Genomic DNA, 121,303 nt, shown 5'->3' with positions numbered 1-121,303 from the left:
AATTTCCTAGGTTACTAATTCTTTATATAAAACAATTTCCTAGGTTACTAATTCTTTATATAAAACAATTTCCTAGGTTACTAATTCTTTATATAAAACAATTGCCTAGGTTACTAATTCTTTATATAAAACAATTTCCTAGGTTACTAATTCTTTATATAAAACAATTTCCTAGGTTACTAATTCTTTATATAAAACAATTTCCTAGGTTACTAATTATTTATATAAAACAATTTCCTAGGTTACTAACTCTTTATATAAAACAATTTTCTAGGTTATTAATTCTTTATATAAAACAATTGCCTAGGTTACTAATTCTTTATATAAAACAATTTCATATGTTATTAATTCTTTATATAAAACAATTTCCTAGGTTACTAATTCTTTATATAAAACAATTTCCTAGGGTATTAATTCTTTATATAAAACAATTTCCTAGGGTATTAATTCTTTATATAAAACAATTTCCTAGGTTACTAATTCTTTATATAAAACAATTTCCTAGGGTATTAATTCTTTATATAAAACAATTTCCTAGGTTATTAATTTTTTATATAAAACAATTTCCTAGGTTACTAATTCTTTATATCAAACAATTTCCTAGGGTATTAATTCTTTATATAAAACAATTTCTTAGGGTATTAATTCTTTATATAAAACAATTTCCTAGGTTATTAATTTTTTATATAAAACAATTTCCTAGGTTACTAATTCTTTATATAAAACAATTTCCTAGGTTACTAATTCTTTATATAAAACAATTTCCTAGGTTACTAATTCTTTATATAAAACAATTTCCTAGGTTACTAATTCTTTATATAAAACAATTTCCTAGGTTATTAATTCTTTATATAACATGTTTTTTATATAAAATGTTTTATACAAAATAATTTCCTAGGTTACTAACTCTAGAAAAAATAATTCCTAGGTTACTACCGTATATACTCGAGTATAAGCCGAGTTTTTCAGCACATTTTTTGTGCTGAAAAACGGCCCCCTCGGCTTATACTCGAGTCAACGTCTGCAGGGGGCTGCTGTCTCTTACCTGGCTCCGGTCCCACGACGATCCGGTCCAGGAAGCGCGGCTGCTCCTTCATTCGGTTCGTCCACTGGATGTTCGCGCTGCTGCTCGGCTCCGCCTTCTCACCGGTGATTGGCCGCCAGAACTGTAGCTCAGGAAAGGCACACAGGCGGCCAATCACCGGCGAGGAGGCGGAGCTGAGCGGCCCCGCGAAAATCGAGTGAAGGAGATGCAAGTAAGTGTCCATGCTTAGGTGCTGCTGCAACCACATATGCTGGCTGCAGCAGCACCATACTGGAACAGGGGTCAGCAAGTGTCAGTGGGAGGAATAGTGCCCCATCATTGGTGTCACTGATACCAATGATGGGGCATTATTCCTCCCACTGACACCAACGATGGGGCACTTTTCCTCCCCCCCACTGACACCAACGATTGGGCACTATTCCTCCACCCCCCTCCCCACTGACACCAATGATGGGGCACTATTCCACCCCCCACTGACACCAATCATGGAGCACTATTCCACCCCCCACTGACACCAATCATGGGATACTATTCCTCCCCCCCACTGACACCAACGATGGGGCACTTTTCCTCCCCCCCACTGACACCAACGATGGGGCAATATTCCTCCACCCCACCCCCCCACTGACACCAATGATGGGATACTATTCCTCCCACTGACACCAATGTTGGGACACTATTCCTCCCACTGACACCAATGATGGGACACTATTCCTCCCACTGACACCAAAGATGGGGCACTATTCCACTGACACCAATAATGGGGTGCTATTCCCCCCACTGATACTAATTATGGGGCACTATTCCTGCCACTGATACCAATGATGGGCCACTATTCCTCCCACTGACACCAATGATGGGGCGCTATTCCTCCCACTGACACCAATGATGGGGCACTATTCCTCCCACTGATACCAATGATGGGGCACTATTCCTCCCACTGACACCAATGATGGGGCACTATTCCTCCCACTGATACCAATGATGGGGCACTATTCCTCCCACTGATACCAATGATGGGGCACTATTCCTCCCACTGACACCAATGATGGGGCACTATTCCTTCCACTGATACCAATGATGGGGCACTATTCCTCCCACTGACACCAATGATGAGGCATGATTCTTCCCACTGGTGTTCCCACCCTCGGCTTATACTCGAGTCAATAGTTTTTCCCAGTTTTTTGTGGTAAAATTAGGTACCTCGGCTTATATTCGGGTCGGCTTATACTCGAGTATATACGGTAATTCTTTATATAACATATTTTTTATACAACATTTTTTATATAAAATAATTTCCTAGGTTACTAATTCTATAAAAATTATTTCCTAGGTTACTAATTTGCTATATAACATATTTTTTATATAACATTTTTTTCATAAAATCATTTCCTAGGTTACTAATTCTATAAAAATTATTTCCTAGGTTACTAATTTGCTATATAACATATTTTTTATATAACATTTTTTACATAAAATCATTTCCTAGGTTACTAATTCTATAAAAATTATTTCCTAGGTTAATAATTTTTTTTCTCTATTATTATAAGTACTTACAGTATATAGAGGTTAATAATTTTTTTTTTCTATTTTTATAAGTACTTACAGTATATAGTGCTGTCAATTTATACAGCACTTTCCATATATATTGTACATTCACATCAGTCCCTAACCCTCAAGGGGCACATAATCTAAGGCCCCTAACTTACATTCATACATACACATACTAGGGACAATTTAGACAGGAGCCAATTCACCTACCAGCATGTCTTTGGAGCGTGGGAGGAAACTGGCATACCCAGAGGAAACCCACGCAAGCACAGGGAGAACATACAAACTCCAGGCACGTGATGCCATGGTTGGGATTTGAACCACTGACCCTAGTACTGCCAGGCAGAAGTGCTAACCATTAAGCCACTGTACTGCCCATATAGAATAATATTCTCGGTTATTAATTCTCTATATAACATATTCTTCTAGTTTTTTCATTTTTTATATAAAATAATCTCATATTGTTATAATTCTTTCTATAAAATATTCTAGTTTTTTTTTTTAATTCTTTATATAAAATAATTTTCTAGTTTATTGATTATTTATATAAAATATTCTGCTAGGTTTTTTTTAGTTTTTTTTAAATTCTTTATATAAAAAAAATCTCATAGTTTATTAATCCTTTATATAAAATAGTCTAGTTTATTTCATGCTTTATATAAAATAATGTTCGAGGTTATTAATTCTCTATATAACATATTCTTCTAGTTTTTAACATTTTGTTTATATAAAATAATTTCCTAGGTTATTAATTCTTTATATGAAATATTCTACTTGTTTTTTAATTTCACTTAATTTTTATTGAATTTTCAACAAGAAAAATATTTATCTCTCGCTCTCTCTCTCTCCCCCCTCTCTCTTCTCTCTCTCTCTTCCCTCTCCAGCTTCCCTCTTTCTCTCTCTCTTCCCTCTTTCTCCTCCCTTTCCCTCTCTTTTTCTCTCTCTTACCTTTCTTTCACTTCCCTCTCTTTTCCCTCTCTCTTCCCTCCCCCCCTCTTCCTCAGATTGAATGAGACCACACACCCCCCCCTCTCCAAGGGCTGCTGATCTCCAGGCAGCAGGAAGAGGGAAAGGAGGGAGGTGTGTGCAGTCCCATATGATCTGTCAGTGTATAATGTGCTGGATGGACAACAGGAGGGAGAGCATCATTCTGCAACTGCCCTCCCCCATGCCCCACCACATCGATCCTCCTGCTGCCCGCCGCAGCTCAAAAGGTCCCTCCTTCTGGGGGGCGGTGTCGCCCCCCCCCCCTAAAAATTGCCACCCTAGGCAAACGCCTTGGTTGCCTCACGGTAGCTACACCCCTGCACTTGGGTCCAATATGCTCTAATGTTAGGACAGGTCCAAAACATGTGGACCATCGTCCCAACCTGGCCACACCCTCTCCAACAGGCATTGAAGCCCCCGTTAGAAAATTTAGCTATTGTGTAGGGGGTCAAATACCATCTAAGATGGATTTTCTGTGCCAATTCCCAGTAGTTCGAGCTCCTGGAGAATGAATAATGACATTTGATTGCTTGTAGCCACTGAGCTTCTGTAATAAGTAAGTTTAGTTCTCTTTCCCATTTAGCTAAAGGGGTAGATTTGGTGAAAACCATTTTGGATTGAAGTATGGAGTAGAAAATGGATATTCCCCCCTTTCTCTGGTGGATAAGAATTCCAGAACGACCATGCCTGCATTGGGATAATCGGCTCTAATAGTTTATGATGTTTAAGACATGACACCACTTTAGCATATACAGTTGCAAGAAAAAGTATGTGAACCCCTTGGGATTACGTGGAGTTTTGCATGAATTGGGCATAAAATGTGCTCTGAACGTCATCTAAGTCACAACAATAGAAGAACACAGTCTGCTGAACATAATACTACACAAACATTAGATGTTGCCATGGTTTATTTGCACATAACATATAAACATTCACAGTGCAGGGAGGAAAAGGTATGTGAACCTTTGGACTTAATAACTGGTTGACCCTCCTTTGGCAGCAATAACCTCAACCAAGCGTTTCCTGTAGTTGCAGATCAGACCTGCACAACGATCTGGAGTAATTCTGGACCACTCCTCTTCACAAAACTGTTTCAGTGTAGCAATATTCTTGGGATGTCTGGTGTGAATCGCTCTCTTAAGGTCATGCCACAGCATTTCAATCGGGTTGAGGTCAGGACTCTGACTGGGTTCTATTGTTGTGACTTAGATGACGTTCAGAGCACATTTTATGCCCAATTCATGCAAAACTCCATGTAATCCCAAGGGTTCACATACTTTTTCTTGCAACTGTAGCAAAAAATCATGTTGGGGGATGTGGAATTTAGTGGTTAATTCCTCAAACAGAATCACTTTCCCTAGGTGGAACAAGTCTGAAATATTGTGGATCCCCTCAGCCTCCCGGCGTATGAAAGAAACCTCCCCAAGGAGGAGTGTAAGAGAATGTAGCGGTATGGGAATTTTTGTGAAATTAAGTGCCTTATTCCCTTCAATAAGAAGGCTGTTCCATGCGGCCGTAATAGTTGGGTGTGGTCGGGCTATTGCATTCTGATGCTGTTTGGGTACCATCAATAGGGAACGCAAATTCCCGGAGGGGATGCATGCCTGTTCTATTTGGCATCAAAGTTGAGACTTTAGGGGCACAGGTGTATTTACCACAAGGCAAACAAAGCATTTGCCTAGGACGGCATTTTTCAGGTGGGCAGCACTGCCCCCTGTAAGAAGAGATGGAAGAAGGGACACTCGTGGCATGGGGACCGGGTGGGATCCAAGAGAGGCTGCAGGCTCCTTGATGGTGTATGCAGAGCCTGACTCTCATTCCAGGGGATGTCTGCAGCCGTGAAGGTGAGTGTCTTTCTCTCTCTCGGTGGGGTGGGGGTTGGGGGGGGGGGCTGATGTATGGAGGGAGGTGGCAGTGGAAGGCTCTCTTGGGTGGGGGGGTGGTGTTTGGTGTCAGACTTTCTCCGTGGGGGGCGTCTGATTTTTGTGTTGCCTAGGGCAGCACAAAACCTAAATACACCACTGTTTAGGGGTGATATCCAGAATGGCATCTGGTCCAAAATGGACGCCGTGTGGTAGTCTTTTAAAGATGGCATTCCCATTCCTCCCACCTTTCTATGTTTCAACAGCAAACGGACATCTGGATTTTTTTGTTTAACCATTTGCCGCCCGCCCTATGGCCGAATGGCGGTCGGCAAATGTCATCAGCGTTCCGGGTGGATGCCATATGGCGTCCTCCCGCACATTCGCAGATTGCGCTCCCGCAGAGCCACGCAGTGGCGCGATCTGTCACAGATGACAGATCTGAGTACCGGCCCCCCGTTGCCGGTACCATGTGACCTGCTGTGACCAATCACAGAGCAGGTCACATGACAGTTGTATACAACGGACGGCTTCATTCATTCCATCCATTGTATACTAGTGTCTAGCTGTGAATGGTCACAGCTAATCACATGCACATGTCATGTGATTAGCTGTGGCCAAATCATAGTTAAGCACAAGAAAAAAAAAAGCTGAATGAATCGATGTCATTCAGGTAAATGCTTGCTTATAGTAATTCTTTGCTATAAGCAAATTTTGTAAAAAAAAAAAAAATACTATGGTAACATTGTACTACTTTGCTCATAGTGAAATATGAAAAAAAATCTTAAAAAAAGAAAAAAAAATTAATAATAAAAAAAATATATATATATTTTTTTTTTTCATACTGTCACCAGTCAGTGTCCCTGATCACCGCCATGCCAGTTATATGATGACGTTGTACTGCACTGGTGACAATATGTAAAAAAAAAATAGTGAAACTAATTTTTTAATTTTTTAATTTTCCAAAAAATTATGACAAAAAAAATACAACTTCAATAAACTCGCCATGCCTCTTATGAAATACGTCAGACTGTCTACTTTGCAAAAAGTGGTCATTTGGGGTATTTCTGTACTGTCCTGACATTTGGGGGATATCTGTACCGTTCTGACATTTGGGGGATATCTGTACCGTCCTGACATTTGGGGGATATCTGTACTGTTCTGACATTTGGAGGATATCAGTACTGTTCTGACATTTGGAGGATATCAGTACTGTTCTGACATTTGGGGGATATCTGTACCGTTCTGACATTTGGGGGATATCTGTACCGTTCTGACATTTGGGGGATATCTGTACTGTTCTGACATTCTTGGACCTCAAGAAATTAGATTGGCTGTCAGTACTTCAGGATTGATCAATATTCAGATCTATACCATAGTTTGTGAACTCTATAACTTTCCTACAAACTAAAAAATACATCCTAATTTGGGTTATTTTCACCAAAGACATGTAGCAGAATACATCTCGGCCTAAATTTATGAAGAACAATTATTTATTTGCAAACTTTTATAACAGAAACAAAGAAAAACGTGTGTTTTTTTCAAAATTTTTGGTCTTTTTTTGTTAATTTAGCAAAATATAAAAACCCCAGCGGCGATTAAATACCACCAAAAGAAAGCTCTAGTTGTGTGAAGAAAATGATAAAATTTTAGTTTGGGTACAATGATGTATGACCGCGCAATTGTCATTCAAAGTGTGAGAGCGCTGAAACGTGAAAACTGGCCTGGGCAGGAAGGTGTAAAATTGCCTGGTATTGAATTGGTTAAGCAGACAAATTTGGAAATCTTAGTTTGAAGTGTTTGATAATAGTTTCTGGGAATACAAATGGGCAATGCTGTGAAATAATACAGGATCTTCGGGAGAATAAGCATCTTGACTGCTGCCAATCTGCCTGACCATGATAGGAAATGCCTCTTTAGTTTCTCCAGGTCTCTGCCTACTGCCTCACTGAGGTGAATGTAACTCGCTGTAGAGAGGTTTTTAATTGGGGATGTTAGAGAGATGGAAAACAAGTAAAAATAGCAGCGCTAATCAAAAAAACATAAAGTCCAATAAATCAAAAAAAGTTGCAGTTCCCACGATCCACCATCACCAGAACACTGGAATGGTTCAGCCTCCTACTAGAAATTCTGACCAAAACACACCGGTCAATATAGGCAACTCAAATGGGAGATGAAGGAATATGTGCAAATCCTAGAACCAGCAATCTTCATCCAGATAGATATCAATCCTCCTCTCAAAGATCTAAAAATGGTCCTAAAAGAAGACTCCCATCCAATATTTAGATAAGAAATAAAAGAAAAAGGCCACTCATGGTGTAGTAATTAAATAATAAAGTCACCCTGTTTATTACAAGTTACTCGTACATTGTATTGGATGGTTACCAGCATTTGAATCAAGTTTCCAACCAGGAAAATGGTCGCCGTCCCTCCAAAAAACCGTGATGACGTCACACGCTGAAGCTCCACCCAACGCGTTTCATCATCCAATTGACTTCATCAGGGTCGTGGCTACATCTATAAATAGTACATGGAGGGACCCTCCCACTAATCGTGATGTGTTCCAGAAGGCAGAAGGAGCTCCCGGAAAGCCCTAAAGAGGAAGCGGACCGCAATGAAGAGCCATTAGAGAGATGCCCAAGTATTGTAACGATCCCTTATTCCATGGGAAAGAGAATTGTGTTTATAACGAGGCTTGTAGCTCAGGGTCTATATTGACGCCTAAAATACTCGATTTGGTTTCATTAACTTTATAGTAAGACACTTCATTAAAAAATTGTAATGTCTCATAAGCTTGGGTTAGGGAAACAGATGGGTTTGTTAATGTCAAAATTACATCGTCTGCGAATAATGTTATAGTATGCGTTTTATCAAGATTTGGAATCTCAGGAAATCTCAGGAATTTTATTCCTGAGATTTGGGAGTTTGAGCGAAGTTTTTCTGCTAGTGGTTCCATGAGCAGCGTGAAAATTAACCTCCCTAGCGGTCTGATTATGTCCATATTTCTGTGCTGAAAGCGGTACTTTTTTTGCATGGAAATATGTTGTTTTTTTATTGTAGGCCTGTAATTTTTAGGAATAACTCACTGAGATCTGTCTGAACAAGAGTCTAGTAAACATCCCAGGTATGATAAAACTTGAAACACAAAATCATAAATTATAATTTAATAAATAATCATAAAAAATAATATTATATTAATAATAAATGTATTTCAATAATATAATCAAACCAAAAACACTGAAATTTGAAATATAGCGCCAAGTTCACACAGCGCTGAGCAAAGTCACAGAATTGTTTTCAGTGTCTGATGACAAATTTCCCCACGAATCATTATCACTCAATTCTGCAAGTGGTTCTGATTTACGATCGCTGTTCTCCAGCCGGTCTAAAACCGCTTTTGACCTAAAGGGACGCTTTTTGGACGCCATGGACATTTCTCAGTTTCCAGGCAGAAAGAACAGTAAAAATGCAGGCAGGGCTCCGGACAAAGCACTCGGGACAGAATGTATGTGAAATGGTTTGATACAGGAATGTTTTACTATGTGATTTTAATTTATTAGTGAATGTCAGTTTTTAACATTTTTTTTAAATTTCTCGCTGGTTCCGTCCCAATGCTTGCAGGGACTGGAACATGAAAGACAGCATTGGCCGGAGGAGATGGCCGGGGATGCTGCAGGGGGGACATCGCGGGAGCGCAGGACAAGGTAAGTGCAGGAGGGAATCCCTGAGCAACACTGCAGGGTATTCCCGAGTGTAGCTCGGGGTTACTGCTTTTGATACTGAAACTTTACCCCGAGCTACACTCGGGAATACTGCCAGGTAGGTTAAAGGAGATGGTGGGCATCCCTGCCTTGTTCTGTTTGTAATTGAAGAGCTCTTAGAAAAGAGGCCCTCTGTAAAGACAAAGGAGAAAGGTGGGTGTATAACGCCGAAATAGCATCGTATATTGCTCCAGTGAGGCCAAATTTGTGTAGCACTTGCGAAAGGTATCCCCAATCAAGGGGGGACTGACCATTCAAGCACTCGGGCACTGCCCGAGGGCCCAGGGTCAGTAGGAGGCCCCATAAAATGCCCCTGGTGCCTTTTATAGGCTTTTTTGGGTGTGCTTTGAGTGTGAGCAAGGACACAGGGGGACATATAATCCCCTATTGCCCAGGGGTCCCATGAGTTGTCAGTCCGCCCCTGTCCCCAATGAACCCTATAGAAGGCTATCTCTGCGTCTAGTGTAAGGAACAGAGAAGGCTCACCCGATTTTTCCACCCAGTGCATAAGGTTTAAAACGCGTCTGGTTGCATAAGGGGCAGGGGCGGAATGACCATTTGGAAACTCGGGCACTGCCCGAGGGCCCGGGGTCAGTAGGGGGCCTCATGAGATGTCTCTGGTACCTCTTTCATAGGCTTTGAGTTTGGGCAAGGACATAGGGGCCCCATGATCCCCTATTGCCCGGGGGCCCCATGAGTTGTCAGTCCACCCCTGATCAGGGGCTTCACGCCCTGGGATGAAACCAACCTGGTCTTGCTTAATAAGGGCAGGCATAAGATGAACTAGTCTATTTGCAATTAATTTGGCATACATTTTGAGATCTACGTTAAGTAATGAGATCGGTCTGAAATTCTGAGGGGAATCCGACTCTTTCCCTGGCATAGGAAGTGTCACTATAGTAGCAGCCAACATTTTAGGTGGAAAAGAGGCTGAGGACATAGCTGCGTTAAATACCCTCTCTAGGTGGGGAGATAGTGAGTTAGAGAAGAGCGTATAATATTCAGAGGAGTATCCGTCTGGGCCAGGAGCTTTATTATGTGGGAGGGCGTTTATGACATCTAATATCTCTTTTGTGGTGAATTGTTGATTTAAAGCTACAAGGTCTTCATGCTCTATTGTAGGTAATTTGGTTGAATCTAAAAACTCAGAAATGCACTCGGGTGTTGGTTGGGAGATTGTGGCATCTTCCCCTAAATTGTACAATTTGCTGTAATAGGTGCTGAGAGCATAAGCTATATCTTGTGGGTTGTGCATTTTGTGACCATTAGTGGGGATGTATCAGAAAGGGGATTTTTCATTTAATTATTTTATCTTTGAGTTGGTTGTCCAAAAGTTTACCAGCCTTGTTGCCGTGTGATTATTGACTTGCTTTCAATGCTCTTAGTTTATAATTATGGTGAGATAATAAAAACATTCTAAGTTCATGTCTAGTTTGAGTGTGTTAAAGCTGAGGGTTTGTTTTATTAGATTGTTCCAGGAGTTGAATCTTATTAAGAAGGTTATCTAGTAGTTGTGCCTTTTGTCATTTAGCTATACCACTCATTTTTAATAGTATTATTATTATTATTATTATACAGTATTTATAAAGCGCCAATAGTTCGCTCAGCGCTGTACATTACAAAGGGGGACAGAACATGTGACAGAACAATAACAATACAATGCAAAACATGAGGGGATGGAGGGCCCTGCTCTTTCAAGCTTACAATCTAGGAGGGAGGGGATGGTGGCACAGGAGGAGATAGCTGTGGGGGATGGAGTGGTAGGAAGAGTGGAGGAGGTCGGCAAGTTAGCAGGGGGTGGGGTAGGCTTCCCTGAAGAGATGGGTTTTCAGGGTGCACCTAAACGCGAGGAGTGTAGGTGATAATCTGATGGGTTGGGACAGGAAGTTCCAGAGGATGGGTGACACCCTGGAGAAGTCCTGGAGGCGGGCATGGGAGGAGGAGACCAGGGAACTAGAGAGAAGGAGGTCTTGTGAGGAGCGAAGTGTGCGTGCTGGGCGGTACTTGGATATTAGGTCAGTGATGTAGTTCGGGGCAGTGTGGTGGACGGCTTTGTATGTCAGTGTTAGGATTTTGAATTTGATCCGCTGCGCAATCGGAAGCCAGTGGAGGGATTGGCAGAGGGGGGTGGTGGAGATGGAGCGGTTGGAAAGGTGAATGAGTCTGGCAGCCGTATTCAGGATCGACTGAAGCGGGGATAGCCAGCGGCGAGGCAGGCCAGTAAGGAGGGAGTTGCAATAATAGAGTCGTGATATGATGAGGGAGTGGATGAGCTGTTTATTGGTTTCTGGGGTTAGGAACGTGCGGATTTTGGCGATGTTGCGGAGGTGGAGTCTGCATGAGTTTGTTAAAGATTGGACTTGGGGCTGGAAGGATAGGTTGGAGTCCAGAATGACACCAAGTACTCTGGCCTGCGGGGCGGGTTTGATGGTGGCGTTGTTGGACATGATGGAGAAGTCAATGGGGGGTGGTGTCCGGGCTGGAGGGAAGACAAGAAACTTGGTCTTGGAGAGGTTCAGTTTAAGGAAGTGGAGCGACATCCAGTCAGATATGTCACTCAGTAGGTGTGTTATTCGGGCAGAGACTGAGGTGGTGAGGTGGGGGGTTGAGAGATTGATTTGTGTGTCATCGGCATATAGGTGGTAGTTGAGAGTGTATGAGTTGGCCAAGGGAGGAGGTGTAGATGGAGAAGAGAAGGGGCCCGAGGACAGAGCCTCAAGGGACCCCTACAGAGAGGGGGAGTGAGGGGGAGGTGGTAGCATTATAGGTAACGCTGAAAGAGCCTCGCATATATGCTTTTCTGTTAATTCCGTACGAAGGGGTCCGAGACAGAGCCAACATTCCTATAAAAGAAATCTTTAATGCGTTGAGCTATTGAGTTTCTATTTTCAGGTATGGTCATGAGGAAGACATCGTTCCTCCATCTGTTGGCTTTAGTTTCTATCTGCCCCCCCCAACTGTGATAGACAGAGGAGCATGATCCGACCAAGTAATTGTATGGATCTCTGAATTGATCACTGATTGTAGCAAGAATTTATCCACCAACAATATTAAATGCATCGGGGAAAAAAACGTCTAGTCCCTCTCGCCAGCGTGTTGACACCTTCAGACATCAAAAAGCTGAGAAAGTAGAACATCGTTTAGAGTTACTCTATGGAAGTTCTTCTGATTGCGGGTAGACCTTTCAAGAGTATTATCATGGATAGTAGTAAAGTTCCCACATAGTATGGTATGTCCTTGACTCAGGTTCTTCATTTTTTTTCCATATTTCCTTCAAGTAGTGGAGAGATTTTTCATTAGGTAAATATACATTGATCAGGGTACAGGTAGTATTATTGATTGCACAAATGAAGATAATGAAGTGACCTTGGTCATCTGAGAGTTCAGAGATAAGTTTTAAGGTAACTGTTTCTCTAACCGCTATCAGAACTCTTTTTTGAAGAAGCATTAGATTGAAATATATGTGGAAAATGCTTATGAGAGAAGTTGATTGGTTTCCTTGAACTGAAATGTGTCTCTTGGAGGCATAAGATATCACACTTGAGGGACTGAGCCACCTTCCATGCCATATGTCTTTCATATGGACTATTTAACCCTTTGACGTTTAGAGATGACAGCTTAAATTGCATCCTGAGCAGTATAGCTTGATGACGTTTATGGATAAATTGATGGAGTACTTTCTGTAGAACACCAGCGGGTGTGAATCGTGCATTAAAAGGAGTGTTTGCTTAGATTCTTCTTTATCTGGATCTACGGATCTATGGGTGTTGCTTGGATCTGGCTACAGTTACTGGCCAATTACTGACTTCCTTGTGTGCCCCTTCAGGATGATATCCAAAAGTAAAAGAACACAAAAAGGGAGAAAAGGAAAAATTGAAACAGAAGTGTAGATATCGATAGAAAAAGTATCTCTATGGTATGACAACAATAACAAATTCTGGTGTAACAACCAATTAGATATAAAAATAACGATCCGTTGAAGAATCTGAGCAGATAGTTATACACTTAAAACTGGAGGGTCTTATAAAAACAGAAGCTTGCGTTGTAGAGCTGTGCGCAGGATTTCTGGAGCTACAGTATATTTAGAACCAGGGGTGGACTGACCATTTGGAAACTCAGGCACTGCCCGAGGGCCCAGGGTCAGTAGGGGGCCCCATGAGATGCCCCTGGTACCTTTTTAATAGGCTTTTTTGAGTTTGGACACAAGGACACAGGGGCCCCATGATCCCCTATTGCCCAGGGGCCCCATGAGTTGTCAGTCCGCCCCTGTTTAGAACCATAAGCATTGCTTGTGCAGAGCCTGTTAACATGCGTTGGCATCTTGCCACGATGTGTGTTGCGCTGGTTGAATGTCGGGGCTTCTGGGAGTGTTGCCCTCTGAGATAAGGATACGCCAGTCTTGTAGTAGTTTAAGGCCTTCCTCTACTGTTGTGACGGTGAATATCTTTCCTTCCTGAGTATTTTGTAGTTTAGCTGGATAGTTCCATCTATATGGAATGTTATGATTGCGGAGGGGCTTGGTAATCGTAGACAGATTTCTCCTGCGTTGCATGGTGAACTGCGACAAATCAGCATAAAGCGTGAGGCCTTGAAAGCACTCTGGGAGCCAGTCTAAGTTTCTCATGAGGTTCAGTAATTACTCTTTAGTTTTGTAAAAGTTGATACGGACTATAGTGTTTCTGGGCAGACATTCAGATACATGTTTAGGTTTAGGGAGCCGAAGTATATGGTCAATGGCTAGCTCCTCAAAAGGGGCCTCCAGCAATGCATCCCTGAGTATTTTGTGGAAGTGAGCATGCAGCTCATGATGTTTAACAGACATTGTTCCATCTGGAATGATCTTCCAGATCTGCTAATTTGGTTTTGGTCCATGTAATGTCATCTTCTCGTTCATTGTGTGCGTCCACCAAATCGTTAAATGTGTCTCCGAATTCATTTTATGTTCTATGTGAGTCACCCTGTTGCTTACTTCATTAATGTCCGATTTGAATTGTTGGACTAAGGTCAGGATATCGGTGTGAATTGTGCTTCTCAATGAGACTAGCATGTCTTTTAAGGTGGTGTCTAGAACTGGCTGGTTAGTGGTAGGGAAAGCAAGTATGGAGTTTATAAATTTCCTGGCAGGGGCGGACTAACCATTTGGAAACTCGGGCACTGCCCGAGAGCCCGGGGTCAGTAGGGGGCCCCATGAGATGCCCCTGGTACCTTTTTCAAAGGCTTTTTTAAATCTGGGCAAGGGCACAGGGGCCCCATGATCCCCTATTGCCCGGGGGCCCCATGAGTTGTCAGTCCACCCCTGTTCCCTGGAGTCATCTAGCGAAAGGTCTGAGGCACTCACCTGTGTGTTAGCAGAAGCAGAGGGCATCTTTTGGTGTTTTTTGACCGGGCTTGTAGTTTTGGAGGAGGCTTGTGAAGTAGAGCTGCTGTATTGCGGCTGCTTATATTGTGTGCCTCTGGCATTGTTTCCCCTTTTCTCTGCTCCTGCAGCATGGTAGTGTTGCATAGGTGAGGATTCACCACCGCCATCTTTGCTGTGAGGACGGAGTGGCTTTGTGAAAAAATCCATCAGCCTGCTTCGTCTTTCTCTGCCTTTTCTCTTCCTGGACATGTTCTCTGGTGTTGCCCGATGCTGTAGGGTGGAAAACCGTTGTAAACCCAGGCTACGGGTTGTCACTTTGTGCTCCGGCAGGCTTCCCAACATCTCCAAGATATGCCCATTCCTAACCTCGGAAACTACTAAGCAACTTATTCACTCCCTTGTCATATCACGCCTCGACTATTGTAACTCCCTCCTCATTGGCCTACCTCATTGCAGGCTATCTCCCCTCCAGTCTATCATGAATGCTGCTGCCAGACTCATCCACCATACTAACCATTCCGTATCCGCCACCCCTTTCTGCCAATCCCTCCACTGGCTCCCAGTTGCCCAACGGATAAAATTCAAAACACTAACAATGACATATAAAGCCATTCATAACACTGCCCCAAATTACATCACTGATTTTATCTCTAAATATCACCCAAACCGTACTCTCCACACCTTGCAAGACCTCCTGCTCTCTAGCTCCCTTATCTCCTCCTCCCATGCTCGTCTCCAAGACTTCTCCGGGGCTTCACCCATCCTCTGGAACTCCCTACCCCAATCTTTCAGACTATCGCCTACTCTACTTACTTTTAGGTGATCACTGAAAACCTATCTCTTCAGGGAAGCCTATCCCACCCTCTGCTAATACTGAACTCCTTTACACTTCCAACCACTCCATCCCCCACAGTTATTACCTATCGTACCATTCACCCCTCCCTCCTAGATTGTAAGCTCCAAGGAGCAGGGCCCTCCTATCCCTCTTGTATTGAACTGTATTGTTACTGTATTGTCTCCCACTATATTGTAAAGCGCTGAGCAAACCGTTGGCGCTATATATATCCTGTATAATAATAATAAAAAAAATAATACTACCTCCTCTATACATAAATAGAAAATATTTGTCTATACATATACATACATTTAAACACCTGAAGACGTGCATGCGTACGAAACGCATCGGGATAAGCCACACTTGCTGATGTCAAGCCGCCGCTGAAAGTCAGAGCCGCGGTCATCTTGGTACTTTGTCTTTACCTTATACATGTTTTATTCCACGTGGATTGTTTTATTTATTTCTGCAATAAGATACTGCATTATATACCACTTCTGGGCTCCTGTGGTGAGCTATTTTTCCTAGGCGAGGGTCCACCCTCCGCCTGTAGCGGAGCAGTCCAAGATAGAGGTTTCTGGCTGTTTTCTGATTTCCTGATGTGATGTGCATACATGCTATTTACCAGTAGCTATCTGGTGAGTTTACATGTGGCAGAGGTGCTGGATTCTCTCATACATTGGGGTGTTTGCTTCACAAAATGGGGTCATTTTGTGGGCAAATCCATTGTACTGGTGCTTCAAGGCCTTCGGAAGTGTAATAGGTAGTCAAGATGTTAGATGTGTGATTTATGTCCCTAGAACACCAGATGGTGCTCCTTGCATGTTGGGACTCTCTATGTGGTCAGGCTGTGGAAAAGTATCACACATTTGGTATCATTATGTCCAGGATGAATAGCAGAAAATATTTTGGGGTGTATTTGCTAGTATGCTTGTGCTGTGTGTGAGAAATAACTTGTTAATATGACAATTTTCTGGGGGGAAAAAAATCTTAATTTTCCAAAGAATTGTGGGTAAAAAATACAACTTCAAAAAACTCACCATGCATCTTACTACAGTATCTCCCAGAAGTGAGTCCACCCCTCACATTTTTGTAAATATTTTATTCTATCTTTGCATATGACAACACTGAAGAAATGACACTTTGCTACAATGTGACGTAGTCAGTGTACAGCTTGTATAACATGTAAATTTGTTGTCCCCTCAAAATAACTCAACACACCGCCATTAATGTCTAAACCGCTGGCAGCAAAAGGAAGTACAACCCTAAGTGAAAATGTCCAAATCAAGCCCAATTAGCCATTTTCCCTCCCTGGTGTCATGTGACTCATTAGTGTTACAAGGTCTCAGGTGTGAATGGGGAGCAGGTGTGTTACATTTGGTGTTATCGATTTCACTCTCTCATACTGGTCACTGGAAGTTCAGTATGGCACCTCATGGCAAATAACTCTCTGAGGATCTGAAAAAAAAAGAGTTGTTGCTCTACATAAAGATGGCCTAGGGGCTATAAGAAGATTACCAAAACCCTGAAACTGAGCTGCAGCACGGTGGCTACTGTTAGACTGGGATGAGATTCTCATGAAGGTTCTCCTTTATCCAGGTCATGGTATAGCTAGTAGTAGTTGGAAGTAGTGGGATGTGTCAAGACAGATGCTGTTTGTCAAAAAATAGGATTGAAAGTGTAAAAATTGTGGAGCCACCCCCATCCTTAGGGGCACCTGGAGTAATTTTAATGGGTTAGGGTTGTATTATATGTTTTTTTATTTCAGAATATTGAACATCTCATTAGTTTGACTATTTTCCTCCAGAAGGATTTTTGGGTAAATTGGTATTCCTTAGTAGCTATTATTTCCAGTTTACAAGGGGCTGTTTTTGCCCCAAACAAGTCTGGGTGTCAAGCTTACCCCTAATGCAGGTGGTCAGGCACTATAGCTGGCTTCTGTGTTCTTCACTTATAGCAGCTCTGTTTCCCATAAGGCAAGCAGGCCTACTGGTACTTGGTTCCCCCCAGGACTTATATACAATGCTATAGTGCCTGGCTACCAAACTGGGACAGGTGCAAACTGAGCACAGCAAATAGGTACTTGCGGTTGGCAGACAGGCATAGGGGTTGAATGACAGTCCAGGTACAAGGCAGGCAAGGTTCATAATAGCCAGGTTTCAAGTCTGTAGTCAAAAGGCAGGCAGAGTTCAGAGAATAGTCAATATCCGATCCGAGGTCATACAAAGGGAAATCCAAGATGCAGGGCAGACAAACAGGTAGCTAGGGCATGTGTTACCAATACTATCACAAGTATGAGACTGCAGGCTTGGCTGGCTTAAATCAGGTTTGGTGTCCAACCAGAGAGTGGCCACATTGACCACCTTGCAGGTGGACAGACAGACAGACAGGGAGAATGTATCACAACCAATACCAGGATAGGGGAAACAACAGATATGATGAAGCAGGAGTGCTACAGTTGTGTTCAAAATAATAGCAGTGTGTTGAAAAAAGTGAATAAAGCTCAAACTCCTTCTAATAGATTTTATTTCCATACACACAAATGCATTGGGAACACTACACATTCTATTCCAAATCAAAACATGAAGAAAAATACATCAAATTTGTGTTGTTCCTGTAAAAAAATTGAAGAAAAGTGAATATTAGACTGTTCAAAAAAATAGCAGTGTTTGTATTCTTCTTTACATACTCAAACATTCACTATATAAACTGAGAAATGTTTGAAGATTTTGCTTTCCTTTGAATGACTTCATGAATATTTGGTTGTAGTCGCACTGTTTCTGAGAACTGCTGTACATCTGTGTTGCATGGAGTCACCCAACTTCTGGCCCCTGTGATCAGGTATTCCAGCCCAGGATGATTGGACTACATTCCACAGTTCTTCTCTATTTCTTGGTTTTGCCTCAGAAACTGCATTTTTGATGTCACCCCACAAGTTTTCTATTGGATTAAGATCCGGGGATTGGGCTGGCCACTCCATAACGTCAATCTTGTTGGTCTGGAACCAAGATGTTGCACGTTTACTAGTGTGTTTGGGGTCGTTGTCTTGTTGGAACACTCATTTCAAGGGCATTTCCTCTTCAGCATAAGGCAGCATGACATCTTCAAGTATTCTGATGTATTCAGAATACTTGAAGATCCCTGGTATGCGATAAATAGGTCCAACACCGTAGTATGAGAAACATCCCCATATCATGATGCTTGCACCACCATGCTTCACTGTCTTCACAGTGTACTGTGGCTTGAACGACCCATTTTCCTCAGAAATTCAGAGAGAAATGCACTGTAACCAGTGTGTACAACATTTGCTGCCTTCCTTCCTTTAAATAAGGGCAATAATTGCCACCTGTTTTTCAAAGAATGAATGACCTCACTAATAGAACTCCACACTGCTATTATTTTGAACACGCCCCTTTCAATGAGTGATTCAATTACACAGAATCAGCAGCATGCATGTCATGACTGTTGGGTCTGTTGGATTTCTATTACTCTACTACACCTGCTAGTAAATTATTTGCCATGTAGAAATATCATTTCTACCAAAAACAGTGATTGATCCGGTTAGTGATGTCTGACTGCTATTATTTTGAACATAACTGTACAAGCTCCTGACACTGGGAAAGTTTAAAGACACTTCTGTAATCCTAAGTAACCATAAGCAAGACCCATTTACTCCATGTTTTGCCCTTTAAAATATCTTAATTTTGTGTTCCCTATTAAACTTAATGCACATCAATTACTGTATGTTGGTCTAATTTATGCCACAATTTTGGCAAAGCAAAATCAATCAATTTTGCTGATCTCTATTGAGCAACTACAATTACAACAAACATTTTCATTTATTGAATTTTGAGGCATTTTGACTGTTAAAGTAAACTCACAAAGACCATAGCATGGCTTATTGATGCTTCACCCCTTAGTGAGCAGATATAATTGAAAGCCGAGATGCCCAGACCAGGGGCGGACTGAGGGCCCAGGGTCAGTAGGGGGCCCCATGAGATGCCCCCGGTACCATTCATAGGCTTTTTTGGGTGTGGTTTGAGTGTGGGTGAGGACACAGGGGCCCCATGATAACCTATTGCCTGGGGGCCCCATGAGTTGTCAGTCCGCCCCTGGCCCAGACCAAATGTAGCAGTGTCAGTGTTGATTCATTTCACAATTCTATGAGTTATTTGATTATCTAAATATTTCTTTAATAATGATTTTAATAACATAAGTTTTTTTATTTGGAACTCTGTAACACATTTTAATTATTACAAGCTGGCAAGTTGAAAATGTGTGTTGAAAATGCATTTATTTCATAATATTACACATTGCATAGTTTTAAATGTAATGACTTTTACATGAGTGAACAATTTTTTTATGAACCATAAACTGTGACTAGGGCTTTTTTTCAGTGGGAATGCGGGGAACACAGTTCCAGCACCTCCATCACTAAATGTATGTAACGGCAATGGGTACTGGAGTGTGCTGCAGGGTCTATTGGTGCTGGCTGCAGGGGGGGGGTCTATTGTTGCTAGAGGGGATCTAGTTCTGTGGGGGTGTCTATTGCTGCTGGGGTGGTCTATTGTTGCTGCTGGGGGTCTGTTGTTACTGGGGGTGGGTCTTATTTTGCTGGGGGGGTCAGTTGTTGATGGAAGGGATCTACTTTTGAGGGAAGGGTCTATTACTGCTTGCTGCTGGAAGGTCCATTGATTCTGGCTGCAGGGAGATCTGTCGTTGCGGGGGGGACAGTATTTTGTTGCGGGTGGTCCATTGTTGCTGGGGGGACCTATTGTTGATGATGGAGATCTATTTTACTGTTTTTCTTGTTATCATGAATAAATTCAATACAATTTACTTAGCACCACAAAATGATACTTGGTTATGTATTCTTTAAAAGGGACAGTACTGGGAAGTGGGTAGGGGATGGAACCAAGATATGGTGTCCAGAGGTCAGTAAAGGTGGAGACAAGGAGTGATTCAGAGTGAGTTCTTGTACCTATTCCCTGAGAAAAAAAGCCTTTACTGTGACAGGTAACATGATAGCTTCAGTTGTTACTATGCTTTTCTCTTTATGAGGCACAGTGACGACTGTACCCAGCAGATTTGTATATAAAGAAACAAAATGTAATCAACATAATTGGTGGTTATGGTGATCACATGATTGGGAACTACATTGATTGGTTTCTGATTCTTAGTGTGGACTAGTGGCTGTCAGTGATGAAGACAGGGAGATAGAAATATACACTCACCGGCCACTTTATTAGGTCCATCTTGCTAGAATCGGGTTGAACCCCCTTTTACCTTCAGAACTGCCTCAATTCTTCATGGCATAGATTCCGCAACGGTGCTGGAAACATTCCTCAGAGATTTTGGTGCATGTTGACATCATGCAGCTGCTGCAGATTTGTCGGCTGCACATCCATAACGCTCATCTCCCATTCCACCACATTCCAAAGGTGCTCTATTGGATTGAGATTTGGTGAATGTGGAGGCCATTGGAGTACAGTGAACTCATTGTCATGTTCAAGAAACCAGTGTGAGATGATTTGGGCTTTGTGCCATGGTGCATTATCTTGCTGGAAGAAGCAGTGAGAAGATGGGGACACTGGAGTCATAAAGGGATGGACATGGTCAACAACAATACTCAGGTAGGCCGTGGCATTTAAACTATGCTCAGTTGGTACTAAAGGGCCCAAAGTGTGCCATGAAAATCTCCCCCACACCATTACACCACCACCAGTCTGAACTGTTGATACAAGGCAGGATGGATCCATGCTTTCATGTTGTTTGCTCCAAATTTTGACCCTACCATCTGAATGTTGGAGCTGAAATTGAGACTCATCAGACCAGGCAACGTTTTTCCAATCTTCTATTGTACAATTTTGGTGAGCCTGCGTGAATTGTAGCCTCCGTTTCCTCTTCTTAGCTGACAGGAGGGCACCCGCTGTGGTCTTCTGCTGATGTAGCCCATCTGCTTCAAGGTTCTATGTGTTGTACATTCAGAGCTGGTATTCTGCATATCTTGGTTGTAATGAGTGGTTATTTGAATTACTGTTGCCTTTCTATCATCTCGAACCAGTCTGTCCATTCTCCTCTGACATCAACAAGGCATTTCCTCCACACAGCTGCCGCTCACTGGATATTTTCTCTTTTTCAGACCATTCTCTGTAATCTCTAGAGATGGTTGAGTGTGAAAATCCCAGTAGATCATTGGTTTTGAAATACTCAGTTCAGCCTGTCTGGCACCAACAACCATGCCACGTTCAAAGTCAGTTAAATCCCCTTTGTTCCCCATTCTGATGCTCGGTTTGAACTTCAGCAAGTCATCTTTACCACATCTATATGTCTAAATGCATTGAGTTGCTGCCATGTGATTGGCTGATTAGCAATTTGTGTTACCAAACAATTGAAAAGATGTACCTAATAAAGAGGCCGGTGAGGAGAGATAGAGATAGAGATAGAGATAGAGATAGAGATAGAGATAGAGATAGAGATAGATAGATAGATAGATAGATAGATAGATAGATAGATAGATAGAGAGAGAGAGATAGATATATAGATAGATAGATAGATAGATAGATAGATAGATAGATAGATAGATAGATAGATAGATAGGATTCAGTTTATGTCATGCTGATGGTGTTTGTTTTGCAGAATCATTGAAGTTATGCGGAAAACAAATTCAATCCCTTAACTATTTTATTTGTCATATTATCATTCTTCAGTCTTGACCTCTTCAAAATGTCAGATAGTCCCTGTTTTGGGTCTGATTAAATAAAAAGTGTCAAATAGGTTATCCAGTCAGGCTTGTCATCTTAGCAAAACTGTACACCTTCCAAAATGTCCAATAGCCTTTTGAACATCTTTATTTCTTAGGCTGTAGATTAAAGGGTTTAACATTGGTGTAACAATTGAATAGAACACAGACACTATCTTGTCTGTCACTTTGGTATCTGAATATCTCGGTCTCATGTACATGAATATGGCCGTTCCAAAAAAGATGGCCACCACAATAAGATGGGCTATGCACGTAGAGAAGGCTTTGTATCGCCCAGAAGAAAGTTTCACAATGATTAAGAAAATATGTATATATGAAAAGAGGATGAAGCACAAGGGAATTAGAAGCAATATGGACCCACCAACCAAAGTTACAATGTTGTCCACTGAAATATCTCCACAAGACAGCTGAAGAAGGGATGGAGCTTCACAAAAGAAGTGGTTAATGGTTATATGCCCACAAAATCTTAAATGGCATATAAAATATATATCAAAGGAGGCTATGCTCCCACCAGCCATCCAAGAAAAGCCAATCATCCTGGTACAGGAGACCGTATTCATAATAACATTGTAATGCAGGGGATTGCAGATAGCCACAAATCGGTCATAGGCCATGAAAGCCAATAGTATGCACTCTGTCTCAGCCATAAAAAGAAAGAAGTAAACTTGAAGAATGCATCCAGTATATGAAATAGTTCTTGCTGATAAAACAATGTTTAGTAGCATCTTGGGTACAATGATTGATGTATAACAGATGTCCAAGAAGGACAAGTTAGTAAGAAACAAATACATAGGGTTGTGTAAATGGCTGTCTGTTCTTACGGCCGCTATAAGGAGAATGTTCCCAGCCAGCGTGGTCATGTAGACAAGTGAGAATAACTGGAACAGCCAAGGTTGCATGTTGGGATTGTCTGTAAGTCCGAGAAGAATGAATTCTATGACTGTACTTTGGTTCTCAGCTGCCATGGTCACACTCTTCTAATAATATTTGCTTGGCACACAGCTGAACGCTTAATGGAACTGGGGACAAAAGAAGAAAGATCTCTATGAGAGAAAACTTCAATCTGAAAATAAATTACTAGTAAATTTATAGGTTATGTCTATTTTGTGGACACAAAGTACATGGCCTGGAACTCAGCAAAGCTAAGGGGAGGGCCAGCAAGACTAGGGCTTGAAGATGAGGCTGAGATGTATAGTGGGGTTGGGTGTACATTTATGAATAATGATGGTGACTTACCTGATTGGAAGTTTAAGTAAAAGAGGGAGGGTCTCCAGGATAATGAGAAGAGGCTGGACTAGTTGGGAGTCAGTCGGAGCTTGTGGCAGCACTGGTGAGGTTTCTCCCACCCTTCCTCCCTGGACCTGTTTGGTTGGTGTTTTAGTTTGTGTTGTTCCCAGATGTGTCGTTTGTGTTTGTCTTGCCTTTTTTTGGGGGGGGGGGGAGTTCTTTCTGTTTTTATTTTTATTTATTAAATTTTTCTGTCTTGGAGTCATTGTTCTAGTGTTTATGTCATGGCAGCTGGCAGGGATCGTTGGGTCTTTGAAGACAGTGCTGGAGTTACATTTAGGTTACATTAGAGGATTATGGGTTGGGCCCATTGCAGGTATGGGTGTCCCTTCCCAGTTATAAGGTTATGTTGGTAATTTTGTAGTTAATGGGCTGTATCTGAGACTGTTTAGCTGTAGCATTGTCCCCAAGGCTGTGTAGTAGTGGCTGGGAGCCTTCTCACTGGGTGGCATATACAGCCAGGTTATTTCCTGTGATTATCAGTGCCTTCAAAGACCTTGAACCCGGTTGGGATCATTACTGTTCAGTTAATACATTGATTTTGCTTGATGCATTGATTATATTATAGTTGTCATGTTAAATAAATGGGCTGCTATGGCCATTTGACACAATAAAAGGAGAGTTGTGTGGTTATTTCAGGTGGGGGAAGGTTGGGGGTGGTTTTCTTTATTTAGGTGGCTAGTTAAGTGATTAGCCTCGATATTCTGCATGTCCCTCATTCAAGCACAAACATTTTAGTAGTTACTATTTTTACATACTCTATGTTACTGACTTTTTTATTTGAAACTTCTGATTTAGGTTGAGCAAAGTCAAAGCTAGGCACTATTTAATCTCTCAGAACCTTATAATTCCAGAAACCATATCAGGATTTAATAATCTTGGGAATACTGCAGATCAGTTTTCCCTCTTTAACTCCCCTGGCGGTATTCCCGAGTGTAGCTCGGGGTTACGTTTCAGTTCCAAAAACGGTAACCCCGAGCTACACTCAGGAATACCCTGCAGCATTGCTCCGGGATCTCTGTATCACTTACCTTGTCCTACGCTCCCGTGATGTCCCCTCTCCAGCGTCCCCGGCCATGTCCTCCGGCCGATGCCGGCACCCATCTTCCAGGTTCCATTCCCTGTGAACGTTTGTACGTATGGGACGTATGGGGGACGGAACCGGCGGGAAATTCAAAAATTTCAAAATGTGCCATTCACTCTATACACTAAAATCTGATAGTATAACATTCCTGTATCAAAGCATTTCACATACATTTTGTCCCGAGTGCTTTGTCCTGTGCCCTGCCTGCATTTTTACTGTTCTTTCTGCCTGGAAACTGAGAAACGTCCATGGCGTCCAAAAAGCGTCCCTTTACGTCAAAAGCGGTTTTAGACCGGCTAGAGAACAGCGATAGTAAATCAGAACCACTTGCAGAATTGAGTGATAATGATTCGTGGGGGAAATTCCTCATCAGACACTGAAAACGATTTTGCGACTTTGCTCAGCGATGTGCAAACTTGACGCTATATTTCAAGTTTCAGTGTTTTTGGTTTGATTATATTATTGATTAAAATTTATTATTGTATTATTTTTTATGATTATCTATTATATTATAATTTATGATTTCATGTTTCAAGTTTTATCATACACAGGATGTTTACTAGACTTTTCTTCGGACAGATTTCAGTGAGTTATTCCTAAGAATTACAGGCCTACAATAAAAAAACTAAATATTTCCATGCAAAAAAATGTACTGCTTTGAGCACAGAAATACTGACATAATCAGACTGCTAGGAAGGTTAACAAACCACCTTAGAACCCCTCACCCTGCATGGGTGAGAATCCCTGAGTACTCAAAACTGCATTCTAAGTTGTCCCCCTTAACCACCTCCCTTCCGGCTGTTGTATATAAATGGCCAGATGGTGGCAGTGCAGGGTCGGGTGGCCATTTATAAACAGCTTGCCTGCACCCTGCTTGTGCACGCTCCCTGGGAGTGCGCAGCACCGCAATCCAGTGCCCGCTGTGTCCTCCGGACACAGTGGAACACCGATCGTCGAACGGGACCTCTGTACGAGGTCCCGATCATGTGATCACTGATTGGCCAATCAGTGATCACATGCAGAGTAGTAAGCAAGATGTCACTTCTGACATCATTGCTTACTACGTGTGAAAGCTGTGAATGATCACAGAGGTCACATGGTACAAGGCTATTCACAACAACCTTGTACCATGTGACCAATCACAGCTCACTCAGTATTTCTCAATGACTGCAAGAATGCAGCCAGAGAGAAGGAAATATGTTTGCTTTTACATCCTTTATGGGTGTAAAAGCAATCAGTGTAAAAAAAAAAAATCTTCATCACCCCCCACAAGTAGTACAGTGTCACCATGGTGACACTGTACTGCTAGGGTGACAGTATGTAAAATAAATAAATAAATAAATAAATAAAAAATAATATAAAAAAAGGTAAAAAAAATGTAAACAAAATGTTTAAAAATTATAATTTTTGGTTATAAACTAATTTGAGGTTTTTTGTTTACTAAAAAAATAACGGAATACATTTTGGCCAAGATTTATGATGACATATTATTTATTTGCAAAATGTTATAAGAAAAACACTTTTTTCAAAATGTGTGGACATTTTAATTTACATAGCAAAAAAAAAAATTCCCAGTGGTGAATAAATACCACCAAAATAAAGCTTTAACTGTCTCAAAAAAATGCTAAAAAATTATTATGGGTACAGTGTTGCATGACCGTGCAATTGTCATTCAAAGTGTGATAGCGCTGAAAGCAGAAAATTGGCCTGGGCAGGAAGGGGGTGAAAGTGTCCGGACTGGAAGTGGTTACGGGATCATAACGCAAACCATCGTGAAACATATCTACCTTCCAGGACCCATCCGTGGGAACCTGTACAATATTTATAGTGCACCACAGGGGCGGACTGACCATTGGAGCACTCGGGCACTGCCCGAGGGCCCGGGGTCAGTAGGGGGCCCCATGAGATGCCCCTGGTACCTTTCATTGGCTTTTTCATAGGCTTTTTTGGGTGTGGGCAAGGACACAGGGGCCCCATGATCCCCTATTGCCCGGGGCAGGGGCGGACTGACCATTTGGAAACTCGGGCACTGCCCGAGGGCCCGGGGTCAGTAGGGGGCCCCATGAGATACCCCAGGTAACTTTTTCATAGGCTTTTTTGAGTTTGGGCAAGGACACAGGGGCCCCATGATCCCCTATTGCCCGGGGGCCCCATGAGTTGTCAGTCCGCCCCTGCCCGGCGGCCCCATGAGTTGTCAGTCCGCCCCTGCCCAGGGGCCCCATGAGTTGTCAGTCCGCCCCTGCCCAGGGGCCCCATGAGTTGTCAGTCCGCCCCTGCCCAGGGGCCCCATGAGTTGTCAGTCCGCCCCTGTTGCACCATCACCATGAATCACAAAAATCTGCTTACTGGATCCATTGATCCCACTAGTACAGAGAGGTCAAACAGCGTGTGTGGCCATAGCATCCAGTTGCTAACAGGGCTCTCTGGATATCTTATTCCAAACCTAAGGAAGGATGGAAATAAACCTCAGGATTGTGCAGATCAATAGCATTTATTATATGTTGTGAATAAAAACATGAAAATAATTCACCTCTTAGCTCCCGGTAAAACTCCATGCAAAACCTGTGCCAGACGCCACTTGTCCCAATTCCACCCTGCATCAACAAATACATACATTTGAACAACATTATTTGATATACTATCATTAATTTAAGAGCTCATTCACACTTGTACATTTTCCTTATGCATTTGTGCATTTTATTTATATCAAGTTTAAATCCTGTTCATTCCTAAATGACTACCTCACAGTTGGTGCTGCGTAAACCTCTGTCTAAAGCATACATGAATACATGAAGTAGCACAAGTAAGAAATGCTGATTTAGTAGTCCTTTAACACCCATGCAAATACAGTAACATGAGGCAAAATTGATTTATTTAGATCATCAGGGCACTGATGATCAGTGTTCCCTGATGATAAGTGTAGCCCCAGCAGTGCCACCTGTCAGTGTCTATCAGTGCCTTATGTCAGTGCTCATCAGTGCCTTGTGCCAGTGCCCATCAGTGCCACATCAGTGCCACATATAAGTGCACACCAGTGCTCATCAGTGCCACATATCAGTGCCCATCTGAGCTGCCTTTCAGCGTCACCCATCAGTGCCAGTCAGTGCCATCTATCAATGCCAATCAGTGCCGCCTATCAGTGCTGCCAATCAGTGCCACCTATCTGTGCCAGTCAGTGCCACCTATCAGTGCCAGTCAGTGCTGCCTATCAGTGCGTGCACACCAGTGCCACCTAACAGTGTCACCTAACAGTGCCAGCCAGTGCCGCCTATCAGTGCCATGTATCAGTGCTGCCTTTCAGTGCCCATCAGTGATGCCTGTCAATGCCCATTAGTGCCACCTACCAGTGCCTACTCATCAGTGCCACCTATCAGTGTCCATCAGTGCAGCCTATTAGTGCCCATCAGTGCCCATCAGTGCAGCCTCATTAGCGCACATCAGTGAAGGAGAAAAATCACTTATTTATAAAATTTTATAACAAAAACTAAAAAAAAAACATTTTTTTTTCAAAATTTTCAGTGGTTTTTGGTTTGTTTAAGAAAAGATAAAAAACCCAGAGGTGATTAAATACCACCAAAATAAAGCTCTATCTGTCACAAAAAAATGATAAAAATGTCATATGGGTACAGTGTTGCATGACCGCGCAATTGTCAAAGTGTGACAGCGCTGAAAGCTGAAAATTGGCCTGGGCAGGAAGGGGGTATAAGTGCCCAGTAGGTGAGGGGTTAAACATGTCCAGTAAAAAAAATCAAATTTTGTCATAAATTTAGGCCAAAATGTAGTCTGCTCCATGTCTTTGTAAAATAGATCCCAATACGTGTAAGTTAATTGGTTTACATGAAAGTTATAGCTTCTACAAATGGTGGTATAGATACTGGAATTCATTTTTAAAATTTTTTTTTTTATACTAGTAATGGCGGCAATCAACCACTTATAACGACTGAGGTGGGCATTCTGACACTGGGGGGGAACTGACTTGGTGTCATTGACATCGCCAGTGACACCAATACAGTGATCAGTGCTAATAAAAAGCACTGACACTGTACTAATGGCACTGGGCAGGAAGGGGTTAACATGTGGGCGATCAAAGGGTTAACTGTGCGCTGTGTTGTATTTTACTGTGTGCTGTGTGTGCGCTTTGCTGTGTAAGCACATTGCTTTGTATTGAGGTGTCCTCATTAAAGATTTTCCCCACCTCTTGTACTAGTGACAACTGTAACATTTTAGATTTTCCATTACTTTCCTCCTCGGTGGTAATGGTCACCAAGACAAGGGTAAAGGGAGAATCTTAACAGTAGGGACACAGACAGCAATAATAACCTAATAAAGCCTCAAATCCTTCCTTACTCTATCTATAACTAAAATATCGTTTGGCCATACATACACATAGGCACATTCTGCGAATTCTGTTTTAATCATTTCCATTGCATTGTAGATTATTATTTGATTTGACATATAAATCTTGAAAAGTGTTATGTAGCATTAAAAATTATATATACAATTTTATATATATATATACAGTATATATATATATATATATATATACTGTATGTATATGTGTGTGTATATATATATATATATATATACGCATACACACACACACACATATATATATATATATATATATATATATATATACACACACACACAGGTGAAACTCGAAAAATTAGAATATGGTGCAAAAGTCCATTTATTTCAGTGCAGCAACTTAAAAGATGAAACTAATATATGAGATAGACTCATTACATGCAAAGCAAGATAGTTCAAGCCGTGATTTGTCATCATTGTGATGATTATGGTTTACAGTTCCTGAAAACCCCAAATCCACAATCTCAGAAAATGAGAATATTACATGCAATCAATAAAACAAGGATTGTACATAGAACAATGTCGGACCTCTGAAAGTAGAAGCATGCATATGTACTCAGTACTTGGTTTGGGCCCCTTTTGCAGCAATTACTGCCTCAATGCGGCGTGGCATGGAAGCTATCAGCCTGTGGCACTGCTGAGGTGTTATGGAAGAGCAGGATGCTCCAATAGCGGCCTTCAGATCTTCTGTATTGTTCAGTCTCATGTCTCTCATCTTTCTCTTGGCAATGCCCCATAGATTCTCTATGGGGTTCAGGTCAGGTGAGTTTGCTGGCCAATCAAGCACAGTAATCCCACGGTCATTGAACCAGGTTTGGGTGCTTTTGGCATTGTGGGCAGGTACCAAGTCCTGCTGGAAAATGAAGTCAGCATCCCCATAAAGCTCGTCTGCGGAACGAAGCATGAAGTGCTCCAAAATCTCCTGGTAGACGGCTGCATTAACCCTGGACTTAATGAAGCACAGTGGACCAACACCAGCAGATGACATGGCTCCCCAAATCAACACAGACTGTGGAAACTTCACACTGGATTTCAAGCATCTTGCAGTGTGTGCCTCTCCATTTTTCCTTCATACTCGGGGTCCTTGGTTTCCAAATGAGATGCAAAAGTTGCTCTCATCAGAAAAGAGGACTTTGGACCCCTGAGCAACAGACCAGGTCTGGTTTTCATTAGCCCAGGTAAGACGCTTCTGATGTTGTTTGTTGTTCAGGAGTGGCTTGACAAGAGGAATATGACATTTGAAGCCCATGTCCAGGATCCATCTGTGTGTGGTGGCTCTTGATGCACTGACTCCAGTCTCAATCCACTCCTTGTGAAAGTCCCCAACACTTTTGAATGGCCTTTTCCTGAAAATCCTCTCCAGGCTGCGGTCATCCCTGCTGCTTGTGCACCTTTTTCTTCCACACGTTTCCCTTCCACATATCTTTCTATTAATGTGCTTTGATACAGCACTTTGGGAACATCCAACTTCTTTTGCAATGACCTTTTGAGGCTTTCCCTCCTTATGGAGGGTGTCAATGATGGTTTTCTGCACAACTGTCAGGTCAGCAGTCTTTCCCATGATTGTGATTCCTACTGAACCAGACTGAGAGACCATTTAAAGGCTCAGGAACCCTTTGCAGGTGTTATGGCTTAATTAGCTGATTAGAGTGGGACACTTTGAGCCGAGAATATTGCACCTTTTCACAATATTCTAATTTTCTGAGATTGTGGATTTGGGGTTTTCATGAGCTGTAAGCCATAATTATCACAATGATGACAAATCACGGCTTGAACTATCTTGCTTTGCATGTAATGAGTCTATCTCATATATTAATTTCACCTTTTAAGTTGCATTACTGAAATAAATTAACTTTTGCATGATATTCTAATTTTTCGAGTTTCACCTGTATATATATATAATTTATTTATTTATTTTAATTATTTTTTTTTTTGCGTGGTTTATTTGTTGCTAAATTATCATCTGTAAAAATCAGTAAAAAGCCGTTTGGTATTTAAAATGTTATTGTGTATTTTTAGATGCTTCATGTAAATTAGAGCTCTGAACGCTGCTCGCTGCCTCTGAATATATAATTATACAGAACAATCATATTAACAATGAATAACATAAAAAAACAGTGATAGAATTAGCTGCATTATATTCTTTTTTTTTTTAGTTATTTTAATGCCACAAATAGCTCATTTTCAAAGTGAAGAGGATCAAATTGTTTATGGTCAACAAACCGTAAATACGAGATGATAGAATTTTAAGTTTCTGTTAAGAAATACATCAAACTGTGTACATGAATAACAAAGGGCTGCCAGAGAATATTCCAAAGAAACTTGTGCCAATGTTTTACTAGACAAATGAGACTTCCCTGGATCTTAACATTTCATCCAATAACTATTGATACAGAAGCTGCACAGGTTTAAAAACTGTACACAGTCACATCTGTCTTATAGCTATCTATTTTATAGATCCTCTTTTATATACTTATTATATACAATGCTTTTTAGTCTAATTCCCAAGATATTACGAACAACTAAGTTTCTACTGTAAGGAAGTTCAGTGAAAAACTTCCCTCTAGAGTTCACAACTAATTGTGTTATCTTGGGAAATAAAATGCTAATGCTATTCCAAACTGAAGCCAAAAGTTCTCCCTGGCATGCACGACTGCATATCAAACTGGGCCAACTAAATAAATCCCAGTGAAAACTGGCAGACTTCATGGTGGACAATCAACCATTGCCTATTCATGAATACACAGATCCTATCTTCTGGTAAATGTAGGAAAAGAATGAATGGGTCCCTGATAAACAAAAACACCTTCCAGCATCCTCCCGTATTGACAATAAATTTATTAGCGTGGATGCCTTGCCAACAGCCTTTGAAAACACATAACCAACCCTGCCATGACCTGTCAGATATTTAATGGGCTTCCCAGGGGTTGCCACATACCACCCACTCCTCTCCACTTCCACTCCTACCCATCCACCCCTCCACTCCTCGTGTCACCCTTCCTTTCCCCACTGTTCTATACCCATCTTCAATCTCCTCTTTCTTTAGTCTTTTTCCCTTTTCTCTTTTCCTAGCACCTTGATAATCTAGGACAGCCTACATTACCAACCATTAATCTTAGATACAGCACTACCTATCCAAACCAAAAACCAAGAGACAATAATCCAGAACAATAAAATCTATACTGATTACTCCTGCTCCAATTGGCCACATGCTGCATGACTACAGCACAATTTTCATATTTGTATACCCCAGTGAAACACCCCAAACATTCATCCCTCAGGTTCCTAGAATTTTGCCACTTCCTAAGTGCTGTCAACTCAGGTCAGAGTCCTAATGACTTGATGAAAGAGAGTTCTAAAAAGAAGTCATTTTGTGCAAGTCTGGTAGGATCCTCCAGTGTAAACCCCACAGCTGTAGTCAATGTATCCCACCATCTAGTAGCTGGGCTTCCTCTTCACCTTGTGCCTTTGATCTTTCCAAATATTATTTCCCTCTCCAGTGATCTCTCTCTTCTAACAGTGTGACCAAAATAGGACAGTCATAACTTCATAATTTGGGCTTCTAGTGACATAGCCGGTTTGATCCCTTTCAAAATTGAAATAGGCCGTGGTGTCTCCGAGGAGCTTACGACCTGAGCAAACTGTTAGTAGTCTGTGATAGTGAGCCCTTGTATTTTACCAACTAAGGGTTCCTCAGGGCGTCTAAGTCTACATCCCAGGCTGCTTCTTCACTGATGGTGGGGATGGAACCGGGTTAGGGCCTCAAGGTACTCCAAGCTGAGAATGCAGAGACCACTAACATGTACAGAGTACAACAATGGGAACCTGAAGGAAAACCAAGAAACAAACCAAGGACAAGCTGGGTGGCAGGCAAACACAGATAGCAGGCAAACTGGGTAGGTATACAGGTAGTCAGACACAGGATACATGAAATAGTAAGCAGAGAATGGTGAAGTTGCTCAGGCAACGTGGGCTTGACCAAGCACATTTATATATAGGTAGCAAACTGAGATGTAGGCCACAAAGTAATGGAAGAGAAAGGAAATATAAACCCAGAGAATAGCAGGCGATGCCCATAGGTGAGCATAGAAACCAACAACACATGTGAAAGGAATAAGGGGACTAGGAGAAGCACTGTAACAAGGAGGTAAGAATTACACAGGCAGTAAAACTGTAGACTAAATCATGAAACCAGCCTTCTCTTACCCAAGACATCATCCTTCAGAAGTTTGACACATTCAGAAAACTATCAAAATATCATTGAGAAAGATCCAACCACAGGCCTCTCCACAACTCTTAAGGTGCAAGTTACCTGCTGTGGTCACTTTTTTAGGCCCCTAGCATTCTCACCAATTACTTTGATTATCAAATTTATCTCAGTTAATGCTAGGGCCTTAAAGGGGAACTAAATGCAGGAATACTTGTTATAATGCCTGTGGCAGTATCCTCTCCCCCTTGCTTCTTCCTGGTGTAGGATGACTTCACAACCGCTCGTGCTTGGGAGATATTCATGCCTGCACACTGCTATGGTGTTGGAAATGTAAACTGATCTGCACATGTACAGCTCAATGTGCATTCTGGAATTGGGAATTGGTAGGTTGGTTGAATCTGTCAAATCAAAAATGCCCATTTTCTGGCCTAATATTCAAAGGGGTGTCAAAAAATAGTACTAAGGGTGATGTTGCTTCCCTGGGGAACGTGTACCTCATTGCATGCTGGAAAAGAGGAGTTGGACCCATTTTCAAGGAGATCTGCTGTGCCTATATGGTCAGCATGTTGGTGATACCCAGGTGGGGACAGGGAGGAGTGTGCATTCATGTCCTTGCAGATTGCCAGAGGCATATTCCTAAACATGGGTATTGCATCAAGGCAGCCCTATCTGTATAGAGTAACACTTCTCCAAACATACAGTAGTTTGTCTCTTAGATCCTATGTTATAGTGCCTTCAAAAGTTTGCATTGTACATGTAGCACCCTCTAGTGTGCTACTAGAATACTGCGGTGTATTGTAGCTAAAATCATCTTGTATGACTCATGGTAATTGGTAACTGTGAGTCTGTTATTGAGGTTGGATTATTGCAGGTCAGCTGGATGACTTCACAGGTTGTGGCTCTATTGCCTCCTCAGGACTCTGGAGGACCTTCCAGAAGTTGGTAAGAAGGAAGGGGTAGAGACCTAATTTGCATGTTTACCCCAGGTTTGGAGGCACAAGTAAAGTGGTGGACTAGCCCATAAATATGGTAGAGTCAGGCTGACAGAGAGGAGTTGGGTGGAAGTCGGAGTGCTGAGGAGATTTTTGGTGCCTAGGAGGGGTCTCCTTGATCTGGTGGAGGGGGTGGCAGCCTCCAGGCTGGCCTTGAGCTGGTTCGGGAAGTTGCATTCAGCAGTGTATTGGGAATGGGATCAAGACCTGGGGAAGCAGAGAGGACAGAGTGAGCACAGCAGAAACAAGGGGAAAGACTGCTACATATTATTATTATACAGTATTTTTAAAGCGCCAACAGTTCGCTCAGTGCTGTACATTACAAAGGGGGACAGAACAAGTAACAAACAGTACAGTAACAATACAACACAATACAAAGCGATACACGAGGGGTTCGAGGGCCCTGCTCTTTCGAGCTTACAATCTAGGAGGGAGGGGAAAGTGGTACAGGAGGAGATAGCTGTGGGGGATGGAATGGTAGAAAGAGTGGAGGGGGTAGGCAGATTAGCAGGGGGTGGGGTAGGCTTCCCTGAAGAGGTGGGTTTTCAGGGCATGCCTAAAGGAGAGGAGGGTAGGTGATAGTCTGATGGGTTGGGGCAGGGAGTTCCAGAGGATGGGTGACACCCTGGAGAAATCCTGGAGGTGGGCATGGGAGGAGACCAGGGAACTAGAGAGAAGGAGGTCTTGGGAGGAGCGGAGAGTGCATGAAGGGTGGTACTTGGATATTAGGTCGGTGATGTCGTTTGGGGGAGTATGGTGGACAGCTTTGTACGTTAGTGTTAGGATTTTAAATTCGATCCGTTGTGCGATCGGAACCAGTGGAGGGATTGGCAGAGGGGGGTGGCGGAGACGGAGTGATTGGTAAGGTGAATGAGTCTGGCTGCCGAATTCAGAATAGACTGAAGTGGGGATAGCATGTGGCAAGGCAGGCCAGTGAGGAGGGAGTTGCAATATTCGAGGCGTGATATGATGAGGGAGTGGATAAGCTGTTTAGTGGTTCCAGGGGTTAGAAACATATAGCAAGCTTTCTATGGACAGCACTGGCTCAATCCTTTATCCTTGTCCCGGGATACCTTCTGAGAAGCCAGGAGGCCTGGTCGTGTTTGCAAGCCGTGGATCTGAGAGCAGGTCTACATGGAGAGAGAAGATATCCCTGCATGTAGTTGAGAATTTAAGCTGGTTTTTGAAAGGCTGCTAGTTCCCTGCCCATAAAGGGCTGTTGCTGATCCACAATGACTGATGGCTTTCAAAAAAAAGAACATTCCAGGATCTGCCTTTGTATATTGGAAGGAAGTGTCCCCCCTTCATTGATTCAAGCCAACTGAGCATTTCATAATCCCTATTTCCCTATCAAAGTTGATTTTCCTGATTTAAACAATAAAACCAAGCCCATGGACTGGTTACTGTTTCTTGGATGCAAGTGTGTTTGAGAAATACCTGTTGCCTAGCTGTGCAGAGAGACGCTTAGGGGTATCCAGAGGCCCTTATGAGGGTAGTGCTACATACATTATGGATAACAGTTCCTCATTACACGTCTCTCCCTCCGTGCAGAATTTCTGAGCCAGTGTCGCTTGATGTACACCAGGCTCTACCAGCCCAGTTACCTGTCACCTTGTCCCAGTGACACTGACAAATATTCTTAACTCTTTACTCCAATCATGATTAAACTTGTATCCAAAGATTATCCATAACTCTTTTTTACTATCCCAAGGCCCCACTCCATTTTACATGACTTTCAAGCTAGGTCCCTAGGATGACTTGCAAGACCTAGATAGGGGTACTGATCACTTGGGAAGGAACCCAAGCTCACAAATTCCTTCACTATTATGAATGTTTGTCACCTATGCCAAGTTGCCTCAGCTTCCCAACTGGCTGGCTGCTATATGCACATAGACACTAATACTGTAGTCATTAATGATGGTAATATAGCCTTCTCTAGTTATCTTGGCCTTGCCTGATTCAGACATTGATAGTGCATATTCTCCAATATTATTTTGTCCCCTGGCGTTGCTATTTGTGTGTTACACCTTGATTGCGCCCCTTTAGATATGCCCTCAAGCAACTTCAGACAAGGCAAGGATATGTTAATAACAAAGATATCTTTACTAGAGTTGCTTAAATATAACAGTATGATACAAATAGCTCTCATGGGCATCCCATTCCTCCTATAAAGTGCTAGCTAGTGCCTCTGGGTGCCCTTCCATTGAGGCAGACATACCTTTGAGTTGTAGGGAAATGTACTTAAGAGTCCATGGAGCATTTGTACAACTTTGCATTACTCCATGTCCTGGAACCCAAACTAGGTTACGACCAAGGAGTGACAAGAGAGCAAGTTAGGAATTTAACATAGTTAACCTGGCTGAAAAAAACAAAAGTCCATCTGGTTCAACCATAAAAAAGGTTATAAGGAAAAAACCCAGCAAAAGTATGATCCAATTTGCTCCTGCAGGGGAGAAAATTTCTTTCTGATCCCCCGAGAGGCAGTCAGATATTCCCTGGATCAACTTTACCTATAAATATTATATCCAGTTATATTCTGTGTATCCAAGAGAGAATTCAGAACTTTTTTAAATCCACTGAACTGGCCAAAACCAACTCTTGAAGGAGACTATGCCACATTTTCACAGCTCTCACTGTGAAGAACCCTTTCAGTATTTGGAGATTAAATTTATTTTCCTTCAGACGTAAAGAGTGCCCCCTTGTACTCTGTGATGACCTCAGGGTGAATAACTCTACACCGAGTTCACTATATGAACCACAGCACCATGGTAGTTCATTGAAAACTACAAGCCCACAGCCGCTGAGGCTGCCAGGACTTGAAATGCATTCATTCACGGAAGTCCATGAATGAATGATGTGGCCGTGTGGGTGGACCCTGCACTGCCACGCTGTTTTCATATCTGAACTTCTCCCCGTACTACCTGCCAGAAGGAAGGGGGGTGACGGGAGTGGCTACAGCTATGGGAACATAAAATATAAAAGATGCGGCGCTATATCACAACTATGATTATGCAGAAATATCCAAGGTCTATGTGGTGATTAGGTGACTAATGAAAAACCACAAATATTCTGTCACAAGCAGAGTGACATGCAGTGCAAAACAGTCTTAGTGACAATCCCTCTCCTTCAAAAGGTGATAGTGAAAAGGTAAAGCTGTGCACTCACCAGATGCACAGTTTAACTGCACATTTAAAGATGAACTCTTTTCTAGATCCACTGGTTATTTCTTAAAGGTCAGGTCAGGCCAGATATTCCTCCCCCTGCTGTGTTGCTGACAATCCATGGTCTCTCCTTTAGGTGGCTCTATAGGTGATAAGTGACTCACCAAGGGCCACAAAGAAAGGAGACCAATAACGTGATACCGTTTCAAAAAGGTTTGGATTTTTATTTCCATACAGTATACAAGTAAAGGGATAAAAACACACTGACCATGAGGTGAATTTAAAAGATGGCCGCCGAGACCTCCATGGTGCCGGCGGCAGAGAGATAATGACGCTGTAGCTCCTTCACTGACGCGTTTCGTGCTAATCGCACATCATCAAAGGGGAAAGCTTCAGCGTCTGCTTCTGACAGCGTCCATTAAGTATCGTAAATGGCGCATGCGCATTACGAATGCGCCATTTTTCGTTAGAGATATGTCCCCATATCAGGCGGCATTTTGTCAAAGACCAATCGCATCTCACATGCGCGGGCGCCATTTTTAAGTTATAAGTGAGTGTCACTGAATCACCAGGGAAACTAAATATAAATATACAGAAAACGCATCAACAAATGCAAAAATTATTTGATAAGGAGCACCCAGGACCAAATAAGTAATGAACCCACTAGTTTAAATTGGGTTTTATAAATACCGCCGCAGACCAACCACTGCGCATGTGCGGGATCCCATTATGAGAATGTGAAGATTTATGTAAGTAATAACTCCACATAAACGCATAAAAAACTCATTAATGGTGAATTTGATGATAATAGTGGCACCCACATTATTACAAGATAAAATTAATTATAAATTGATAAATAAATAAATTCAATGCTATCCATAAAAACGCATGTCAGAATAAATATCCATTCATAAAACATGTCATATTATACATAATAAAATATACAAATCTTTAATACGAAATATACTAAATGCCATAAAACATATTTTTAAAACCATATTCTCAAATTGTTTTTTTAAAAAAATATATATATATTCATAAAAATCGCAATGACCAAAACGCATCCAAACAATATTAAAAAATAATATATATATATATTTTTAAATATTGAAAAGGTATATCTAGAAGTGGAGACAAGTTATAAACGGCACAAAAAAGTGAAATCTGTAAAGTCTATAAATATTGCATCTAAATGAGGAAGTAACAGTGAGGATAAAAAACGGAGATAAAACTGGAGATAAAAATCAGGAGCCAGAATATCAACTATTATCTATGAAGCAGTTGATATCTATATCAACGTTCAATCCTCTGGGATACATAGATCCCATCTCAAATATCCACTTTGTCTCAAGTTGAGAGACCGCCTTTTTCTTATTAATGCCTCTCCAGTGCTGGTGTACAACGTACAAAGGAATAGCTCTTCTAAATGTGATTTCCGGTCTACTTGGTAAAATTTTAGTAAGTGTTGGATCTGCCATAAGAATTTTCCAATTGTTCTTAATAATCTTTGTAACACTTTTATATTGGGATGAAAAAGTCGTGACAAAAGGACAAATCTTAGAAGACTTACTAAAATTTTATCATGTAGACCGGAAATCACATTTAGAAGAGCTATTCCTTTGAGGAATAAAATAGCTCCAAATGTGGTTAACCCTCCCCCTAAGATCCAGTTTTTTAATAGTCTAGTGGGCTTTTTTCCATGTAACAAATGTGTTATCTGTACTTGTAGTGATTATAGAAAGAGGAGAACTGATCAATTTGTCTCTACTTCCACTAATAAACAATATGATATTAAAAGTTTTATATCATGTAATACTAGATACGTGGTATATTTACTCCAATGCCCGTGTTCTAAACAGTACATAGGCCGTACCACAAGGAGGCTGAGGGACCGCCTACGGGAACACGTGTACAATATTAAACGTGGATTTAAAGAGCATTCTCTTTCAAAACATTATAGGCTTTGTCATAATAGAGATCCGTGATCCCTTAAATTTACGGCCATAGACGTTGTTTACCAGCACTGGAGAGGCATTAATAAGAAAAAGGCGGTCTCTCAACTTGAGACAAAGTGGATATTTGAGATGGGATCTATGTATCCCAGAGGATTGAACGTTGATATAGATATCAACTGCTTCATAGATAATAGTTGATATTCTGGCTCCTGATTTTTATCTCCAGTTTTATCTCCGTTTTTTATCCTCACTGTTACTTCCTCATTTAGATGCAATATTTATAGACTTTACAGATTTCACTGTTTTGTGCCGTTTATAACTTGTCTCCACTTCTAGATATACCTTTTCAATATTTAAAAATATATATATATTATTATTTTTTAATATTGTTTGGATGCGTTTTGGTCATTGCGATTTTTATGAATATATATATATTTTTTAAAAAAACAATTTGAGAATATGGTTTTAAAAATATGTTTTATGGCATTTAGTATATTTCGTATTAAAGATTTGTATATTTTATTATGTATAATATGACATGTTTTATGAATGGATATTTATTCTGACATGCGTTTTTATGGATAGCATTGAATTTATTTATTTATCAATTTATATTTAATTTATAATTAATTTTATCTTGTAATAATGTGGGTGCCACTATTATCATCAAATTCACCATTAATGAGTTTTTTATGCGTTTATGTGGAGTTATTACTTACATAAATCTTCACATTCTCATAATGGGATCCCGCACATGCGCAGTGGTTGGTCTGCGGCGGTATTTATAAAACCCAATTTAAACTAGTGGGTTCATTACTTATTTGGTCCTGGGTGCTCCTTATCAAATAATTTTTGCATTTGTTGATGCGTTTTCTGTATATTTATATTTAGTTTCCCTGGTGATTCAGTGACACTCACTTATAACTTAAAAATGGCGCCCGCGCATGTGAGATGCGATTGGTCTTTGACAAAATGGCGCCTGATATGGGGACATATCTCTAACGAAAAATGGCGCATTCGTAATGCGCATGCGCCATTTACGATACTTAATGGACGCTGTCAGAAGCAGACGCTGAAGCTTTCCCCTTTGATGATGTGCGATTAGCACGAAACGCGTCAGTGAAGGAGCTACAGCTTCATTATCTCTCTGCCGCCGGCACCATGGAGGTCCCGGCGGCCATCTTTTAAATTCACCTCATGGTCAGTGTGTTTTTATCCCTTTACTTGTATACTGTATGGAAATAAAAATCCAAACCTTTTTGAAACGGTATCACGCTATTGGTCTCCTTTCTTTGTGGCCCTTGGTGAGTCACTTATCACCTATAGAGCCACCTAAAGGAGAGACCATGGATTGTCAGCAACACAGCAGGGGGAGGAATATCTGGCCTGACCTGACCTTTAAGAAATAACCAGTGGATCTAGAAAAGAGTTCATCTTTAAATGTGCATTTAAACTGTGCATCTGGTGAGTGCACAGCTTTACCTTTTCACTATCACCTTTTGAAGGAGAGGGATTGTCACTAAGACTGTTTTGCACTGCATGTCACTCTGCTTGTGACAGAATATTTGTGGTTTTTCATTAGTCACCTAATCACCACATATACCTTGGATATTTCTGCATAATCATAGTTGTGATATAGCGCCGCATCTTTTATATTTTATGTGTTTGCAAGGTTTTTGGTATACTTTTTTGATGCTTGGCTGCTTTATTTCATTCATAGCGCTCACAACTTTCTCCTTAGCTATGGGAACATGTTACACGTTCCACCTTAAAAATGGGTGGAACAGGGGTGGACTGACAACTCATGTGGCCCCCGGGCAATAGTGGATCATGGGGCCCCTGTGTCCTCTCCCACACCCAAAAAAACCTATGAAAAAGCCAATAAAAAGGTACCAGGAGTATGTCATGGGACCCCCTACTGACCCCGGGCCCTCGGGCATCCGCCCCTGGGGTGGAACATGTAACATGTTCCCAAAGGTGAACTTTTTCTTTAAGCTACAGGCTTTTGGCAAAGCTTCACTAATGCCCAGCATGTTTAGATTTAAAAAGAATGTGTTGTATTTGCAAGGCTGTTGCTTTTGAGGATAAACTTTCAGTCCGTTCATAGTCCTAATTATCCTTGTCTTCTTTGGTTTATATGTAGCGCTACCCCCAAAGGAGACAAAACACACAGAAGGTAGATTCAGACACAGTCCACTAGACAGTATAATCAATATGCCAAGGTAACGTAGAATAGAGTTCTCTACCTCTAGACTGAAGGCAACACATAAATCACCAAAGTCAGAAATAAACAGTGCATACAGTATAAACATGAATTGCAATATGTATAATAATACGATACAAAGTCTAGAGCACGGGTGTCAAACTTGCGGCCCTCCAGCTGTTGCCAAACTACAAGTCCCAGGAGTCATTGTAAGACTGACAGTTACAAGTATAACTCCCAAAGGCAGAGGCATGATGGGACTTGTAGTTTTGCAACAGCTGGAGAGCCAGCCCTGATCTAGAGTGAACTGTAGAAGAATGGCTAGAATATGTTCCCTACAGGGGCGGACTGATCATTTGGAAACTCGGGCACTGCCCGAGGGCCTGGGGTCAATAGGCGGCCCCATGAGATGCCCCTGGTACCTTTTTCATAGGCTTTTTTGAGTTTGGGCAAGGACACAGGGGCCCCATGATCCCCTATTGCCCGGGGTCCCCATGAGTTGTCAGTCCGCCCCTGGTTCCCTAAGAGGTACCCCTTAGCTATTGGCTCCCTTCCTAGCAATTAATCACTGGGCCCTGATGGCTTTGGAAGAAAGTACTACAGGACCTTTAAAAATATACTGGACCCATACTTGATTTATAATTCTTCTGCTGCCTCCTCTTATTTCCCCCAAGGGATGTTTAATGCTCTTATTATTACCTTACCAAAACCAGGGAAGAATCCTACCACACCCCAAAACTTTCGACCCATATCACAGACCTGAAATTATATGCCAAACTCCTAGCTTTCTGATTGTCAGATGTCTCACCTACTTTAATACACCCTAATCAATCAGGATTCACTAAAGGTAGACAAACATCTGATGTCACTAGAAGAGTTGTGAATGCACTCCATTTTGTTAGGAGCTCAAATACACCTTCTCTTTTCCTGGCGCTTGATGCTGAGAAGGCATTTAATAGGATTCACTGCACTTTTAGTTTTATTGAAATTTGGTTTTGATGGGGTATATTTTCTGCTATCTGTCAGGAATGGACTTGCCAGTGGTGGTGGGACTCACCTGCCTTGTGGGCTGCAGTACCAGGGCTGGCCAGCTGGTGCTCTCAGCAACCAGAGGCTCACTCCTGCAATGAGCCATCACCTGAGGCTGATTACAGCAGGTGTATTTAAGGAATGGCCAGGCCTGTGATCAGGGCCTTGGTGTATGTTTCCCATGAGCCCCTGTACCTGCATCCTGTCTGCTTCCTGCCTGATCCTGATTCTGCTTTAATCCTGACTCTGCATGAACTCTGCCTGTCCTGACCTCGGCTATTCCTGACTCCTGACTACGCTTCCGCCTGCTCCTTATACCTTGCCTGCCCATTTGCTACCGACCCGGCCTGCCCGACTACGTTTAGTATTGTTCTTATTGTTATCTGTTGGAGGTTTGGTTGCACTGTGTTTATGTTTAGTCTTGCACTGCGTTTATGTATTGTTTAGTCTTTAATAAATTGTATTGTTTATGCTATACCTGGAGCCTGTGTTTCCCTGTGTCAGTCTACACATTTCTGCTCATACCCGGATCCCTAACACTATCTTAGCTCTTTATACCTGTCCTTCTGCCAAAGTTTATACCTCAGGTATGTTATCAAAGCCCTTTTTGATTACAAATGGCACACGTCAGTGCTGCCCACTATCTCCCTTAAATTTTAATTTACTTATGGAACCACCGGCCACATACATCTTGTCCCATCCAGATCAGGACCAGGAGTGTAAAGCGAGCTCTTACTGTAGCAGCTAATGCACCAAAAAAATAACCACAAACTTTTTCAATTGAATAGATCATAAACATAGTGCAGCGCTAAACAAATATTGGCCAATATATGAGAGACTAACCAATCACAGATATAAAATACAATATACAGTATAATGTCCAGAGTTAGCCAATCTGCTGGTGGTAGTTATTCCCACTGTTAAATGATGGACCAATATTATAAAACTCCCCGTGTGCTTAAATCTGGAAATCCGGAGACGTGCGATCAAATTGGATATGGAAAGATTACCCACTCACCAGAAGCGCAATCTTAATGCGCAAAGATATCCAGATATCTTTGTCATGCATATTGGCAATCGCGATCATGTCATCAGCTTTTTTGTTGATGATGTTATTCTAATGTTCACTAAATTTGAGACTTCCCTGGTGGTGGTACAAAAGGATTTACAATTGTTTAATGCTGTATCCTATTGCAAGGTAAATATGAACAAGTCTTATATACCGAGGTGGCATCAAAACATTTCGAGACTAGCTCTGTTTTCAAGAAAGTACTTATTTACGTTTACACATTATCACCTTCAAAATAGTCCCTTGCACAGCAATACAGCACTCCCTTTTTTTCCTGCCACTTCTGGAATGTGTCCTGGAAGCAGGGGCGGACTGACAACTCATGGGGCCCCCGGGCAATAGGGGATCATGGGGCCCCTGTGTCCTTGCCCAAACTCAAAAAAGCCTATGAAAAAGGTACCAGGGGCATCTCATGGCGCCCCTACTGACCCTGGGCGCTCGGGCAGTGCCCGAGTTTCCAAATGGTCAGTCTGCCCCTGCCTGGAAGTCTTCTTTTTGAAGCGTGTCAAGCACCTTCTGCTATTCGTGCTGGATCTCTGCAATGCTGTCAAAATGGTAACCTTTTAGCTGGATCTTCAACTTCGGGAAGAGGGTGAAGTCTGCAGGAGCCAAATTTGGCGAGTAGGGTGGGGCATGGGGACAAACTTGGCAGCAACACAGCGCATGTTCAAATCCCACGTGAGGATTGCCTGGACTGTTCCATACGACACACCAACAATGGTAGCAAAGTTGTGGATTGTTCTCTGATGATTATCATGCACAAGTTGCAGAATGGTTTCGACATTTCAACATTTTCCACGGTTGAGCTCGTTGAAGGTCTTCCTGATCTCTCGTGTCTTCCACTGATGTTCTTCTGGTCTTGAAGCACTCATTACACCTCAAATGACTCATTTCAGCATCGCTGTATACTTAGATGTAACAAAATATGTGAAATCCCACAAAAACAGCGCTCTCAACCTATAACTAAATATAGGTATCATATAACAAAAATAAAATATAAAATAAAATAAATAAAATTAAAATTAAACTGCCACCAAATAAAGTGCAACTAAGTGCAAAAAAACATAAGTCAGTGTATATCAAACATATATAGACTCCAACATAAAGTCGATTAAATAGAGTCCATATTAAATATATGATCTTCCTTCAATGAAAACATGGAATCTTTCTTGAATATAGAATATTCCTCCACAAACATGAATATTTCAGTGATCAACACCCCATCAAAGTGCAAACTCACCAGATACTGGTTTGTTAAACCAGCATATCTTTCAAATATCAATGGATGTGGAAAATCAGCAGCATATTGGTAATACTCAGTCAACAGATGATCTCAATGCTCTCCACCATGGTAAGTGTAAGCCACATGTGAATAGATAGAAAACACTCTAACGTTTAAATGTTTATTTATCAGAATTCCCCCTTTAAAAACACACTCACATTGTGCAAGTAAATATAAAGCCTTTTAAATGTAAAAGCCGTTTCCAGCCTGCAGTACACAGACAGTACACTGCTCCCAGCACACACAGTGGTGTGTCACCAGCCTGCAACGGATGATGCGGTTGCGGTTGCGGTCACGTGGTCCGGACAAAAGATAGCGGTGTGCGTGATGACGTCACTACTTGATCACACTTTAACGCGTTTCGTCACACAGCTTTGTCCGAGGGTGGGATCAGCAGTGGGTTCTGCTAGCTCTTATAGAGCCACTCGTTCTCCCATAGGATAACATTGATTACAGCACTGATACCCTCTAATGAGAGAACACATGATGACCTATACTCCACCAATTGCCTGTACCAGACATCTGTTAAGAGGGGGGACATCTTAACAAAGGGGGCCATCTAGATTCTCCTTGCTGCCATCTTGTGTTCAATCACCATTATGTCAGTGCCATCATTTAAATAATTAATAATAATAATAACAATAATACAAATTAATCATCCAAAAATATATACCAATACAAGTATATCAAAATCATAATAATATAATATTAAGTTAATTAAAATGAAATGAAATAAAATAAAATACATAATTAAAAAAATTAATAATCACTAATAAAGCAATTCAAATCTAATTCAACTTAAAGACCATTGGGGGTCAGAGCATCAGTCAAATATATCCATCTGGTTTCACACTTAGAAAATTCTCTTATTCTCCTAGATTGTAAGCTCGAAAGAGCAGGGCCCTCAATATCCTCATGTTTTGCATTGTATTGGTATTGTTCTGTCACATGTTCTGTCCCCCTCTGTAATGTACAGCGCTGAGCGAACTATTGGCGCTTTATAAATACTGTATAATAATAATATAATAATAATTCTGTTTGACCCACGCCACATACAAGGAATGGAATCTATTCCCCAAAATTTTATACAGGAAAGATCTTGTTTATGGTATTTTCTAAAATGTATAGACACACTATGGTGTTTATAACCTTTCATTATATTTTTCAAATGTTCTAGAATCCTAATTCTCAAATTTCATTTTGTCCGGCATATATATAAGACCACATGGACATTCTAAAGCATATCACGACTCGATTACTGCAACTCCCTCCTCACTGGCCTGCCTCGCCGCTGGCTATCCCCGCTTCAGTCGATCCTGAATACGGCTGCCAGACTCATTCACCTTTCCAACCGCTCCATTTCCGCCACCCCCCTCTGCCAATCCCTCCACTGGCTTCCAATTGCGCAACGCATCAAATTCAAAATCCTAACACTGACGTACAAAGCCGTCCACCATACTGCCCCGTACTACATCACTGACCTAATATCCAAGTACCACCCAGCACGCACACTCCGCTCCTCACAAGACCTCCTTCTCTCTAGTTCCCTGGTTTCCTTCTCCCATGCCCGCCTCCAGGACTTCTCCAGGGTGTTACCCATCCTTTGGAACTCCCTGCCCCAACCCATCAGATTATCACCTACTCTCCTCTCCTTTAGGCGCACCCTGAAAACCCATCTCTTCAGGGAAGCCTACCCCACCCCCTGTTAACTTGCCGACCTCCTCCACTCTTCCTACCACTCCATCCCCCACAGCTATCTCCTCCTGTACCACTATCCCCTCCCTCCTAGATTGTAAGCTCGAAAGAGCAGGGCCCTCGATCCCCTCATGTTTTGCATTGTATTGGTATTGTTCTGTCACATGTTCTGTCCCCCTTTGTAATGTACAGCGCTGAGCGAACTATCGGCGCTTTATAAATACTGTATAATAATAATAATAATATACCACATGAGTGGACTCACATGTGATAAAGGTGACTATATCAAACTCCCTTCCATTAGAATTAGACTGGAATTTGGTAAGACCACTAAACATAGTAACTAAATGGCAAGCTGGGCATTTTTTACATGAATAGAAGCCTTTTCGATCCCAAAGCATACCCAACTATTTGGGTGGATCCAAGATCTTTTTCACCACTTTATCCCCAATAGTGGGGGCCCTCCCGTAAATAAACATGGATTTATCTGGAATAATGGTTTCTAATATTCTGTCCATTTTTAATATATGCCAATGTTTGTTAAAAATCTGTTCCACATCTCTATATTGTGCATGAAAATTAGATATGAAACCCCACTGATGTTTGTCATTCAACTCTAATTTAGGTTTATCCCCAAGAAGTTGATCCCTGGGTATACTAAATACTTCATTCACTGTTTTCTGAAGGCACTCCTGATTATACCCTTTATCGATAAACCTATCTGCAATAGTGGCAGATTGAGCTAAAAAATCATTATCTTGACAACAATTCCTCCTAAATCTCATAATTTGACCTTTTGGAATATTTTTAAGCCATAATGGATGATGGCCACTACACCATGGGAGATAGCTATTGCAAACAGTGGGCTTAACTTAAGCTTTAGTTAGAAGGATGTCCTCTTTTTTGAAAATCATCAAATTCAAGAAATGGACAGTCTCTGCGCTATATTTATAATCAAGTTTAATGATATTAGGGTTATTATTCAATCCCTCAAGAAAAATTACTAAATCATCTTCAAAACCTGCCCAAATTATGCACAGATCATCTATGAATCTTTTGTATAACAATATCTGCTTATAGCCATGATTGAAGACAAGCCGGTCTTCCCATTCCCCCATAAATAGATTGGCTATACTGGCAGAATGGAAAGACCGGTTTGTCTTTAATTCTGATAAGCTGATATGGCTTGGGAATCAAAACAGGCTTATAGTTGGGGTATAGTCTCCGCTCATGTGTCCCACTATGACGATTCTTGAATAACCCTCCAACACTAGAGATGAGCGAATCGAACTTGGCGAAGTGGAATTCGTTTCGAATATTAGGAAAAATTCGATTCGCACCGAATCCGAATTTTAGCAAACTTCGGATGCACGAATCGAATTTTCCCCGATCAGCCGGCAAAAAGTGTCACTGCAGAGAGCTCCGCTATTTCTGACAGTTCTCTGACAGTTCCTTCACATTTACAGCGGTTGAAACATTGTATCTATTTGTTTCCATTTAGGATACAGATGTTTTTATTCGGAAACAAATAGATACAATGTTTCAACCGCTGTAAATGTGAAGGAACTGTCAGAGAACTGTCAGAAATAGCGGAGCTCTCTGCAGATACACTTTTTGCTGTACTGGAATTCTTCTTCTTTTCATTCTTCTTCTTTTCATTCTTCTTCTTCTTCTTCTTTTCATTCTTCTTCTTCTTCTTTTCATTCTTCTTTTCATTCTTCTTCTTCTTCTTTTCTTTCTTCTTCTTCTTCTTTTCATTCTTCTTCTTCTTCTTTTCATTCTTCTTTTCATTCTTCTCATTCTTCTTTTCATTCTTCTTTTCATTCTTCTTCTCATTCTTCTTTTCATTCTTCTTCTTTTCATTCTTCTTCTTTTCATTCTTCTTCTTCTTCTTTTCATTCTCCTTCTTCTTTTCATTCTTCTTTTCATTCTTCTTCTTCTTCTTCTTTTCATTCTTCTTCTTCTTCTTTTCATTCTTCTTCTTCTTCTTTTCATTCTTCTTCTTCATTCTTTTCATTCTTCTTTTCATTCTTCTCATTCTTCTTTTCATTCTTCTTTTCATTCTTCTTCTCATTCTTCTTTTCATTCTTCTTCTTCTTTTCATTCTTCTTCTTTTCATTCTTCTTCTTCTTCTTTTCATTCTTCTTCTTCTTTTCATTCTTCTTTTCATTCTTCTTCTTCTTCTTTTCATTCTTCTTCTTCTTCTTTTCATTCTTCTTCTTCTTCTTTTCATTCATCTTCTTCTTTTCATTCTTCTTTTCATTCTTCTCATTCTTCTTTTCATTCTTCTTTTCATTCTTCTTCTCATTCTTATTTTCATTCTTCTTCTTCTTTTCATTCTTCTTCTTCTCATTCTTCTTTTCATTCTTCTTCTTCTTCTTTTCATTCTTCTTCTTCTTTTCATTCTTCTTTTCATTCTTCTCATTCTTCTTTTCATTATTCTTTTCATTCTTCTTCTCATTCTTCTTCTTTCATTCTTCTTCTCATTCTTCTTTTCATTCTTCTTCTTCTTCTTTTCATTCTTCTTCTTTTCATTCTTCTTCTTCTTCTTTTCATTCTTCTTCTTCTTCTTTTCATTCTTCTTCTTTTCATTCTTCTTTTCATTCTTCTTCTTCTTCTTTTCATTCTTCTTCTTCTTCTTTTCATTCTTCTTTTCATTCTTCTTCTTTTCATTCTTCTTCTTCTTCTTTTCATTCTTCTTTTCATTCCTCTTCTCATTCTTCTTTTCATTCTTCTTCTTCTTCTTTTCATTCTTCTTCTTCTTTTCATTCTTCTTTTCATTCTTCTTCTTCTTTTCATTCTTCTTCTTTTCATTCTTCTTTTCATTCTTCTTCTTCTTCTTTTCATTCTTCTTCTTCTTCTTTTCATTCTTCTTTTCATTCTTCTCATTCTTCTTTTCATTCTTCTTTTCATTCTTCTTTTTCTTCTTTTCATTCTTCTCATTCTTCTTTTCATTCTTCTTTTTATTCTTCTTTTCATTCTTCTTCTTCTTCTTTTCATTCTTCTTTTCATTCTTCTTCTTTTCATTCTTCTTTTCATCATTCTTCTTCTTCTTCTTTTCATTCTTCTTCTTCTTTTCATTCGTCTTTTCATTCTTCTCATTCTTCTTTTCATTCTTCTTTTCATTCTTCTTCTCAATCTTCTTTTCATTCTTCTTCTTCTTCTTTTCATTCTTCTTTTCATTCTTCTCATTCTACTTTTCATTCTTCTTTTCATTCTTCTTCTCATTCTTCTTTTCATTCTTCTTCTTCTTCTTTTCATTCTTCTTCTTTTCATTCTTCTTTTCATTCTTCTTCTTCTTCTTTTCATTCTTCTTCTTCTTCTTTTCATTCTTCTTTTCATTCTTCTTCTTTTTCTTCTTCTTCTTCTTCTTCTTCGTCGTGCCCCGTGACTGCCCAAATGAGTGAAGTGTGCGGTGATTCTAAGATCGACGGCACTCATCTGCATGTCATACTGACTGTCAGTATTATTTCTCTTCCCCAGCAGACTCCAAGGGCATTTAAATTAAAGGTACAGTGTTCTGCGAATCAGCCGAATCGAATTTTTGAATAATTCGCTCATCTCTATCCAACACGATCTCTCAAAAATCGATGAAAATGCAAAAAAAACCATTTCAAAAGTATAAAATAAGCCTTGGTAGCATAAAATAACTCCTTAGGCAGGCTAAGAAGCCATCTGGCACTTTCCAGTAATGTAAAACACAATCACGCAGCATAAGCAGAGATGAATTGGCAGCAGTGGAGAAACAGACTTATTCTCTCCACATTAAAGATGACCGCGGAACGCCGCAACAGCGTGCGTTCCACTCACTGGACGTGACGTCACACGTTAAGGTCGGAACCGGAAATAACTTCAACGCGTTTCACCCCTCCCACAAGGCTTCGTCACGGACCATGATGACACCTTGTGGAAGGGGCAAAACGTATTGACGTTATTTCTGGTTCCAACCTTGACCTTGACCATCACTGTTTTCTTTCTAAGTTGGAGCACTGGACTTTTATTTGGGACTTTTTGGACTTTCATATATGTATTTTTCTAATGTTGTATGATTTTTTTTTGTGCTGTATTTTACTATGTTAATTTTGATGTTTTTTCTATGACCAGCAGCATTTACTGATTGTGCTTTTTATTATTTCCTTGGTGCAAGTTTTGATAATTATTAATCTCCATGATATGACTCCTTGAGTTCTTTATACTGATTAACCTTTATGTTGCTCCCATCTCAATGGTTAGTTCTATGTTTATTTCTATTGTTAATTTTTTTGATATTTGAATGACTATCTAGTATACTACTGTATTGTATACCGTATTTTTCGCTCCATAAGACGCACCTGACCATAAGACGCACCTAGGTTTTAGAGGAGAAAAACAAGAAAAAAAATATTCTGAACCAATGGACTGCAGACATAGTACAGGAGATGACCAGAGACTGTGGACACAGTACAGGAGATGACCAGAGACTGCGGACAGTACAGGAGATGACCAGAGACTGCGGACACAGTACAGGGAATGACCAGAGACTGCGAACACGGTACAGGAGATGACCAGAAACTGCGGACAGTACAGGAGATGACCAGAGACTGCAGACATAGTACAGGAGATGACCAGAGACTGCGGACACAGTACAGGAGATGACCACAGACTGCAGACACAGTACAGGGGATGACCATAGACTGCAGACATAGTACAGGAGATGACCAGAGACTGCAGAAATAGTACAGGAGATGACCAGAGACTGCAGACATAGTACAGGAGATGACCAGAGACTGTGGACACGGTACAGGAGATGACCAGAGACTGTGGACACAGTACAGGAGATGAGCAGAGACTGCGGACATAGTACAGCAGATGGCCAGAGACTGCGGACACAGTACAGGAGATGACCAGAGACTGCGGACACAGTACAGGGGATGACCAGAGACTGCGGACAGTACAGGGGATGACCAGAGACTGCAGACAGTACACGGGATGACCAGAGACTGAAGACAGTACAGGAGATGACCAGAGACTGCGGACACAGTACAGGAGATGACCAGAGACTGCGGACAGTACAAGAGATGACCAGAGACTGCGTACAGTACAGGGGATGACCAGAGACTGAAGACAGTACAGGGGATGACCAGAGACTGCAGACCTTTGGGGAGGGAGGGGGAGCAGGTACCTGAATTTGACAGGTACCCGATCCCACTTCCGCGGAGTTGTCCTCCCTTTAGTGTGGGCACCTGGCTGTGACAACGTGAGAAGCGCTGCGCTTTGTGAATGGCCCGGTGCCTTCTGGGACCTGTCATGTGTCCCAGAAGACGCCAAAACATTCACAAAGCGCAACACTTTTTGCGCATGCGCAGTGGGCACCCGGCTGTCACAGAAGCCGATGCGGGAAGAAGCCAGCGTGGGAAGACTGTACAGCGCTGGAGCGTGGAACAGGTAAGGTCCTGCAGCAGAGAAGAGCTGAGTGGCCGGCCCGGTATTCTGACACGGTGGCGGCGGAAATACCATACTGGCCACTCCATATTCGCTCTATAAGATGCACTGACATTTCCCCCCCTTTTTTGGGGGGAAAAAAGTGCATCTTATGGAGCGAAAAATATGGCAAGTCATTCTACGAGGTTGATTTACAAAGGGAATTTAGACTGTGCACTGTGCAAGTGCAATTGCTCCAGAGCTAGGTAAATGAGGTAAAGCTTCCTGTTCCCAAGAATACCCAATCACATGCAAGGAAAATAAAAAAAAACAGCATTTTTGCTTGCACATTATTGGATGATGGAAGTCAGCAGAGCTTCTGCTCATTTTCTAAGCTCTGGAGCAACAGCTCTCGCAGAGTGAAACTGCACTTTCCAAAGTGCACAGTCTAATTGCTTTTAGTAAATCAACCCATCTACAAAACTTTAAAAAAGAAACATTGAAAATAAAATGTTTTACATGCGTTAATTACTTTTGTACTAATTGTATTACACTGTGACAGATATCCTGCCAATAATCTTCAGCTGTCACTATGCTTCTCTCTATGTGAGGCTCAGTGGCAATAGAACCATTGGAGGTTTGTATACAAGGAAACCTCATGTGATCAACATGATTAGCTGTCATGGTGATCACATGGTCTGAAAATACATATTTGTTTCTGATTGTTAGTGTAGACTAGGGAGTTGTCAGTGACAACGATAGATAGATAGATAGATAGATAGATAGATAGATAGATAGATAGATAGATAGATAGATAGATATTAAATAGATAGATAAATAGATAGATAGATAGATAGATAGATAGATAGATTAGATAGATTAGATAGCTAGATAGATAGATTAGTTAGATAGATAGAATAGATAGATAGATAGATAGATAGATAGATAGATTAGATAGATTAGATAGCTAGATAGATAGATTAGTTAGATAGATAGAATAGATAGATAGATAGATAGATAGATAGATATGAAAAGGATAGATAGATAGATAGATAGATAGATAGATAGATAGATAGATTAGATAGATCAGACAGACAGATTATCTTGGCCTCAGATAGTTCTTGTTTTGGATCTGATGAATGAACAGCTGTCAAGTGGAAACCAGTTCGGTTTGTCACCTTAGCACAATTGTACACCTTCCCAACTGTCCAATCGCCTTTTTAACATCTTTATTTCTTAGGCTGTAGAATAAAGGGTTTAACATTGGTGTAACAATTGTATAGAACACCGACACCATCTTGTCTGTCACTCCAGCATCTGAATACCTTGCTCTCATGTACATGAATATGGATGTTCCATAGAAGATGGTCACCACGATAACATGGGCTATGCATGTGGAGAAGGCTTTGTATCGCCCAGAAGGGAGTTTCATAATAATTAAGAAAATGTGTATATATGAAAAAAGGATGAGGCACAAGGGACTTAGAAGGAACATTAACCCACCAACCAAAGATATGATGTTGTCCACTGAGATATCTCCACAAGATAGCTGAATTAAGGATGGGGCTTCACAAAAGAAGTGGTTGATGGTGATATGTCCACAGAACTTTAAATGGCATATAAAATATATATAAAAGCAGGCTATGCTGCCACCAGCCATCCAAGAAAAGCCAATCATCCTGGTACAAGAGACTGTATTCATAATAATATTGTAATGTAAGGGATTACAGATAGCTACATATCGATCATAGGCCATAAAAGCTAAAATTATGCACTCTGTATCCCCTACAAACAAAAAGAAGTAAACTTGAAGAACACAACTAGTATATGAAATAGATTTTAATGACAAAATAATATTTAGTAGTATCTTGGGCACAATGATTAATGTATAACAGATGTCCAAAAAGGACAGATTAATAAGAAACAAATACATAGGGTTGTGTAAACGGTTGTCTGTTCTGGCGGCCACTATAAGGAGAATGTTCTCGGCCAGTGTGGTCACGTAGACAAGTGAGAATAATTGGAACAGCCAAGGTTGTATGTTGGGATTGTCTGAAAATCCAAGAAGAATAAATTCTATGACTGTACTTTGGTTCTCAGCTGACATGGTCACACTCTTCTAATAATATTTCCTTTGGCCTACAGCTGAACGCTTTATGGAATTGGGGACAAAATAAAAAAGGTCTATATGAGGGAAAACTTCAGTTTGAAAATAAATCACCAGTAAACTTACAGACTTATCAGGTTGTGTAAATTTTGTGGACACAAAACTCAAACATGTAAGCAGTTATTCTGTATAGTAGCCATAAAGATAAAAAGGGGGACTTATAACCCCCAGGATAAAAAGCAATATCTTTCCAGCACCTAAAAAAAGGGGTGAATGCCAGGAAGAGGCCAGGGAGTTCAATGAGTTGATAGCCTATGGATAAATTCTTGGTGGTGTAGCCCTCCTCAGACTGGGAAATCATCAAAACTGGAAAGGAAGCACACAGGTGGCACAAACACCTAGCGCATTATCCAAGGTTTATTATAAAAGAAAAAAGATGAAAAACATACTTACAAAATGAAGTACATGCAAAAGCCTAAAAGCCACACTGATGGCCGACAATGATGGCAGAGTGTCCAACTGGTGGTACGGTTGGTCTCTGATGCGTTTCAGGGATGTATCCCCTTCCTTAGAGCTGAAGCCCTCATTGTGGGCCATCATTGTAGTATTTAGGATTTTTCATGCACTTCATTTTGTGAGTATGTTTTTTGTCTTTTTTCTTTTATAATAACCCTTGGATAATGTTCTAGGTGTTTGCGCCACCTGCGTGCTTCCTATAACCCCCAGGAGACCGTATATTACAGATAGCTCATACAAGTACATAAATTAATAAAATCACAAATGTATGGTTGCAAACTTTAAAAAAGTATGGCAAAAAACTCAAACATTTCTTAAAAGAATTCACATAGAAGTTTGAAAATAAGGCTGCTTTACAGATTGTCATTTTGTCAATGTGTTTCTCAGAAACGGGTTCATCAAGACACACATGCCAATCCGCACAGAATTGTACCATACAATAAGTAACATTGGACATATACGTAGGGAACATACAAAGTTCTCTGTAGGTTGATAATTTTCATTTCCATCAAACAATGTGTTTTCAAAGTGTTCCTTTAATTTTTTTTGAGTGGTGTATCTATACATACACTCACCGGCCAGTTTATTAGCTCCACCTTGCTAGTACCAGGTTGGACCCCCTTTTGCCTTCAGAACTGTCTTAATTCTTCATGGCATAGATTCAACAAGAAAGATTCCTCAGAGATTTTGGTCCATATTGACATGTGTTACTGTAGCCTTTCTATCATCTCAAACCAGTTTGCTCATTCTCCTCTGACCTCTGACATCAACAAGGCATTTTCCTCCACACAACTGCCACTCACTAGATATTTTCTCTTTTTTCAGACCATTTTCTGTAAACCCTAGAGATGGTTGTGTGTGAATATCCCAGTAGATCGGCAGTTTTTGAAATACTCAGACCAGCCTGTATGGCACCAACAACCATGCCATGTTCAAAGTTTCCTCCACATTGTGATGCTCAGTTTGAACTTCAGAAACTTCTCCACCACATCTAGATGCCTACATGCATTGGGTTTCTGCCATGGGATTGGCTGATTAGCAATTTGTGTTACCAAGCAATTGAACAGGTGAACCTAATAAAGTGGCCGGTGAGTATATATATATATATATATATATATATATATATATATATATATATACGAGGGGTGTTCATGTCAAACCGGGACATGTAATTTTACAGGTATAAAAAGGGGTTCTAGCGTGGCGGTACTACATGCAGTAGTAAGTGGAAAGTGTATCCTACTACCGATCAGTGGTGCACATTTCACGTGCCAGTTTACAGACCATTAATCAAGATGGCAGACAACAGTGTTAGTGCGTGCATGGAACAGCGTGTAGTGATGAAGTTTCTTGTGGACAAAGGTGTAAATCCTGCAGGTATCTACAGAAGATTTCAAGCACAGTATGGTGATGAGACGCTCAGTCGCACTAAGACATTTGAATGGTATAAACATTTCAAAGATGGCCGTATGTCCATCAGTGACAATCCCGGACGTGGTGGTTCCTGCCCACAGCAGTCATTCCTGTGAACATTCTGCATGTGGAACGCCTGATCATGGATAATAATAACAGGAGACAAATCTTTCTGTGGGAACACAATGATGATGAAGTCAAATAGGCTGTCCTAGGATGGTTCAGGTGTTCTGACAAACCTTTCTATGCTGACGTTTTCCAGACATTAGTTAACCTCCCTAGCGGTGTGATTATTTCAGATTTTTGGTGCCGAAAGCAGTACCATTATTTTGCATGGAAATATGTAGTTTTTTTATTGTAGGCTGTAATTTTTAGGAATAACTCACTGAAATCTGTCCGAACAAGAGTCTATTAAACATCCCGGTTATGATAAAACTTGAAACACGAAATCATAAATTCTAATTTAATAAATAATCATAAAAAATAATATAATAATAATACATTTAATTCAATAATATAATCAAACCGAAAACACTGAAATTTGAAATATAGCGCCAAGTTCGTACATTGCTGAGCAAAGTCGCAAAATCGTTTTCAGTGTCTGATGACGAATTTCCCCACGAATCATTATCACTCAATTCTGCAAGTGGTTCTGATTTACTATCGCTGTTCTCTAGCTGGTCTAAACCTGCTTTTGACCTAAAGGGACACTTTTTGGACGCCATGGACGTTTCTCAGTTTCCAGGCAGAAAGAACAGACAAAATGTAGGCAGGTCGCAGGACAAAGCACTCGGGACAATATGTATGTGAAATGGGTTTAAACAGCAATGTTTTACTATGAAAAATTTGTTTTGAATAAAATGACATTTTTTAAAATTTTCAAATTTCCCGCCGGCGGCAGCGGCGCCCGTAAGTCCTGACGTCACAGGGACCGGAACACAGAAGCCGGATGCCGGCATCGGCCGGAGGAGATGGCTGGGGACGCTGCAGGGGACACATCGCGGGAGCGAAGGACAAGGTAAGTGCTGCAGGGACTCCCTATGCAGCGCCGCAAGGTAAGCCCGAGTATAGCTCGGGGTTACCACTTTTGCTACTAAAACTCTACCCCGAGCTACACTCGGGAATACCGCCAGGGAGGTTAAACGCTGGGAGTGTATAAATGTAGCAGGGGAGTATATCGAAAAATAAATGCAGTTTCCACTCCTTGAAACTTGTTCTTTTATTAATTAAACTCCTGATCCTGGATAATCAACGCGTAATCTGTCGTGAAATTGCACAAGAGACAAATCTTTCTGTGGGAACGGTGAACAAAATCATGACAAAGTGAAGCAGGCTGTCCTAGCATGGTTCAGGCGTCCTGACAAATCTTTCTGTGCTGAAGCTTTCCTGGCATTAGTTAAATTCTATAAGTGTATAAACATAGCAGGGGAGCATGACAAAAAGTAAATGCAGTTTCCACTCCTTGAAATTTGTTCTTTTATTATATAAACTTAAAAGTTCCGGTTTGACTTGGCCGCCTCATATACAGTATATACGTAAGATATGCATACTGTATATATATAAAAAAAAAAATTTTTATTCTTGTGCTGTTGTTACTGAGTTGTCATCTGTAAAAATAAATAGGCAAAAAACAGTTTTGATGTCCTTTATTTTAACATATTATTGTGTAATTTTAAATGCTTTATATAAGTCAAAGCTCTGGACACTGTACACTGTCTTTGAACATAAAAACACTATGGGGTTGATTTACTAAAGGCAAATAGGCTGTGCACTCCAAGTGCACTTGGACGTACACTACAAGTGCACTGAAAGTGCAGTTGCTCTAGATCCGAGGGGAACATGCAAGGAAAATAAAAAAAAACTACACTTGCAGTGCACACTATATCTACATTCAGAAAATCAACCCCTGTGTGTTTGAAGTGCTTATGGTCAATGAACTTTAAATACGAGATGAGGGAATTTGAAGTTTTATTAAGGAATACATCAAGCTGTGTACCTGAATAATAAGAGGCTGCCGCAGAGTATTCCAAAACAACTTGCGCCAACCTTTTACAAGACAATAGAGACTTCCCTGGGTCTTAACATACAATATATGTACATCCAATGAATATTGATAGAGACATTTCAGAGGTTTAAAAATTGTACATAATTATGTCTGTCTGTAGATCCTCTTTTATATCTTTTGTTATATGCAGTATAATGTTTTTTGTCTAATTCCCAAGATGTTGCAAATCATTTGGTTTCTACTCCAAGGATTTTCAATGGAAAACATCCTCATAGAGTTCCCAACAAATTGTATTACCTTAGATGAAAAAAAATGTTCATTGCAATATCTTTTTCTTGTTCAAGTGTTTTATTGAAGGGTAACAAGTACAGAGTAACAAATACAAATATAAAAGCTACTGCCAGGCAACCATAGCAGGAAATAACAGCCGCAACAGTTGAAAGAGTGCCTGGAAAACATTCAGCTGTAATGGGTATGCAACCCCTAATGGTAAGAGCAGGAGTAATATACAGAGATAAGGTACAATGGAACAATCTTTACACACTGGACAGTTTATAAGGGGTATCAATGGATCAAGATGGGGCTAACGGTGTGTGATGGACAGCTCATCAATAGCACAATGAAGGTTAACACTTCGGTTATATTAGTTTGTATTATCAGAAGAAAGTAGTTAACTACAGATATCATGGAAGGCATCCATGGAGGTGTTCCGCCAGTAACCAGCAGAACACAGAAACAGAACAACAACAAAAAAGGAGGAAAAAGAGGATGGTACGAGTAGAAGAGCCTCAGCAGTCCATATAAATAATAGGAAAAGAAAATGGAAAAGAGTAGGGTAGAAAGAGGGAGGGGAAGGGGTAGAGAGGGGAGGGGAGGCTTTGACCTTGGCGTGGATCAGGGCTCTGGTGATTCTGTGTTTAGTTTCTAGGACACTAGGGTGAGGTGATTTCCAGGCCTTGGCTATGGTTTGTTTTGCTGCAGTTGTGACCTGCAAGGGGAGCCTGAAGTGTCTATGAGATAAGTCTGGTGACCACGTATTGAGGAGAGCTGTGGCTGGGTCAGGGGCCAGTGAACAGGAGAACATAGTGGAGAGAATATGGAAAAGAGTGGGCCACAGGGCAAGCCTGCCATGTGTGAAAATGGATGCCAAGGTTGGAGCAGCCCCTAAAGTAAGTGGGTGGGTAAGAGGGGAGGTAGGAACCAAGTACCACCTCATGAGTACTTTGTAATTAGTTTCCAGGGCTACTATATTTTGAGAAGCTGATTTCACAGCGAACCAGATGTCATCCCAGTCAGTGGTTTCCATGCGGAGATCTAGGTCTCTCTTCCATCTTATTGCGTATGGCAGAGTTGAGTTTTATGGTGGAGCAAGTAATTGAAAGTAAACTGTGGAAATTAAGCCACGGGCATGTGAATCACTCTTACAAATCCTTTTGAATCTGTACATATCTGATAAGGAGGAATCAGTTCATAGGCAGGGGATGAGAAAGTGTTTGATCTGAAGATATCATAAGAGTTTAGAGCTTGGGAGACCATAGGTTTCAAAGGTTTCAGGTTGAAAAATATTTTAAGGTGTCTGGGGTTATGAGCTTATGGGCCCAAATGAGATTGTTAGAAGACCAAATGTGGAACAAGAACGGGGATGTCCAGGCTGGATAAAAGGCTGGGTTATGGAGGAAGGACAGAAAAGGGTTGTGGGGGATTGCAGGCCAAAGCGTAATCTGAGGGAGTCCCAGAGAGATAAACAGTATCTGGTGACAAGGTTTTGAAGAGCACGATGATCCTTTGGGTGGAGCCACAGCAAGTTTGCAACAGAGAGTGGATCAAAGTCCACAGACTCTGGGGCAACCCAGAGCAGTACTTAGTGGACTGCATGGTATTTGGTAAGTTGAGTAAGGTGAGCCGCCTGGTAATATTTGGTGAAGTGTGGGAGGCCCAAGCCTCCTTTAATTTTAGGAGAAAAAAGAATTGTTTTGGAGATTCAAGGCTTGGTACTTCCCCAGACATAGGTCAGTGTTCGATATTGAAAAATTCTTAGGAAATAGGAGGGGACTGGGATGGGTAGGACATGGAAGAGGTATAGGATATTAGGTAAAATTGACATTTTGACAACAGTAATACATCCCATCCAGGCTTAAGAGTAAGGAGGACCAGGATGTCATAAGGTGAATGAGATGTGCTAACCCGATCATATTCCCCCCTTATGTATTATACATGGAGATCATATCCCCCTTATGTATTATACATGGTGATCATATCCCCCTTATGTATTTTACATGGAGATCATATCCCCCCTTATGTATTATACATGGAGATCATATCCCCCCTTATGTATTATACATGTTGATCATATCCCCCCTTATGTATTATACATGGAGATCATATCCCCCCTTATGTATTATACATGGTAATCATATCCCCCCTTATGTATTATACATGGAGATCATATCCCCCCTTATGTATTATACATGGAGATCATATCCCCCTTATGTATTATACATGGAGATCATATCCCCCCTATGTATTATACATGGAGATCATATCTCCCCTTATGTATTATACATGGAGATCATATCCCCCCTTATATATTATACATGGAGATCATATCCCCCCTTATGTATTATACGTGGTGATCATATCCTCCCTTATGTATTATACATGGAGATCATATCCCCCCTTATGTATTATACATGGTAATCATATCCCCCCTTATGTATTATACATGGAGATCATATCCCCCCTTATGTATTATACATGGAGATCATATCCCCCCTTATGTATTATACATGGAGATCATATCCCCCTTATGTATTATACATGGAGATCATATCCCCCCTTATGTATTATACATGGTGATCATATCCCCCCTTATGTATTATACATGGAGATCATATCCCCCTTATGTATTATACGTAAAGATCATATCCCCCCTTATGTATTATACATGGAGATCATATCCCCCCTTATGTATTATACATGGAGATCATATCCCCCCTTATGTATTATACATGGAGATCATATCCCCCCTTATGTATTATACATGGAGATCATATCCCCCCTTATGTATTATACATGGAGATCATATCTCCCCTTATGTATTATACACGGAGATCATATCCCCCCTTATGTATTATACATGGAGATCATATCCCCCCTTATGTATTATACATGGAGATCATATCTCCCCTTATGTATTATACACGGAGATCATATCCCCCCTTATGTATTATACATGGAGATCATATCTCCCATGATGTATTATACACGGAGATCATATCCCCCCTTATGTATTATACATGGAGATCATATCCCCCCTTATGTATTATACACGGTGATCATATCCCCCCTTATGTATTATACATGGAGATCATATCCCCCTTATGTATTATACGTGGAGATCATATCCCCCCTTATGTATTATACATGGAGATCATATCCCCCCTTATGTATTATACACGGAGATCATATCCCCCTTATGTATTATACATGGAGATCATATCCCCCCTTATGATTATACATGGAGATCATATCCCCCTTATGTATTATACATGCTGATCATATCCCCCCTTATGTATTATGCATGGAGATCATATCCCCCTTATGTATTATACATGGAGATCATATCCCCCTTATGTATTATACATGGTGATCATATCCCCCCTTATGTATTATACATGGTGATCCTATCCCCCCTTATGTATTATACCTGGAGATCATATCCCCCTTATGTATTATACATGGAGATCATATCCCCCCTTATGTATTATACATGGTGATCATATCCCCCCTTATGTATTATACATGGAGATCATATCCCCCCTTATGTATTATACATGGAGATCATATCCCCCCTTATGTATTATACATGGAGATCATATCCCCCCTTATGTATTATACATGGTGATCATATCCCCCCTTATGTATTATACATGGAGATCATGTCCCCCCTTATGTATTATACATGGAGATCATATCCCCCCCTTATGTATTATACATGGAGATCATATCCCCCCTTATGTATTATACATGGAGATCATATCCCCCTTATGTATTATACATGGTGATCATATCCCCCTTATGTATTTTACATGGAGATCATATCCCCCCTTATGTATTATACATGGAGATCATATCCCCCTTATGTATTATACATGGTGATCATATCCCCCCTTATGTATTATACATGGAGATCATATCCCCCCTTATGTATTATACATGGAGATCATATCCCCCCTTATGTATTATACATGGAGATCATATCCCCCCTTATGTATTATACATGAAGATCATATCCCCCCTTATGTATTATAAATGGCGATCATATCCCCCCTTATGTATTATACATGTTGATCATATCCCCCCTTATGTATTATACATGAAGATCATATCCCCCCTTATGTATTATAAATGGCGATCATATCCCCCCTTATGTATTATACATGTTGATCATATCCCCCCTTATGTATTATACATGGAGATCATATCCCCCCTTATGTATTATACATGGAGATCATATCCCCCCTTATGTATTATACATGGAGATCATATCCCCCCTTATGTATTATACATGAAGATCATATCCCCCCTTATGTATTATAAATGGCGATCATATCCCCCCTTATGTATTATACATGTTGATCATATCCCCCCTTATGTATTATACATGGAGATCATATCCCCCCTTATGTATTATACATGGAGATCATATCCCCCCTTATGTATTATACATGGTGATCATATCCCCCCTTATGTATTATACATGGAGATCATATCCCCCCTTATGTATTATACATGGAGATCATATCCCCCCCTTATGTATTATACATGGAGATCATATACCATGTATAATCCTGGTGGTTTGAATGCTTTTGAGGTCAGATGAGAGATTTGGGGTCTTCTAGACCCCAGATCCCTCCATAAAGAGTATCTGCCACGTGCCTATTGCTGTCATAAGGGATGATTGCATTCCTTGTGACAGCAATAAAAGTGATCAAAGAAAAGAAATTGAAAGTAATAGTGTAAAAATAAAAACAATAAAATAATTTATTAATTTAAAAACAATTAAAGTGCCCCCTACCCCAGTGCTAGCACGCAAAGGTCTTGAAAAAATGCAAACTTTCTGAAAATATATGTTTTGGGAGTCTTTCACAAACTCTGAAAGCTGTAAGTGAAAAATGAGAACCTTCAGTTTTTTTAAGAAATTTGGATATTTCTATATTTTCACCACTTTGCAAAAAAGTACAATTTCGAATTTACAAATATTTGTTATTTATTAACTCAACACAGGTTAAGTTTTTATATTTAGTAGGAATTTAGCAGGAATTTTGTAAACTTTGCTGTGTTTTTATCTGCTAATAATGATTTTAGTGTATTTTCAGCAAAAATATTGATTTGATAAACATTTGTGCATATATCGTGGGGCCTTAAAAATCAATAGCACCTTTTTTTATTCTACTGGTCATGTACTTTCAGAAAATATATTTCTTGGGGGAGGGGGGTCTTTTACAAACTCTGAAAGCTGTAAGTGAAAAAATGAAGACCTTCAGATTTTTAGAGAAATGTGTATATTTAAATATTTTGCAGACGTTTGATTTTCACCACTTTTCAAAAAGGTACAATTTAAAATTTCCAAATATTTGTTATTTATTAACTCTACACAGGTTAAGCTTTTATATTTAGTAGTAATTTAGCAGGGAATTTGTACATTTTGCTGTGTTTTTAATGATTTTAGTGTATTTTCAGCAAAAATATTGATTTGATAAACATTTGTGCATATATCGGGGGGGCCTTAAAAATCAATAGCACCTTCTTTTTATTCTACTGGTCATGTACTTTCAGAAAATATATTGCTTGGGGGAGAAGGGTCTTTTACAAACTCTGAAAGCTGTAAGGGAAAAATAAACAATGAAAAAATTGCAAAAATGGTCTGGCTAGCTGAGTTTAAAAGTGGAGTACAGGGCCTGGCAGAAAAAGGGTTAAACACACAGTATTACACTGTGACAGATATCTTGCCATAGTCAGTTGTCTATGCCTGTGTGAGACACAGTGACAATGGAACCAATGGGGGTTTGTATGTAAAAAATAATCCTGAGATCAACATGATTAGCTGCCATGGTGGTCAATGTTACACCTTGCCAACTGTCCAATAGCCTTTTGAACATCTTTATTTCTTAGGCTGTAGATTAAAGGGTTTAACATTGGTGTAACACTTGTATAGAACACCGACACTATCTTGTCTGTCACTCCAGTATCTGAATTCCTTGGTCTCATGTACATGAATATGGATGTTTCATAGTAGATGGTCACCACAATTAGATGGGATGTGCATGTAGAGAAGGCTTTGTATTGCCCAGAAGGGAGTTTGACAATGATAAGGAAAATTTGTATATATGAAAAGAGGATGAGGCACAAGGGAATTAGAAGCAATATGGAGCCACCAACCAAAGTTATGGTGTTGTCCACAAATTTATCCCCACAAGATAGCTGAAGTAAGGATGGAGCTTCACAAAAGAAGTGGTTGATGGTGATATGTCCACAGAACTTTAATTGGCATACTAAATATATATCAAAGGAGGCTATGCTACCACCAACCATCCACGACAAGCCAATCATCCTGGTACAGGAGACCGTATTCATAATAATATTGTAACGCAGGGGATTGCAGATAGCCACAAATCGGTCATAGGCCATGAAAGCCAATAGTATGCACTCTGTCTCACCCATAAAAAGATAGAAGTAAACTTGGAGAACACAACCAGTATATGAAATAGTTTTTGCTGACAAAACAATATTAAGTAGCATCTTGGGCACAATGATTGAAGTATAACAGATGTCTAAAAAGGACAGATTAGTAAGAAATAGATACATAGGATTGTGTAAATGATTGTCTGTTCTGACGGCCACTATAAGGAGAATGTTAATGGCCAGTGTGATCACGTAGACAAGTAAGAATACCTGAAACAGCCAAGACTGTATGTTGGGATTGTCTGCAAATCCGAGAAGAATAAATTCTATTACTGTACTTTGGTTCTCAGCTGCCATGGTCACACTCTTTTAATAATATTCTATTGGCCTATAGCCTAAAACTTTGTGAAATTAGGAGCAAAATAAGAAAGGTCTATATGAGGGAAAACTTCAGTCTGAAAATAAATCACCAGTAAAAGTACAGACTACCCGGTTAGGTCCATTTTGTGGACACAAAACACAAACAATTAAGTAGTTTTTATTACAAAATATTTGTTACTTTCACTGTTGGTTGAGAAAAGTTACAGCTAGGCATCATTTACTGAAACAATAAAACAGCACAAAACATGAAATTAATCAAAAATAATTATACACAAATCATAATAAATTCTGTGTTTATAAAATACATGTCCAACACCACAAAAATGAAATTTTTTAAAAAAATATTTTTGATTAATTTCATATTTTTTTAAATTTTTATCAATATTTTTGATTCTTATCAAGGCACATCAGCATTCACTTTCAAATGTTTCACATAGTTCTTGTGGCACAGGTTGTTTTTGTTTTAGGCATCATTTATTGCTGTAATGTCACAGAATGGTTTATATATTTGGCTTATGGATAAAATGTAAAAGATCCATCCAAGTGACATACTGCATGGAACCGTACTATAAGTAATACTGAAATGTTTTAAGATAGCAGTTATCAAAAAGATGGACAAGATGTTACTTATGTTACAGTATAATTTGTATGTTCCTTGAATAATTATTAAAGAAATTATTAGAGATAAACAATATACCGAATATAACAATTTACAATATGAAATCAATTTGTCCTTTTGCTTTTTGAGCAAATAAAATATTCCATCAAGCTTAACGTTTTTCTAAACCCAAGAGCAAATATGTAACATATTGCATCTTGAAAATTTATAGATGTGTTGGCTGCATTCTTAAGAAATGTTGGCGAAACAACCCTCGTGTATATGCAGTAATATAATAATAATAATAATAATATGAGTAAACATTCACTTTATTGCATGCACGTAGGATTTAAAGCCCTTATTTAGAGACTCTATATGATCATTTGTCCATTTACCAATACATAATCATATTACTAAATTTTGTAACTGTGAAATAATTAAAGAACATGCTACAATTGTAATTAAAAGTAGACCTGAATGCACACAGCTGAAAATTTGCTATCTCATAAGAAAAAGCTTAGAAATGTTAATAGTGCATAATCAGTACCCCAAATATTTTACCTTTTGTCTTAAATCCCTAAAACAAAATAGACACACTTCCTTTACCTAGCTACTCCTGCTTGGTAGCCACCTAGAGATTTGGCAATGCCACTATTGAGCAACTCACTGTTCTCCTTGCTGGAATAGAAGCTGTACCTGAGGGTGTGCTGTGAAAGGATCTCCCTGCCTCTGCTTAATTCACTTTGTGGGATGCCACAAAGGCTTAGGTGGTGCAGCTATGACTGGGGGATGGGTTCAGGCTCTGCAATATTCTGCAAGTCTTGCTGAACAATATTTTGCAGTTAGCACAATTGATGTTTATTTGCACATAGGACACAGCAATGATGAAATACACCTTATTATACATTCCAGGGATATACTTAGCAATAATCTGTATAGTGTTGCACATAAATTGAAGATATAGTAAGGATTTTTATTTTATTATATTTTAAGAATGAAATAATAACACAGATAAATCATAGGTTTTCTAAATAGGTTTTATTCGCTTTTTTTAATTTTATTTAACTTTTTATTTCATAATTATACAAATAACATTTAAACTTTTCATCTTCCAACATATACTTTTCCATTTCTTCCCTTAAATAAATATCAATACGTTCTATAACCCCCCCCCCCCTTCTCCCACCCCTCCTTCCCGCCCACCCCACCATCGCTGTCGTATCTTTATCTGTATCCATTTCTCCATGACTTGTTATTTCAACCAATCTCATCCTAATTTCTTAGGCTACCTCCTTTACTTTAATTAATTCTGTATAAGATTCTGAGGTTTTAAAGTTTAACCAAGTACTCCATATTATTTTAAATATCCCCATCTTGCCTTCTTCTAGACTTCTCAGTTCTTCCATTCTAAAGATGCCTTCCACTCTATCTAACCAATCCACCACCCTCGGAACCTTTGCTACTAACCAAAATGTTGGTATCAATCCCTTTGCTGCACTGATTAAATGGTACAATACTTTATTCCTCTTTACTTCCGCCATGGGCTCAGATTAATAGAATAAGCATTTCAGTGGATCCCCTTGAATATTTAACCCACATATTTCCTTGATATAATAAGCTATTTCCCTCCAGTAAACCTGTATTCTCGGGCAACTCCACCAGATGTGCCCTTTATTACCCTTATTACCCATATTACCCTTTTCTCCACATCCTCTCCAGCACCATGGGGAACCCTCCCCCTGCTGCCTATGGGTTATAATGGGAGTTTGATACCATCTAGCCAGGCATTTGTAGTTCATCTCTACTGTACGCATATTTATTGCCTTGTGTGTTCGGTTAAAAATACCTTCCTTTTGCTGCGGGGTAATTTTTATGCCTAGTTCCCTCTCCCAGTTACCTAAATATCCTGGGGGCTCTACATCCTCTACGTCCACAAGGATTTTATATATCTTAGAGGTGATATGTTTGGGGTGTAATTTTATTTGCTTTTACTCATGGTTTAGGCATAGGTTTAAAGGTAGAGCACTGCACCTTTTTTCACTTTGTGTACCAGTCTGGTCCACAAAATTGTGTTCAGCTGCTGACCATATAGTTAATATTTTCCATATGGCCCCTTTCACACGGGGCTGAATCAGTTTGGTCAGAAGGGAATCTGTTTATTGATCCCCCGCTGGGCAGAGGGCAGAACTATGTCCTCTCTACATATGCAGAGTGGACACAGAACACTTTACTCTTTAGATGGTCGGGTGTAAACAGACCAGCTGTCAGTTTACACCCAACTGTCCTCCGATCTGATCCGCTCAGTTAAAGGGGAATGGATCCCTTTTTATTTGTTTTTAGCACATCAGATAGGATTGGAGGTGGACTGGTGTAATACAAGTCTGTGTACATCCACTGCCCCATAGAGGAGAATGGAGAGTCCAATTCAATCCATCTGAAAATCGGACAGGTGGACTCGATCGGACTGCTCTTGTGAAAGGGGCCTTCATGAGGAGACAAAAAGAACATAATACCTCTCAGAAAACTGTCACTGGAACAGGTGCCCACATTAAAGAGTTCCCCAATCTCATGTTTTAATGACGAGTATAATATTTTGGATTTTCCATCACATTCTGCCTTGGTGATAATGATCACCCGGACAAATAGAAAGGGTGAATCTTACGACAGACAGCAAAAAGGACCTAATAAAGGCTCAAACTCTTCCCCACTCTATCCATAACTAAAACATTCATATAAGCACATTGAATTCTGCTTTAATAATTTCCATTAATATTTAACTGTTTTTGATTTGGCATGTAAAGCCTAAACAGTGTTTTTATCTTCTGTAAAAAAAAAACACTTTGGTGTCCTATATTTAAAATGTCATAAAAATATTAAATGCTACATCTAAATCCGAGCTCTGGACAATACTCACTTTCTCTGAATATAATTATACCGAACGAGCATACTAACAATCAAATTATAAAGAATCAATGTGTGAACAGTAATAGAATTAACAATAATATGTTATAATTTGTAGTTATTTAAATGTTACCAATAGCTCATTTTCAGAGATGTTTTGAAGGTATATAAATAGTGTATGGTCACATAACCAGAAAGCACAAAATGATGCAATTTGGCATCAAACTATGTACCTGAATAACAATAGGCTGCCACATAGTATTCCAAAGCAATGTGTGCCAACCTTTTACTAGCCAAACAGAGTTTCCTGGATCTAGAATTGTTTGTCTGTAGATCCTCTTTTATATTCTTTATTAGATTCAATGTTTTTTAATTTAATTCTCAAGATATTGGGTATCTTCTCTAGGGACTTTCAATGAAAAACATCCGCAGAGTTCACAACAAATTATCTAGATGAAAAAATAATCTCAATGATATTGCAAACTTAAGTCAGTTCCTCCTGGCATGCACAACTGCATATCAAACTGGACCAGCTAAATACAACCCCGATTCCAAAAAAAGTTGGGACGCTGTGTAAAATCTACAAAAAAACAGAATGCAATGATTTGCAAACCTCATAAACCCATGTTTATTCACAATAGAAAAACATATACCACATTTTTTCTCCAATCAGATACTTTTTATTAAAGTTTTATTTTCCATTTTCAAAAAACATACACAATTCAAAAAAAACATACAATTAAATATACAACTCATATTAAGCAAAATGTTCACTTTGGTTATCGTAATATTTTATTTTTTCATAGCTGGTGCGCATGTTTCGAAATGTTGTCATGTCACTTCCGGTCATGTGGTCACGGGGAATGCTGCAGTCCACTTGCGTTCTGCCACAGTTTATGGAGCTCATCTGGCCTCCTCCATACTACATCCTGACATGGACTCAGCCTTTACAACCCCAAGCTTGCTCCAGATCCAACTTCTGCATGTTCTACATCTGCAGCATGTCCACATCTTCCCTGGAAGATAGCCATATACTAAAGATGTGCCCATGTATATCTCTCAAAATGTGAGTGCAATTTTAATCGATTTTTAATAAAGTGTTTACAATCTACACTCAGTGGCACCTTCTCCACGTTTCTTTTTATTATTTCATAGCTTACAATAAAAGCATATATATTTACCACCAAATATACCATAGATTCCTTTTGCCCTCTTGAAAACTTATTCTTTAAAAAATCAATAATTATTACGTGATTATTATTATTGAAATACACCATTTTGCTTAAGACTCTCTAAATTTCATAGAAATTCTCCACATTTTTTCTCAAAATTCCATTTACCTATTAATTAGTATCTGTTACAATCCCATACTTCCATCTGTTGATCTCAACCTACTTTAATCCCTCAACTACTAGTGTGCTGCTCTTACTATTATCTACCACAAAAAAAAAACATGAAAATACCCTCTTATATACTTCTCCCTAGCAACTTGACCATAACTAATTGTATTGTAGTTAATCCTGGTATGTTCAGCCAATTGCACCACAGTTTTGAAAATTTACCTGGACATCCCCTATGTTGAAAAACCATATGGTCTCTTTGGAAGACTTAATTTACTGGGTTGGGGGAGCCATGGAAATCCATTGCTTTGCTATGAATTTTCTTGCTATAAATAGCAAATGAAGGATCGCTATAAGGGTCTGAAGAGCATATACTTCTCTGTCCAGCCAGCCCAATACACATATCTTGGGTTCCATCTCAATAATAACTCTAAACACATTATTAATAGTGTCCAATACACAAGTCCAATATCCATCCAGCTTAGGACATCTCCATATCATATGCACCAGTGTCCCAACATCCTTTTCACATTGTGGACAAAAAGGAGTTTACCTCTTATGCCACTTAAAAAGTTTCTGGAGGGGTATAATATCTCCAATGTATAACTAACTAACAATTGGGTAAGTCTCTGAGATGCAGAAAGGGATACCTGTTACATTATAAAGAATGTCAGACCACTCCTTATCATTTAGGGGTCGATATATAATACGATCTGCATCTCAGAGAATTGATGTTGACCTTTTTTGCAGCAGTGCATTATAAAGCTGTGTCCCTCTTTGATGTCCCTGATAGACTTTGGTTAAGAATTGTGGGTGTAACATAAACCCAGGGAATATGTCTAGATTGGGTTTGGATAGCATGTCTGAGCTGCAAATATTGGAAAAAGCATTTGAAAGGCAGACTGAACTCCTCCTGCAAGGTCTGAAACTCTTACAGATGTTGACCCTTATATAGTTGTTAGATGTACGCAATGCCTCTTTCTGACCATTGATTAAATCCATGCAGCTTTAGTAGCACCAGAAACTGAAGTTCTTATAAATTTGGGTTTAATTAGTATACCCCATCATACTGACAATCATCTTTAATCCTTTTCCAAACCTTGTCTATCATAGATAGAGTGGGGAACTGCCTGCCTAGTCTGAATTTTCCTGCTTCAAAACAATCTACTCATTTTTTACCTAGAAATAACGTAGACCACAGATTCCAGTTGGGCTTCCCCCAGGCCAATCTTTCCATGGACGCCATGCCTGGCAGCTGAGTACCTTCCCTCTGTCCCCGAACTCATGGCTGGGACAAGGGGAGAGCAACCTGGAGCAGTGAAGCCTGCAAAGTTGAAATGACAGGAGAAAGTGGGCTGTGCTCTCTTCTCCTGTCAGTAAAGTATCCTCCAGGGGCGGACTGACCATTTGGAAACTCGGGCACTGCCGAAGGGCCCAGGGTCAGTGGGGGGCCCCATGAGATGCCCCTGGTACCTTTTTCATAGGCTTTTTTGAGTTTGGCCAAGGACACAGGGGCCCCATGATCCCCTATTGCCTGGGGGCCCCATGAGTTGTCAGTCTGCCCCTGGTATCCTCTATAAAGCAGATGACACAGGATTGCTCTTCCATCAGCATGTTCAGTATTTGATTCATTCCTTGGCTCCCTGCTGCCGAGAAATGAGTGGCCATTGAAGGAGATAGGGGGCGGAGTAATCCATCTGTGTAGGGCCCGATCCAAGAGCGATCCTGTGTCATCTGCTGTATGGAGGGTCGCTCTACTGACAGGAAAGGAGAGCACAGTACAACACGCACCTCTATCTGGTTTCCCACCTGTAATATCGGGGGGGGGGGGCATACAGGCCAGGGGAACTGTACACAATGAAAGGAGGGGGGAGAGGTAACAATCATTTGGGCTGAGATGAGAGATTTATGCAGGAGGGGGAAGGAGGCTATTTTTGCTGGGATGGGTAATGGGGATGATGGAGGGGTTTTAGCTAGAGGAGGGATTTGGGGGGATTTGATCTATGTGGGGGGAATGAAGGAAAAAAATTGGTACTGGGAGGGGGGATTGGGAGATTTGTGTTAGAAGGGGGAAATATAGATGAATTTGTGCTAGGAGAGGGTATCGGGGTGATTTATGTTAGGAGAGGGGGATTAGAGGGATTTGTGTTAGGAGGGGGGATTGGGAGGAATTTGTACTATGAGGCGGTTGGGGGGAATTTGTGCTAGGAGAGGGGATGGGGGGGGTTGTGCTAGGGGGGGAGAAATGGTGGAGATTTGTGCTAGAAGATGGGATGGGGGAGGTGCTAGGAGAGAGATTTGGGGGAGGGGGGGATTTTTGCTAATAGAGGGGATTGGGGGGTTGTGCTAGGAAGGAGGATTGGGGGGATTTGTGCTAGGAGATGGGATGGGGGTTGTGCTAGGAGGGGGGATTTGGGGGGGGAGAAATTTGTGCTAGGAGAGATAATTTGGGGAAAATTTATACTGGGAGAAGGGATTGGGGGGAGGGGTTTGCTAGGAGAGGGGGATTGGGGGGAGTTGTGTTAGGAGAGGGGATTGGGGGAACATTTTGCAAGGAGGGGGGATTTGGAGTGGATTTGTGCTAGGAGGGGGGATTTGGGTGGGGAAACGGATTTACATTGAGAAAGGTAATTTGGGGGGATTTGTGCTAGGAGGTGAGATTGGAGGGATTTATGCTAGGAGGGGGATTTTGGGGGGAGGATTTGGGCTAAGTTTTAAAATTTGAGGGGAAAGAGTATGTGTGCTCAGAGGGGTGAAGTAGCTGGTCTTGTCTAGGCTACAAAATAGTCTAGTACCTGCCCTGGTTATATCACTGCCCTGAGTACCTGGCTGGCCATGAATTGTACCAGCTATCTTTCTATGGGCCGTAGGGACTGTTTGTGGGACCCCTTGGTATACTGTGCATAGTGAGCTATTATCCTGTGTGTTACTTGCAGGGGGTGAATTCCCACATATGTGAGGTTAAGAACCTTTTTTCCTATTACAGGTTTCCTGGCATCAACAATTTTTTGCTGTATTTGTTTTTTTTTTTTGTTTTAGGTTATAAGCTCTCACTTTGTTTAACCTCCCTGGCGGTATTCCCGAGTGTAGCTCGGGGTAACATTTCAGTACCAAAAGCGGTAACCCCGAGCTACACTCGGGCTTACCCTGCGGCACTGCTCCGGCATGTGTTCTTCACTTACCTTACCCTGCGCTCCCACGATGTGTCCCCTGCAGCGTCCCCGGCCATCTCCTCCGGCCAATGCCGGCATCCGGCTTCTGTGTCCTGTCCCTGTGACGTCGGGACGTACGGGCGCCGCCGCCGCCGCCGCCGGCGGCGGGAAATTTAAAAATTTTAAAAAATGTCATTTTTGTTTTTACATTTTACATAGTAAAACATTGCTGTCTCAACCAATTTCACATACATATTGTCCCTAGTGCTTTGTCCTGCGCCCTGCCTGCATTTTGTCTGTTCTTTCTGCCTGGAAACTGAGAAACGTCCATGGCATCCAAAAAGCGTCCCTTTAGGTCAAAAGCGGTTTTAGACCAGCTAGAGAACAGCGATAGTAAATCAGAACCACTTGCAGAATTGAGTGATAATGATTCGTGGGGGAAATTCGTCATCAGACACTGAAAACGATTTTGCGACTGAGCTCAGCGATGTGCGAACTTGGCGCTATATTTCACATTTCAGTGTTTTTGGTTTGATTATATTATTGAATTAAATTTTTTATTATTTTTATATTATTTTTATGATTATTTATTAAATTATAATTTATGATTTTGTGTTTCAAATTTTATCATACCCGGGATGTTTACTAGACTCTTGTTCGGACAGATTTCAGTGAGTTTTTCCTAAAAATTACAGCCTACAATAAAAAAAATACATATTCCATGCAAAAAAATGGTACCGCTTTCAGCACCAAAAATCTGAAATAATCATACCGCCAGGGAGGTTAATCACCTCCACAGTCCAGACTGCTAGGTGCCGGGATGGAATCCATTGTGTTTCCTGTATTTTATTGTTTGTTTATGTAATGTAATCTTCTCTTGGGACTTGTAATATGTGCCATACCTGTCTAGGGGGAAGGTTTGCTGTGCTGTTTGTTAATACAGTCAGTCCTGTTTTACTCCAACATCGGTTCTGTCTGATGCTGGGGGGTCAGTTTTCCTACAGTCTTTACCTAATATACTGGTCTTGTCTGGTTTTTAGGGAGGTTTTGGGCTGAAATTGCTATATTCTGGTTTCTGAGTAGAGGAAGCTGTAGTTTGACGGAGATACCCAGTTGGGGTCTCAGGCAGTCCGTCACAATCACCATAGTCATAGCCATAGTACAATGTCACTATGAAGTGCACAAGTGGGAGGACGTACCTGTACATCTTCCCAGAATGACACTTATCCCTTGTCTGGACCAGAGGAAGTTAATAAAATTTTTACTATTAAAATGGAAGGAAAACCTGCATTCAAATCCTTCTCCACAGTCCTTAAGGTTAATTGCTAAGTGCAAAATTGTTATAATCTCCATGGTTGTACTTTTTTCTTTTGGTATTTACCTGCTGTCATGTGACCATAATCCCCATCCTTGCATAGTATAAGAGTGGCGGGTGGGTGTATCCATTTCTGTGTTATCCATGTCTGTAACAAACTCAACTTTGTCCATGACCTTTTTATCACAAACTCCTTTAACCTCCCTGGCGGTATGATTATGTCAGGAATTTTGTACCAAAAGCAGTACCATTTGTTGGCATGGAAATATGTATTTTTTTTATTGTAGGCCTGTAATTTAGGAATAACTCCCTGAAATCTGTCCGAAAAAGAGTCTAGTAAACATCCCGGGTAGGATAAAATTTGAAACACGTAATCATAAATTATAATTTAATAAATAATCATAAAAAATAATAATATAATAATAATACATTTAATTCAATAATATAATCAAACCAAAAACACTGAAATGTGAAAATATAGCGCCAAGTTCGCACATTGCTGAGCAAAATCGTTTTCAGTGTCTGATGACGAATTTCCCCACGAATCATTATCAATCAATTCTGCAAGTGGTTCTAATTTACTATCGCTGTTCTCTAGCTGATCTAAACCGCTTTTGACCTAAAGGGACGCTTTTTGGACGCCATGGACATTTCTCAGTTTCCAGGCAGAAAGAACAGACAAAATGCAGGCAGGGTGCAGGACAAAGCATTAGGGACAAGATGTATGTGAAATTGGTTGAGACAGCAATGTTTTTAATGTAAAAAAAAAGACATTTTTTAAAATTTTTAAATTTCCCGCCGCCAGCGGCGCCTGTACGTCCCGACGTCACAGGGACAGGACACAGAAGCCGGATGCCGGCATCGGCCGGAGGAGAAGGCCGGGGACGCTGCAGGGGAAACATCTACGGAGCGCAGGGTAAGGTAAGTGAAGAACAAATGCCGGAGCAGTGCCGCATGGTATTCCCGAGTGTAGCTCAGGGTTACCGTTTGTGGTACTGAAATGTTACCCCGAGCTACACTCGGGAATACCGCCAAGGAGGTTAACCTCCCTGGCGGTGTGATTATTTCAGATTTTTGGTGCTGAAAGCGGTACATTTTTTTGCATGGAAATATGTTTTTTTTATTGTAGGCTGTCATTTTTAGGAATAACTCACTGAAATCTGTCCGAACAAGAGTCTAGTAAACATCCCAGGTATGATAAAATTTGAAACACTAAATCATAAATTATAATTTAATAAATAATCATAAAAATAATAATACAATAATAATAAATTTAATTCAATAATATAATCAAACCAAAAACACTGAAATTTGAAATATAGCGCCAAGTTCGCACATCACTGAGCAAAGTCGCAAAATCAATTTCAGTGTCGGATGACGAATTTCCCCCACGAATCATTATCACTCAATTCTGCAAGTGGTTCTAATTTACTATCGCTGTTCTCTAGCCGGTCTAAAAGTGCTTTTGACCTAAAGGGACGCTTTTTGGACACCATGGACTTTTCTCAGTTTCCAGGCAGAAAGAACAGTAAAAATGAAGGCAGGGCACAGGACAAAGCACTCGGTACAAAATGTATGTGAAATGGTTTGATACAGGAATGTTTTACTATGTGATTTTAGTGATTTTAGTGATTTTAGCGAATGTCACTTTTTGTCATTTTTGAATTTCCCGCCGTTCCATTCCCCGTACGTCCTGATGCTCACAGGGGACGGAACCCAGATGACAGATGCCGGCATCCGCCGGATTACATTGCCAGGGACACTGCAGGAGGGACATCGCGGGAATGCAGGACAAGGTAAGTGATCGAGGGATCGTTGAGCAGCGCTGCAGGGTATTCCGGAGTGTAGCTCGGGGTTACCGCTTGTGGTACTGAAACTTTACCCCGAGCTACACTCGGGAATACCGCCAGGGAGGTTAACCTACTTGCAATTACGGAAACCTGGCTTCATGAACCTGACTTTCCCTCTCCTGCCCTCTCCCATTGTGGTCTCTTCTGGACTCTCCCAGGCTTAGTAGATGGAAAGGAGGTGGATTTGGAATCCTCCTATCCCCATAACAATATTCTCAGCATGGATTCACAAAAGACCAAAGTTGTCTAACATATCTGCTCTCTCTTTATGAGGGAAAGAGAAAAAGGAGTGTCCGTGGATGTAGTATGATTACTCAATTTTAAATCAATGATTTTATTCTTGAACAGTGCAGGATATAGCCTATTTACATTTGTTTTTGCCCTATTGTCAAAGAATGTGCATACATGCATTTTCAGTTAGTGAATATAAAATTGTTTTTAAATGAAGTGTTTCACTCTGTAAATGGATAGAAAGCTGATTTAAACACCATATTCAAAGAGCAGTGATTAATGATTCATACTCTGAATGGTCTAAGGTGGTGTACCCCAAGTTCAGAAGTTTAGACTGAATTTTGGCTGTTTGGGTGTTCATCTTTTGCCCATCCAGCACCCTGTTTGGCCAGAACTGAGGATCAGCTATAGAAGTGTTTTATTTACTGCTTCTATATATGTCAGCTTCCCACTGTTACTGGTTCCTAAGCAAGCAACAGGTGCTTGAACCCACCAAATCCTTAGGAACAATTATCATCCCAGAACTTTTCCTTACGTGGCCAGGATTCCCTGGCCCCTTAGGCAAAGGGTTAGGATTAGCAGTGACATCACTGTCCTTTGGCCATATTTGGGCAATGATGTTACCATGATGCCAATCCATTCCCTTATATAGTCTATCTGATGACAGCTCCGAGAGCTCAGGCAGTTGTTTTTCAGCTAGTGGGGCCATCTGGATCAGTCATGTGTGCTGGGTCACCTCCACGGCCACAGGTGTATAAAATCAAGCACCCAGGCATGCAGACTACAGGAGCTCAGGGAATTCAAGCATGGTACCGTGATAGGTTGCCACCTGTGCAATAAGTCCATCTGTGACATTTCCTGGCTACTAAATATTTCAACTGTTAGTGGTATTATAATAAAGTGGAAGCGACTGGGAACAACATCAATGAAATGGTAGGCCACGTAAAATGGCAGAGCAGGTTCAGCGCATGCTGATGCGCATCGTGTGCAGAAGTCACCAACTGTCTGCAGAGTCATTAGCTAAAGACCTCCAAACTTCATGTAGCCTTCAGATTAGCACAACAACAGAGCATTGAGAGCTTCATGGAATGGGTTTCCATGGCCAAGCAGCTGCATCCAAGTCTTATATCACCAAGTACAATGCAAAGCGTTTGATACAGTAATGTAAATCACTCCGCCACTGGACTCTAGAGAAGTGGAGAAGTGTTCTCTAGAGTGATGAATCACGCTTCTCTGTCTGACAATCTGATGGATGTGTTTGGGTTTGGCAGTTTCCAGGAGAACGATACTTGCCTGACTGCATTATACCAAGTGTAAAGTTTGGTGGAGGGGGGATTATGGTGTGGGGTTGTTTTTCAGGGGTTGGGCTTGGCCCCTTCATTCCAGTGAAGGGAACTCTTAAGGCGTCAACATACCAAGACTTTTTGGACAATTTCATGCTCCCAACTTTGTGGGAAGAGTTTGGGGATGGTCCCTTCCTGTTCCAACATGACTGTGCACTAGTGCACAAAGCAAGGTTTAAAAAGAAATGAATGAGCGAGTTTGGGGTGGAGGAACTTGACCAGCCCGCACAAAGTTCCGACCTCAACCCAATAGAACACCTTTGGGATGAATTAGAGTGGAGACTGCGAGTCAGGCCTTCTTGTCCGACATCAGTGCCTGACCTCACAATAATGGTCAAACATTCCCAAAGACACACTCCTGTTATAGCAGCAATGGGTGGGCCAACTCAATACTGAACCCTATGGACTAAGACGCCATTAAAGTTTATGTGTGTGTAAAGGCAGGTGTCCCAATACTTGGCAATATAGCGTATTTAAACATTATTGTGAGTATGCCAGGGTTTCTCCACCAAGTACCAAGTCATGTTTTGACCAAGTAGTCAAGTCATGTTAACAAGGGTTTCTCCACCAAGTACCAAGTCATGTTTTGACCAAGTAGTCAAGTCATGTTAACAAGGGTTTCTCCACCAAGTACCAAGTCATGTTTTGCTTGTGGATCAAATACGTTTTCTACTCACTGAACTGCAACTCAACTTATAACATTTGTATCATGTATTTTTTCTGGATTTTTGGTTGATATTCTGTCTCTATCATTTAAAATACACCTATGATAAAAATCTAGACCCTTCATTTCTTTGTAAGTGGGCAAACTTACAAAATCTGCAGGTGATCAAATACAGAAAGATCCATACATTTTACATATTTCTGCATCAAGACATCATTCACACCATGGGGTTGATATAATAAAAATGGAGAGTGCAAAATCTAGTTCAGATGTTCATAGTAGCCAATCGGCTTCTAACTTCCGCATGTTCAATTAAGCAACGACAATAAAACCTGGAAGCTGATTGGTTTCTATGTACAGCAGGATTAGATTTAGTACGCTCCCATTTTTGTAAATGAACTCCTATGCCTTCATAAAAACTGATGGAAAAAAACATGTAGGTTAGAATCTTTGGGCTTGTTCATACCATGTGCAGAGATTTTCTGTTTTCTGTGTCTGGTTAAAACCATAATGTTGGTATCAAGTGATTTTTTTTTCTGTACAGAAAGATGCATACATGTTACATTTTTCTGCACAGACTGACCACAGATGCTGCATATTTTATTGCTCCAACACCATTGACCACCCAGCCTAAGACAAACCTCTGGGGCATTTTCTACATTGACTGTCCACATTCCAGCCCCCCTAAAGTCTCAATGGCAGTAATCTGGTACTTTGTTTAGAAAGTTTGGAGACCCCTGCTATAAAGGATGAAGCTTGGATACGTTTAATGGCATATTTTGCTCAACAGTAAGCGGTGCTTGTAAACTTTATATGATGCAACTAATTTATTGATGTTTTGAGGCAATGAGTCTCTCTAGAACAGGGGTGGCCAACCTGCGGCTCTCCAGCTGCTGCAGGACTACAAGTTCCATCATGCCTCTGCAAGTCAGTAACTTCCCATCTTTGAAATGCCTCATGGGAAATGTAGTTCCACAACAGCTGGAGAGCCACAGGTTAGCCACCCCTGCTCTAGAATATAAGCTTGGGTTTTGGTATAAAAACCCTTTTTCTGCACACGGATTTGGGACATTGGTCTTAGACATATAATTGGTTGGAAGACCTATACAAGTCTTACAACTATTATAAATGCATCCTTTATTTATTTAATTTTTCTGTTAGTCTCATATGAAGTAAGGTCATTTAAAATGGTTTTAGACTTGTGGGTTTACAGAGAAAAAAACGAAGGGGTCTACGAAGGTGTAAACAAAGGTGTAAAACCCACGGATATCTACAGATTTCTTTATGCACAGTACGGTGATGAGACCCTCAGCCGCAGTAAGACATTTGAGTGATGTAAAGGTTTCAAAGATGGCCGCACGTCTGTCAGTAACAATCCTGGCCGTGGTGATTCTCAACCCACAGCAGTCATTCCAGTGAACATTCAACACATGGAACGCCTGATCCTGGATTGACGCATAACCTGTCATGAAACTGCGTAATAGACTAATCTTTCTGTGGGAACGGTGAACACAATGATGATGAAGTGAAGCCGGCTGTCCTAGGATGGTTCAGGCGTACTGGCAAATCTTTCTATGCTGAAGCTTTCCAGGCATTAGTTAAACGCTGGAATAAGTGTGTAAATGTAGCAGGGGAGTATGTTGAAAAATGAATGCAGTTTTCACTCCTTGAAATTTGTTCTTTTATTATATAAACTCAAAAGGTCCAGTTTAATTGAATGTCCCTCGTAAAATGTGAAAATTGTCTCTTTTAGACCAAGTGTGCTCTTTGTGGCTCTGGCATCTAATACAAAGGCTAGGCAGTTTGGGTTAAGAGAGGGTCAGTGCAAGATAGCGTGCCCGAGGGGCAAGAAGTGTAAATCTGTCTTTGGACCTTAATAGAGTTTTGCAATTTATCACCAGCTTAAAATTAAAGACCATTTATTGCAGCTGCTGTTCATTTAATATGGCCATCTTGAAATTTCAGGGTTACAAGCCATCTTCCTGCTCCTCCATTCATTGTTATCACCAACAAGATATGTCCTGCAATGTAGATCTAAGTGCCTATTTCCATGTGATCAATTTAATTTGGCATTTAGGTCCCCCTGAGTATTGCCTAATTTCCAGACTTTATAATTATTGTTCAGCTTTCACTCTATTGAGGCATGATTATCCATAATTATCCCAAGGGCCTGATTATTTTTTTATACAGATAACCAATGTTTGTATACACATTATGGTTTTTCAAGAGCAACAATAATGAATGTAGGGATTTCTTATAGAAATGTTGTTTGTGTTGCTAAATACTGCAGAGACTATATTGACTGAGCACTACATTCACACAAAAAAGCCCAAAAAAAAACAAAACAAAAAAAAACCTTCCACTGCCCTTTACTAATTATCCATTAAAACCAATTTATTTTAGAAGTTGCAATCATTGTATTGTTGAGTAGATGAGTTGGTATATACACAGACATAGCCTAAGGAAGAGAGGAGAATGAGGGCTCATTCACACCTTTCTATGTACATTAACCACTTGCCTGCTGTTTATAAACGGCAAGCGGTGGCAGTCCAGGGGAGGGTTGCTGTTCATAAACGGCACTCGCCTTTTCTAGCTGTGCGCGCTCCCTGGGAGTGCGCAGCACCGCAATCCGGTGCCCGCTGTGTCCTCCAGACACAGTGAAACACCGATCGTCGGACGGGACCTCTGTACGAGGTCTCGATCATGTGATCACTGATTGGACAATCAGTAATCACATGCAAAGTAGTAAGCAAGATGTCACTTGTGACATCATTGCTTTTTATGTTGAAATCTGTGAATGATCACATAGGTCACATGGTACAAGGCTATTCACAACAGCCTTGTACCATGTGACAAGCTGTGACCAATCACAGCTCACTCAGTACTTCTTAATGACTGCAAGAATGCAGACAGAGAGAAAGGGAAATGATTGCTTTTATACCCTATATGAGTATAAAAGCAATCAGTGTAAAACAAAACAAAAAAATCTTCATCACCTCCCACAAGTAGTACAGTGTCACCATGGTGACACTGTACTGCTAGGGTGACAGTATGTAAAAAAAAAAAAAATAATAATAATATAAAAAAATAAAATAAAAATGTAAAAAAAAAGTTTAAAAATTATAATTTTTGGTTATGAACTAATTTGGTTTTTTTTTTTTACTAAAAAAATAACGGAATAAATTTTGGACAAGATTTATGATGAAATATTATTTATTTGCAAAATTTTATTTAAAAAAACACTTTTTAAAAAATTTTTTGGACATTTTCATTTACATAGCAAAAAAAAAAAATCGCAGCGGTGGATAAATACCACCAAAATAAAGCTTTATCTGTCTCAAAAAAATGGTAAAAAATTCATATGGGTACAGTATTGCATGACCGCGGAATTGTCATTCAAAGTGTGATAGCACTGAAAGCTGAAAATTGCCCTGGACAGGAAGGGGTTAAAAGTGTCCGGACAGGAAGTGGTTAAAGCGTATTTCCACTTTCGCAGTCAAGTTTGAGAAAACCCCACTATACATTTGTCATGTGTTCCCATTCACACAACATGCCTAATGCTCGGTACACTCCTATGCAGTTTGCATTTGAGCCATTTGTGCATTCCTTTTTGCAGTGTGTTTTTGACACGTTTTGCGTTTTTTTTCCCTTGTTTCTAGGCAACAAAATTGCCTAGAAATCACACTACATGCTTTTCTGCAGCGTCTCCATTAAAGTCTTTAGAACCAAAAACACAACTTCTGCGTTTAAAAAAGGCCCTGACCCTTTCCAAAAAAAAATGCTCTGGGTACAAACGCTGAGATGTGAACGTGTCCCATAGGAAATTCTGTTAACCACGGGAAACACAGAAGTCCCCTTGAGTATTACTTAATTCCTAGACTTTTTCTATTTATTGTTCAGTTTGCACTCTATTGAGGCATGATAGTCCATAAAATAAAAATATAAAATTTTACTTTGTCTAAAAATCTCAGAAAACATGCATTGGACACCTAAGCATTTTATGCATGTAAACCAGTGACCCAAAAACACGAAATTTGATGTTTTTTTATTTATAACCAAATACATTTCTGAGGACAATAGAATTGGTAATTACTGTGCAAAACCCTAAGTCATTGACACTCTCTCTTTTACTTCTTTGAGGACTGATGGGAGATCACTTGGGCACCACATCCCCAATTAACAGGTCATCAATGTATCTCTACCGCCTCAAGAGCTGCTGTGGTTGCTATGGATGATGGTATAGAGATCAGCATTTCCCACTGATATTAGCAGGATCTGAAGCAGGAAAGTCACTAATCCCAGCCACTGTTGGATAACTGGATGACTCTTGTAGTCCACATGAATACAGCAGTCCACCGTGTTTGCTACAGACAACTGCCAGGCAAGTTCCCACAGGGAAATCCCAAATGAGAAACTCTACATGTAGCTCTTCCCCCTTGGGAGCTGCTGAATTTGGGTTCCCCTATTTCTTGTGCAGCCAGGCAACACACATTTTTCCAACTTCCATTCAGAGTTAGTAGCCAGTCAATGGGTTTGTTTTTGTTGTTTTATTTGTGGTAAACACCTTGGATGGGGTCTAGGGGCATATGGGATGCTCAACTTTAAACAATAACTCCGAGGACAACTTTTACTGTGAAGAAACCTTTATGTATTTGGAAATTAAATTTATTTTCTTCCAGATGTAAAGAGTGCCCCCTTGTCCTTTGTGATGACCTCAAGGTGAATAATCTTTCCTTATAGCTGAGCTCCTCCATGCCTCTTATCAGTTAGGTTGACCTTATCTGTACTTTTTCCAGTTCCCAAATGTTCTTTTTGTGAATTGGTGCCCAACATTGAACTGCATATTCCAGATGAGGTATTACTAATGAAGCCATAAAGCATACCCTTCTCCTGCACAACACTGTTGTCTTCTACAAAATCCACTCACCATTCCAGAATATTGGCCCCATCCACTTCTCCAGTACAGTAGTTCCTCCCACAGCTCATGCCCAAATGTTATTCACCTTCTAGTCCTGATCTTTTAAAAGCTGTGCAATACTGTAAGTGATTGTAAAAGCCAGTCAGTGTTAAGGGAGATTGTTCCTCTCAGTGCTGCTATATAGGGCTCCCACCTGACATTATTTGGGCACTATGTGCCTGTGTCCATTGCTCTTGTTGTAATAAACTAGTGTGTGCTGTTGCAGTGCATGTCATTTGTGCAGTGCTCCTACTACCCAGTGAGTATGATTATGCCTAGTACTCTCCATCATTGGGCAGCATTCAGCCTCAAAAAAGGGGTCAAAATCTTTACCAAGTAATTGTAGACCAGTTAGTTTAACGTCTATAGCTGGAAAGATACTGGAGACCTTAATAAAAGACCATATAGATGAGTTCTTGCTGGAAAAAAATATTTTAAGCAACAGGCAGCATGGTTTCATGAAAGACAGAAGTTGTCAAACAAATCTGATTTCTTTTTATGAGGAGGTGAGCAAAACCTTGGACAGAGGGGTGGCTGTGGATGTGGTATACTTGGACAGAGGGGTGGCAGTGGACGTGGTATACTTGGACAGAGGGGTAGCGGTGGACATGGTATACTTGGACAGAGGGGTGGCGGTGGACATGGTATACTTGGACAGAGGGGTGGCTGTGGATGTGGTATACGTGGACATATGGGTGGCTGTAGATGTGGTATACGTGGACAGAGGGGTGGCTGTGGAAGTGGTATACTTGGACAGAGGGGTGGCGGTGGAAGTGGCATACTTGGACAGAGGGGTGGCTGTGGAAGTGGCATACTTAGACAGAGCAGTGGCAGTGGACATGGCATACTTGGACAGAGGGGTGGCGGTGGATGTGATATACTTTGATTTTGCAAAAGCATTTGACACAGTTCCGCACTCACAGCTAATATGTAAGGTAAAGTCTACAGGCTTGAAAAAATCTGTATGTAAATGGATAGAAAACTGGCTAAAAGATGGTATTCAGAGAGTAGTGGTTAATGATTCATACTCTGAATGGTCTAGGGCAGCAATGGGCAAACTACGGCCCGGCGGACTGTATACGGCCCGGCGGACCTTTTAATCCGGCCCGCGGAGCGTGGCAAACATCGGCTGTCAGAATGTGTGTAGGCGGGGCAGCATGAGGAACGTGAGGGGAGCTAGGCTCCTCTCACAGTCCGCCCTGAAGACTGGAACGGCGCGGGAACACGGCGAGAGGAACGCGCAGAGCAAAGGTAAGTGAAATGACACAGGGGGGACTTGGCTTACTACTTGGGGGGAATAGTACTGTGGGGGATGAAATACTATATGAGAGATGAATTAATATGGGGGATGAATTAATATGGGGAATGAATTACTATATGGGGGATGAATTACTATGGGGGATGAATTAATATGGGGAATGAATTACTATAGGGGGGATGAATTACTATATGAGGGATGAATTACTATGGGGGATGAATTACTATATGAGGGATGAATTACTATGGGGGATGAATTACTATATGAGGGATGAATTACTATGGGGGATGAATTACTATATGGGGGATGAATTACTATGGGGGATGAATTACTATGGGGGATGAATTACTATAGGGGGGATGAATTACTATATGGGGGATGAATTACTATGGGGGTGAATTACTATATGGGGGATGAATTACTATATGGGGGATGAATTACTATGGGGGATGAATTACTATATGGGGGATGAATTACTATGGGGGATGAATTACTATGGGGGATGAATTACTATATGGGGGATGAATTACTATGGGGGATGAATTACTATATGGGGGATGAATTACTATATGGGGGATGAATTACTATGGGGGATGAATTACTATATGGGGGATGAATTACTATGGGGGATGAATTACTATATGGGGGATGAATTACTATGGGGGATGAATTACTATATGGGGGATGAATTACTATGGGGGATGAATTACTATATGGGGGATGAATTACTATGGGGGATGAATTACTATATGGGGGATGAATTACTATATGGAGGATGAATTACTATGGGGGATGAATTACTATATGGGCGATTAACACATACACATCATTCATCTACTCTTGGTCAGGCCCCCGGGTCCAATATATGAACCCATTGCGGCCCTCAAGTCAAAAAGTTTGCCCACCCCTGGTCTAGGGTCATCAGTGGTGTACCCCAAGGTTCAGTGTTGGTTCCCTTACTTTTTAATATATTTATAAACTGTATAGGGTCTGGGATTAAAAATCCCATTTCAGTCTTTGCAGATGACACCAAGCTGTGCCGTGGAATAACGTCCTTACAGGATGTCTCCAACTTACAAGCCGACCTCAATGCACTGTGTAATTGGGCAACTATGTGGCAAATGAGGTTTAATGTTGATAAATGTAAGGCTCTGCACTTGGGGGCTAATAATATGCATGCATCATACATACTAGGGGGGTACAACTGGGGGAATCAATGGTGGAGAAGGATCTGGGGATTCTGGTAGATCACAAGCTTAATAGTGGCATGCAATGCCAAGCTGCGGGTTCTAAAGCGAGCAAAATCCTCTCTTGTATTAAGAGGTATAGACTCCAGAGAGAGAGATATCATTTCCCCCGATACAAATCATTAGTAAGACCTCATCTGGAATATGCAGTTCAGTTTTTGGCACCAATTCACAAAAAGAACATTGGGGAACTGGAGAAAGTACAAAGAAGGGCAACCAAACTGATAGGAGGCATGGAGGAGCTCAACTATGAGGAAAGATTAGAGGAACTAAATGTATTCTCTGAGAAGAGGAGATTAAAGGGGGATATGATCTCCATGTATAATACATAAGGGGGGATATGATCTCCATGTATAATACATAAGGGGGGATATGATCTCCATGTATAATACATAAGGGGGGATATGATCTCCATGTATAATACATAAGGGGGATATGATCTCCATGTAAAATACATAAGGGGGGATATGATCTCCATGTATAATACATAAGGGGTGATATGATCTCCATGTATAATACATAAGGGGTGATATGATCTCCATGTATAATACATAAGGGGGATATGATCTCCATGTATAATACATAAGGGGGATATGATCTCCATGTATAATACATAAGGGGGGATATGATCTCCATGTATAATACATAAGGGGGGATATGATCTCCATGTATAATACATAAGGGGGATATGATCTCCATGTATAATACATAAGGGGGGATATGATCTCCATGTATAATACATAAGGGGGGATATGATCACCATGTATAATACATAAGGGGGATATGATCTCCATGTATAATACATAAGGGGGGATATGATCACCATGTATAATACATAAGGGGGGGTATGATCTCCATGTATAATACATAAGGGGGGATATGATCACCATGTATAATACATAAGGGGGGGGGGGTATGATCTCCATGTATAATACATAAGGGGGGATATGATCTCCATGTATAATACATAAGGGGGGATATGATCTCCATGTATAATACATAAGGGGGGGATATGATCACCATTTATAATACATAAGGGGGGGTATGATCTCCATGTATAATACATAAGGGGGGATATGATCACCATGTATAATACATAAGGGGGGGGTATGATCTCCATGTATAATACATAAGGGGGGATATGATCTCCATGTATAATACATAAGGGGGATATGATCTCTATGTATAATACATAAGGGGGGATATGATCACCATGTATAATACATAAGGGGGATATGATCACCATGTATAATACATAAGGGGGGATATGATCACCATGTATAATACATAAGGGGGGATATGATCACCATGTATAATACATAAGGGGGATATGATCTCCATGTATAATACATAAGGGGGATATGATCACCATGTATAATACATAAGGGGGGATACGATCTCCATGTATAATACATAAGGGGGGTATGATCACCATGTATAATACATAAGGGGGGGATATGATCTCCATGTATAATACATAAGGGGGGATATGATCTCCATGTATAAATACATCAGTGGTTCATATAGTGAACTCGGTGTAGAGTTATTGACCCCGAGGTCATCACAGAGGATACGGGGGCAATCTACGTCTGGAAGAAAAGAAGTTTAATCTCCAAATATGGAAAGGTTTCTTCACAGTAAGAGCTGTGAAAATGTGGAATAGACTCCCTCAAGAGTTGGTTCTGGCCAGCACTGTGGATTGCTTTAACCGCTGCAATACCGGGCACTTTTACCGCCTTCTTGCCCAGGCCATCAGGTTTCAGCGCTCTCACACTTTGAATGACAATTGCGCGGTCATACAACATTGTACCCAATCTAAAATTTTATCATTTTCTTCACACAACTAGAGCTTTCTTTTGGTGGTATTTAATCACTGCCGGGGTTTTTAATTTTTGCTAAATTAACAAAAAAACGCCTAAAAATTTTGAAATTAAAAACACTTTTTTCTTTGCTTCTGTTATAAACGTTTAATGCAATAAATAATTTGCGCTAGTAAATGTATATAAATATATAAAAAATATAAAAATCATCAAATCATAAGTCCAAAAAAATATATATGCCAATACCACAAAAAAAGTGCAAAAAAACTTTTAAAGTGCAAAAAACGTTTGTGCAAAAAAATGTCTAAATATGAAAAATTTCACCAAAAAAACCTTGATAATATGATGGCAGATCATCCATAGATATATTTTCAGAAACGAAACTCTGCAACACACCAATCCTCATAGATCAAATAACAGGATGAAAGAAACTTTGCAATTAATCGGAAATCCACTTCTCCAGAAGAAAGAGACCACCTTCAATCGTATCCATGGGGGGAAATGCCAGACACTCGAGAGAAACAGAAAGACTTCATGGTGCAATATTATAAAAGCCAATTCCTTTATTAGGTACTCATTGCACTTACTCAAGAGGTGTCCCAGCCGACACCAGCATCAACAGCATGACAGCAATCACATAAAACGAGCCTAGCTACTCAGCACATGCGCAGTAGCTGGCAGCCAAAAACGTAATGACGTCACATCAATCAAGCTCCGCCCTACGCGTTTCGTCATCGACGTCCTCACGGAGCGGATGCTTTTCAGCCAGACCAATTATGTAAGTATGTAAAAATTGGCATAGAATATTGTTAGTGGACATGTCTGCTGGAACTTTATTGTTCTCAATGGATAGAGCCATGTCTTGGTGATGACATAAAAGAGTGATGTTAGGTCATCCCACAACCTGTCCTGCTCCATTCAAAACAGTGAAGGGTTAAATAAAATCTATCCATAGAGAAACATGGGGGTTTGAGGCAGGGACAAGATGCAGCAGGAGGGGTGGTTGCCCCAGGTGCAGAGGTGTCATGTGAGGTTGAGGGAAGCACAACCCTAAACCAGATAAAGAGAGGAGGAGAGATCCAGGAGGAGGTGTGGGATGTGCTCTCTCTCCTCTTCTGCTACTTCCTTTTTTCACTTCAGCACTCCTGGATCTGGATTGTCAGAGATTGCTTACTGTAAAGGAAATTTGTAAATTCTGTATAAAATTGTATTCTATTTTGTATGCTCTGCCTATGTAATGTAAACCACACTTGTGCACATGGCACTAATAATGTTTTTATTACGTTTGCATTCCTTCAAGTCCTGATTAGAAATTAGCCTGCCTATGTAATGCCCCTTGTTACCATAAAAGTACATTTGTAATATTAATGTGATGCCTACATGATTATGTGTATAAAACACTTCAAAAACACTGAATAAACAGAACAGGTAATTTGAAAGATGCTGAGTGTATCTTTTTGTGTCTGTTCCCTGCTGCAGTAGGTTTATATTGTTAGAAGTCTTCCATAACCTAATATCTAATATCTGCTAATGATAATGATAATATTACTAACATACAGTATGTATGAATGTGTTGGATCTTAGTAGAATAATTGAGTTGTTATATTTCTATTTGTTCTAGATTGGGAAAAGTAAGATAAACAGACTTTTATAGTCTATGTGATTATGTGAATACGCATGTATGTGGATATATACTGTATCTTGTTTTTTTCTGTATAATCTAGCAACATGTGGTAGTAATTAGTCATGAATTGGCTAGCTAGCTTTCCTCTCTCTGTGGGTAGGGGCTAAAGTTCCACTAATAAGAGGATTGTAAGAATTTATTTCATACACGTTAAGCATACAAGATTTATACTGTAATATTTCTTGATTAGGATATTTATTTATGATATAACTTTATATTAAGAATACTTTTGGGAGATATATATATATATATATATATATATATTTGTAACACATCCTACCCCCCATGATTGATGAAATGTCAGTGAAGTTCTGATTAGTGGTCCCATGAATTACATTTCAGACTCTGGCCTAGGGGAGGGGGAGCAAGACTGAAGGTTTGTTACCAGATATTATTATGGGACTCTAAGAAACAGAAAGGAAAACCAACCCACTTTTAGAAGAAGGTGGAGGCTGAATTGCTCCTTATAGAGCAGAACAAAGACTTTTTAGGGGTCCTTTTTTTGGGGTCCTTTTTCACGAAACTTATAGAAGATTACAAGCTGGGCTAAGGAGCCCACAGACTCACATCACACACACACAATTATACACACAATTTTTATCTCAAGAACATAACTCTATTTTTTGGACATTCTATATTCCAATATTTTATTTGTAATTTTATGCAATATTATTGTTAAATCCATTTTTGAGTTTATGCAAGAGCTGGAAGGACTTTCTATTTTGAACTTTTCTCACCAATATAAATTAACAAAATATCAAGACAATTTGGTATTTTACAATTATTAATTTGGAACCACTAATCAATATGAGGATAGGAGTTGCCTTTCTATAAAATTTCAGCATTATTGTCCAGAACACTTAACCAACCCCATCTCCTCCCAGAAAAGAATGTGAATAAAGGACAGGTAAGCAAACTCTATAAAGTCCTTATCTGACGGCCAGTGTTGTCCCTGATTGCGTGTTTACATTTTTGATTTATTTAGTGTATTTGATAGATCTTCTTTAAGTAGTACATTTCCTGATGAAGTTCATCGAAAATGCGTGGAAACTACTGAGCAATTGCATTGAATAAATATTCCTCTTTATGAAAACCTGCAACTTGTCATTTGAAAGTGAAGTATTTATTAACAGTATAAACAGTCTTTACAAGATATGTTGGTGATGACTGCCACTTGCCTTTCCTACAGTAGAGTATTTCAATTATTGATACCTGTTGGAATACAGTATCTTTTAGGTAAAGTGTGTCTTTATTGTTGGCATCCTAAAAGTCCCACTTTGCAAGTAAAGGATGTCTCTGATGTACATCCTTTGGTGTATACAGTTTGTGGTGTAGATAGAGGCTTGTTAGAAGCCTGGGTATGAGTCAGTGTTTTCAGGTCAGGCTGGAGGGCTCTACAGGTCAGGCATTTGGTACCACCCCCTGGTTCTAGAAGCCTGGCGAAGTTTCTAGAAGCTAGTGGCTGGAGGCCAGAAGGTGCTGTTCTGCATATTTATCTGTCCATTCCCTGGGCAGGAGGCCAGGCAAGGTGGCCAAATCAGTCCATAAATATGAGAGGTCCTGGCCAGCAAGGGAGTTGGGTGGAAGATTGAGTCCTGAGGTGTGCTGCTTTGTAGCCTGGGAGGGGACCACCTGGAGAAGGGGGGTTTTGCCTCCAGACTGGGCCTCCAGACTGGAGGTTGGAAGAATGGCAGAAGGAAGTTGACAGAGGGAGCTTCACTGCCCTGCAGTATACTGAAGAAAGACAGCCTGCTAGCTTGCAAAGAAAATATCTCAGCTAAAGGCCTGGAAGCAGTTTATCCAAAGCTACAGGTCACAAGGACAGTGTGAGTACCTCTACACCCTCAGGGCCTACAAGGAAGAGAGCTGCTATGTGCCATACCCAACCAGTTCTCCCGGGACAATGCTGCAAGTCTGTTCTAGAATGTCTTGCTCTGGGATACTCTTAAAGATAGCCAGGTGGATGGGCAATTTTAGCTGGGGTCTGTAGAGATTCATAAAAAGAGGGGACTAAGTGCACCTTACATAAACTGTGTTACTGATCTGAGAAGATGCTGATGCCACTGCGAAGGGAGTAGAAAGTCCAAGATCCATACTTTTTGTACAGAATTTAGGAAGTTTGTCCTCAGAGTTATTGTTTAAAGCTGGGCATCCCATATAACCCTAGACCCCATCCAAGGTGTTTACCACAAATAAAACAACAAAAACAAGCCCATGGACTGGTTACTATCAGGGTGGATAAAAATCAATGATTTTTTTTTTTAAAAATCAAAAAAATCGGATTTTTTAAATTTAAATCAGATTCTTTTTATTTAAATCGGATTTTTTTTAAATAAAATGCTTTTTGAGGAAAATATATTACCATCCAAAGGTTATTCCATCATGAAATAAAGATTAGGTTTTTAATTATGTAGAATAAGGCTGTATATGTTTAATTTTTTTGGTAAATAATTCCATGAATCCATTCACAATGTCATGCTCTTCCAGAGGTTTCTGTAAGATTATTGGGCAGTTTCTCTGCCTACAACATATTATCACAGATGCTCGGTTTACTGTTGCAGTTCTCAAAACTGAATTTGACTCAGCGGAGATCACATGCCTCTTCTTCACAGCAAAAATGTTATAACTAGAGATGAGCGAAGAAATGAAAAATTCGATTCGACTGATTCGGCGAATTCGTGGACAATATTCGATTCGAGTCGAATAAATTCGCTGTGAATTTAACTTAAAAAAGGGTGTTTCTAGGCTTCAGAGAGACTTAATATTAGTGCAGAACACTGTACCTTTAATTTAAATGCCCTTGGAGTCTGCTGGGGAAGAGAAATAATACTGTCTGTCAGTATGACATGCAGATGAGTGCCGTCGATCTTAGAATCACTGCACACTTCACTCCTTTGGCCAGTCACGGGGCCAAAACCAGTGTTTGGAGCCACAGTGTGGCGGTGGAGGCAGCAGCAATGGGAGGCCATACAGCAACCTATGACAAAATGGAAACCAGCAGGAGCGTGAGGAGACCTGAAAGTGGCACATGGCAGAGTGGGAGCAATGGGAGGCGGTACAGGGACCCAGGTCACACTATGGGCCCAGCAGCAGCGTGACCAGGCGGTACGGGGGCCCATGGCCGATATGGGGCTTGGTGGCACCTATGGAAGGCCTGTAATCTGCCAGCAACCTATGACAAAATGGACAACCGCAGGAGTGTGAGGAGATTTCAAAGTGGCACATGGCAGAGTGGAAGCAATGGAAGGCCGTACAGGGACCCAGGTCACACTGTGGGACCAGCATCAGCGTGAACAGGCGGTACGGGGGCCCATGGCCGATTTGACCTCATTCATCCCATAGTCCTGCCGACTCACGAATAGCGTGGCCTCCTCAAAGGGCCTGAGCAAGCGCAGGTGTCACACATGAGCTGCCAATGGCTGACATCTAAGTTACACAGGGAGTACCTTTATCCGCTTTTAACATCAGGAAATCTGTGATGGCCTTTAGCTGTTCGTAAAGGCGGTCTAACATATGTAGGGTTGAATTCCACCTTGTTGCAACGTCACAGCATGAGGAGTCGGTACGGGGGCCCATGGCAGATTACATGTCTGGCAGCAGCTATGTGAGGCCCGTAATCTGCCTGCACCCTATGTCAAAAAATTTAACACACCAGCAGTGTGAAGAGACCTGAAAGTGGCACATGGCAGCAGAGTGTGGCGATGGAGACAGCAGCAATGGGAGGCCGTACAGGGACCCATGAGAGACTCTAGACTTGGCAGCAGCATGAGGAGGCGGTATATAGGGGCCCATGGCAGATTAGGGGCCTGGCAGCAGCTATGTGAGGCCCGTAATCTGCCTGCACCCTATGTCAAAAAATTTAACACACCAGCAGTGTGAAGAGACCTGAAAGTGGCACATGGCAGCAGAGTGTGGCGATGGAGACAGCAGCAATGGGAGGCCATACAGGGACCCATGACAGACTCTGGACTTGGCAGCAGCATGAGGAGGCGGTATATAGGGGCCCATGGCAGATTAGGGGCCTGGCAGCAGCTATGTGAGGCCCGTAATCTGCCTGCACCCTATGTCAAAAAATTTAACACACCAGCAGTGTGAAGAGACCTGAAAGTGGCACATGGCAGCAGAGTGTGGCGATGGAGACAGCAGCAATGGGAGGCCGTACAGGGACCCATGAGAGACTCTAGACTTGGCAGCAGCATGAGGAGGCGGTATATAGGGGCCCATGGCAGATTAGGGGCCTGGCAGCAGCTATGTGAGGCCCGTAATCTGCCTGCACCCTATGTCAAAAAATTTAACACACCAGCAGTGTGTGAGGAGACCTGAAAGTGGCACATGGCAGAGTGTGGCGATGGAGACAGCAGCAATGGGAGGCCGTACAGGGACCCATGAGAGACTCTGGACCTGGCAGCAGCATGAGGAAGCGGTATATAGGGGCCTATGGCAGATTAGGGGCCTGGCAGCAGCTATAGGAGGCCCATAATCTGCCAGCACCCTATGTCAAAAAATTCTACACACCAGCAGTGTGTGAGGAGACCTGAAAGTGGCACATGGCAGAGTGTGGCGATGGAGACAGCAGCAATGGGAGGCCGTACAGGGACCCATGAGAGACTCTGGACCTGGCAGCAGCATGAGGAGGCGGTATATAGGGGCCTATGGCAGATTAGGGGCCTGGCAGCAGCTATGTGAGGCCCATAATCTGCCAGCACCCTATGTCAAAAAATTCTACACACCAGCAGTGTGAGGAGACCTGAAAGTGGCACATGGCAGCAGAGTGTGGCGATGGAGACAGCAGCAATGGGAGGCCGTACAGGGACCCATGACAGACTCTAGACTTGGCAGCAGCATGAGGAGGCGGTATATAGGGGCCCATGGCAGATTAGGGGCCTGGCAGCAGCTATGTGAGGCCCGTAATCTGCCTGCACCCTATGTCAAAAAATTTAACACACCAGCAGTGTGAAGAGACCTGAAAGTGGCACATGGCAGCAGAGTGTGGCGATGGAGACAGCAGCAATGGGAGGCCATACAGGGACCCATGACAGACTCTGGACTTGGCAGCAGCATGAGGAGGCGGTATATAGGGGCCCATGGCAGATTAGGGGCCTGGCAGCAGCTATGTGAGGCCCGTAATCTGCCTGCACCCTATGTCAAAAAATTTAACACACCAGCAGTGTGAAGAGACCTGAAAGTGGCACATGGCAGCAGAGTGTGGCGATGGAGACAGCAGCAATGGGAGGCCGTACAGGGACCCATGAGAGACTCTAGACTTGGCAGCAGCATGAGGAGGCGGTATATAGGGGCCCATGGCAGATTAGGGGCCTGGCAGCAGCTATGTGAGGCCCGTAATCTGCCTGCACCCTATGTCAAAAAATTTAACACACCAGCAGTGTGAAGAGACCTGAAAGTGGCACATGGCAGCAGAGTGTGGCGATGGAGACAGCAGCAATGGGAGGCCATACAGGGACCCATGACAGACTCTGGACTTGGCAGCAGCATGAGGAGGCGGTATATAGGGGCCCATGGCAGATTAGGGGCCTGGCAGCAGCTATGTGAGGCCCGTAATCTGCCTGCACCCTATGTCAAAAAATTTAACACACCAGCAGTGTGAAGAGACCTGAAAGTGGCACATGGCAGCAGAGTGTGGCGATGGAGACAGCAGCAATGGGAGGCCGTACAGGGACCCATGAGAGACTCTAGACTTGGCAGCAGCATGAGGAGGCGGTATATAGGGGCCCATGGCAGATTAGGGGCCTGGCAGCAGCTATGTGAGGCCCGTAATCTGCCTGCACCCTATGTCAAAAAATTTAACACACCAGCAGTGTGAAGAGACCTGAAAGTGGCACATGGCAGCAGAGTGTGGCGATGGAGACAGCAGCAATGGGAGGCCGTACAGGGACCCATGAGAGACTCTAGACTTGGCAGCAGCATGAGGAGGCGGTATATAGGGGCCCATGGCAGATTAGGGGCCTGGCAGCAGCTATGTGAGGCCCGTAATCTGCCTGCACCCTATGTCAAAAAATTTAACACACCAGCAGTGTGAAGAGACCTGAAAGTGGCACATGGCAGCAGAGTGTGGCGATGGAGACAGCAGCAATGGGAGGCCATACAGGGACCCATGACAGACTCTGGACTTGGCAGCAGCATGAGGAGGCGGTATATAGGGGCCCATGGCAGATTAGGGGCCTGGCAGCAGCTATGTGAGGCCCGTAATCTGCCTGCACCCTATGTCAAAAAATTTAACACACCAGCAGTGTGAAGAGACCTGAAAGTGGCACATGGCAGCAGAGTGTGGCGATGGAGACAGCAGCAATGGGAGGCCGTACAGGGACCCATGAGAGACTCTAGACTTGGCAGCAGCATGAGGAGGCGGTATATAGGGGCCCATGGCAGATTAGGGGCCTGGCAGCAGCTATGTGAGGCCCGTAATCTGCCTGCACCCTATGTCAAAAAATTTAACACACCAGCAGTGTGTGAGGAGACCTGAAAGTGGCACATGGCAGAGTGTGGCGATGGAGACAGCAGCAATGGGAGGCCGTACAGGGACCCATGAGAGACTCTGGACCTGGCAGCAGCATGAGGAAGCGGTATATAGGGGCCTATGGCAGATTAGGGGCCTGGCAGCAGCTATAGGAGGCCCATAATCTGCCAGCACCCTATGTCAAAAAATTCTACACACCAGCAGTGTGTGAGGAGACCTGAAAGTGGCACATGGCAGAGTGTGGCGATGGAGACAGCAGCAATGGGAGGCCGTACAGGGACCCATGAGAGACTCTGGACCTGGCAGCAGCATGAGGAGGCGGTATATAGGGGCCTATGGCAGATTAGGGGCCTGGCAGCAGCTATAGGAGGCCCATAATCTGCCAGCACCCTATGTCAAAAAATTCTACACACCAGCAGTGTGAGGAGACCTGAAAGTGGCACATGGCAGCAGAGTGTGGCGATGGAGACAGCAGCAATGGGAGGCCGTACAGGGACCCATGACAGACTCTAGACTTGGCAGCAGCATGAGGAGGCGGTATATAGGGGCCCATGGCAGATTAGGGGCCTGGCAGCAGCTATGTGAGGCCCGTAATCTGCCTGCACCCTATGTCAAAAAATTTAACACACCAGCAGTGTGAAGAGACCTGAAAGTGGCACATGGCAGCAGAGTGTGGCGATGGAGACAGCAGCAATGGGAGGCCGTACAGGGACCCATGACAGACTCTAGACTTGGCAGCAGCATGAGGAGGCGGTATATAGGGGCCCATGGCAGATTAGGGGCCTGGCAGCAGCTATGTGAGGCCCGTAATCTGCCTGCACCCTATGTCAAAAAATTTAACACACCAGCAGTGTGAAGAGACCTGAAAGTGGCACATGGCAGCAGAGTGTGGCGATGGAGACAGCAGCAATGGGAGGCCGTACAGGGACCCATGAGAGACTCTAGACTTGGCAGCAGCATGAGGAGGCGGTATATAGGGGCCCATGGCAGATTAGGGGCCTGGCAGCAGCTATAGGAGGCACATAATCTGCCAGCACCCTATGTCAAAAAATTCTACACACCAGCAGTGTGAGGAGACCTGAAAGTGGCACATGGCAGCAGAGTGTGGCGATGGAGACAGCAGCAATGGGAGGCCGTACAGGGACCCATGAGAGACTCTAGACTTGGCAGCAGCATGAGGAGGCGGTATATAGGGGCCCATGGCAGATTAGGGGCCTGGCAGCAGCTATGTGAGGCCCGTAATCTGCCTGCACCCTATGTCAAAAAATTTAACACACCAGCAGTGTGAAGAGACCTGAAAGTGGCACATGGCAGCAGAGTGTGGCGATGGAGACAGCAGCAATGGGAGGCCGTACAGGGACCCATGAGAGACTCTGGACTTGGCAGCAGCATGAGGAGGCGGTATATAGGGGCCCATGGCAGATTAGGGGCCTGGCAGCAGCTATGTGAGGCCCGTAATCTGCCTGCACCCTATGTCAAAAAATTTAACACACCAGCAGTGTGAAGAGACCTGAAAGTGGCACATGGCAGCAGAGTGTGGCGATGGAGACAGCAGCAATGGGAGGCCGTACAGGGACCCATGAGAGACTCTAGACTTGGCAGCAGCATGAGGAGGCGGTATATAGGGGCCCATGGCAGATTAGGGGCCTGGCAGCAGCTATAGGAGGCACATAATCTGCCAGCACCCTATGTCAAAAAATTCTACACACCAGCAGTGTGAGGAGACCTGAAAGTGGCACATGGCAGCAGAGTGTGGCGATGGAGACAGCAGCAATGGGAGGCCGTACAGGGACCCATGAGAGACTCTAGACTTGGCAGCAGCATGAGGAGGCGGTATATAGGGGCCCATGGCAGATTAGGGGCCTGGCAGCAGCTATGTGAGGCCCGTAATCTGCCTGCACCCTATGTCAAAAAATTTAACACACCAGCAGTGTGAAGAGACCTGAAAGTGGCACATGGCAGCAGAGTGTGGCGATGGAGACAGCAGCAATGGGAGGCCGTACAGGGACCCATGACAGACTCTAGACTTGGCAGCAGCATGAGGAGGCGGTATATAGGGGCCCATGGCAGATTAGGGGCCTGGCAGCAGCTATGTGAGGCCCGTAATCTGCCTGCACCCTATGTCAAAAAATTTAACACACCAGCAGTGTGAAGAGACCTGAAAGTGGCACATGGCAGCAGAGTGTGGCGATGGAGACAGCAGCAATGGGAGGCCGTACAGGGACCCATGAGAGACTCTGGACTTGGCAGCAGCATGAGGAGGCGGTATATAGGGGCCCATGGCAGATTAGGGGCCTGGCAGCAGCTATGTGAGGCCCGTAATCTGCCTGCACCCTATGTCAAAAAATTTAACACACCAGCAGTGTGAAGAGACCTGAAAGTGGCACATGGCAGCAGAGTGTGGCGATGGAGACAGCAGCAATGGGAGGCCGTACAGGGACCCATGAGAGACTCTGGACTTGGCAGCAGCATGAGGAGGCGGTATATAGGGGCCCATGGCAGATTAGGGGCCTGGCAGCAGCTATGTGAGGCCCGTTATCTTGCAGCACCCTATGTCAAAAAATTAAACACACCAGCAGTGTGAAGAGACCTGAAAGTGGCACATGGCAGCAGAGTGTGGCGATGGAGACAGCAGCAATGGGAGGCCGTACAGGGACCCATGAGAGACTCTAGACTTGGCAGCAGCATGAGGAGGCGGTATATAGGGGCCCATGGCAGATTAGGGGCCTGGCAGCAGCTATGTGAGGCCCGTAATCTGCCTGCACCCTATGTCAAAAAATTTAACACACCAGCAGTGTGAAGAGACCTGAAAGTGGCACATGGCAGCAGAGTGTGGCGATGGAGACAGCAGCAATGGGAGGCCGTACAGGGACCCATGAGAGACTCTAGACTTGGCAGCAGCATGAGGAGGCGGTATATAGGGGCCCATGGCAGATTAGGGGCCTGGCAGCAGCTATGTGAGGCCCGTAATCTGCCTGCACCCTATGTCAAAAAATTTAACACACCAGCAGTGTGAAGAGACCTGAAAGTGGCACATGGCAGCAGAGTGTGGCGATGGAGACAGCAGCAATGGGAGGCCGTACAGGGACCCATGAGAGACTCTAGACTTGGCAGCAGCATGAGGAGGCGGTTTATAGGGGCCCATGGCAGATTAGGGGCCTGGCAGCAGCTATGTGAGGCCCGTAATCTGCCTGCACCCTATGTCAAAAAATTAAACACACCAGCAGTGTGAAGAGACCTGAAAGTGGCACATGGCAGCAGAGTGTGGCGATGGAGACAGCAGCAATGGGAGGCCGTACAGGGACCCATGAGAGACTCTGGACCTAGCAGCAGCATGAGGAGGCGGTATATAGGGGCCTATGGCAGATTAGGGGCCTGGCAGCAGCTATGTGAGGCCCGTAATCTGCCAGCACCCTATGTCAAAAAATTAAACACACCAGCAGTGTGAGGAGACCTGAAAGTGGCACATGTTTGAGGCATGATTCATGGCGGATTTAGTCAGTTGTGTCAGGAACTGGTGGTTTGAAATCCAGACTAATCCACGCCTGATTCATTTTCACAAACGTGAGTCTCTCCACACTTTGGGTGGACAGTCGTGTCCTCCGCGGAGTTACAATACCTCCTGCCGCACTAAACACGCGCTCCGATGCCACGCTACTGGCCGGGCATGACAGCCTTTCAAGGGCAAATTCAGCTAGTTGGGGCCAAAGGTCAAGTTTCGTTGCCCAGTAGTCAAGGGGATTGTCTACCTCGGTTGGCAGGGTGCTGTCCAAGTAGGCCCAAGCCTGTTGTTTGAGCTCCTGCTCCAGGTCCACCTGATGCTGCTGCTGCTGCTGCGGCTGGTTAGTAGTTTCCTCACTGCGCTGGTGAAGAAAGCTACTCATCATCGACTGCAGACTGAGGCAGCCACTGCTGGTGGAGCTGCCACTGCTCCTACCACCCCACCCCTCCCCTGCTGCCATGCCAGCGGAACGCGAGCGCACAGGGCCCACAGTGTCTGAGGATGGACGTTGGCGCACAAAGGCAGAGACCAACTGACTACATAGGTGGTTTTTATAGTACGTAATTTTGGCCTCCCTCTCAGCAGGTGTGAAAAAGGCCACCATTTTGGACCGGTAGCGAGGGTCCAACAAGGTGGACAGCCAAAAGTCATCCCTCTGTCTGATGGTTATTATTCGGCTGTCGCTACGCAAGCAACCGAGCATGCTATGGGCCATTTGTGCCAAGGAATGCGAGGGACTCCCTGCCTCCATCTCCACAGCATACTGCCACGGTGCGTCTGGGTCCTCTGTCTCCTCCTCCTCCTCCTCTACCAGATGCTCCTGCTCCTCCACTCCTGTCCGCTGAGTGGAAAAACCACCCATTTCACTCAATAATTCCTGAGCACAAATGTCCTCCTCTACCTCCTCCTCTTCTTCCTGTCCTGCCCCCACAGGGGTCATGTGGCGTTGAGATCTGTGCGCCACGTCTACCGCACCCTGACCAGCCATTGTTAACAGCATTTGTTCCAGGACGTGCAACAGAGGAATGACGTCGTTCATCCCATAGTCCTGCCGACTCACGAATAGCGTGGCCTCCTCAAAGGGCCTGAGCAAGCGGCAGGTGTCACGCATGAGCTGCCAATGGCTGACATCTAAGTTACACAGGGGAGTACCTTTATCCGCTTGTAACATCAGGAAATCGGTGATGGCCTTTCGCTGCTCGTAAAGGCGGTCTAACATGTGTAGGGTTGAATTCCACCTTGTTGCAACGTCGCAGATCAGGCGATGCTGTGGAATTCCGTTCTGCCGCTGCAGCTCAATGAGGGTGTTCTTTGCGGTGTAGGAATGGCTGAAATGCATGCACAGTTTACGTGACATTTTAAGGATGTCTTGCAGTGGGATGGTGGATTTTAGGAACCGCTTGACAACCAGATTGAACACGTGAGCCATGCATGGCGCATGGCACAACCTTCCTTGACGCAGAGCAGACACCATGTTCTTTCCGTTGTCAGTCAACATGGTTCCGATTTTTAGTTTGCGCGGAGACAGCCATCTGTCGATTTCTCTGTTCATTACACTCAGCAGTTCCTCCCCTGTGTGACTACGTTCGCCAAGGCATACCAGGTGCAGCACAGCGTGACACCGTTGCGCCCTGCACATGTGATATGCCGGTCGGGTAATGGGACTTGGCACGGGGGTGGCGGCTGAGGACACGGCGGAAAAAGAGGTGGTAGAGGCGGACATGCTTGCTGGACCAAGGACGTGCAAACGTGGAGGCAAAAGCGTCGTGACCTGTCCAAGTTGCTGGTGCGGCTGTGCCGGCACCACGTTCACCCAGTGGGCCGTAAATGACATGTACTGTCCCTGACCGTAGTTACAGCTCCACACGTCGGCGCTGCCGTGCACTTTGGCAGAGACCGACATGCTCAAAGACTGGCCCACCATCTCTTCTACATGTGAATGCAGGGCTGGCACTGCCTTTTGGGCAAAGAAATGACGGCTTGGCACTCTCCACCGCGGCGCGGCACAAGCCATCATTTCTCGGAAAGGTGCTGAGTCCACCAGTTGGAAAGGGAGGGACTGCAGCACCAGCAACTTGGACAGGAGGACGTTCAGCTTTTGCACCGTCGGGTGCGTGCTCGCAAACTGTTGTCTCTTGGATACGGATTCCAAGAAAGACTGTTGACGGAATCCGAGAAGAGGAGTAGCAGGAGAAGGAGCATCTGAACGAGCGGAAGATGCCAATGAGCGACAACTCCCCTCAGCAGAGGTGTTGGAGCCTTGACTGGCTGATAGAGGGCGATTGACGACGTCGGGTGACGGAGCAAGTAACGGAGCGGGTGATGGAGCGGGGGCTGGGGCAGGCAGAACCGCCGTATGTTTATCACGGTTTTCCCAGGCCACCGAATGGTGACGCTGCATATGCTGACGCAACGCTGTAGTCCCAACATGGGCCCCCTGGCCACGCTTGCATTTCTGGCCACATAGTCGACATACGGCTACGTTTACTTCCTCGGGCGGCTTGAGGAAAAATTGCCACACCACCGAGTAGGAAACTTTGCCCCCGCTACTCTTCACTGGCTGACTGCTACTTCCTCCGTGCGCAACGGCACCACTACTGGCCGTGGTGGTAGGCTGCAGTGGAGCTGGTGCTCTACTCCGTGGACGTTTGGCTCCACTGACACTGATGCGACCCTGCTGCTGTCTCCTGGGCAACCCACCGACTGTTTTGCTCGCTGCCAAGCTGCCACCCTCTTCTCCTGATGATGCGGAAGAAATTGCCTGATGACGACGAGGCTGCCAAGTGCGATCAACCTCCTCATCATCAAGTAGGGTCTCCGCCTCACTACTAGCCCCCTCGGCTGCGTCTGGGTCAGGAGACAGACCTGTCTCTAGACCGGCTACCGAGCCACTCTCCTCGCCAGTACTTGTTCGCTTGGCTGCTGAAAAGGCCGATGTCTCCCCCCGTTCCTGACCGCCCTCTGTTAGCTCTTCCTCACTGTACAGTGGGGCTGAGCCCACAGCATGCGATACTTCGCTTGGTGAGGGAACAGCAAAGGACAGGGGCAGGTAGAGGACACGTGATTTCAGTGGGCTTGGTCCCGGGCCATGCCAACTAACGGTTGTGTCTGACGTACCCACCGACCGTTGGCTGTAGGTGTCAGAGGTGACCTGGGAAGAGGAAGACGACCGAGCCAACCAATCAATGACGGCAGGGTTGTCGGTGGAGACACGACCGCTGGATGACACCGGGAGCACTGGCCTCTGGCTGCGAATACTGCTGCCTCGACCCCTTCCTCTGCTGCCACGTCTGCTCGCTCCTAAAACATTGCCTCCTCTGCCACTCCTCTGCATGTTGTCTGACATACTATTTAATTCAACGATTAGGTGTCCCTGAGTAACAATTCTCTGGCACTCAGTAACAATTCTGTCTGTCCCTGAGTATGAATTCTGTGGCCCTGAGTAACAATTATGTGTCTGTGCGAGTAACAATTCTGTGTCTGTGCGAGTAACAATTCTGTGTCTGTGCAAGTAACAATTTTGTGTCTGTGCGAGTAACAATTCTCTGGCACTCAGTAACAATTCTGTCTGTCCCTGAGTAACAATTCTCTGGCACTCAGTAACAATTCTGTCTGTCCCTGAGTATGAATTCTGTGGCCCTGAGTAACAATTCTGTGTCTGTGCGAGTAACAATTCTGTGTCTGTGCAAGTAACAATTTTGTGTCTGTGCGAGTAACAATTCTCTGGCACTCAGTAACAATTCTGTCTGTCCCTGAGTAACAATTCTCTGGCACTCAGTAACAATTCTGTCTGTCCCTGAGTAACAATTCTCTGGCACTCAGTAACAATTCTGTCTATCCCTGAGTATGAATTCTGTGGCCCTGAGTAACAATTCTGTGTCTGTGCGAGTAACAATTCTGTGTCTGTGCAAGTAACAATTTTGTGTCTGTGCGAGTAACAATTCTCTGGCACTCAGTAACAATTCTGTCTGTCCCTGAGTAACAATTCTCTGGCACTCAGTAACAATTCTGTCTGTCCCTGAGTAACAATTCTCTGGCACTCAGTAACAATTCTGTCTGTCCCTGAGTATGAATTCTGTGGCCCTGAGTAACAATTCTGTGTCTGTGCGAGTAACAATTCTGTGTCTGTGCAAGTAACAATTTTGTGTCTGTGCGAGTAACAATTCATTGGCACTCAGTAACAATTCTGTCTGTCCCTGAGTAACAATTCTCTGGCACTCAGTAACAATTCTGTCTGTCCCTGAGTAACAATTCTCTGGCACTCAGTAACAATTCTGTCTATCCCTGAGTATGAATTCTGTGGCCCTGAGTAACAATTCTGTGTCTGTGCGAGTAACAATTCTGTGTCTGTGCAAGTAACAATTTTGTGTCTGTGCGAGTAACAATTCTCTGGCACTCAGTAACAATTCTGTCTGTCCCTGAGTAACAATTCTCTGGCACTCAGTAACAATTCTGTCTGTCCCTGAGTAACAATTCTCTGGCACTCAGTAACAATTCTGTCTATCCCTGAGTATGAATTCTGTGGCCCTGAGTAACAATTCTGTGTCTGTGCGAGTAACAATTCTGTGTCTGTGCAAGTAACAATTTTGTGTCTGTGCGAGTAACAATTCTCTGGCACTCAGTAACAATTCTGTCTGTCCCTGAGTAACAATTCTCTGGCACTCAGTAACAATTCTGTCTGTCCCTGAGTAACAATTCTCTGGCACTCAGTAACAATTCTGTCTGTCCCTGAGTAACAATTCTCTGGCACTCAGTAACAATTCTGTCTGTCCCTGAGTAACAATTCTCTGGCACTCAGTAACAATTCTGTCTGTCCCTGAGTATGAATTCTGTGGCCCTGAGTAACAATTCTGTGTCTGTGCGAGTAACAATTCTGTGTCTGTGCAAGTAACAATTTTGTGTCTGTGCGAGTAACAAATCTCTGGCACTCAGTAACAATTCTGTCTGTCCCTGAGTAACAATTCTCTGGCACTCAGTAACAATTCTGTCTGTCCCTGAGTAACAATTCTCTGGCACTCAGTAACAATTCTGTCTGTCCCTGAGTATGAATTCTGTGGCCCTGAGTAACAATTCTGTGTCTGTGCGAGTAACAATTCTGTGTCTGTGCAAGTAACAATTTTGTGTCTGTGCGAGTAACAATTCTCTGGCACTCAGTAACAATTCTGTCTGTCCCTGAGTAACAATTCTCTGGCACTCAGTAACAATTCTGTCTGTCCCTGAGTAACAATTCTCTGGCACTCAGTAACAATTCTGTCTATCCCTGAGTATGAATTCTGTGGCCCTGAGTAACAATTCTGTGTCTGTGCGAGTAACAATTCTGTGTCTGTGCAAGTAACAATTTTGTGTCTGTGCGAGTAACAATTCTCTGGCACTCAGTAACAATTCTGTCTGTCCCTGAGTAACAATTCTCTGGCACTCAGTAACAATTCTGTCTGTCCCTGAGTAACAATTCTCTGGCACTCAGTAACAATTCTGTCTATCCCTGAGTATGAATTCTGTGGCCCTGAGTAACAATTCTGTGTCTGTGCGAGTAACAATTCTGTGTCTGTGCAAGTAACAATTTTGTGTCTGTGCGAGTAACAATTCTCTGGCACTCAGTAACAATTCTGTCTGTCCCTGAGTAACAATTCTCTGGCACTCAGTAACAATTCTGTCTGTCCCTGAGTAACAATTCTCTGGCACTCAGTAACAATTCTGTCTGTCCCTGAGTAACAATTCTCTGGCACTCAGTAACAATTCTGTCTGTCCCTGAGTAACAATTCTCTGGCACTCAGTAACAATTCTGTCTGTCCCTGAGTATGAATTCTGTGGCCCTGAGTAACAATTCTGTGTCTGTGCGAGTAACAATTCTGTGTCTGTGCAAGTAACAATTTTGTGTCTGTGCGAGTAACAATTCTCTGGCACTCAGTAACAATTCTGTCTGTCCCTGAGTAACAATTCTCTGGCACTCAGTAACAATTCTGTCTGTCCCTGAGTAACAATTCTCTGGCACTCAGTAACAATTCTGTCTGTCCCTGAGTAACAATTCTCTGGCACTCAGTAACAATTCTGTCTGTCCCTGAGTAACAATTCTCTGGCACTCAGTAACAATTCTGTCTGTCCCTGAGTATGAATTCTGTGGCCCTGAGTAACAATTCTGTGTCTGTGCGAGTAACAATTCTGTGTCTGTGCAAGTAACAATTTTGTGTCTGTGCGAGTAACAATTCTCTGGCACTCAGTAACAATTCTGTCTGTCCCTGAGTAACAATTCTCTGGCACTCAGTAACAATTCTGTCTGTCCCTGAGTAACAATTCTCTGGCACTCAGTAACAATTCTGTCTATCCCTGAGTATGAATTCTGTGGCCCTGAGTAACAATTCTGTGTCTGTGCGAGTAACAATTCTGTGTCTGTGCAAGTAACAATTTTGTGTCTGTGCGAGTAACAATTCTCTGGCACTCAGTAACAATTCTGTCTGTCCCTGAGTAACAATTCTCTGGCACTCAGTAACAATTCTGTCTGTCCCTGAGTAACAATTCTCTGGCACTCAGTAACAATTCTGTCTGTCCCTGAGTAACAATTCTCTGGCACTCAGTAACAATTCTGTCTGTCCCTGAGTAACAATTCTCTGGCACTCAGTAACAATTCTGTCTGTCCCTGAGTAACAATTCTCTGGCACTCAGTAACAATTCTGTCTGTCCCTGAGTAACAATTCTCTGGCACTCAGTAACAATTCTGTCTGTCCCTGAGTAACAATTCTCTGGCACTCAGTAACAATTCTGTCTGTCCCTGAGTAACAATTCTGTCTGTCCCTGAGAATGAATTCTGTGGCCCTAAGAATTCTCTGGCACTCAGTAACAATTCTGTCTGTCCCTGAGTAACAATTCTCTGGCACTCAGTAACAATTCTGTCTGTCCCTGAGTAAAAATTCTGTGGCCCTAATAACGTTTCTGTGGCCCTAAGTAACAATTCTCTGGCACTGAGTAACAATTCTGTCTGTCCCTGAGTATGAATTCTGTGGCCCTAACTAGCGTTTCTTTGTCCCTAAATAACGATTCTGTGGCCCTCATTAACAAGTCTGTGTCCCTGAGTAATGGTTCTCTGTCCCTAAGTAACTTCTCTCTGTCCCCAATTCTCGTTTCTGTGGCCCTAACTCTGTCCCTGTCCCTAGTACAGAGCGGTCTGCCTCTGTTCAATGACTGCAGGCAAATGAAGATTTCCAAAATGGCCGCTATATATACCTCGACCATTACACAGTGCTGGCTGGCTGGCTGCTGATTGGCTGATGCGATCACATGTCGTTGAGGAATGCATTATGGGGCAGCGCGCCTTGTCTGCGCGCCTTCCCCGACATCCCCGCTCCGTCGCCGCACATGTCAGCCGCCATTTTCGGAAAAATTTCGATTCGCGCGTCCGAATTAGGCTGTTTTTCGGATTCGGCACGAATCGAAATTTTTCCGATATTCGACTCGAATTCCACTTCGGATACTTCGATTCGCTCATCTCTAGTTATAACATGAACAGAGTTAAGAAAAAGACCTTCATCCTAACTTCTACAAACCTATGAATACAGAATCAACCCCTTCAGTGTTAAGTTTCAAGAAGTTCAGTGAATAGAATAGAAACAATATTTTTCTGATTGTTTGGAGTGGAATAGATCTGCACAAGAAGAAAGTGAAACTAAGTGTGAGGAGGAAGGGGCTGACAGTCTATGTTTCTTCAAATATATAGATTTTGTTTAGCCAAATTAGTTACCAAACATGGATGTTTGTTTAAGCAAATCACATATGCTGGAATGTTATTGTTTCAGTTGAATAAATCTATTTAAATTGTTATTATTAAGGTAATGATTATTTTTCTCCTTCCTAAGTACAACATAAAAGTTGTCCAAATATGAATGATTAACCTATTAAACTGGGGATAAAAAAACTAATATGAAAAGTTGTTATTCTAAAAATCTTCATCTTCTTGCATATTAAAGTTATACCAGCAAGAATTAGTCTTTATGTAGAAAACTAGGATTTAAATCAAGCCTTACTGACTAGTGATTTAAATCATGATTTAAATCAGTTTGATTTAAATCAAATCCACTCTGGTTACTACTAACTCTGAATGGAAGTTGGAAAAATGTGTGTTGCCTGGCTGTAGAACAAATAGGGGAACTCAACGTCAGCAGCTCTCAAGGGGGAAGCGTTACATGTAGAGTTTCTCATCTGGGATTTCCTTGTGGCAACCTGCTTGGCAGTTGTCTGTAGCAACCACGCTGGACTGCTGTAATCATGTGGACTACAAGAGTCATCCAGTTGTCCAACAGTGGCTGAGATTAGTGACTGTCCTGCTTCAGATCCTGCTAATATCAGTGGGAAATGCTAATCTCTATACTGTCACACGTAGCAACCATAGCAGCTCTCGAGGGGCTAGAGATACATTGATAATCTGTTAATTGGGGATGTGGTGCCCAAGTGATCTCCCATCAGTCCACAAAGAAGTAAAAGAGAAAGTCTCAATGACTTACGGTTTTGCACAGTAAGAACCAATTCTATGGTGTTCAGCAATGTATTTGGTTATAAATAGAAAAACATCATATTTCATATTTTTGGGTCACTGGTTTACATGCATAAAATGCTTAGGAGTTCAATCCATGTTTTCTGGGATTTTTTGACAAATTTAAATTTTATGAAGACAAACTGACAAACAAACAAACAAACTGATATCTGCAAATTCCATGTCTCTCAATCAAATTGATCTTCTCTCCTTGGGTTATAACACCTTATTTAGCTCCTACCAGCTTTCTCATGGCTCTATGAACATCTTTATTTCTTAGGCTATAGATTAAAGGGTTTAGCATGGGAGTTATCATTGTGTAAACTACTGCCACCATTTTGTTTACATTCTTTGGGACTGAATTCTCAGGTGTAATGTACATGAATATGGATGTCCCATAGTAAATGACCACCACCATAAGATGGGAAACACATGTTGAAAATGCTTTGTTCTTTCCCAAGTGAATTGTTGTGATAGTGATTATGATTCGAAGGTAAGAGATGATAATTAGTGAAAGCGGGACAAAAAGCAAGATGGTCGAGCCAACCAATTTTAAGATGTTGACTGATGAGACATCACTGCAAGAAAGCTCCATCAGTAAAGGAGCTTCACAGAAAAAATGGTTGATGGTGTTGGGGCCACAATATGTTAAGCTAAGTATAAAAAATGTATCAATAGTTGAACTTATGCAGCCAGACAACCATGCCATGCTGATCATCCGCATACAAACCATTGTGTTCATGATCATATTGTAGTGTAGAGGGTTGCAGATGGCAACATAACGGTCATAGGCCATCAGGGCCAGAAGGATGCATTCTGTTTCTCCCAAAAACAGAAAAAAGAAAAACTGTGTAACACAGCCAGCAAATGAAATAGTCTTTTTTAGAGAAAGAAAGTTAGACAGCATCTTGGGTACAACAGTGGAAGTGTAGAAGATCTCTAAGAAAGCCAAACTAGATAAGAAGGTGTACATTGAGGTGTGCAAACGTTTGTCGGTCCTCACAGCGACTATCAGAAGTACATTCACGCACAGTGTGGTCATGTAGATTGCCAGGAAAATGAAAAACAGCATAGTTTGTACAAAAGGATCCACAGACAATCCAAGAAGAATAAATTCTGAGACAGTGCTTTGGTTTCCAGTGAGCATCTTAAAATTTTCAAAACTGTGATCAAGGAATATTTTTGGCTTATATAAGATCATCACATTTAAAGTAAAGAACATGGAAGCAAAAAATTTGATAAAACTGATATTGAATATATTGAAAATGTTCCTTTGTCAGGGATTTGAAGCATATACAATTAAAGAAATTATAAACCTATTTAATAGATAAAACAGATACATATGAAATCCAACAATATGAAGCTTGTCAGAATAAAGCAGGATTAACCTTTCATTCCATGTAGACTATTTTCTTAAATATTTAGACCTCCCTGGTAGCAATCCAATATAAAGAATAAGTCTGAGTAGATATCCTAATCTCAGGATCTCTCAGCTATTTGCTGTAAATATCCATCTTATCATAGCTTTACTGCTGCAAAATCCTGCATAATTGAATGGCCTTCTTTACCTGGAATCATGATAATAGTACTCACTCATCTGGATAAATGTCTAATTTATATCTTAAACTTTTACGTGCTTAGGCAGCTTTGCCCCCCCTCCCCCCCAGCCAGCTTATTGGACAATGAAGGGAATGTAGCATACAGATGTGGTCATTCCTTCACCCCCCTCCTTCAAGCATGTTCACAATGTTAGACTGGCTCTGATGTTGCTGTAGGGGGTTTATAGGACACTCAATAAATCCTCCCCACGGGGACCAGGAACAGCAGGGGGTCCCAGGCACTGCAGGGGGGGGGGGTACAATTACTGGAACTGATCCCCTGTATGGCTCTCTCTGCAGCAGCTGAAAGCTGGCTTCTTCTCCTCTCCCTCCTGCTGATTTTCAGTGGCTGCAGAGAGAGCAATACAGGGGATCGATTCCAGTTATTGCCCCCCCATCACCTTCCCTTTGCACCATACATTTCCCCCTGCTGCGCAGGTCCCCCTGTGTGCCACAACCCCTGCAGTGCTGCTGACTTCCCTCCTCTCCTTCCCATTGGCAGCAGCAAGCACACAACAGGATCCCTCAGGATGGAAAGTGGGGGGAGGGACCATTAAATATGTCACATTTACCAGCCCCTTCCTTACCTAAATGAACTCAGTGAGTGATCAGTACCAATCACTCACTGTGTTCATTCATAACTGAAGCACAGTAAACTTTGTTTTTTTTTTGGGGGGGTGGGGGGGAGAGGGGACCTTTCAGGTTGGCTGTATGGGGCCCCATGGTTTCTAAAGGTAGCCCTGTCAGTGACACCCTATGCTGGCAACACATGAATTGCATGTTCAATCATTTTGTTTACTTTTAAATTATTCATTGGCTTACTTACAGTGGCAGCAATGCAATATGATTGGTTTTCAATAAATAAATTCTTTATTAGGTATTTTTTGCCAAGACAACAGATTTTTTGTGCGGCATTAATAGGCCAGAATTGAGTGGTGGAAGGATCAGAGACAATAGATCTAAAATCTATCAATGGGTAAATACTTGTAAAAAAGAGCTAAAGCCATCAACTTCTTGCCAACTACAAAACTGTGGAAAAAATACTTTCATAACATAAGGCGTGATATTCTTTTCAGTACCGCACTGTATGGTGTACAAAATGTAATACAAATTAAATGTTGTACACCATACATTGTACATTGAGAAGGAGGGGCAGCACAGTGGCTAACCCTAGGTTCACATCTGTGTGGGTGGTGCCGCTGTGGATCCGCACGAAAATCTGTACAGCCGCACCACCCGTACAGAGAAATGCGTACCTGAGGGCAGGTGCCATTAGTTCTAATGGCGCGCCACCCGCACTGGAAAACGCAACCATACTGGGAACCGAAGTTTCCATGCGGGCTACGTTTTCCAAAGAAGTGCAGGGACTTATTCCCTGCATGTCATGGGCATGGCAGTCCATTCAAATGAATGGGCTCTCGTTCCCATGCAAAAAGTGACCCGCACGGCCGCATATATGTGAAGCGGGGGGAAATGGTTAGCACTTCCACCTGGCAGTAGTGGGGTCATTGGTTCTAATTCCAACCATGGCACCATCTTCCTGGAGTTTGCATATTCTCCCTGTGCCTGCATGGCTTTCCTCTAGGTGATCCAGCTTCCTCCCTGAACAGATTTTCAGCACAGCTTTAATTGTGTTCATAGACAGCTACAATATATCAGAAGAATATGTCTTATTCTGAGACTAAAGGCAGAAAAAATGCACATTTGCAGCACAGGCTTTTTGATAGGACCATTACTTTAAAGAAAGAGAGCAGAGATATTTAATTTGAAAGAAAAAAAAACAGTGTCTTTTTTTCTGAGACAGTAGATAGGAAAATTTGACATTTTTTTGGACAGTATATACTCCTTTTTGCTAGGGTGCAATTTCAGAGGGAGAGATCAAGCAGACTTAATGTGGAAATTTAAAAAAATTACTGTGTCTTTTTTTCTGAGACTGAAGACAGAAAAGCTATGTAGATTTGCAACACAACATTTATTCATTTATGATAAGTTGCTCTTTCAAAAAGAGATAGAGGCATATTTTATATGGAGGTTAAAAAAAATGACAGACTTGCTGGACAGAGTGTACTCCCTTTTTTGCTAGGATGGATTTTCTAAGGGAGAGTTAAAGCAGATGTCATCTGGAAAAGTGTCTTTTTTTCTAAGACTGAAGACAGAAAATTCAATTTGCTGGGCAGTAGGTACTCATTTTTTGCTTGGATGTATTGTCATAGTGAGAGAGCATAAAGGTTTCCTAGCAAATACATAACCGCTTGGTCACTTAGGGGGTAGTGGTCATTTGGCGATGATTCACCAGAAAAGGCCATCGAGAAGTGGGGGATAGAAGCTGCTGATCTGTCACATCACCAGGTTTCAGGATGTGGGTCGTGCTGCATCCTGCATCCCTCCTAGCAGTGAGAAATTTTACCCAGTAAGTTGTAAAGGAAATATAATGTCTTTTCCCATGCTTTCTGGACGACAATTCTGTGGGTGCATTGACCCCACTGCTGTCCCCATGGCAGTGGCGTCCCTAGGGGGGTGCGGGGGGTGCAGACCGCACCGGGTGACACCATCACAAGGGGTGCAGGATGCCAGCAGAGCTTCTAGGTTCTGTGAAGGTCCTGGCCAGTTATTGGGGAGATCCCGGATTCCTGTAACAGTGACAGCTGCCCCCGGTGTAGTGGTAAAATGAGTATCCCGGACCCGTGAAGATATGTATCCCCTGAAGCAACTGCGCATGTGTCGGTTTCAGGGTGGAGAAGCTGATCACCAATCTCCGACTTTAGCACAGAACTGCCACAGTTAACCCCTTACAGACTGCAAACCGCTGAAACTTATCCCGCGGATCACCATGAGTTGCAAGATCAGTTAACCCCGTATAGTTTCAATCTATACGGGGTTAACTGACCTTGCAACCCATAGCGATCAGCGGGATCAGCTTCAGTGGTTTGCAGTCTGTAAGTGGTTAACTGTGGCAACTCTGTGCTTCTTCAGTCTGAAACCGGCACATGCGCAGTTGTTTCAGGGGATACATACCCTCACGGGTCCGGGATACTCATTTTACCACTACACCAGAACCTCTCCTTCCTCTCTGGAGGGGTGACACCATGTGTTACTGCACCGGGTGACACCAACCCTAGGGACGCCTCTGTCTGGAGCCACCCCATTTTAGAATGGGGTGCCTTCAGACTGTCCTTAATTTTAAAGGGTGCCTTAACTGAAAAAAGGTTGAGAAACACTGATGTAAGATATCCATCCATGTTGCTTGTGGCTGCAAGAATAAGAACTTTCTGTAGTCGGTGACAAGATGCAAAGGGAGGAGTGGGAATGAGGGGGAGGAGTGCAGTCCTTTTGCTGCTGACTGGTAGCAATCATGTGCTGCTCCTATAGAGCAAACATTAACCTTTATAAGTCAGTGTGCCAAAGGACATTGTCCTGTGTACATCGGGAGCTGTGTAACTGGTGCTATTCTGACTACGTGCTATTCAGCTATTTATAGACAATTTATGTGATTTAAATGCGATTTTCACAACTCCCGATGTACACAGGACAATGTCTTTTTTGGCATACTGACCTATGATGGAACTGTAGGTGCTCCCTGTAACTGTGTGTGCAGCCTTGTGCTGACATCTGTTGGCGTGTTACAAAACTAGTCTAGAAAAGTTTTGATACCACCTTGTAATTTATTCTGGCCATTGAAACGAATTAACACCCAAACACTAAGCTCAATGCACGTCAAGCATATTTTTCTGCCAAAACACTTCTGCTCCTGGATGTCCCGGAAGTGGATTTTTCTCAATTTGTTTAACTTTCCTGCCATTAAACACCTCTAAAACGTTATGTGTGCATTCACACATAGGCTAATATGAAGGAAGTTTAGTGGCCTTTACAACCACTTTAAGTGTGGTGATTGCACTGTGGAGTGATAACAGCTCTATGTTCTTTCTGTGTTCTAGTTTTTTTTATTCTTATTTTTGTTAGGTGATGTGACAGACCCTTTTGACTACTTACCATGGCCCTGACATCTGAGGGGGCTGTATTCTTTGGTGTGTGCCTGGGGAGACCATTGGAGTAGTTTACTTTGGATTAGGTCTATGTCTCCCCAAAACACACAGACTCTGAGAACTGGAGAACCAGGATACAGATTTGGGACCTCTGTGCCCAAACCAGCATTGATTGCTTCAGCCCCCACCTCCTTCCTCTAGGAGTCTACTCAGAGACTCTAAGAAGATGTTGATATAATCAGCTCAAAGCATCATGCTGAGGACTCTTGTTCTGGTCTGTTTATTAAGATTTTATGTGTTTCCTCTCTTCTCCCATTGTGTGCCTCCTAGGTGTGCATTCCCATTATTAATGGAGTTAATTGAGTTTGTTGGCAAGTCTTTCTGGAGGTGCCTACATGATAGGATTAGACCGATGTCAGCTTCGCCTCCTTATCTAATCAGTGTGGGATGTTTATCTCAATGTGTAGTATTTGTGTTTATTGTTCCTGTGGGCACTGCCCCTATTTCTGGAGTGTATAAAAACCTGTGTTTTCTGTTCAATAAAGAGTTCCCGTTTGGCATCTAAAGCTACTCTCTTCTAGTATTGGGTGCAATGCCTGGCTATAATACCTTGATCCTGTGTCCCAGTGGAGAAGAAGCGGTTCTCTGACAGAATCACCCAATCGGGGTGACAGACGTTCCTTCACAAGTGATATCTAGATTTGATTCACACAATGATACCACATGGATCTTTCTTTCAGTAGATGTGCTATTTTGTTTCTCCCTGCAAAGTAAAAACCCGCACATTGCTTAGTAAAAACAGCACACAGCACACAGCACACAGCACACAGCACACACAGTAAACATTGTTAGACCCGAAGTTAACTCTTTGATTGCCACTAAATTTTAACCCCTTCCCAGCCAGTGTCAGTACAGTGACAGTGTATATTGTTGTAACTGATCACTGTATTAGTGTCACTGGAGATGTCAGTGACAGTTCATCCCACAAAGTGTCAGTTACCATTAGAATATACCACCCTGCATTCACCCACTTTTAATGGTTGGCACACATTAGGTCGCACGGTGCCACATGCACCAATTACAAGATTGTACAAATGTCTAAATAGTGGCATGCTTGAATAAAAATTGGCCACGTATAAGTGGTACCCCATATGGAAAAAGGGTGACAACAAGTCCCAAACTATCTTGCCACTGCTCCCTATAAAGTCTGGGAATCCGGTGGGCTTCACGTGACTATCTTTTCCCTCATAAATCTGAAACTTATAAGCATAGCCTGTTGCCCTCTCACAGGTCTTATACACCTTGACCCCATATCTGGCACGCTTGCTGGGGAGAAATTGTTTGAATGCAAGGTGGCCAGATAAATTAATGAGGGACTCATCAACGCAGATTTTTTTGCAGGGGAGTATAGACATTTGCAAATTTTTGGTTAAGGTGATTTACGAGGGGACGAGTTTTGTGGAGCCGGTCAAATTCAGGGTTACCCCGAGGATGACAAAGTGTATTGTCAATAGAATGCATAAAATGCATAAAACACATTATACTGCCATGGGAGCAGAGAACACAGACATATCATAAATCGGGTCTGCGGACCAATACAAGCACAATTAATTTTTTTTAGTAATGCCCATGTTGAGGGTTAGGCCCAAACAAAATTTAAATTTGGAAACCGTAATGAGTTTCCATGCGAATGGTCTGGCAAGGTTTGAATTTGGGTTGGCGGCGATAAATTGTTGTGCATATAATTTTCTTTGATCCACAATCAATGCATACAGATCTGTGAAAAATAAATCCAAAAATCAAGGAGAGTAGTTAAATTTGGGGGAAGTATGGGTGCTGCAGAATTTGCTGTTTCCACCTGAATTCCGGGTTGGGCAGTGAATGGGGAAGTACGGGTGCTGCAGAATTTGTAGGCTATCAATCTGGATTTGCAAGCACTTCCGGAAAGATACTAAGGGCTATATGGGCCTGTGTGCAAATTCTTGGTAGTTGTAGGACAATACTTGTGCTCGCCACCGCACCAGCTTGAACTGCATTTGGCCACACCACGTCACCAAGTGATACTGCAGTGCTGTTATGTGAAAGACCAGGATGTAGTAGGCCTCTGGTACTCGCCAGTTCACCAAAAGGTAGTGCGGCACTAATACTGGCAATCTGCTGCATAAGAAAGTTATCAAAATTTACGGGCAAGTGCTAACAGAGATCAGGCCTGATTCTGCCAACACTGCATTTTTGTGTGCAATGTATCAAGTGACAGTGACCTACTGACACTGCACTTGCTGGGGGAGAAGGGGGGGTAAGCGTAGGGGCTAAACGCAGGTGCTGGCAGATGCTGGGAATGATCCCACTAACGCTGTGTTTTTGGGGACACTACAGTAATGTGAACGCTGGTATAGTGATGATCTGATCAAAGATATTGATCCATTCAGACACTATACTAGCAATGGAGGTTTTTTGTGTATGAGCGTGTTCCTGCAAATCAAGGGGTTAAATGTGATTACTGGGCAATCTGACACTATCTGGGAGGGGCGTGAAAACCACGGGAGCACAAATCACGTATTTATACAAGATTTTGCACACCGGTGCCGCCCTGTATCAGTATTTCTGCTATAGTGCAGTCAGGAAGCGGTTTCAGAAGCGGTTATGGCGCTGCACTACTTTAACTGACAATTGTGCGGTCATGCAACACTGCACCCAAATTAAATTTACGTCTTTTTTCCCCCACAAATAGAGCTTTTTTTGGTGGTATTTGATTACCTGTGCGGTTTCTATTTCTTGTGCTATAGAAAAAAATAAGACTGACAATTTTGAAAAAAAAACAATATTTTGGACTTTTTGCTATTAAACATGTCCAGTAAAAAAATTTAAAAATCAAATTTCATCATAAATTTAGGCCAAAATGTATTCTGTGACATGTCTTTGCTAAAACAAAATCCCAATACGTGTAAATTATATATATAGATACTGGAATTTTTTTTATACTGATAATGGCGGCGATCAGCGACTTATGGCAGGACTGTGGAACTGCAGCAGGCATTTTGACACTGGGGGGGAACTGACTTGGTGTCACTGACATCCCCAGTGACAATAATACAATGATCAGTGCTAACAAAAAGCACGGACACTGTACTAATGGCAGTGGGCAGGAATGGATTAACAATTAAGGGGCAATCAAAAGGTTAACAGTGTGTAGGGAGTGTTTTACTAGGGGGCGGGGTGGGGTGTGCTTCACTGTAAGCACACTGATTGGGATTGCTCTGCTTAGCCACCCCGATCAGTGTGCCCAGACAGGGAGGGCTGTTGGTAAACAATGCAGTCCTCCTCCCTTTTGGCGATAGCCGGTAATCACCGGGCGGGACCCGGGGATTGACACCTGGGGCCATGAACGGTGGCACGGGTAGGGTGGGCGTGCGCCTCGTGCACTTCCCTACCCGGAAATGCAGAATCACATATATATATATGAGATTTTTCACACAGGGGCCGTCCTGCAGCAGTAAATGTAATGTGGGCAGTCTTTATGTGGTTTATAGCAAAAAGTAAAAAATATTGTTTTTTTTTCCAAAATTGTCAGCCTTTTTTTATAGCGCAAAAAATTATGACGCTCAGACGTTCAAATACCACTGAAAGAAAGCTCTATTCGTGGGAAAAAAGGACGTACATTTAATTTGGGTGCAGCGTTGCAATTGTCAGTTAAAATAACGCAGCGCCATAACGCAAAAAATGGCCAGGTCAGAAAGGGCGGTAAATCCACTGGAGGGCAAGTGGTTAAAAAACCCAAAACATTAGTGATCAAATTCCATCAAAAAGCTCTATTTGTGTAAAAATAATTATATAAATGTATTTTGGATACAGTATTGATTGACCGCGATTACCAGTTAAAATGGCGCAGTGCTGAATGACCTGGTCATGAAGGGGGTAAAATCTTCCAGAGCTTACGTGGTTATGTGCATTTGAAGTTTCGGCTGAATGTTGAGCAGGCGGAGTTCAGACAATATGTAACATTGATCTCATCCTGAATCTCATCCGTAGTGATTACTTTTACATCAATTTTAGGCTTTATAATGTTTTTTGTGTGTAAATGAACTCCCAGCTTGGTAGAACTATTATTATTATTACTGCTAGTATAATACAGAATGTTGACTATTAATACCTTACATTATGCAGATTGTCACCATTAAAGGTCATGAGAAGGGATGCAAGTTATTATAGTTATTAACCAGTGATTATTCCTGATCCCTGAAGCATTGGAATTGACAATGGTTGAGCTTCAAGTAGTCAACAAGAGCACTATTTTCCTTATTCACTCTATAATGTAAGAATAAAAAACATTCAACCTGGAGGGAAAATAGTGATTTGTGCCCTTATTCATACAGAACAGTTTCACAGGACATATAGCACTGCAAGTTTTTTTTTTTAAAATACACCCTTAAGATACAACAAAAGATTAAATAAATATATATATATATACCTATATATATATCTTTTTGGAGAATAAAACTCTAGAATGACTTATGTCTATCATAAAATAGAATGAATGTGCAGCGGAAGCGTGCTGGGCCCATAAAACAGAATGAATGAGTTACTCAATATTCTTGCGACTGCTAAGCCTTGTGTAGGCCACCTTATTGTCAACCATATTGTTTTAGACACTGTAGAGATTAAATGGGGGCATGTACAACCACTATATGTACAGACTACAATAATATGTACAGATCACAAAAATAATACAATATACAATAATATGTAATACAATAATAAATAATAATAATGGTAACAACAATATTATTATTATTAATAATAGTAATAATAATACTGATATTATTATTATTATTATCAATATTATTATCGTTGTTGTAGTTATTATTGACAACAACAATAATAATAATTACAATACTATGTTATATAATAATAAACAAACATAATAATAGTAAGCATAAATATAAATACTGTATGTACAGTCTACAATACTATTATTAAAATTTAGCTACGTGCAGTATACTTGCATAATTACTTGAAGTACATTATGATGGTATTTTATGGTGAAACATAAACTGTCACCACCTTTCAGTGTTTGAGAAGTTGATGAAAAACTAAGTCAAAACTCCAGGCAGAAATAAAAGGAAACAATGCATAGCCCATTAAAAGAAAAAAAGAAAAAACAGCTGCAATATTTATCTTTAATCCAGAGATTTATGCCACAGAATTGTTTCTGCTGCACCCTCAGTGTGATGGCCAAGTATCATTTAACACACTCCCTATCAGCCCAGGTTATCCTGGTCCAGCTCCAGCTTGTGACTGGACAGTGAAAGGAGAAGCAGCACAGTAACAATCTCTCTCTCTGTCACTGTGCATTCACCATCATCATTCTTGTGGTCAGCACATTAACTGATTAGCTGCTTGTGCTGCTTCTTCCTCTAACATTCCGGCCCTGCTGCTTCAGGGACTGTTGGAGGTTGACACCAGGCCAAAATCAGGTAATTACCCAACTGACATTTTAGAACAAATTTAATGATGAATTCATAATTACAGAGCTGCATTCATTTTTATCTTTTACATCTGCCTAGAGTTTAGCCTTAAACAGTACCCTTAAACTTACCTTTTTATTATTGCTTGAACTGGATGGATTTGTGTCTTTTTTCAACCAGACTAAAGCTGGCCATACATGGGTTGAATTCCAAAAGAACTTTCTTTTGAAAATCTGTTTTAAGAATTTTTGTTCAAATTTTGCCCATTAGCGAGATACAGCAACAGCTGATATTCAAGTGACCGTTGAGTGATCCGACATGTTGGAAATGTTTTGAAAAATGAACAAATTTCTAATCAACGATGGAAGAATTGTGCAAGAAATTTAATCAAAAAAGAAATGACCATGATCTGTGACCTGGAAAGAAAAGAAAATTCTTGGCCAGGAAAATGTATTTCTGTAGGTGAAATTAAAGGCTTGAATGGTCAAATTTCGAAATCGATGTTGGCACCATCTGATTACAAAATACACAAGATTTCCGATTTTCTAAAGAAAATTCATTCAGAATTCAACCCATGTATGGCCGGCATAACTATAACTGTGTAACTGACAAGTTTCCTTTACTTATAGTTTACTTACATTACTAAAAAATAAAAAAAAATAAGATAATAATAATAACAACAATAATAATAGTCATAATAATAATAACAATAATACCAAATTATCTTCTTATCTCTATTTCTTATGCAACACTGCACAAAGTAACATCTAAACAATTTCTGTTCTGTTTTCCTTTTTCTTTTTCTAAATCAAATACCTTAAGGGAGTTTTAGAACATTGCTTAGTTCAGTTGCTCCTTTTGTCTTCACAGTTTGATAAAAACTTGATATGTGTGTCTTCCCGTACAGCAAACTGCAATGCAGAAACACATTAATTAAAAGAGGTTTTTATTGTAACATCTGTCTCCTCTTGAGTATTGCTTAATTCCCAAAAGTCTCATTTGGTCTTGTGGACCACTTCTATTTTTTCACATTCGGGATTTAATTATCAGTTGTTATGAAATGTGCAGAAAGGACTTGAACTTTACCTGTTGTTTTGCAGAAAATAATATGCTTTAGTGAAAACAGACTTTTTTTGTTTTTATGATACTTTAATACGTTACGGTAAAGTAAAGCTGGGATAGGGTATGGCCATTCAACTATTTCCAAACTCCTAACAAGCAGTAAATAAGCTTTAAAATAAGCCATCATTGGCATCTGTAGCTACAGGAAATTCATCCTTAAACATCACCAAAGAAACCTCAGAAGTCAGAAAGTAGACAGAAAAAAGAAAAAAGCTTCTGCTATAAATTTGTGGATGAACTATTCCAATGTGGCTACAGCTAAATAGATCAATAAGTGCTTATTATTAAGTGATATTAACCTTCAGAGGATTTACCCCCCTTACTGACCAGGCCATGTTTTGCTATACGGCACTGTGTTAATTTAACTGGTAATTGCGTGGTCATGCAACTCTGCACCTGTCAGGGATGCGGGTGTGACCAGAAGTGTGTGGACTGACACAGGGAAACGTAGGCTTCAGATATAGTAAATAATATAATTTATTAAGACAAACGCAGTGCAAAACTAAACATAACACAGTGCAAACAAACTGAACCAAACCTCCAACAGATAACAAACATACGATACAAGAGTAGTCAGGCAGGCCGGGTCAGTAGCAAACGGGCAAACGGAGTACCAGGAGCAGGCGGGAGAGTGGTCAGGACTAGCCGAGGTCAGTACAGGCAGAGTTCAGGCAGCGTCAGGACAGCAGAGACAGGATCAGGAAACCAGGGCCAAGCAAACAGTACAACAAGGCACAGACTGCAGGTCTGGCCATCCCTTAAATACACCACCTGCAATCAGCCCCAGGTGATGGCTAATTGCCGAAGTGAGCCTCTGGTTGTTGAGAGCACCCGCTGGCCAGCCCTGGTACTGCAGCCCACAAGGCAGGTGAGTCCCACCACTATTGGCAAGTCCATTCCTGACAGTACCCCCCCCCTCAAGGAGCAGTCTCAGGATGTTCCAAACAGTCCTAGCTGGGTAAAATGTTCCACCGCCCGGGTCCGGTGACTGGCGGGATATCAAAGACTGGCACATCAGGCTGGACACCGAAGGAGGCACTTTGGACTGGACACCGGACGGAGGCACTTCGGCCTGGACAACGGATCACCAGGCAGAGCAGCAGGCACCGGGCCACCAGGCAGGGCAGCAGACACCGTGCCACCAGGCAGGGCAGCAGGCACCGGGCCACTCGGCAGGGCAGCAGGCACCGGGCCACCCGGCAGGGCAGCGAGCACTGGGCCACCAGACGGAGTGGCGGGCATCGGGCCCCCAGGTGGAGCGGCGGGCACTGGG

The 121,303-nt window shown here is 41.9% G+C and overlaps 4 protein-coding genes and 1 long non-coding RNA gene across 6 annotated transcripts; all 5 read right to left on the bottom strand.

The window, feature by feature from the left end:
* Positions 1-22,195: 22,195 nt before the first annotated feature.
* LOC149443268 (olfactory receptor 5AP2-like) lies at positions 22,196-23,214 on the bottom strand. Its single transcript, XM_089655675.1, has one exon. It carries the CDS (start codon positions 23,126-23,128, stop codon positions 22,196-22,198), a length of 933 nt encoding a protein of 310 aa, XP_089511801.1. The 5' UTR covers positions 23,129-23,214.
* Positions 23,215-26,762: 3,548 nt separating this feature from the next.
* LOC149443264 (uncharacterized) lies at positions 26,763-119,834 on the bottom strand. Of its 2 annotated transcripts, XR_016306674.1 has the most exons (4): positions 119,725-119,834; positions 114,053-114,206; positions 27,065-27,128; positions 26,763-26,977 (listed from the first exon to the last, which is right to left on the bottom strand). It is a non-coding gene; the product is annotated as an uncharacterized LOC149443264 (long non-coding RNA). The 2 variants fall into 2 exon arrangements; XR_016306675.1 differs by lacking the exons at positions 26,763-26,977; positions 27,065-27,128 and adding an exon at positions 69,368-69,519.
* On the bottom strand, positions 53,073-54,005 carry LOC149443267 (olfactory receptor 10A7-like). The gene has a single exon (XM_089655640.1). The coding sequence runs from the start codon at positions 54,003-54,005 to the stop codon at positions 53,073-53,075; it is 933 nt and encodes a 310-aa protein (XP_089511766.1).
* Positions 64,042-64,980, bottom strand: LOC149443266 (olfactory receptor 5A2-like). The gene has a single exon (XM_089655674.1). The coding sequence runs from the start codon at positions 64,978-64,980 to the stop codon at positions 64,042-64,044; it is 939 nt and encodes a 312-aa protein (XP_089511800.1).
* LOC149443265 (olfactory receptor 2D2-like) lies at positions 107,943-109,150 on the bottom strand. Its single transcript, XM_089655639.1, has one exon. The coding sequence runs from the start codon at positions 109,082-109,084 to the stop codon at positions 108,089-108,091; it is 996 nt and encodes a 331-aa protein (XP_089511765.1). The 5' UTR covers positions 109,085-109,150; the 3' UTR covers positions 107,943-108,088.
* Positions 119,835-121,303: the final 1,469 nt, after the last annotated feature.

This window comes from Staurois parvus, unplaced genomic scaffold, assembly GCF_062004578.1.
Source record: "Staurois parvus isolate SC_StPar_1 unplaced genomic scaffold, SC_StPar_1.0 ptg000860l, whole genome shotgun sequence".
Classification (NCBI taxonomy): Eukaryota; Metazoa; Chordata; class Amphibia; order Anura; family Ranidae; genus Staurois; species Staurois parvus.
Note: the sequence above shows the minus strand (reverse complement) of the source record. Positions and strands in the feature narration are given on the sequence as shown.

Coding starts and splice junctions, on each gene's coding strand:
- LOC149443267 (XM_089655640.1), bottom strand. CDS start 54,005: ATGTCAGCTGAGAACCAAAGTACAGTCATAGAATTTATTCTTCTTGGA.
- LOC149443266 (XM_089655674.1), bottom strand. CDS start 64,980: ATGGCAGCTGAGAACCAAAGTACAGTAATAGAATTTATTCTTCTCGGA.
- LOC149443268 (XM_089655675.1), bottom strand. CDS start 23,128: ATGGCAGCTGAGAACCAAAGTACAGTCATAGAATTCATTCTTCTCGGA.
- LOC149443265 (XM_089655639.1), bottom strand. CDS start 109,084: ATGTTCTTTACTTTAAATGTGATGATCTTATATAAGCCAAAAATATTC.